At 44.4% G+C, this 114,723-nt stretch overlaps 8 protein-coding genes and 1 pseudogene across 30 annotated transcripts in view; 7 read left to right on the top strand and 2 right to left on the bottom strand.

Moving 5' to 3' along the window:
• HJV (hemojuvelin BMP co-receptor) overlaps positions 1-4,030 on the top strand; it is a 4,382-nt gene extending 352 nt beyond the window's left edge. The window contains exons 2-4 of one of the 6 annotated variants that reach the window (XM_086392299.1): positions 1,082-1,268; positions 1,717-2,279; positions 2,765-4,030. In XM_086392299.1, coding sequence (XP_086248425.1) covers positions 1,172-1,268; positions 1,717-2,279; positions 2,765-3,388 — 1,284 coding nt within the window. In that variant the 5' untranslated portion in view covers positions 1,082-1,171 and the 3' untranslated portion in view covers positions 3,389-4,030. Of the gene's footprint in view, positions 1-1,063; positions 1,269-1,716; positions 2,280-2,764 lie in introns of those variants that run through there. The other 5 variants (XM_086392300.1, XM_086392304.1, XM_086392305.1 and 2 more) reach the window with 5 other exon arrangements.
• Positions 4,031-18,038: 14,008 nt separating this feature from the next.
• Positions 18,039-22,201, top strand: TXNIP (thioredoxin interacting protein). The gene is made up of 8 exons (XM_086392295.1): positions 18,039-18,550; positions 19,034-19,106; positions 19,224-19,371; positions 19,580-19,682; positions 19,816-20,072; positions 20,177-20,333; positions 20,446-20,597; positions 20,730-22,201. The coding sequence occupies exons 1-8, from the start codon at positions 18,301-18,303 to the stop codon at positions 20,763-20,765; spliced, it is 1,176 nt and encodes a 391-aa protein (XP_086248421.1). The 5' UTR covers positions 18,039-18,300; the 3' UTR covers positions 20,766-22,201.
• Positions 22,202-32,434: 10,233 nt separating this feature from the next.
• POLR3GL (RNA polymerase III subunit GL) lies at positions 32,435-49,661 on the bottom strand. 3 transcript variants are annotated; one of them, XM_086392298.1, is made up of 9 exons: positions 49,592-49,661; positions 49,006-49,217; positions 36,288-36,455; positions 35,825-35,954; positions 34,913-34,981; positions 34,298-34,354; positions 33,988-34,061; positions 33,744-33,857; positions 32,435-33,222 (listed from the first exon to the last, which is right to left on the bottom strand). In XM_086392298.1, exons 3-9 carry the CDS (start codon positions 36,411-36,413, stop codon positions 33,136-33,138), a joined length of 657 nt encoding a protein of 218 aa, XP_086248424.1. In that variant the 5' UTR covers positions 36,414-36,455; positions 49,006-49,217; positions 49,592-49,661; the 3' UTR covers positions 32,435-33,135. The 3 variants fall into 3 exon arrangements, with proteins under 3 accessions (XP_086248424.1, XP_086248423.1, XP_086248422.1); XM_086392297.1 differs by lacking the exons at positions 49,006-49,217; positions 49,592-49,661 and adding exons at positions 39,030-39,185; positions 45,698-45,782; XM_086392296.1 differs by lacking the exons at positions 49,006-49,217; positions 49,592-49,661 and adding an exon at positions 45,698-45,782.
• Positions 45,834-51,145, top strand: ANKRD34A (ankyrin repeat domain 34A). Of its 6 annotated transcripts, XM_086392290.1 has the most exons (5): positions 45,834-45,909; positions 46,941-46,989; positions 47,643-47,768; positions 48,291-48,318; positions 48,704-51,145. In XM_086392290.1, the coding sequence occupies exon 5, from the start codon at positions 48,820-48,822 to the stop codon at positions 50,302-50,304; it is 1,485 nt and encodes a 494-aa protein (XP_086248416.1). In that variant the 5' UTR covers positions 45,834-45,909; positions 46,941-46,989; positions 47,643-47,768; positions 48,291-48,318; positions 48,704-48,819; the 3' UTR covers positions 50,305-51,145. The 6 variants fall into 6 exon arrangements, with proteins under 6 accessions (XP_086248416.1, XP_086248415.1, XP_086248419.1 ...); XM_086392289.1 differs by lacking the exon at positions 48,291-48,318; XM_086392293.1 differs by lacking the exon at positions 48,291-48,318 and having other exon boundaries at positions 47,621-47,768.
• A 1,400-nt stretch (positions 51,146-52,545) lies between these two features.
• Positions 52,546-77,500, top strand: LIX1L (limb and CNS expressed 1 like). 2 transcript variants are annotated; one of them, XM_086392280.1, is made up of 6 exons: positions 52,546-52,951; positions 63,601-63,764; positions 66,546-66,686; positions 74,270-74,365; positions 74,921-74,998; positions 75,320-77,500. In XM_086392280.1, exons 1-6 carry the CDS (start codon positions 52,660-52,662, stop codon positions 75,560-75,562), a joined length of 1,014 nt encoding a protein of 337 aa, XP_086248406.1. In that variant the 5' UTR covers positions 52,546-52,659; the 3' UTR covers positions 75,563-77,500. The 2 variants fall into 2 exon arrangements, with proteins under 2 accessions (XP_086248406.1, XP_086248407.1); XM_086392281.1 differs by lacking the exon at positions 74,921-74,998 and having other exon boundaries at positions 52,548-52,951.
• Positions 77,501-80,901: 3,401 nt separating this feature from the next.
• RBM8A (RNA binding motif protein 8A) lies at positions 80,902-82,864 on the top strand. Of its 4 annotated transcripts, none has more exons than XM_086392287.1 (6): positions 80,902-80,995; positions 81,271-81,330; positions 81,459-81,533; positions 82,003-82,139; positions 82,408-82,544; positions 82,657-82,864. In XM_086392287.1, the coding sequence occupies exons 1-6, from the start codon at positions 80,929-80,931 to the stop codon at positions 82,700-82,702; spliced, it is 522 nt and encodes a 173-aa protein (XP_086248413.1). In that variant the 5' UTR covers positions 80,902-80,928; the 3' UTR covers positions 82,703-82,864. The 4 variants fall into 4 exon arrangements, with proteins under 4 accessions (XP_086248413.1, XP_086248412.1, XP_086248411.1 ...); XM_086392286.1 differs by having other exon boundaries at positions 81,456-81,533; XM_086392285.1 differs by having other exon boundaries at positions 80,902-81,032.
• A 130-nt stretch (positions 82,865-82,994) lies between these two features.
• LOC147376256 (gonadotropin-releasing hormone II receptor-like) lies at positions 82,995-87,980 on the bottom strand (annotated as a pseudogene).
• Positions 87,981-88,467: 487 nt separating this feature from the next.
• On the top strand, positions 88,468-94,039 carry PEX11B (peroxisomal biogenesis factor 11 beta). The gene is made up of 4 exons (XM_086392282.1): positions 88,468-88,550; positions 89,344-89,459; positions 89,865-90,066; positions 92,835-94,039. Exons 1-4 carry the CDS (start codon positions 88,495-88,497, stop codon positions 93,235-93,237), a joined length of 777 nt encoding a protein of 258 aa, XP_086248408.1. The 5' UTR covers positions 88,468-88,494; the 3' UTR covers positions 93,238-94,039.
• Positions 94,040-94,740: 701 nt separating this feature from the next.
• ITGA10 (integrin subunit alpha 10) lies at positions 94,741-111,887 on the top strand. 7 transcript variants are annotated; one of them, XM_086392278.1, is made up of 30 exons: positions 94,741-94,943; positions 96,429-96,540; positions 96,740-96,849; positions 97,433-97,524; positions 97,751-97,865; positions 98,793-98,920; positions 99,094-99,242; positions 100,437-100,587; positions 100,737-100,902; positions 101,037-101,110; positions 101,357-101,501; positions 101,708-101,856; positions 102,093-102,236; positions 102,372-102,575; positions 103,307-103,437; positions 103,846-104,012; positions 104,097-104,239; positions 104,664-104,777; positions 104,980-105,065; positions 105,220-105,361; positions 105,520-105,612; positions 105,774-105,850; positions 106,011-106,097; positions 106,531-106,615; positions 106,784-106,897; positions 107,160-107,240; positions 107,393-107,506; positions 109,487-109,582; positions 109,856-109,969; positions 110,265-111,887. In XM_086392278.1, the coding sequence occupies exons 1-30, from the start codon at positions 94,892-94,894 to the stop codon at positions 110,328-110,330; spliced, it is 3,501 nt and encodes a 1,166-aa protein (XP_086248404.1). In that variant the 5' UTR covers positions 94,741-94,891; the 3' UTR covers positions 110,331-111,887. The 7 variants fall into 7 exon arrangements, 3 of the variants coding, with proteins under 3 accessions (XP_086248404.1, XP_086248403.1, XP_086248405.1); XM_086392277.1 differs by having other exon boundaries at positions 106,008-106,097; XR_015160903.1 differs by lacking the exon at positions 105,774-105,850 and having other exon boundaries at positions 106,008-106,097.
• Positions 111,888-114,723: the final 2,836 nt, after the last annotated feature.

Below are 114,723 nucleotides of genomic sequence, written 5' to 3'. Positions count from 1 at the left end.
CTCTCTCCTCCTGTTACCTCAAGACTTCTGATGAAGTCTCCTTCTTTAGTACAAGTTTCCTACACCTCCTATTCTGTGGTTTTCTCACCAAGGCCAAATTTAGCTTCAGATGATTAGTCACTGATACCCTCTATCTTGTTCCTATTTATCAGGGCCCTTCACATTGGGCTTCCAAGGGTGAGGCTTACTCCTTGTTGTAAATGATTTCTCCCTACAACTCTAGTCCCATCATCGTGTTCTCCCTCCTGCATGACTCTCCCTCAATCATATCCTTAACTCCAGAGAGAGTAGTTTGGCAAGAGGGAGTTAGCCCCTCCCCAAGTCTTGTCCTCATCAAAAGATTGACTTCCAAACTTGCAAAGTTAAGATGGATGGAAAGGTAAGATCAATGGAAAGGGTGGTTCTTCAGTCAGATTTGAAGAAATGTTGACTCATGAAGAAGAAATGTTGACTCATAACAAACAAATATTGATTTGCATGCTTGGTTTGCATCCATTGTTCCATGAGACAGAGGGATAATTTTAGCTCTCTACAGTAGATGAAAGAGACTGGTTCCCTTTTCATTTGAATACTGATTCCAGAGATGGGATGTGTATCCCACCCTTACTCCTCCTTACTGAAAATTCTGACACAAAGGAGGAAAATCAATGAATGACCTCTGGAGTGTGGCCCCTCATGATGGGGAAGGGCAAATAAAAGGTAGTCTCTGATGTATTTTCAGATCCTAATTCTGTTGGGGAGCCCACTGGTATGACTGAGATCTGATCTATCCACATGATTCCTCTTTTTGACATTTCTGCTGTTTGGTAGCTCAGAATGGGGCAATACAGTGGACTCTGCCCCCCGAGTCCACTCAACCTTTCTTCCACCCCCACCTAGGGGTATTGCATAAGGGGCCTGAAAGTGGTCACAAAAGCAGGGCACAGAGGCTTAATAGCCTCGTGTTTAGTTCAGGGAGCCCCATTTCCCCTAAACTCCAGTTAGCTCATTCTTTTCTTGATCTTCTCAGATTCTCTTCACATCATTCTGAACAATCTTCAACTCTTCTCTTCCCCATGCCCAGCCACATTTCTTTTTTCAGTCCCTTACAGGACGTCCGGTCAAAATTCACTAGGTAGGAGGGTCATCAGCTGGAAAGAACCGGAACCTGGGGGGACCTGGCTGGATAGGTATGGGGGATCCAGGCCAGTCCCCTAGTCCCTGGTCCCCCCATGGCAGTCCCCCAACTCTAAGCATTCTCACTCTCCTGCTGCTCCTCTGTGGACATGGTAAGGAAGGGTTAGGTAAGGCTTTGGGGGATCTAGGGGGGATCTAGGCTGCTATGTAGGGGTGGGCATGTGAGCTTGGGTGAATGAGATGAGATGGGTGCTTAGGGGTCCCAGTCACTCGCCCCACTCTCAGATAGGTATATTTTATTCACCATTTATTCACCTTGGGGAAGGGCACTGGGAAAGCCCTTGATCCACAGGCAGAAGAGCTGTGGATCTAGCAGGATCTAGCTGTGGATCTAGCAGGGCTTACCCATCTTTAGCAAGACTGAATGAGGACAAGATTAGGAAGCTGGGGGCTGGCGGCTGGGGACTGGGAATTGGGGGAGGCTCTCAGTTGGGTTTTAGGATCCGCTGCTATCCCTCCATGAGACCTGGGAGAATTATGGTTGAGGTTGAGCGGGGATCGGGGGACCAGCTCACACTCCTCTCTCCCTTCCGCCCTCAGCTTATTCTCAATGCAAGATCCTCCGCTGCAATGCTGAGTATGTATCTTCCACTCTGAGCCTTAGAGGTGGGGGTTCACCAGGATCCCTTCGAGGAGGAGGCCGGGGTGGAGGGGTGGGCTCCAGCGGCCTCTGCCGAGCCCTCCGCTCCTACGCGCTCTGCACTCGGCGCACGGCCCGCACCTGCCGCGGGGACCTCGCCTTCCATTCTGCTGTGCACGGCATCGAAGACCTGATGATTCAGCACAACTGCTCCCGCCAGGGCCCCACGGCCCCTCCCCCACCCCGGGGCCCCGTCTTTCCAGGCGCAGGCCCGATCCGCGCCTCTGGCTCCCCAGCCCCGGACCCCTGTGATTATGAAGGCCGGTTTTCCCGGCTGCACCGACAACCCCCAGGCTTCTTGCACTGCGCCTCCTTCGGGGACCCTCACGTGCGCACCTTCCATCACCACTTTCACACGTGCCGTGTCCAAGGAGCTTGGCCCTTGCTGGATAATGACTTCCTCTTTGTCCAGGCCACCAGCTCCCCCGTGGCATTGGGGGCCAACGCCACCACCACCCGGAAGGTCAGGGACTCAACTGCTCCTCCACGGTCACCCCAGGGTTCCACTTCCATGCCAACCTCACTAGTTTTCACAGTGCAGCTCTATTTCCTTTCCTCCTCAACCACTCCCACATCTTGAATCACTCCCTCCTACCGAACACTTGCTCCTGTAAATCACTTTCCCTCCGTGGGAATTCCACTCCAATGCAGAAAAGAGCCGGGGAGAGGAAAGTTGAGAAGCCCTGGGTTGAGGAGTTACAGAAAGGAAACTTTTCCTTCTCCTATGGGAGCAGTTGAGGTTGAGCCCAAACAGGGAGGAAAGGGATGGAGCAGGGATGAAACAGTATTGGAACATAAAGACAGGATCAAGGAGTGAGGACCGTGATAGGCCTTGCATCTCTGCTGGGATTAGATCCCTGACTATGTACAATAATGCGGCCTGGTTGATGGAAGGGGGGAGGGTTGCACTGAGCCCCAAATAAACTGTTTTCCCTCTTGCCCTTACAGCTCACCATTATATTTAAGAACATGCAGGAATGCATTGATCAGAAGGTCTACCAGGCTGAGGTGGACAACCTTCCCGCAGCCTTTGAAGATGGTTCTATCAATGGAGGTGATCGACCTGGGGGCTCAAGTTTGTCCATTCGAACCGCTAACCCTGGGAGCCACGTGGAGATCCGAGCTGCCTACATTGGCACAACTATAATCATTCGGCAGACAGCTGGGCAGCTCTCCTTCTCCATCAGAGTAGCAGAGGATGTGGCCAGGGCCTTCTCAGCTGAGCAGGACCTGCAGCTATGTGTTGGGGGATGCCCTCCAAGTCAGCGACTCTCACGCTCAGTGCGCAGTCGTCGGGGAACTATAACCATGGATACTGCCAGACAGCTGTGCAAGGAAGGGCTGCCGGTTGAAGACGCTTACTTTCATTCCTGTGTCTTTGATGTTTTAATCTCCGGTGACCCTAACTTTACTGTAGCAGCTCAGGCAGCTCTGGAGGATGCCCGAGCCTTCCTGCCAGACTTGGAAAAACTACACCTCTTCCCCTCAGATGCTGGGGTTCCTCTTTCCTCAGCAACCCTCCCACCTCCACTTCTTTCTGGGCTCTTTGTTCTGTGGCTTTGCATTCAGTAACCAGGCCAGCATTCAGTAATCATGATGGGTCTAGAAGTGATTTGCGGATAGAGATTGGCAAGGGAGAACATAAGAAACACTGAAGGGAAACGATGAGGGTAAGAAACACATGAAACAATAACATTTTTTCCAGAGTGAGAGAAGGCTGCAGTCTAGGGTTGAAATGATCACAGAATAAGGATTTTGGGCAAGGTTTTGCATTCCAGACTTCAGTAGGGGCTCTTCACTAATTTTCCCAGTCTTGTTAATAGGAAGTAAATTGTTCTAGTCCATCTCCTCCTGAAATCACCCCTACAAGCTTAGAGGTTATGGAGTCCTGAGGATCAGTAGAAAACTTAAGGGTTGAGACTTTTAATAGATAAGAACTAAAAGAGGAAGACATGATCATTACCCATCAAAAACTCAAAATCGAATGATATTTTCTCTTGGAAGGTAGAAAGATGAGGAAATGATGAGGAAAAGAATCTATTTGATAAGTATAATGTGGGTAAGACGTGTTCTGCTTTCTTGGTTCATAAATGAAGTGGGAGTTGTTTGGATTTTTGGTGAAGGGACTCTCTGTCTTTGGAGAATGACACAGGTAGGAAAGAAGCTATCATCCCCAATCCTAACTAATCTGATATTAAAGCTATGGAGTCTTCACATTGTTGTCTATGTTGAATCTCTTTACAGACGCTTAAGATGGCATAAGTCAATGTGTTCACTCCACCAAAAGAGGGCTCAAAAGCGGGAGATATTGTTCTGCCTTCAGGAAGTTTACAGGCTATTAGGGAGACAAACTGACTTACATGAAGGAGTGATGAGTGTGTAATTATTCACTAAATTCCATAATACTATGAATTCAAATGGGAAGATGATTGAGAAGAATCAAGAAATAATAAATAATAAGAGGTAATAGAGTAGATGAGATCTGAAGTGATCTTTGAAGACTGGGTAAGATTGGATTTGAATTAAGGATCTTCCAGGCAGGAGAAACCATCTAGACATTCACAGATTCACGATTCAGTGAATAAACCAGCAAAACTCAAATGAAGTAGACGAGAAGTAAGGGCTAGATGGATAGATGCCAGATTATGAAGTGCCCTGAAAGTGGGGCCAAGGAGTTTAAATTCAATTAACAGCTAACAGTTATTGAGAGCTTAAAACCTGCCAGGCCATTTTCTAAACAACTTAAAATTATTAATTCATCTAATACTCACAACTCTCTAAGGAAGGTAACTTTCTTATCTCTATTGTTATATAAGGCAAATGAGGTACAGGAAGACTAAGCAATTTTTCCACGCTAACGCAGCTTACAAATGGTAGAGCTAGAAACTGAGCCCAGAGTTTTTGGCTTCGGAGATTTAACTTAATCTCAACACTATACTGTCCTGTCAAGGAAACAGCCATTGAAGATTTTAGTTGTGGACGAGGCAGGGAAAGGGAGCTGCAGGCAGTGGCTGCCATCACAAAAACTATTTTCTTCTTTTGTCATATGAAACCCAAAAGGGAGAGCTGGAAAGTAGGGGGAAGCCCCAAAGAGAAGGAATCTAATTTGGAGAAGAAAAGAAAATAGAAGCTGTTCTAGCCCTGGATGTTCTAAAGTAACAGTGCTCTACTCCTCCCTCTTCTCTCAGTTTCACCCATCTAACCTAACTCCCAGGACACACATACACACCAGCCAGTGCTTACCAGACAGAGCGTCCTTTTGGTCTGCTATTTTAAATTTCTTTCGCAATTCTTTATCTTCTATTCCTGACTCACTATCTTCTCTAAAGACCGCAGCCACTCTGCCATTCCCAAAAGCACAGTCTCTTTGCTTTTAAAGATGACCTGCTTCCCTGGTGGCTCAGATGGTAAAGAATCTGCCTGTAAGATAAGGGTTCAATCCCTGAGTTGGGAAGATGCCCTGGAGGAGGAAATGGCAACCCACTCCAGTATTCTTGCCTGGAGAATTCCATGGACAGAGGCGCCTGGTGGGTTACAGTCCATGGGGTTGCATAGAGTCGAATGCAACTAAGACACTTAGCTAATCCAGAAAACAATCTGTTTTAATGGAAGAAAATTAGAGGAAACGTATCCATTGCTGTTTTCACTTACAGATAACTTAGGCATTTTAATGCAAAACATCTTTTTGAGAAACTGCTCCTTATATTGGTTAACTCAAAAGAGTACATAACTTCATCCCTCAAAATTCCCTTGTGGGAATTTCAAGTAGGTTAAGAAGAATTTCACAGCCAATTGGGGGGTGAGATTCTTTTATGGCCCCTGTCATTTGCTTCATTTGCCCAAACTTAGGGTTAACTCTATTATCAATGGAGTATTTAAAAGTGAGTAGTTCAAAATAAGCACATGAAAAGATGCTCAACATCATTACTCATCATGGAAATGCAAATCGAATTTGAAAAACAAGGAGAAAACGCTACATAACCACTGGAATGGTTCAAATTAAAAAGACTGATCATATCAAGTGTTGGCAAATTGTGAAGCTCTGACATGCTATTGGAGAGAATGTAAATTAGTACTACTACTTTGTAAAATTTTTGGCAGTTTCTTCACAAGTTAAGCATATACTTACCATACACTCTAAATAGTCCACCTCTAAGTATTTATCCAAGAGAAAGGATAAAGACTTGTATACAATACCACTCAGCAATAAAGTGAAATAAACTACTGATACACACAATAATATTATGAATCTCAAAATAAGAATGTAAGCGAAAGAAGCCAAACAACAACAAAAAAAGAGTACATACTGTATGTTTTCATTTGTATAAAATTATAAAAAGTGTAAACCAATATATACTGACAGAAAAAAGATCAGTGGTTGCCTGTGGATGGTCAGGGGAGGGAGAGAGGGATGGTTTACAAAGACACAGGAGGAAATTGGAGTAGAATGTTCGTTATCTTGATTGTGGCAATGATTTCAAAAATCATGAAACTATACACTTCAAATATGTGCAGTTTATCAAACATTAGTACATCTAATAAACGTGTAAGTAAAATAAATAGGTAGCCGACCTTTCCCTCTTCCTTTGGTGGGTCAGTCAAAGGAAAGACCATTGTATGAAAAGGAAGATTATAACAGAATTTCCTTCTAGGAAAACACAGGAAAGAAGAGGATGACAAGGCAAAGAAAGAGAGCATTTAGGGACTTCCCTGCTGGTCCAGTGGTTACGACTTCGCCTTCCAGTGCAGGGGGTGTGGGTTTGATCCCTGATCTGGGAACAAAGATTCTATATCCCTTGGGGCCAAAACACTATAAAACAGAAGCAATACTGTAACAACAAAACATAAAACAGAAGCAATATTGTAACAAATCCAATAGAGACTTTAAAAACGGTTCACATAAAAAATAAGTAAAAAATAAAAATGGTTCACATCAAAAAAAAAAAAAAGAAGGAAAGAGAATATTTAAATATTTTATACTCTCTCTTCTATCATAAGGACCATATTCCCTCCTCCAGATTCTCAAGGTCAGAGATCATGGAAAGGACATTTTCTGGTTTAAAAACAACCTGGTGCTTCATTTTTGTCTTTCCACTCCACTAACAGTCAGCAGATGGCGCTGATGACTAAAAAGAATTACCCAGTGGGGATGGAGCAAGTCTTCAGGAGAAAGAAAATTAATTTCTTAGATTGTCTAATATGTTGACTAAATGAGAGAAAATATTAATAAGTATTTGACAGAATTGGCACTTCAGAAATAAACTTAAGGGAGGCAGGTTCAAGAGGGAGTGGACATATGTATATACTTACAGCTGATTCACGTTGCTGTCGGCAGAAACCAACACAACACCATAAAGCAATTACCCTCCAATTAAAAATAAATAAAAAAAAATAAACTAAAGGTAGATGCATAACAAACTAAATAAATTGCTTAAGTAATTATCGGTTCATAACAAACAAAGGGTTGTTCAAGACATGAAACAATCAAAATATACTACTTGACTCCACAATTGATGTTATTTATAGTGATAATATATAATTAATATAGTCATAATTGAATTGTGGTGCCGGGGAAGACTCTTGGGAGTCCCTTGGACTGCAAAGAGACCAAGCCAGTAAATCCTAAAGAAAATCCACCCTGAATATTTATTGCAAGGACTGATGGTGAAGCCCTAATACTTCAGCCACCTGATGCAAAGAGCCAACTCACTGGAAAAGATCTTGATGCTGGGAAAGATTGAAGGCAAAAGGAGAAGAGGGCAGCAGAGGATGAAATAGATAACATCACTGACTCAATGGACATGAATTTAAGCAAACTCTGGGAGATAGCGAAGGATAGGGAAGCCTGGCGTGCTACAGTCTGTGGGGTCACAAAGAATTGGACACTTAGTGACTAAACAATAGCAATAGTGATAATAATGTAAATATTGACTACTGATTTGGCCAAAATTGTGATATAACTCTATCAGGAGGATGAGGTAGGAGGAATGGGAAGGTAGGGATAGGGAGTATGGTGTAAGACACTTAAAATTTCAAATACTGTAGCAAAAAGAGAGTATGATATGTCTAATATTGGGCTGCCCTGGTGACTCAGATGGTAAAGAATGTGCATGCAACGCAGGAGATTCGGGTTCTCTCCCTGGGTGGGTAAGATCCCCTGGAGAAGGGAATGGTTAGGCACTCCAGTATTCTTGCCTGGAGAATCCTATGGACAGAGGAGCCTGGGGGCTACAGACCAAGGGTCGCAAAGAGTTGGACATGACTGAGCGACTGACCCCGTGGACTGCAGCACGCCAAGCTTCCCTGTCCTTCACTCTCTCCCAGAGTTTGCTAAAATTCATGTCAATTATTTATAAATTAAGAAATAAAAGAAGAAATATATAGTTTAGAAATATGAGAGGCTTCCCTAGTGGTCCAGTGGTTAAGAATCTGCCTTGCAATGCAGCGGACACTGGTTCGACCTCTGGTCTGGGAAGATCCCACATGCCAAGCAACAACTAAGCCTGTGCACCCCAACTACTGAAACCTGTGCACCTAGAGCCTGTGCTCCTCAACAAGAGAAGCCACTGCACCAAGAAGTCGGTGCAATGCAGCTAGAGAAAGCCCTGCAGCAACGAAGATCCAGCACAGCCAAAATAAAAAAATCAATTATTAATTAATTAATTCATAAAAAAGAAATATGAAGTAAATACCAGATGAAAAAGTTGAAATAATTGAAAGAAAAATAATTAGAGTGAACTGAGAACCGCTGCTTTTTTGTGTAAGAATTAAAATTATGGGATTTTTGACTAAGTTATATTACATTATTTTGATTTTAAAAAAGAGACTGCATTTCTACCTTGGCCAGTCCTGAGTATTTCCCCTTAACTTCTTATACTTGTGGACACCTCCATCATTTTTCAAACCCACCCAACCCCCTTCCTACCCACTTCACCTTATCTTGTATACTTCATGGCAAGTTCCTTCCCACATTTCTTCTCAAGGAAGCAGAGATAATTTCCATGGTCCAGTAATTGCAGGTTCTCCAAATCAGTGCCAAGAAACTGCAGCAGCACTAAGGAAAGGAAGGAAGACAGAACATTAGAAAATAATAGGCCTTCCTCAGTTTTTCTGCCTACTCCCAAACCAAATTATTCATCATCCTCCTAATAGTTATTAGGAAGAAATAAGTCACATGTGTTTCCTGAGATATAATCTGTGTGTGCTTGGAGGGTGGGCTTTGAGAAAGTGAAAGAGAAATCAAGAAATATAATTGGATTCTGCCTCTACTGCAGGGTTACTGTGGAATCATTCTTTGCTACTGGTTCCAAAAGAACCAATCTTTTGAATATCAAGGGTTTTGTGGACTTCCCTGGTGGTATAGCAGATAAGAATCCACCTGTCAATGCAGGGGACACAAGTTCCATCCCTGGTCTGGGAAGACTCCACAAGCCTCAGAGCAACTAAGCCTGTGGGTCTGCACTGTAGAGCCCACAAGCCACAACAACTGAAGCCCATATGCCTAGACGCCGTGCTCTAAAACAAGAGAAACCAAGGTAATGAGAAGCCTGTGCACTTCAATGAAGAGTGGTCCCTGCTTTCCACAACTAGAGAAAGCCCTTGCACAGCAACAAAGGCCCAATAAAAACTGTGTGATCGGTCTTTGATACAGCACTCTTCTACTTCTACCTATGAGGAACTAGTTCAGTTGAATTTTTAAAAAAATTAATCAGTCTTTCATCCTGCCTTCCAACCCCACCTCACTCCGGCAAAGAATCAAAAAGTCCTTTGCTGAAAGTATAGTGCCTGAAACTGAAAATGTTCTGCCAAGGTTTAATTTTCTCTTTATGGAGGTCACTGCCCTGCATCTACCACCACCAAGCCTACAGGGAGAATACCATCAGTGCTGGAGAAGAAACCAAAACCAGAAGGATGGGCAATGGGATGGGCTAAATATGTGTCATATTAGCTGATCAGGCTAAAATAATCCTATGGATTGACTTTGACCCTTATTTAGAATTTTTGGAACACCTAAACTATGCCAGGCCATAAGACAACATGGCTCCTATCTTAGGGGAACTCAGTTTAGTAGGGAGGAACAAATAAACAGATATATGATTAACATTTATAATACAGAGAAATACATCCAATATGCTATTGAGAATACAAAGAAAGTGACAAATCTGCTTGTAGAAATCAGAGAAATCTTTACAAAGGAGGTGACTTTTTTTTTTTAAAGGATCAGAGATGTGCTAGTGGCAAGATTTTCAAACCATAAATTAGATGAATTTCATCCTAGTTCTGTGAATTAAGCAAGCCTCTTGAGTTCTCTATATTGCAATATTCCTTTCTGCAAAAATATCTGCCTATCTGGTGAGAATCAAATGTTTGTGTAATTGCTTTATAACGCACATGTATATTTAGCTCTATGTACGCTTTAAAATGCATTAACACAGAAAGTTCTCTGAAATGGATGAAAAGCAGCAAACTGTTTTAATATGTAATCCCTTCCTTTCAGTCATAAACACCTTCCTCTGCTCCTTCTTCTCGAAATCAAAAAATCATCTTCCTCACTCAGGGGAGCCGTCTGGTCAAGTTTCTGGTCTCAGAAACGCTTCTGTGTGGACTAAGGATCTCGATTTTGTTGTTGTTGTTCAGTTCGCTCAGTGGTGTCCAACTCTTTGAGACCCCATGGACTACAGCACCAGGCTTCCCTGTCCTTTGCCATCTCCCAGAGTTTGCTCAATCTCATGTCACTGAGTCAGTGATGCCATCCAACCACCTTGTCCTCTGTCGTCCCCTCCTCCTCCTGCCTTCAATTTTTCCCAGCATCAGGGTCTTTTCTAATAAGTCAGCTCTTTGCATCAGGTAGCCAAAGTATTGGAGCTTCAGCATGAGTCCTTCCAATGAATATTCAGGATTCATTTCCTTTAGGATTGACTGGTTTGATCTCCTTGCAGTCCAAGGGACTCTCAAGAGTCTTCTCCAGCACCACAGTTCAAAAGCATCATTTCAATTCTATGCCGCCTAGGTTTGTCATAGCTTTGCTTCCAAGGAGCAAGCCTCTTTTAAATTTATGGCTGCAGTCACCATCTGCAGTGATTCTGGAGCCCAAGAAAATAGTCTGTCACTGTTTCCACCGTTTCCCCATCTATTTGCCATGAAGTGATGGGACCACATACCATGATCCTAGTTTTTTGAATGCTGAATTTTAAGACAGCTTTTTCACTCACCTCTTTCACCTTCCTCAAGAGGCTCTTTAGTTCCTTCTGCTTTCTGCCATAAGGTGGTGTCATTTGCATATCTGAGGTTGTTGATATTTCTCCCAGCAATCTTGATTCTGGCTTGTGCTTCATCCAGCCCGGGATTTCTCATGAGGTTCTCCGCGTATAAGATTAAATAACCAGGATGACAATATACAGCCTTGACGTACTCCTTTCCCAATTTGAAACCAGTCCGTTGTTCCATGTCTGGTTTTAACTGTTGCTTCTTGACCTGCATACAGGTTTCTCAGGAGGCAGGTAAGCTGGTCTGGTATTCCTATCTCTTTAAAAATTCTACAGTTTGTGGGACTTCCCTGGCAGTGAAGTGGTTAAGACTCTGTGCTTCCAATGCAAGGGATGCAGGTTCAATCCCTGGTCAGGGAACTAAGATCCTACATGCCACACAGCAAGGCCAAAAAAAAAAAAAAAAAGAATTCTACAGTTTGTCATGATCCATACACAGTCAAAGACTTTAGCATAGTCAGTGAAGCAGAGGAGCTCGATAGTACCTTATCCACTGGGTGGCAGGGCTGAGCCAACTGGATTACAGAATTGTGTAAGAAAGAACTTCTCAGAAAAAGGGAAGTTGGGTTAAGCACAAAATGTCCCATCTCCCTCATATTTATAAACATCAGTACAGTCCAACTTTCCCTCACAGGAAAACAAACCATCACCTCTCACCGCCTCACTATCCTTGCTCTATACGTAACTGGGCCATAGGCTTTGAGGAAAAGGGACTGGTTATGTTCAAGTGTAGCAGAAGGAACCGAGATTAGGTTTCTTATTGTTGATAAGAAACAGCACTAGGTTCTGAATTAGTGGCATATTCTATTGCACAGACATATCCCAATCTATCAATTCAATTTATATTTAATAACATATTTTCTCTATGAAATGTACTCTTCTAGATGCTATGAAGAATAAAAATATTTAAAAGGACACAGATCCTGCTGTCTAGGAATTCATTCCATAGGACAGAAAAGAAACTTTACATGTAAGTTCCATATGAGAAATATTTTAAAAATATGGAATGGAGTATTCAAAGAGAATGGAATTCTATTTGGTTATAAGGTGAGAGATAAGGGGATTTGGGAATCAGGAAAGGTTTCATAGAGGAAAAGTTATTTGGCTGTCTACTGAAGAGTGGGTAGGATTTTAAAAAGTAGAGATGGGGAGGAAAGTCAGGCATTCCAGGTAGAGAGAAAAGTATAAGCAAATGCAGAGAAGGATATATTAGGGGGACACAGTGTACTTGGGTTTGGCTGAGGAGTAGAGTAAATTTCTGAGGAAGTAGTGGGAAATGAGACTGGAAAGTTTAGTTGAGGTCACTTTGTGAAGGCTTTAAATACTAGGTTGAAGTATTTTAATTTGATTCAGTAAGCAGAGGGTTTGGGAGCATCACAGAACAGATAGGAACACAACTGTATAAGATTAATCTAGTTGAGGTTTATGGATTACAGCAGAAAGATCAGTTTAAAACTATCAAAAATAATTAATGCAAAAGTATTAATAACAAGGGTATGAATCAGAGTGATGGCAGTAGAGTAAGAAATAACAGCTTCTATAAAAACAATGGAATGATGGCCTCTTCAGAATTCGGCAATTGACTGAATGTGAGGAATGTCAGAAAGGAAGGAATTGAAGACAGTTTTTAGATTTTATGCCTTGATATCTAGGGGAACATACAATGGTCCCATTAAAAGAAACAAGAGTAAGAAGTGAATTTCAGCACAGGGGGAAGATTATGAATTCCATACTAGACAAGTTGAGTTTGAGATGCCAACTAGAACTTTCAAGACAGGCTAGAGGTTTCCATGAATGATGTACAGATGGGCAAACTGAAGAGAAAATCCTGAAGACAGAAAAGGAGAGAGCCAAGCAGAAAAGCTTTCAGTGGGACAGAGAAAAAAGGAACTGCTGACAAGGGAGAAAAGGATAAAGCCCAAAAGAACATTTAAATTTACAAAGATGGCAGTTTTCAAATTATATAGAAGTCAAGGGGAATATGGCCTAAAAAATCACCCTGGTTTCCTCTGGAAACTTAAAGAAAACCATTTCAGGGACAGAAGAAGCCAGGCTACAAAGGGACAAATTTAGCCAACAGATAAAGCTGGTATAAGTTACTCTCTTAAGAAATTTGACAGTAAACGAAAGAAAACATGGGTGATAGCACGAAAAGGGAAAAAATTCTTTTATATCATAAGGCTACCTTAAGAAATATCTTAAAGGTGTATGCAGTAGTTTTGAACAAATTAATTCACCTCCTCTCTCCATCTTTCCCTGAAGTTGGACAACTCTCAGATCTTCATTCCTTCCTCAACATGGTAGAAAAATAGAGACACCAATAAACAGAAAATATGGACTTCAAGATGAGATGGTTTCTTTTTTTTTAAATGGCTGTTCTGGGTCTTCTAAACTGCTGGGGCTTATCTTTAGTCGAGGCAGGTTGGGGCTACTTGCTAGTTGCAGTGCTCAGACTTCTTATTGGAGTGGCTTCTTTTGTTGCAGAATACAGACTTCAGTAGTTGCTGCTCCTGGGCTCTAGCACACAGGCTCAACAGTGGCCCACAGGCTTAGTTGCTGAAAAGCATGTGGGATCTTCTCAGATCAGGGATCAAACTCATGTCTATAGCATTGGCAGGCTGATTCTTTCCCACTGAACCACCAGGGAAGCCCCAAGATGAGTGTTTTTTAAATTGAGGTATGACTGACATACAACACTATATTAGTTTCAAGTGTACAATCTAATGATTGACATTTAGATATGTTGCAAAATGATCACCACAATAAGCCTAGTTAACATCTGTCATGATATATAATTACAGGATTTTTTTCTCGTGATGAGAACTTTTAAGATCTACTCTCTTAGCAACTTTCACATAGGCAATATAGTATTATTAACTATAATCACCATGCTGTGCATTACATCTCTATGACATTTATTTTATGACTGTTAAGTTTATACCTTTTGACTCCCTTCACCCATTTCACCTACTCCCTACCCCAGGCAACCAGCAATCTGTTCAAATGAAGTTTGTTTTTTTTTTTTTTTAATAATTAAAATTAAACTGAGAAACAAGAATCTTCAGAAAACAAACTAGAGACAGGACTCTAGATTAAGTATTAAGGATCCTGACTTTGGAGAGTGGCTCCACCAGTTACTAGCTATACGTCCTAGAGCAAGTCTGCTGCTGCTGCTAAGTCACTTCAGTCGTGTCCAACTCTGTGTGACCCCATAGACGGCAGCCCACCAGGCTCCCCTGTCGCTGGAATTCTCCAGGCAAGAACACTGGAGTGGGTTGCCATTTCCTTCTCCAAGAGCAAGTCTACTTAACTAAAATAAGGAAGTATCTCTCTTAAAAAAAAAAAAAAATGACTGGTAGAGTCCCCTTTAATATTTTATGGAAGTACCTCTCTTTAAAAAAAAAATGACTGGTAGAGTCCCCTTTAACTTTAATATTTTATGAGTCTTATCCTAAACCCTTTACAGTGAAGATCAAACAAGAACCAATGTGTTAAAGCACTGAGAAGCAGGACAACACATTAGAAAGAGTACCTAGTTAATTTATTTATTTTGGCCGCACCAGACTCAAGGCATCTTAGTCCCTGACCAGAGTCTAAACCCACACCCCCTGCAGTGGAAGAAGGGAGACTTAATGGCTGGGCTGCCAAGGAAGTCCCCAAGAGTACCTACTTTGGATCAGACAGACCTGGGTTCAAGATTTGCTCTACTTACAAATCGGTGACTGCAGGCAAATTACTCAACCCTCTGAGCCTGACTTAACCCTGAGTCACAGAGTTATTGTGAGAATTAAATGAAATAATCTAACCTTAAATCCTTCTAGAACAAGGTGACGATGAATCTATAAATAAAATATTACTGAGATAATTATGTAAATGATCTGGTCTCTTACAGGTGCTCAGTGACTTGGAGGAATACCTAAAGTTGATCAGCCTCAAATGCCACACTCTCTTTTAAACCTTTATTTGTCTCTAAATTAATATTCCCTACAGGAAAATGGGAAGGATAAGAGTAAAAGGGAAATTTTCAGAGTGGAAATGAAAGTAGTGATTAAAAGGACAAAAAAGGGGGCCTTGAGTCTTTAGAGTCCTAAATGTTTATCAGAGCATAAGTTAACGAAAAGAGAAATGCAACCAGCTCCTTGTATTTGATTGGAACTGAGAGTAGAGGGCACTTCTCTCACTAGAAGCTTTGGCTTTGCTCAACCACCTCCTGTAAAGCAAACAACAATCACTGCTTGGTTTCCTATTGATACTGGGATTGAAGAGGGTGGGGAAGGAACAGGTAAAGATGATCTAATCTGCAAAACTCTTGGATTTAGCCCTCCTTTGCTGTTCCTTATTGGACCTGCTGTTTTCCTCCCTTGCACCCCACAAATGTTTGTACTCTGTTTTCAGGACAGAAGTTTGTAAACTTTTTTTCTTCTTTGGCACAGGAACTGAGAAAAAGAATCAGAAGGCACGTTTTTATCAGAATACCAGGTTATAAGGTGAAAGGTTGTAAACAACTCTGTCCAGGACAACTCCATTTCAGAACATGTCTTGGCTACAGGCCTGGTAGGCAGCAACTGCCAAAGTGAAATCGGTTTCTGGCATTTAAGGGAACCTAGACACAAAACAGCGCAAACAAGTGGTCTGCACCAAGTTTTGCAAAACAGGAAAGAAGAAACTGGAGCCCAAGAGAGGGACTTAAAGCAAAAGAGAATGGTATTAAGATTTTTTTTTAAAAAAGCAAGTCAGTACTCCATAGCTGTGCCCGAGTAAATACTGGCATTTCCCTTTCTCTAAGATGTTCCAAATATATACCACTCTGGTCTGTCACACTCACCTCTCCTCCCCTCCTGCCCCTCAACATTTACGCAGTTACACATCACACACTGTTTTATAATATTGTCATTATGTATGTATTTATTTGTCAACATTTTGGTGTTTCAGATTTACATACACTTCCATATCTATCAACCTAAAAACTCTCTCAGAAGTTATAATTAAACATTTTAAAATTACTTTAGTGAGAGTCTCACCTTTCCTACTCTACCTACTTCAACCAATATTGTCGACCAGCTAAAAACAACTCAGGCCTTATTGGTTAACTTTCTTAAACAGGGTGCCGCCTCAAACCCACACACCCTAAGGATCAACATGTTCTGTTCCCCTTTTTGTTCTGGGGGTTGGTCCTGTGGGTGTGTGTTTTCCAGTAGTCTTGATGCCTGATTCTTGAGCTTGCTTAGTAGTGCAGTTGGGTTGTAACTTGTTAGCCTTAGGGTGTCAACCCAGTTAGGGTGTGCAAGAGCAAGTAAGAAGGATCCTTCACAGCAGTGAATAGCCATCTTCTTGCTAAGAGGGTAGGATCTCTATATATTCTAATGCTTCTTGTTTACTTCCCCATCTCAATCTTGGGAACACTGTCTTCCTCTTTCTAGCACAAGAAATGAGGTAATAATCTCCTGATTCTCCAACCCATGGGGAGGAACTCAGGAATCAAAGAAAAGGGAGAAGAATTCCTGTATCTGTGCACACAAGTCTTTCTTACTGCATCTCTGAAAAATTTCTCAGGAGTCAGCTCCTAAGGCACCTCACGGCCAGCTAGGGAAAAACCCATCTGACAGAGAGCCAAATAACACAGGATGAAGAGTCAGGGTTTCTTTTAGCTTGAACATACAGTGTGCTAACGATCCTTCTGTCTTTTCTTCCCTTTCTTACCTATTTCTAAACAGTTTCGGGGGAAAAACTTTTCAAAGACTGCAGAATGGTTCCTTCAAACAGAAACACGGCCATCTTTCCCTGACACTTTCCCTCTGACGAATGACAACTTTCCTTTTAACTAACTTGAAGGCTGTGAGGAGTGTGGGCAGCAGATTTAGAGGTGTACCTCTGATTTAGTAAGTTGGAAAGGGGACGAAGACAAGAGAGTTAAAATAACTCAGGGAAGAGATGACTAGAGTGAAGCTTTTTTTTTTTTTTTTAGTTACTTTCCTGGAGAAGCAGGGAGTGAGATACTCAGAGCCCAAAGAACACACTTTAACGAAGAGATAATGAGGTAACTGGGAGAACATAAAGTGTTCCCTAACTCTGCAGATCAGGGACTGAAGAGATGACGGGATAAGCGGCAGGATGTGGACACGCCCGTACTGTACCGGTCCAGAGAACAGAGAGAACCGAGTGGAGGACGCAGGGGCAGAGGCACACGGACCGGAGCCCCCAGCCTCCAGCTCAGGGGCCTAGAAAGGGAGTGGGGGATGGCCAATCAGTCCCACATATTCGCTTTGCTGTGGCCGCTGCAGAGTGGTTAAAATTTTGTGACAAGTTCTCTTTTCCTTCCCACACAGCCGGGATTTTTTTATGGGGGGAGCGGGGAGAAGGAGGGGGTTGTTTGTTGATTTTTGAGAGATGCGGGGCAAGAGAAGGACAAAGAGGATCTTCCTCAACAGTAACGACTGCACTCCCTGTCCTCCGCCCCATCCTAAAGTATTCTTGGAGCTCTGGGATTGTTTTTCACACGACTTGCGATTTGTGAGCCGGGAATAAACAGTCGCCTCTAAATTAATTACACTGGCTGAGGTTAGGCACGAAATTCCATCATAAGCACATTTTCTTTTTACCTCAAAATATAGCTCCCACTCCAAAAGCATCCGCACCCGCCCTTCTAAGACCACTGGCCTCGGATAGATTTTGGGGTCAGCGAAGCATTCCTTGCTTGAGCACATGGGAAGCCGCCCATAGCCCCTCCGCCCCCTCCTCCCAGCCCCGCAGCGAAGCACAACAACCATTTTCCCCGCCAGGAGCACACTGTGTCCACGCGCTGCTGCGACCTCGCTGATTGGTAGGGCTCCTGGTAAACAAGGAGCGGGCAGCCAATGGGAGAGCTGTGCACGAGGGGAGCACGAGCCTCCAGGCCAGCGCTCGCGTGGACCTGCCTGCCGGGCTACTATATAAAGCAGTTTCCGGCTCTCAGTTGCAAACTATCCTTTCGTCTTCTGAGGTGGAACGCTTTAAGCCTGCCCGCCGAGAGCCGGAGCTTTCCTCTAGCTGTTAGAAAGAAAGAGCTTATTTTTCTCTTGCAATCTCTTGATATAACTCGCGACTTACATTTTTGGGTGGACGTGTTTTTGAAAATTTAGTAGAGAATTGAGAAGTGAAAAAGTTTTAACTTACAGCAAAGGGTCCTTTGAGAGTTTTGTTTTGTCCTCATTTTTAACTGTTAAGCAAATCCAGCCCAACATGGTGATGTTCAAGAAGATCAAGTCTTTCGAGGTAGTCTTTAACGACCCCGAAAAGGTGTACGGCAGTGGGGAGAAGGTGGCTGGCCGGGTGATAGTGGAAGTGTGTGAAGTCACTCGAGTCAAAGCTGTCAGGATCCTGGCTTGCGGAGTGGCCAAAGTCCTGTGGATGCAGGGATCCCAGCAGTGCAAGCAGACGTTGGACTACTTACGCTACGAAGACACGCTTCTCCTGGACGACCAACCAGCTGGTAAGTGACCCAACTGTTTGCTGGAGGTTGAAAGCGGATTCAAGAAGAGAATTGATACGGATAAAGCCCACACTGTAGATCCTAAGTTGCTCGGGTTGTGGGGTTTGAATTTTGTGTGGCTTCTTTATCTTTTTTAGCTTTAACTTGCAAACCCCCACCCCACCCCCAAAAAAGGGTGATTCGTGCAACTTCTCAGGGTGCTGTGTTCTGCGGGTGATCCTGAGGAATGTTTACTTAGTTATTGAAAGGTTTTTATGTCTTAATAAATTGCTTGTTCTTTGCTTCTTGTTTGAGATGTTGATAGGTTGAGCCCTTCAGCACTGCAGGGCTTTGCAACTTTTTGCTCAGCGAATGCATCAGTATCTCATTTAAGAACATAAGGGGTTCTGCATTACTCTTGCACGCTGCCCAAGAATTCCTTATTGCACAGATGGATTTTAAGTGTAACAAGAGACCTAGAAGCTTCTTTTTCTCTCCCTTCAGGTGAGAATGAGATGGTGATTTTGAGACCTGGAAACAAATATGAATACAAGTTCGGCTTTGAGCTTCCTCAGGGGTAGGTTATGAATTAAATGCATCTGTGATCTTATCTGTCTGTAAAAATCTTCCCCTCTTTTGATCAGTTACTCTTCTTGGAGAGCATTTTTAAATTGTTTCCTTTTTCTTGATAAAGGCCTCTGGGAACATCTTTCAAAGGAAAATATGGGTGTGTGGACTACTGGGTGAAAGCTTTTCTTGATCGTCCCAGCCAGCCAACTCAAGAGACAAAGAAAAACTTTGAAGTGATGGATCTAGTGGATGTCAATACTCCTGATTTACTGGTGAGATTCATTTTAAGAGTTTATTCTTCTGGGTTTCAGAGATAAGTAGTTAGGTTTTTAGGGCATTAAAGTGAAGCCTGTCAGGGAATCAAGTCCTTAAGTCATCAAGGTGGGAGAGAAAACCACCTACTTTAAGCAGTGGAAAGAGAAGCAGAGAAAGGATCTCTAGAGATTCTTAAAACGTCTTTTTCCACTTCATTCTACATAGGAACCTGTGTCAGCTAAAAAGGAGAAGAAAGTTTCCTGCATGTTCATACCTGATGGGCGGGTGTCTGTCTCTGCACGAATTGACAGAAAAGGATTCTGTGAAGGTAAAAATCTAGTGCTTAAAATGAGAGACTCTTAAAACAGGAACTGTGGGTTTGGGAGTAAGGGCAGGAGCCAGGAACAAATTAAAAGTCATGGACTGCACTGAGCATCAGTTTTCATCTTTCTCATTGCCAGGTGATGAGATTAACATCCATGCTGATTTTGAAAATACGTGTTCCCGCATCGTGATCCCCAAAGCTGCCATTGTAGCCCGCCACACTTATCTTGCCAATGGCCAAACCAAGGTGCTGACGCAGAAGTTGTCATCAGTCAGAGGCAATCATATTATCTCCGGAACCTGTGCATCATGGCGTGGCAAGAGCCTTCGGGTGCAGAAAATCAGGCCTTCTATCTTGGGCTGCAATATCCTGCGAGTTGAATACTCCTTACTGGTGAGTGGATGGGTGGGGTTGGAGAGAGAAATTGTTCATTTGTCAAAACGATAGTGGTGTTTCTCCAGGTTTCTAGCCTAACAAACTGATGTCTTCCTTTCTAGATCTACGTTAGCGTCCCTGGCTCCAAGAAAGTCATTCTTGACCTGCCCCTGGTTATTGGCAGCAGGTCAGGCCTCAGCAGCCGGACGTCCAGCATGGCCAGCCAAACCAGCTCTGAGATGAGTTGGGTAGACCTTAACATCCCAGATACCCTAGAAGGTGAGCCAGACAAATGATATTTTTTTCCCCTCTGGCCTGGGTGGGTTTGTAAAATTGTGGTTAGGCTTTTCTTGGCTGGGCTTCTTATTGTCTCCATGCTTTATCTCTCTAGCTCCTCCTTGCTATATGGATAGCATTGCTGAAGATCACCGGTTGGAGAGCCCCACTACTCCTCTGCTAGAGGACACAGATGGTTCTCAAGACAGCCCTATTTTTATGTATGCTCCTGAGTTCAGGTTCATGCCACCACCTACTTATTCTGAGGTGAGAATTATCATTTACCACTACATTTGTCCTAAGCCTTTTATAGGAAGTTAACTTCTCAGGATTTCCGGACTGGATTGTTGTGTTTTTTCTTACGCAAGCTAAAATACTCTTTTTCTTTCTTCCTCCCAGGTTGATCCCTCCGTCCTGAACAACAATGTGCAGTGAGCATGTGGAAGAAAAGAAGCAGTTGTACCTACCTGTTTCTCTTCATCTCTCTTCCTGGACTCTCTAATTTTTTAGAGACTCAACAGTCTCCACAGTGGGGTACAGGTCCACCCCAGCCTCTTGACTCTCCAGTGTGGGAGGTGATCAGCAGGCAATCTCCTGGGCCTTAAAGGGTGCGCACTTGTCCTCAGCCAGCGAGATGATGTGATACAGAGTTTTTTGCTAGATGGGTTTAAAAACACATTAGAAAAAAAACTAAGGCCCATCCCATTTTCTTGAATCTCTTTGAAAATTGAGGCATTTTCAGTAGTTTTGAGTAAGGGGTAGAAATGGCATCCTGGAATGGTGTTCCCACGGTTGAATGGAGGGGATTATATAATAGAGATATTGTTATAACAATAGATTTTGAACCTCTGCCATGTGGAGGAGAGCCAATTTAGCAAACTAAGAAAGTGAAAAGAAAAAATGGTCATGGCCAAAACTTTGGGAAAAGGATGTTCTTAAAATCATTGTTCCCCATTGTTTGTACACTTACAGAAAAAGAAAAGCCCTTCAGAATTGATTGGGTTTGGACTTTTGAGCAAGCTTCCCATGCGAATTAAAGGGGAGGAGCTCTTAAGTTTCATTGTTCAGAAAGTACTTTTAATCAGTCATAAGGCAGTAGTAACTGTGCCCCACCAGAGGTCTTAAAAGCCATTTTTAGAGCTTGTTGCACTGTGTTCTCCTGTTGGCAAACATTTTTATGTGGGAGAATTTTTTTTTTTTCATGTGACTCCTTGGAATTGATTCTGAGGCGATGTCCTTAGCACTTTAGTTTGTGTCAAATTTGGGTTTTCCTTTCTCAGATGTAAGCTAAAACTGGTCTACTATGTCTCTAGGGGTAAGCACAATGACAGGGAAAAAAAAGTATTACTGCTTTTGAGACTTTGTCGCAGTGTACGGAATTCTGCAGTTCTGACACTGATTACGTAAGGGTTGCTGCTATCAGCCTTGCCCACTGTGACTTCTCCAAACCCAAGGAGGAACCCTAGATAAAATGCCCCAACACTGTGATGAGAGCATCCAGATGTTGCCATGAGAAACCAGAAGGCAGATCTTCACAGAAGCCCCAAGGGCTCACTCCTGCCCAGTGTTAGGAGACAGGGTTGTTGACAGCTCCTGTCTCACTGCAGCCTCTAGCACTTGGTCAGTCACTCTCCGCCTTAGCACTTTGTTCACTGTCCTGTGTCAGAGCTCTGAGCTCGCTCTACCCTTTTCTGAAAAAGTATGTGGGCTGAAGGTGGTTTCATTTTTTGTTTTTTAATTGTATATCTTTTTGTATGAGAAAAACTATATTTTGTACTTAACCAGATATATTTTTCACCCCAGCTGGGGGTATTCTTTGTAAAAAAAAAAAAAAAGAAATAAAATAAAAAGTTTTTTTAATGGCAAAAAAATGTTTCTCTTCTTGTCTGTAAGATAAATTGAAGTTATTAGAAAGAAAATGTGCCTAAAGGAGCTTTCCCCCTTACTTCACAATTCAGATTGTTGAAAACCCTATAGAGAAACCATTTCTTATTGATCCTAAAGACTGTAGTCAGAATGGGGGTTCGGAGGGTGAGGAGGGAAGGAATTTGAGCTACGCTGTCTTTTGTCCAATTCTGGGGTCTTCTGGTGGTCTGACCTAGTTTTCTACATCTTTAGTTAATCATTACTAAATTTCTTCAACTTTGGAGTATATAAAGCTTTTTTTGTTTGTTTGTTTAATGAGCTCCTGAAATACAGAGAAATGAATTTTGTAAGGGCATTTGGGAGGAAAGTGTTATGGTACTTTTATTTCTTATTTTGATTTCATCATAGTTTCTTGGAAGTAAAAATGTGGTTTATATTTTTATAAATATAAAAGGAAGACATAATACAGGACTAAAGAATTTTTACAATTATAAATATCAAGTTTTTTGAAGACAGCTACCATTTTTTTTTAATCTCTGCAGCTCCTAGAACAATTCCTATCCAAGCACATGATCATAACTCAGTAAATGTTTGCTGAACATTCAAATCCACCTTCCTCTTTAGGGTATGCTTTACAGTTCCTGTTACTTCTTTGTAGAGTAATAACAGATTGATACCACAACTCCACCTCTAATTGAAATTATTCCTAAAGGAGTGACTTACAGTGATAAACCCCGAGATGGCAGAGGTTAACATACTTTCTGATTTCTGTTACATTTAAACTTCTGCAGACAAATCTAGTCTTAGCCTTTATTAGGAGAGGGGGGTTGGCTTTTCTGTGGATCTCCACATAGTAATTCCCAACTTCAGACTCCTAAAAGTTAATTAAAAATGAAAGTGTTAGTTCAGTTGTGTCTGACTCTTACGACCCCATGGGCTGTAGCCCACCAGGGTCCTCTGTCTGGAATTCTCCAGGCAAGAATATTGGAGTGGGTATCCCTTCCTGACCCAGGGATCAAACCTGGGCTCTGCATTGCAGGCAGATTCTTTACTATCTGAGCCAACAGGGTTCATAAAATCAATGTAAATTGAATAGAAAGTGGGATTGAAAAGATTCTTTTCCAGTTCAGTCTTTGTGTCTAGCTTTCATTCTCAGTAGTTCTTTTGCGCCTCCTGTTTTTTCTTTATCAAGGCAACAGGTTCTAGCTCTGTTGCCATGGTGACTGTCACCTTCACTCTCACCTTTGCCTCCTCCATTTCTTACCTGTTCACGAATTTAGGGCCTCCTCCCTCTTTCAAATCTGTGACCAGATTTGAAACCAGGTCAAAGTTGATGGAAAAGTTTTTCTGGAGCTTGTTTTCCAGGGACTGGAGGGGTGGGGCAACGACAAGAGCTGGCCAGAGGGCAGGACAAAAAGAAGGGGAGACCGTGGAGCACACAACTCTGGTTGTTTGTGTACACAGCCGGGCTACTGGAGTGTGATACAAGAAGGGGATGGAGAGGGTAGATAACTTACAGCCAAGGTCTGATAGAGACTTGAGCCTTGAAGGGCCAGAACATATGCATCCCCTCCTGATAGCATAATAGCTCAAATCCAACACAGTCCAACAGAACTTCTATAATGATGGAAAGGTGGTACATTTGTACTAATACAGTAGGCATTATTCACACATGACAAGTGAGCTCTGAAATGTGTGGCTGCTTTTACTGACAAACTGAGTTTTTATTTTTGTTTGTTTTAAATTTAGTTAGCTCCATGTGACTAGTGACTGGCACAGAAAAATCTGAGGAAGGAAGGAAGCAGCTATAGCTGTTCACCCAGAGGAAATACATCCCTCCCTTAAAGCACAAAAGTCTCTACTGGACTTCCTTTTGACTTTGATACACAACTCCTACCTCACCTCAGGATATCTGCATATGGGCTCACTTAAGTAGTCTTCCTTGGGTCCTAGCCAGCTATTTCTCCATTTAAGTGGGTGGATATTTTGGGTCTTCCTTTCCCATACTCTTCTCATATGTCTATTAATTTTTAAGGAACTATAACCTACACATATACCCATTAAAGGAGATCCAGTTCTTAGTATCATTTATTCATCAGGTCTAATCTGGTATAGGAAGCTTTAAAAGAAGACAGAAAGAAAACTATCTAAAGAGAGAAAATAGCTAGAGAAAGTAAAATTAGTAAGAAAAGAACTGATACTTCTACAATCAGGATCCTGGACCATCTTGATAACTCTGAACAGACTGGAAAAAACAAAGATATAATTTGGGAGGGAAAGTATGGAGAAGATCTAACCAAGCACCTGGTCAATAAAAAAAAAAAAAAAAAAGAGCTAAAGGTTATGAGGTAGGCTAAAGAAGTGACTTTTGCCCAGTTTTTCCACTACTATATAGACCTTTTCCTAGAATTCCTTCCATGGACTATCTCTAGGTGACAGAATTCGTAAGATGGATAAGGAAAATGTTTTGCCGACCCTCCAGTGGCCCAGCCCTTGTCTCAAGCGTCCTGAACTCAGTAGTTCTAGAGTGAAAAAAAAACAAAGCAACTTTTCTCCCAGTCTCTATTCTGTCTCTATATCCACTTCCATTTCCTAAGCTGAAAAACTCCCTCTCAGAGATATCTACAGATCCAGGGCTGTGGTCCTGGCCCAATAGGTGAGTCTATAGCCTAGAAGAAGTTCAAGATCAGCCTTCTTATACTATTAAGGAGAAATAGTATAGTGTGGTAATTAAGCACATGTACCCTGGAGTCAAGCTATCTAAATTCAAATCCTACTTCCAAGACTTAACAGACTGTATGACCTTGCAATTTGTTTAACCTGTGCTACAGTTTATCTGTAAAATGGAAAAGAATAACAGTACCTACCTTAGAAGATTGCTGTAAGGATTTTAAAAACCTATGGGAAGTGTTTCAACAATGGCAAACAAGTGCTTTTTTAAAATTTTAAATATTTATTTATTTTTGGCTGTGCTGGGTCTTCATTCTTCCCATGGACTTTCTCTAATTGCCGAGAGCAGGACCTACTCTCTAGCTCTGGTGCCGGGCTTCTCATTGTGGTGGCTTCTCTTGTTGCAGAGCATGAACTTTAGGCGCACGGGCTTCCATAGTTTCAGCTTGTGGGCTCTAGAGTTAGGGTTCAGTGGTTATGGCAAACAGGCTTAGTTGCCCTAAGGAAGATGTGGAATCTTCCTGCACCAGAGATCAAACCTGTGTCCCCTGCATTGGCAGGTGGATTCCTATCCACTGTACTACCAGGAAAGTCTGGAAACAAGTGCTCATTTTCTAAGATATCGCGAAGGCATATTCACCACCACCACCTTGATTAGCTCAGTCCCAGGCATATCCCCAGAACTGTCTTCCTCTGACCTGTCATAAATAACCATTCTCTCTGTTCCTCTGAATTCCCTTCCTGTGTTGGGGGAACAAAGGAGTCTGAGAAGAGGTCGGGGTACAGAAGCTGACTCCACCTTAGTTAATTCTGTGGTGGGAGAAAGGTGGCCCATTACTGGGACTCCCGACCACCGGGCCAGGACAGGCCCTCTGCACAGCCCCATGGTTTAGTTCTTTCGTACTCCTGCGTGCTTCACAGGCCTCTGGAGTAACTCTGTTACTCCACCTTCTGGAAATAAGTTAATTGAGCTCTCAACTTTTCAGTACTGTGGGGTTGCCAGAGTCGGAAACGACTCAGTAACTAAACAACAACAAACTTTTCAGTACACAATTTCAGGGGAAAGATTCCCACCATTTGAAGTGATAAACTGAGAAACAGAGAGTGATGGATATACAGTGTGACACTACAAAGAACTCTCAAGACTCCTCATTTGAAGGTATTGCATTTCATTTGATTTATTTCCCTAAGGTAAATGCATGACTGAGTAGCACAAAAACCAGTGGAGGTGAGCTCCACTGATGAAGCCCAATTTAGCCAATTTAGGCTATTCCTGTCTTGTCTTGACACTTCCCTTGGTGTGACCCTGCTGTGTCCCCTAGGGAGCCTGTTATGTAAGGAGAAAAGAATGGACAGGCTCTGAAGGCTGGGGTTTTTCTGACTACCAATTGGTTGGTCATCTTCAGGTAATAGAGCGATGGGAGGAGGAAGAGGAGAGGCAGAACATGGGGATGTAACTGTGAAACCCACAAGCTTTGAGCCCTGAGATGTCACTCAGGGTCCATTCTTATTCCTTGTTGAGTGATGGAGCTGCTCACCACCTCTCCAAGTCAATCAAACAGTCAGTAAACAAGTTCTTGGAAATGTCTGGCTGGGTACCCAGCTCAGATATTTTTAACCTCTTGGATAGATGGACAGAGGAAGGATTTCAGTTGCTAGGAGGAGAGGTGGGGTTCAGGACTGTGAGAACTGTGTTTCCCTTGTATGGTTCTGTGGCTAGACCCCTCCCTCTCTAGCCCATCTGTCTATATTCCAACTTCCTCCTTCGCCTATCCAGGCTCACAGTTTCCTTCCTTCCTTCGTCTCCTGTTCTCCCGTTTCTGTTTCATCTTTCATCTTCCAGCTCTGAGGAATCTTTGATTTCTGTTTCAGATGCCAATATGTTTTTAGCTCCATATCCCTGAAGATCAGGGGAAAGGTGGTTGGGTGGTAACCAAAGGCTCCTTTGCTTTTGCTGGAGAAAATGTTGCCTGCCACTGGGTACCCAAAGGCTTCTCTTTAGTTCTACTTCCCGAGCTGTCCTGTAGGAGAGCTCCATTCTCTCCTGCAGCCTCATGAACCATACTGCCCCCAGCTCTTGGGAACAGAATTGGAGGTCTTGGAAGGCCAAGTTTGGGCCACACATACCTTTGGAAAGTAGGAGAAATGTTGGTAGAGGTCAGAGGCAGCAAACCATGGGCCCATGGGTGGAATCAGCTTGCAAGCATTTAGACATTTCTTCAGTTTCTTCTTAAATATCAATATTTGAATTAGTTGTAAACATTAAACACCCTGGAGGAGGGCATGGCAACCCACTCCAGTATTCTTGCCTGGAGAATCCCCATGGACAGAGGAGCCTGGCGGGCTACAGTTCAAGGGGTCACAAAGAGATGGGACACAACTGAGCAACTAAGTACAGCAAAAACATTAAACAATCAGATGTCAGTAAAATCTACTGTCTGGCTCCCCCTAAAAAGTAACCATCTTTGGTAACACTGAGACCACATTCCTTGATGGCATCAACCTGCTAGAGCTAAAAAAGTTAGGCAGACTCATATTTACCAGTTCTTGCCATCCCCTATTGCATTCCACTCACCTGCTTCACTTCTTTATACCCTCGTCTGGTGTTAAGGTTTGTCTTAGGTTGTTACCTCTGGTCTAAGTAGGGCTTCTCTAGTATTTCCTCTGAAGGACCCCTAAGATTACAGAGACTGAATTTCCCCCCTGCCCCCAGGGTTCCAGAACCATCCAAAGTAACCTGTCCCAAGCCAGAAATGTCTTTGAAGTATCTGTTTTATGTTTAAAAACTACAAGTTTTGATTTATACGGCATAATATATTTGTGTAGTTTTAGTATAAGAATAGTGTATCTTCCCCCACCAAATCTTAAAAGTAAAATTGACATTCTGGAAGATGTGCCATGTGTAGTCTGAGGCTCCAAGTATATTCACCATATCACCCATTGGTAAACTAATTTCAGTAGCACGATGCTAAAGACAAGAGGCAAAAAGAGACATGGAAAGAAAGACGTGGTTAGAGAGTCAGAAAAGGAAAGGGATCTGAAAGACAATGAGTTGGAGGGATAAGTTGCTTTCTGGCTCTTAGCCACCCCTCCTGACCTAGCCCAGCCCAGCTCCTGAGAAGTTTGTAGACATCCCTGATAGCTCTGGACAGGTGTAGAGTGGTGGCTCAGGGTGAAAACCTAGTGTCAAAACAGGGGCCAAGCATGGGAGAGCTGAGGGGCCAAGACCAGCCAAGTATGGTCAGACAGGAAACATTGTCCAGGGGCCAAGGAAGAGGCTTGCAGACAGGAAGTGGAGGGCTGAGAAAAGGACTGGTCAGCATTTGTCCTTTCTCTCACTGAGCTCATCTTTGTTTCACATCCTCTTACCACCCTTGCCCAAGAAAAAATGAGGCAAAGAGTTACCTTGACCTCCTTAGAGGTAGGAATTTCTTCTCCAGAATGGCTGTTTCTCTGGCCATAGAAGAATATAAGGAGGATGAGCACTAGGACTCCTTTCCCCGTCCACACGGGATGTCATCTATTCTCTCCAAGACAGGAAATATCCCAGATCTGTGTCCCTGACTCAGCTTAGTTTGTTTCCTCCACTCCTTTGGTGGCAAAGACAGGTCTAACCTCCCTCCTATTCTAGCACTATTAATGCTGTTGTTGTTGTGGTTTAGTCGTTAAGTCATGTCCAGCTCTTTGCAAACCCATAGACTGTAGCCCGCTAGGCTCCTCTGTCCATGGGATTTCCCATGTAAGAACACTGGAGTGGCTTGCCATTTCCTTCTCCAGGGGATCTTCTAGACCCAGGGATTGAACTCACGTCTCCTGTGTTAGCAGTCAGATTCGGTACTTCGGAGCCACCAAGGAAGTCCACTATTAATGCTACCCTGAGTGTAACAGAGATGTTAGAGACACAATTTGGATATTTTTCCTTGTCCATTTTATACTAAGGGAAAAGGAATTACAGGGTGGAGAAGATTCAAGGAGAGGCAGGGGTCCAAGTTTTGGGAACCCCTAGTCCACAACTGAGAATCCCAGGAGGAGGAGAAGTTTGAGAATGGACAACAGTCCCAGAGTCAGAGGTCACTGGGGCACACCACCCCCTGCATTGGTCAGGACTGGGTTGAGGAATCCCTGGATTCCTTTCCCAAAAGTCTTGGTGCCTAGGCTGCTCACACTTAGCCTCTCAGGTCCTACAGTTAGGATTGGATCACTCTCTTTCCACTGACTCCCATTAGAGTTGCAGAGGGAACCTCCTTTCCCTCCAGAATACAAAACGGCAAATTAAGTCCTATTGGGGATAAGGCAAAGTCCTTTTTGAGGTGATTCTAAGAAACTAGAACTTCTTATTTCCAGCTTTCTAGTCCCAAATGATCTTGGGGAAAAAGTAAGTCTCAGTAGGGGAAAGGTCAGTGAAGAAGAGATCACCACTGTTCTGTCAGGATTAGCTAAACGAGTTATTTCTGTTTAGCTCATTTCTCCTCTTTATCCTCTGGCCAGACATACTATGTGAAGGGGATAGAGGAGACCTGCCCCATAGGCCCCTTCCTCAGTCAGAAATTCCCTAGGAGTCTCCTTGAGTCCTGGCTTGCTGGTTGTGACCTTGAACTCTTCTTCCTTGCTAGTTAATGGAATTGCTGATCCTCTGGCTATTTGGGCTGAAGCAGTTTCGTAGAAAGGACTGCTAGATGCCTGAGGTATCTTTAGCATGTCCAGCTGAAAATGAGGTGGGGAAACCCAGCGGATGGAATGAGTTCAGCAAAAGTTGGACACATCTTCACCTTTGTTCTCAGGAACATTTATGTGGATTCTTGCAATGGATCAACAACGACTTGAAAGATTCCTTGTGGATGTCTAAATTCTGCTTCATACATGAAGAATTTGAGACTCATAGACTGGATATGACTTCCCCAAGGGCACAAAGCTATGAAATGGAGAAACTAGGACCACAAATCAGTGCTTTGCCCAGTTGAAACGGCAGCTTTCCCCCTTGGCTTAGTTCTTAAACTAGCCTACGCCTACAAGCCACCCTTCCTTCCTTTCAAAGTTCAACAGCAATAAAAATGAATTGAGGGGACTTCCCTGGCGGGCCAGTGGTTAAGATTTCTTCCATTGTGGGGGTGGCTGCTGGGCTTGATCCCTGGTCGGGGAGCTAAGATCTCAGATGCCTGGTGGCCAAAAAATAAAACAGAAGCTATATTGTAACAAATTCAATACAGACTTTTAAAAAATGGTCCATATTAAAAAAAAAGTCTTTAAAAAATGAATTGAGGAAAATATGTGTCTTTTTCTCACCAAATCATGGGTGTTCTGGGCATCCAATATTTGAGCCTCTAATTTTCTTCAGTTTCCACTCCCTATCTTCTAAACTGCATGTTGCATCTCCCATTCAGCACTCCTTCAAATCACCTGAGTCCCTGAGCCTAAACCTGCAGACCCCGATCTCAAGCTTCCAGCCCAAGGTGGGAGGGGAACAATAGGCTATGGCACATAGGGTGGGGAAGGATACGATTCTTGCCCAAGAATCTACCCTGCCTGCGGCCTACGTCATGGGCATGGGAATAATCTGTTCAACACAAGCAAATACATAATACAGGGCTGAGCAAGAACAGTGTGGGGTCTCTCTAAGTGTTTGTAAGCAATGTCTTGACCTCAGCCCTTTCAGATGATCCTCCAGAGGACTAGCAGCCCCCCATGCCATGAACTGAGCCTTAGGCTTCAGCTTCAGCCTGCCCAACAGAGCCTATGGAAAGTAGGGGAAAGGTCAATGGAAACAGTTTAGCTCATTCCTGGAACCATTCCGGAATCTGGGGAAGCTGCTGGGTCCCTTGTCTCTGGCTTTGTTCAGCAAGGTCACCTGCCAGGAAGGACAGCAGGCCAGATATGAAAGAGTCCAAGAATGGACTGATCTCTCTTGACTCTTGGTCTTTGAAGCAGTACGACAGATTCCCCAGAGGCCACTCTAACCTTTATCCTTTCCCCTATTTCATGGGAAAAGGATGTACGTGTAAAGAGGCAGACGGAGGTGTGTGTTCAGTCTCTCATCTAGAATTCTTCTTTGTTCCCACTCTTTTTTAAGTACACATGCTGGCATTAGGTGGGATTTAGGAGGCCAGCTGTGCCCCCTACATAGACACAGATCTAGTTAACCAGATAAGGTCTGGTGTGCGTGTATATGCAAGTGAGTTAGGCAAAAGAAGATTTTTTTCAGGGTCTTTTATTTTTGTTTCTTGCTGATTTCTTCCTAGCCACAATCATGGTGTATGTCTATGGAAAACCCCTGAGACAGGTCCCTTGGCCCCTCCCTCCAACACACTCACACAATACCTCAGAGAACTAGAAAAGGAAACACATCAATCATCACAAATTGCTCAATAACTCTGGAATGTTCTGTTTCTATTTCAGCTTCCTTCTCTGTTCTCGTGGCTGCTTCTTCTTATCACATTTACTACCTAATACTACCACATCCAAACCTGGCTTTTAAGGTGCTTTCCCTCAATGGAGTCACAGCCCCTGTTCCTTCTTCACAATGGGGTCAAAAATATCTAACAGCAGATTGCCAGTCTCTATCACTTGATGCCGCAGGGAATTCAATCTGCCTGCCTAAATATGGCTGGGGACTTTCTTGAAGTTTCTCCCGCCTCCCATCTTTATGGCTTTCAAATGTTTAGTAAGGTCGCTATGACAGCATCCACAGCTCTCTGTGCCTGTTTCCTTATCCAGTCCCTATTCTGGACACGCAGCTTGCCCGTGACTGTTGCATGTCAAGTGGCTGGAACCAATCAGTACGTCTAAGGCTTCCTCAGAACCCAATCAGAGCCTAGGGAAGTGACCTCACCCAACGGGAGGACTGTGTGGGCGAGAAAGCACCTCCTAGAGCAGAGTGTCCCTAAGTCACTCCCTTTCTCCGCACCCTCCTTACTTCCTGTAAAGCAGTACTGCCTACCCCATCCCCCTCCACACCAAGGGAGTGAGAGAAAGGCTAACTAAATTCCACAGAAGAGAAACTGCAACTCAGCCACACAGCAGCTTCTGCAAGTGGAGAATAAGATATTCAGTAGGCTCCCTCTTCACAACACACCCTTCAAAGTGGGGTTCCCAGGGTCTGGAAGAGGGTGAGTGAGTGTGCTAAAGAACAATCAGCACCTCCTCCCTCTCCACACCTGGTTATCTTGACTCCACAAAAATAGCTGTAATCATTCCTTGTAAACAAGGACAAGATCAAGGTCAAGTGTGGGAACGTGAGAGCCTATGTCCCATGAACACATGTGAACAGAGACAATCACGTCCCCATTGCCTGAGGACCAGAAGCTCAGAAGCCAGCTGGTCTTCAGGGCATGGGCTGTTTACAGCTCACTCTGTGTAGCCCTGCAGATGAGTTCCGAATGTTCCTTGGCAGAGCTAGTTTGGGAGTAGCTGTCCCACCATGGGGGTAGGAGGGAAGGGGCAAAGAACAGGAAGGCTGTAATGCCCAGTGTGTTACACTGGACTCTCAACAGGTAAGGAGAGAAGAAAGGTTTACTAGGCATCCCCTTCATTCCTCCAGCCCTCTCCTAACTAGGCCTCACCCTAGACAGAGAGACAGATAAAAACATTTTATTGAAACTGTAAAACTGCCCTTATTCCTCTTAACTGCTCACACCCAGAAAGAACTATAAAAAATAGTTAGGGGCATGTATACAGCTATCTCAGCTCTAACAACTCCAGTCCTTGTTTTGACCCTCTTTTTTCCTTTCATACAACTGAGACACTGGTCCTTTGCCCTTTTCCCCAAGATATCAGAGGAGATACCACACCACAGGAGAGAGGGAGGGTAAGGGCAGAAAAGAGAGCTATCTACTGTCACTCTCCATTTCTGTCTCCAGGGACCAAACAGGTTGGCTGGATTCTAAGCAAAGGATTTGCTTGTCCACAAAACCAAATAATAGGAGACAGTTAGTCTCTGTGTACTAAATCAAGAAAGATATGAAGGTCCAGGGTATTGTTTAGAGTCTGTCTTCAGTATATGCTGCTGCTAAGTCACTTCAGTCGTGTCCGACTCTGTGCGACCCCGTAGATGGCAGCCCACTAGGCTCCCCTGTCCCTGGGATTCTCCAGGCAAGAACACTGGAGTGGGTTGCCATTTCCTTCTCCAATGCATGAAAGTGAAAAGTGAAAGTGAAGTTGCTCAGTGGTATACGACCCTCAGCGACCCCATGGACTGCAGCCTTCCAGGCTCCTCCATCCATGGGATTTTCCAGGCAAGAGTACTGGAGTGGGGTGCCATTGCCTTCTCCGGTCTTCAGTATATAGCCTCATCCATATTGTCATCACTGTCACCCCCAAAGTCCTCCCCATTGTCAAAATATGACATGATGTAATCAGTTTCCTGAAATAGAAAAAAAGGAAGGGAGGAAGAAAGGTTAGGTCAGGCATGCTTTCAGCATTCTCCTTTCTCCCTAGGTACCAGTCTCCTCCCCTCCCAATCACAGCACTCCAGGCTTGGGAGGTCCCTGCAAGCTGTAGTTCACTCTTAAGAAGAGCCTAAGGTGGCTCAGAGGATAAAGCATCTTCCTGCAATGCAGGAGACCCAGGTTCGATCCCTGGGTTGGGAAGATCCTCTGGAGAAGGAAATGGCAACCCACTCCAGTATTCTTGACTGGAGAATCCCATGGACGGAGGAGCCTGGCGGACTACAGCCCTCAGGGTCTTGCAAAGAGTCGGACACGACTAAGAGACTTCACTTTCACTTAAGGACAGATAAAGCGGAGGGTACTATCTTTTGTGGGCAGTATCTCCTTTGGCCCTCCAACCCTCTGAAGAGAACATCCCTGGTGGACAGAGTTGAGATCCCTAGAGCTTATGAGTGGAAAAGACGGGGGTCTGAGAATGAAAGGTGGTTCCCTTTACCTCTTCATGTTCTTCTTCATCATACTCCTCTTCTTCTTCCTCTTCCTTCTCTTCTTCTTCTTCTTTCTCCTCATCTTCCTCTGAAGTCACTTCTTCCTCCTTCTTCTCCAGAGTCTTATGTGAGCATGAACAGGAAGAGAAACCAGACTAAGCTCACAGAACGGGGAGAACTGAGGCACCCATGGGCCAAAGCAGAGGAATGAATCTGGGGCCCAGATGGGCTCTATTCACATTTCTTCCTTACCTCTAGTTTCTGTATTGTTTCCTCCTTATCTTCTGTGGTCTTAGGGGGTCTCTTGGGGAGTATAATGGTGGTCCCTGGTGAGAAGATCACAAGGTGAACCATGAGAGAGCAAACTTCCTTCTTAGCTGTCACTCTCTTGCATAGACCATGTCACTTTGCTGCCCTCCCGTGGCCACCAGGGCACCCAGCAGCCATACTGGGTAGATGGGGTAGGTAGGCATCGGGAGAGCAGGCAACACCACCAGCAGCCTTGGCCCTCCAGTTGATGAAGGAAATCTCTACTTTCCCTCCTTTTCCCAGATACACTCACGTTCCTTCTGTAGCTTCCGCACTCGGATCCTTAGCTCCCGGGGCAGACGTCGCCAATCTAGAAACAGCGGGAATGTAAAAATCAGCCAGACTCTGCCTGGGGTCTCCTAAGAATGGTAACTCTTTTAAAGGAGAGATAAGGATCAGGATTTCCCTGGTGGCTCAGAGGTTAAAGCATCTGCCTGCAATGTGAGAGACATGGGTTCGATCCCTGGGTTGGGAAGATCCCCTGGAGAAGGAAATAGCAACCCACTCCGGTATTCTTGCCTGGTGAATCCCATGGACAGAGGAGCCTGGTGGGCTACAGTCCACGAGGTCACAAAGAGTCGGACACGACTGAGTGACTTCACTTCACTTCACTTCAAGGATCAGGGTAAGGGTGAGGAAGGAAAGGGTTGGGTCAAAGTTGCTTGGAACAGAACTGTGGTTTGGATACCTCCAGAGGAGTAGGGGACATTTACCAGGTTTTTAGATAGAGCTTGTGAGTATGCTGGAGCACATCTAAGCCTTCTGAATAGGGTGGAGGTTGGGGACAGAGGAGGGTGGATAGGGTGGTGGCTTGAGGCAGCTCAAGCATTTGAAAGAAAAGAAGTCAATGTAAGGGCCCATCACCTACCAGGGTTCCAATCGATGGCATTGTCAATCGGCCCTGACATCTGATATTTGTCTGAGTAACGTTCCACATCTGAGGGATCAGAGGTCAAGGGTCAAAGTTTTATCCTATCAGAATCCTCGGGTTCTTCCTGAGGATCTAGCCCTCTCAAAACTCAGAAATTGTCTTCCTCACCCCAAACCCAGAGCCCAGGGAGGGCAGCTTCAGTGAGGACCTTCAATACTCTTTTAACCTGTCTTTTCACCACCCCAAATTGCAATGTTTTTGCTATCTCTCTTAACCCTAAGGCATGGCTATATTGACTGGGAGTGTGTTATAGTGGAAAGTATACTAGAGCAAGAAAATAGGGTTTCTGTCTTCCCTCTACTCCTTGTTCACGGGAGTAACTTGGGCAAGTCTTTTAACTGTCTGAACTTCAGCTTCTAGAGCTTTAGGAGGAAAGTACCAGTTGTCAATACACTGAAATACTATACTTCCACACCAACTGGTAAATACCCACTATCCCAGGCCTCCCAAGTATGCCCCCTTCTCCAGTCCCTCCTGGCTCCATGACCTCTCCATGAGCCACAAACGAAAGGGCTAATATTTTAATTTGCAGGGCTTCTCAGAGACCCTTCTCAACTCCTTCTGACTGGTTAGTGCCTGCAATATCCAGATTGTTAAAAAATTTTAATACACCTCCCCATTTATATCTGTAAAATGGGCACCTTAATACATAAGCTCTCACTGTCCAAGACTATTGTGAAACTCAAAACAAACCATGGATACCATAATGCATTTCAAATGCAGGGGTAATTACTATGATCTCCCCAGCTAGGCAGTGAGCTTTCTGTGTCTCTTCTGACCTCTGTGGGGCCCCAGTGGTGCTAAGTACGGGGCACTACTCACGAAAGGCACTCAGAACATTCAACTAACCTCTCTTGGGGACAGCAGGCCGGATGAAGTAGGGGAGCTGCCGCATGGCGCCTCGAAGCTCCTGCTTCAGGGCCAGGACATATTCCCCTTCCTCTCCTGAGGGCAGAGGCACTGGGCGGAACTCCAAGGGCTAAGAAGGCAGAGGCAATGGTCAGTTCAGAGAAAAAAATGTTGGATCTAGAGAGGGCCTCTCCTCTCCCCACACTTCTATCCAATGCTCCCATTGAGCAGGGGACCAAAGGCAAATGCTGGGAGCAACACAGAATTTTGGAAGCTGGGGAAGCAGAGTATAAAAAGTAAGGGCAGACACTTCCTAGTCTGGAAAACATCCCATGTAAGTTGCAAGTACAGAGACAGGGAGGGGCCAGATAAAGATGATTTTGATGACCCAGGAGGAATCCAGGATAGCATACAGTCAGTCAATGGCATAAGGGAGTCTTGGGAAAGGTGGGCAGACACTCACAGGGAAGAGTGGAGAAGGCTGTAGGGTGGGTGGGGGCAAAGCATCCCCCTTTCCAATGCCCACAGCCTCCACGTTGAAGGTCAACTGGCCCCGGCCACAACCCCGGCCCCCACCCCGGCTGGCCATGATGGAGGGGGCCTGGGGATTCAGACATCCAATGGGAAAAACCTGATAAAGACAAAAACAAAGAGAAAAAGTACAGTAGAGTGGACAGGAAACCAGGGAGGTACAAGACACTCAAATTGTTTCTCCCAGAGACCTGAAAAGCCAGTTTAATTCAACGAATTTTGAGAAGGCATGGTGCCAGGCAAGGTATTTCTGAAAATATAAATAAGGATGAGACATGGTCCCAACAGGACAGATAATTGCAACATGGTGTAACTGGTGTAACTGAAGCACAGGAGGAAAGTGACTAGACACTTGGATAAAATTTCCCTATGTTCCCAAGTTAACTGGATGTTTATCATCAGATGCATACCTACATATGATCTTTGAATTCTTTCTCTCTCTCACTTTCCAAACCCAACTAGGCCCCAATTCAATCTAATGCAATGCATTTCAGCAAAACATTTATTAAGCATCTACCATGAAAAAGGTAGTGTGCTAGACACTGTGAGGGAACAGAAATGAGTCATCAGTCTCACTGTCAATTGGTTGGGGGTGGGGGGGGCTGTGTGAGAAGAAATATTACACTCAAACAGATCTTTTTAAATGCCACTTGGAAACACAGAATCTTAGAACTGGAAAGACACATGGAGTCTTCTAGCTCAATAATCCTCCCAGTACAGTACTACCTTCTGTAAATTGTCAGTCATTCAGCTTCTGGTGGCATTTTCCTAAAGAGATGGTGTCCTTTTCCCCCAAGGCAGCCCCTTCCATGTGATCAACTGTGATGAATTGAAAGTTCTTCCTGCTACTGTAACTGAACTCTGCCTCTTACCATCATTTTTGAAAAACCGGTCAGATAGGCCGGGAAATTCAAGAAAGTCATCAAATGAAAAAGAAACTTGAAAGAAATTATATCCCAGTAGCAGGGAAGATACCTAGCACCCAGATCTTGGTTTCTCATACCACTCTCCAGCGAAAGGAACCAGGGCTTCTTGGAGAAATGCAGCTTCTCCAATGGGGCAGGAAATACACAGGATGAGACTGAAGTATCTTGTAGTGCCAGAAAGTAAGAAAGTGCTCAAAAAACAACACACACATTGATGGGGCTCTGTCAAGGTACATAAGAGGCAAATGAAAGAGCTCCCAATGGCCAAAGCCTGAATAAGTTGAACCATAAAATAAAGTAGTATTGGAATGTAATATCAAAGTATAAGAAAAATATCCAGAGACTATACTGATATATAAATAAACATTTGAACAAATTAATACATGGGAGAGGAAAAAAAATCCCATATGCAGAATTCTAAATAAATTATGTAGAAAGAAAGCGTTAGTCGTTTAGTTGTGCCCGCCTCTTTAAAACCCCATGAACTGTAGCCCACCAGGCTCCTCTGTCCGTGGAATTCTCCAGGCAAGAATACTGGAGTAGGTTGCCATTCCCTTCTCCAGGGGATCCTCCCAACCCAGTGATCAAACCTAGGTCTCCTGCATTGCAGGCAGATGCTTTACCATCTGAACCAGCAGGGATTCCACCCTAAAAGGGGAAAGTGTAATTCCTCACTGCTTAAGTATGGCCTGTGCATAGGGAATTTTGTCCAAAACAATTTTGGAAAGGGTGGGGGTGGTAACTTTACGGTATAGAAATTGGACAAGCATTACTTCAGTCAGGTGACCAAGGTCAACATGAATGACTTTAAATCATATCATTAGTATGTACCCTTGTGTGCTCAGTCATGTCGAACTCTTTATGGCCCCTTGGACTGTAGTTCACCAGGCTCCTCTGGCCATGGAATTTTCCAGGCAAGAATACTGGAGTGGGTTGCCATTTCTTCTCTAGGAGATCTTCCCGACCCAGAGATTGAACCTCTGTCCCTAGCGTCTCCTGCATTGGCAGGCAGATCCTTTACCACTAGCAGATGTGATATCTTCCTCCCCCAAACTGATACCCCAGTCTGTAAACAGGAGGAAAAAAGCAGACAAATTCCAATGGAGAAGCATCTTACAATATATGTGACTAGTACTCTTCAAAACTGTCAGGGTCATCAAAAACAAGAAAAGTTCACACTTCCATTGTAAAAGAGGGCTGTCCTAGTGGTAGCATTCTTAAAAAAAAAAAAAAAAATTCCTTTTGTTTTCTAATTTCAGAAGTAAAAGTAAGTCAAGTCACTCAGTCGTGTCTGACTCTGCGACCCCATGGCTTCTCCGTCCATGGGATTTTCCAGCAAGAATACTGGAGTGGGTTGCCATTTCCTTCTCCAGGAGATCTTCCCAACCCAGGGACTGAACCCAGGTCTCCACATTGTAGGCAGACAAACAATGGTACCCCACTCCAGTACTCTTCCCTGGAAAGTCCCATGGACGGAGGAGCCTGGTAGGCTGCAGTCCATGGGGTCGCTAAGAGTCGGACACGACTGAGTGACTTCACTTTCACTTTTCACTTTCATGCATTGGAGAAGGAAATGGCAACCCACTCCAGTGTTCTTGCCTGGAGAATCCCAGGGACAGGGGAGCCAGGTGGGCTGCCGTCTATGGGGTCATACAGAGTCGGACACGACTGAAGCGACTTAGCAGTAGCAGCAGCAGCAGAAAACTTGAAAAGATACAAATGAGGTATAAAGAAAAACATCTACTAACCACGATGTAGTAATAATCATTATGAATATTTGCATATGCATCCTTTTAATTCCACTTCTGTATTATACATACAGTTTGTGCATATGTAAGTGTCTATATATATAGACATAATAAGGCCATGATAACTAATTGTAATGTGGTATCCTGGACAGGATCCTGGAACAGAAAAAGAGCATTAGGTAAAACTAAGGAACTCCAAATCAAGTATAGACAATGTATCAATATTTATTCATTAATTATAACAAATATACCATATTATTATGTTAATAATAGGGGAAACTGGTGCCAGGGTGTATGGAAACTTTTTGTACTATCTGCTCAGTTTTTCTGTAAATCTCAAAGTGTTTTAAGAAATAAAATCTATTAATAAAGAAAGAAACATGAGTTATCAATTCAAAATTCACAGTTCTCTGACCTTCCTTGTTTTTAATTACCCTGACAGTTTTATTAAAGATTACTGGTCAAATATATTATAGGATGTTCCTCTATTGGAATTTTTCTGAGGTTTTTCTCTTGATTAGACTGGGGTTGTGGATTTGGAGGCAGATGATCAACAAGATAAAGTGACACTTTCATCACATCATATAAGCATACATACTAATAACATGTTAGTTATGGAACAATAAGAGACAATATAATACATAATCGTGACCTCTCAAATTAGTGGTTCATGATAAAATTGCTCCCACAGTCCAGAGAAGAGAGAAAGCTAAGAGGACTAGGATGGTGAGGGGAGGCTTTAGGAATCACAAGGTCCCAGGTTTGGATCAGGCCTTAAAATCATGTTTCCTTTCTTTCTTTCAACAAATATTTATTGAGCATCTACTGTAATCTACTATAACTTGTAGCTCAGTTGGTAAAGAATTTGCCTACAATGCAGGAGACCCAGGTTTGATTCCTGGGTCAGGAAGATCCCCTGGAGAAGGAAATGGTAACCCACTATAGTATTCTTGCCTGGAGAATCCCATAGACAGAGGAGCCTGGCAGGCTACAGTCCATGGGGTCGGAAGAGTCAGACATGACTTAGCAACTAAACCACAACCACCACCACTATAAGCCAGACATAATGCTAGACAATGGAGATCATGGTGAATCCTTTACTTTAGACATTCAGCTTTCCTTTGATAAACCATATCTAATAAACTGTTATCCAGCTTCAATTTAAACTTTTTAGCAAATCTTTTTATCTCACTTTACAAGTCATTCCATTTTTGGATAATTGTTCTTTAATCAAAATCCAACAAATAAAACAAGAAATATATGACTCAACAAAATGCACTTCACAAAAGATGTCAGGGAAAAAAAGATTTAAAAATATATACAAGGTAATCTATTTTGTCAAACTTACACACACCCATACATATAAGTAAAAAAGTTGTTCTTTTTCAAAAAATTAATTTATTTTTTATTGAAGGATAATTGCTTTACAGAAAAGTTTTTCTTAAAGGGTATACAACAAGAATTAACATTGGTTAATTTAAGGTGATGGGTTTTGGAGATTTTTTGGTAATATATATTTTAAGCATTGTTTTTCCTCTGTACCAAAAAGGTATTGCTTTTATAATAAGAGGAAAATATTCATTAGAAAATTAAAAATATAGTAACTGAATAGTAGATGAGATTAACAATATGTAACAGGAAGGAGAGGGTAGGGAAATGTTTGCTTAAGAAATCTAGAAAGCTTCAAGTCCAACTGCCATGAAATATGTGAGGAAAAGACAGCTGTTAATGAGCTATCACCTCACATTAGTCAGAATGGCCATCATCAAAAAGTCTACAAACAATAAATGCTGGAGAGGGTGCGGAGAAAAGGGAACCCTCCTACACTGTTGGTGGGAATGTAAACTGGTACAGACACTATGGGGAACAGCATGAAGATTCCTTTAAAAACTAAAATTAGAACTACCATATGACCCAGAAATCTCACTCCTAGGCGCGTACTTGGAGAAAACCATAATTCAAAAAGATACATGCACCCCAATGTTGACTGCAGCACTTTTTGCAATAGCCATGATATGGAGGCAACCTAAATGTACATCGACAGATAAACAAATAAAGACGGTGTGATACATATAATACAATACAATGGAATATTACTCAGCTATAAAAAGGAATGAAATTCTGCCATCTGCAGAGACTTGGATGGACCTAGAAACTGCCATACAGAGTGAAGTAAGTCAGAAAGAGAAAAATCAATATCATACATTAACACATATATGTGGAATCTAGAAAAATGGTGTAGATGATCTTATTTGCAAAGCAAAAATAGAGACAGACGTAGAAAACAAACATGGATACCAAGGGGTAAGAGGGTGGGTGGGATGAATTGGGAGACTGGGATCTACATATATACACCATTGATACTGTGTATACAATAGACAACTAATGAGAACCTACTGTGCAGCACAGGGAACTTTACTCAGTGCTCTATGGTGATCTAAATGGGAAAGAAATCTAAAAAAGAGAGGATATATGTATACATACAGCTGATTGACTTTGCTGTGCAGCAGAAACTAACACATTGTAAAATCTAATAAGAAGTAATAAACAAATAAACAAAAACAGCTGTTAGTTAATAGATTAAACTGTGATCTGACTTAAAGAACACATTAGGTGAGAGGTCCTGTCTTATAGATGAGAGAGAGGGAGTAAGAATTTGCCATTGTGTTTTCAGGCCCTTTCAAGGGAAAACACTCTTAACTAGCCAGCTTAGGTATCCCTCCATCTGATAGATACAGTTCTATCAATGGAGACAGGAGCTGTTTTGATTGCAAAGCAGTGAGGAGTTAAGAAAAGGCCATGAGCTTTGAGGTGAGACAAATCTAACTCCATTTCCACATACTGACCAAGTGACCCTCAAGAAATGTGGGGTAAAAAGAAGACAGATTTGGAAGAAAAGTTATGACCAACCTAGATAGCATATTCAAAAGCAGAGACATTACTTTGCCAACAAAGGTTCGTCTAGTCAAGGCTATGGTTTTTCCTGTGGTCATGTATGGATGTGAGAGTTGGACTGTGAAGAAGGCTGAGCGCCGAAGAATTGATGCTTTTGAACTGTGGTGTTGGAGAAGACTCTTGAGAGTCCCTTGGACTGCAAGGAGATCCAACCAGTCCATTCTGGAGATCAGCCCTGGGATTTCTTTGGAGGGAATGATGCTAAAGCTGAAACTCCAGTACTCTGGCCACCTGATGCGAAGAGTTGACTCATTGGAAAAGACTCTGATGCTGGGAGGGATTGGGGGCAGGAGGAGAAGGGGACGACAGAGGATGAGATGGCTGGATGGCATCACTGACTCGATGGACGTGAGTCTGAGTGAACTCCGGGAGCTGGTGATGGACAGGGAGGCCTGGCGTGCTGCAATCATGGGGTCACAAAGAGTCGGACACAACTGAGCGACTGAACTGAACTGAACCTGGTGGTTAGGAAACTGTAAACCATCCATCTGTACCCTACGCAGCTCAGGAATCTACAAGGCTCTTCTATTTAAGATTGTGATTAAGTGATTATGATTCTTGAAGATGTTCAAGGTTTCCTATAATCTGGTCTCAAACTACCCCTCCATAAACATCACACATTCTCCTTCCCCCATAAACAACATCCAACATATGTTATACTCATTCCCAACTGAGCCATAATTGTTTTAATATGGTAGAATTACTAAAAAGCCTTTCTTAAATTTGATGTTATTGCTTTTCTGTATTTTTTTTTTTGAAAACTGCTTCTTAGTAACTTCTACTACATTACACAGTTCAGCACAGTTGGGAATGAGTATAACATATGTGAGATCCTGTTGATTGTGGGGGAAGGGGAGTGCAAGAGTGAATAATAGGGAGGGTTGATGTTTCCTTATCTGTAAAATGGAAATAATAATAAAAACAACCTTAATTCATTCAACGAATATTTACTCAGTTCTTATTCAGTGTCATGCACTGTTTCAAATGCTAGGGATGTAGCAGTGAGCAAAATGGACAAAAACTGCTGCACCCATGGAGTTTAAAAGGAGCTTACATTGTAATGGAGGTCTCAGTATACAAATGTTTCAAGTCATGAGACTGGGAGAGATTCCTAAAGGAGTGGATGTGAAGAGAGAAAAGAAGAGATCCAGGGACTGAGGCTTGGAGCACTCTAACGTTTAGAATTTGCTATATTTGTAATAAATAAGACAAAGATTTAACACTCTTATTATATTAGAACTCATGGAAATGAAGAAAAATCATCCCAATAGAATAAATATGCAAAGAACATGAATAGACAATTAACAAAGAATGGTCAAACTATTTTTTATTTATAAAATTGGCAAAGATTTAAAAATTAATCAGGCTTCCATGAGTTTTTTTGAAGTGGACACTCTCATACCTCACTGGAAGAATTATAAATACAATATTTTGGGTGAGCAGTTTGACTCTTTGAATCTACAACCTTTTAAAAGTTAATATATCCTTAATCCAGTAATCCCACTTTTAAAACTTATCCAAAGAAATCACCAGATACATAGTCAGAGATATAAAAGCATGTTTATCAAAGAGCTATCCATAGTAGCACAAATTCTGAAATAACCTAAATAGTCCAACAAAAAATGAATGGTTGGGGCTTCCTTACTGGAGAAGGAAATGGCAACCTACTCCAGTATTCTTGCCTGGAGAATCCCGTGGACATAGGAGCCTGGTGGGCTGCTGTCCATGGGGTCGAACAGAGTCCGACACGGCTGAAGCGACTTAGCATGCATACGCTGGAGGAAATGGCAACCCACTGCAGTATTCTTGCCTGGAAAATCCCAGGGACAGAGGAGCCTGGTAGGCTGCCGTCTATGGGGTCGCACAGGGTCAGACATGACTGAAGGGACTTATTAGCAGCAGCAGCAGCAGCAGCAGCAGCAGCAGCAGCAGCAGCAGCAGCAGGGGCTTTCTCAGTGGTCCAGTGGTTAAGAATCTGCCTTGCAACACAAGGGACACTGGTTCAGTCCCTGGTCCTGGAAGATCCCACATGCCAAGGAGCAACTAAGCCCGTCTGCCGCAACCACTGAGCCCAGGCATTGCAACTTCTGAAACCCATGTGCTTAGAGCCTGTGCTCCTCAACAAAAGAAGCCACTGCAATGAGAAGCCCACACACCGCAACAAAGAGTAGCCCCCACTTGCCATAACTAAGACACAACTAGAGAAAGTCTACTTGAAGAAATGAAGACCCACCACAGCCAATAAATAAATAAATCTTAAACAAAAAAAAGACCTAATGACCAACTTCAATAAGTAGGCTTTATTTTTAAAAATATGAATGGTTAAAAAAAATCAAATATCTATCTTAGACTATTATGTAGACATAATAAAAATTTCAAATAATATTTAAAGACAGAAAAATGTTCACAATATGATGTAAAGTGGAGAAAGCATAATAAAAGGTTGTATTTGTCGTACGGCCCTATGTGTGTAATATATACACAAAAACATATACATATGTATACATGCAGGAAATAAATTGAAGGGATTCATTGTCATGATATAATAGACATTTTATGGTTTTCTAGGATAAATGTATATTACTTCTATAAACAGAAAACAAAGAGATGATTATCTTTAAGAATGTTACCATTAGGACAGTTCTGTCTCTTTTACAGTGAAAATGTGGAATACATTTTGTTGAGCCATATATTTCTTGTATTTGTTGGATATTGATTGAAGATCAAAGTGAGATAGGAAGTTCTCTTACTAAAAAGTTTAAACAGAAGCTGGGTAATAATTTACTAAATATGGTTTATCAGAGGAAGGATGCATATCTAAAGGATTCACTATGATCCCCATTCTCCAGCATTATGTCTGACATATAGTAGATGCTCAATAAATATTTGGCTGAAAGAATGAATACATGACTCCTAAGGTCTGTTCCAAACTTGAGACCTTGTGATTCCTAAAGGCTCCCTTCACCATCCCAGTCCTCTTAGCTTTCTCCCTTCTCTGGACTTTGGGACCAATTTACATTATGAACCACCAACTTAAGAGGATATAATGATATACTGTATTGTATTTTACTTTGTGTTTTATTAATTGCTCCCTAATTACATCAGAAGTTTAAATTCTTCCTTTCCAATCAAGTCCATCCAATTAACTTTTCCTGGGCACTGTGCATTTAATACATAATACATTGCATTGTATTAAATACTAGAACTTGCCCTACCAAACTTTATATTCTAAGTAGAACAGAAACATTAAAGAGGGAGAGGGCACTAAGGGCTCCAGTAAAAGTACACATAAAATGCTATCATCAGACTGAGGAACAATTAATCCTGAAAAAAAAAAAAAATTGGTCCAGGAAAGCTACAGGTAGGAGGTAATATTTCATCAGAGTTTTGATAGACAACGGGAGTCTGTCAAGCTCTTAGTACTAATAGATTTAGGGGAAGCTGGTTCACAGTAAAGAGTCAGAGGTATCAGAGAGAGTCTTCCACTTTCTCCTTTAATATATCTCCCCTTTGCGCGAAGGAAAACTATAGTTCTCCAGTGTATAATCAACACAGCAAAGGGAGCCCACAGGGAGAGGGTGGGGAACTAGAAGGGGGCAGATCCAACAGGCTGCCGGAAAGCGTTGTCTCTCTAGCTAGCAGCTGGTCCCTGGTGAACTAGTTCGGGAGGTGCGGGATGGAACCAGGTCAGAGCCACCAAGTCGGGGCCTTACCTGCTGCCCCTCCCCCACGCGGAAAACACGCCGCAGCCAACTTGAAATTTGCCTGTCTTCTTCAAGCTGGTGGCGTTCTAGGTCCGCCTCCCAGAGCTCCCCATTGGTGAGTTCTCCCAGCCAATCTAGGGGGAGCCGAAGAGGTCCGCCCACTTGAAGCTGAGGAGGGGAGGGAGGGAGAGAGTTAGCCGGAACTCAGGCTAGCAAGCCGGGTGAGTAGAAAGATGGGGTTGCAGAACCAACTAGGAGGTCAGTCTTTTCAGACCTCATCTCAGAAGGAGGACCTCTTGGCCTGGCGACGGTTCACAGAGGGAAGCTGATCCTTAGATTTCACCGAGGGACTCTATAGAAAGAGCTTCCACAGAGAAAGAAAGCTCTGTGAAACCTGCTCCCTTAGGGATCATTCTTTTTGTGGCTTCACATTTGGCCTCTCCTCCATTCCTCCAGTCTTCCCTTCAGTTCTGTGCCGCTTTCCTCCTTTCTTTTCTAGAAAAATGTTTTCCTGTAGGTTGCTGCCATGTCTGTGAGAAGATGGAAAGAGGCTTTGGGAAAGGAAGGATTAAGAAATCAGATAACCAGAGTTGGGGAGATAGGGCAGGAGTCCAGTGTTTACTGCATTTTCCACCTCCTTCCAGCTCCTCCTAGCCTTTGGTTAAAGAGGGGCGGGGGGGGGGGGGGACGGGGGGGTTGGGAGGAGGGGTCCCACTTTCACACACACACACAAAAAACAGAAACAATGGGGAAAGAGATCTGAGTAGAAATAGAATCTAGAAGTTAGTCAAGAACAATAACCCTGATGTCAGAGAAAATGGCCCTGGGAGTGAAGCCTCTGGACTGGGAAGGCTGTTGGTGGAATGGCAAGCACCCAGCCTTTGGAATAGGACAGAAACAGAGCTGTGAAGCTTTGGAGAACTGCTTAACTTTACTAAGTCACAGTTTCTTTATAAGAAAATAATTCCTACCTTATAGCATTGTTGTGAGGATTGGAGATAATGTGTGTACTTACATAATTGGCACATAGTTGGTTTCCAGTAAATGATGTGTGCATACTAAGTTGCTTCAGTTGTATCCGACTCTTTGTGACCCTGTGGACTGCTCTGTTCATGGGATTCTCCAGGCAAGAATACTGGGGTGGGTTGCCATTTCCTTCTCCAGGGGATCTTCCCAACCCAGGGGTCGAAACATGGTACCTAATAAAAATGGGTAGCTTCCCTGCAAATATTTCTCTCTCCCCCTTCTTCAGGAACATTATGTCTTGTGTCTGGTGGCCTCCAGCCTCTGAATTATCTCAGGTGAGTTTTCCAAATCCTTAGGATTTTTTTCCTCACCCCCCTCCCCACTTCCCCTGATGCCTTCCAGCTGGACACAAACTCATTCCTAAAATATGCAGATGGAAGCTATGGTAACCATGGAGACAGGGCAGGTGGTGAGGAGAGGCAGAGACAGACACTGAGAGAAACCGACTGCTACAGATAGGAAGAAAAAAGACTTTAAGGAACGATTCAAACAGAGACCTTCAAACAAGATGGGAAAATGAGCCTAAGCAAGACCGAGAATAAATAGATGCAATGGGAGAGAATGTGTTACAAGGTTCATTCTTCTCTACCCCTTTTCTCTCTCTCTTCCTCCCATCCCTCCAAAAATATGGGGAGGAGGCATCTGGGAATAACCCCTTGCTGTATCTAAAAATGACCCCAACCTCCGCATACTTATCTAAGTCTGTATAAGGGAGCTGAGGTCCAAGTTTATTTGTGATGCATGTTCCGGTTGCGGGGAGGTGTAATGAAGATGTATCGCTGTGTCTGACTCCAGCTCCCCCTGACATTTAAACTAGGAGAAGGCAGCCAGATCTCTTGCCTCCCTCTGTACAGTAAAGACTCCAGTTGTGGATCCCATTGCCTCTCTCTTCACCTCTCTATATAGTGTACCATGTACTGTGTGGCAGGTCAGACCTGGTGCACCGGCGCGCATCAACGCACGAAGAGCGGAGAATGGGGATCTGCTGAAGCTAGACGAAGAATTGGGATGGTCCCAGTCTGGGTCGCGGAGGAGTCTCTTAAGGAACATTTAGGTTTGTTGTGACTGAGGGGCTAAGAAAGGGAAGTCAGGATTGGAGCCTCTAGCTTTTGAGGGTTTATGTGTGCATGGGTGGGGTAATGGTTTGGTGCCTGACGCCCCCACCCGCAGAGACTAGGCTATAAATAGGGAAGCATAGCTCCGCCCCCCCCGCCCCCCCCCCCCCCCCCAGCTTCTCTCCTCCGGAGCCGGCGCTGTGCCCGGGGCGCACCGGGAGGAGGGACCAGGATTCTGTGCCCGGGCGCAGATACTGACACCAAGGGAATCCGAGTGCCCACCCCCACGCCATGTGGGCCCCCAGGAACCCGGCTCCGCCACCCCAGCTGCCCCGTGGCCCTGGCCTCAGCCCTGGCCCGGAGGAGATTCTGCGGACTTACAGGTATCTATTTGGGTGCACAACCTGGGAGGGGAAACAGCAAGGAGTGATGAGGAATATAGCAGGGGCAAAAGAACCCCCCAATTCTCCCCCCACCCTTTTTAGGTCCCAAACGCAAGCTGCCTCCCTCCCCCCATTCAGTTTGTGGGGCTGTGGCAACCTAAAAGAGGTTAGGAATGGGACTGTGTGTGTGAATGTATGGGTGCATGTGTGTGGGTGGGTGGCGTTCAACATCCTAGAAAGGGGGATTCCAAGTGCGGATAAGAAAAGGGGGATGCTGGAAAGGTCTGATAAGCCGTGGGGTGAGGGTGGGGGTGCGGATATCCCTGCGCGTGCACGTACGCGTTTGCACGCGTGCTCGTCCTTCAGTGCGGGTGCACCCTTCTTATCTCCTCAGGCATGCGCTGGGGGGATGGGGGCGGCTCAGAGGCATGAGTTAGAAGAAGGACTGTGTACCATGCCGTGGAGATCTCCCCCATCCCACGCGGGTCCTTCCACCTGTGCCTCAGTTTCCCTGCCAGAATCAATAAATAAGATCTTTCTCTTTTTTGCAGGGATTGGCTTCGCCACTGAGCCCGCAGGCCTCTGCCAGCCACCACCCTCACCCCCCTAGGCGTCCTCGGCAGGTCCCAATCCCGGCTCCAACGGTGCTTTCTCCCCAGCGGCAGCTATGCTGCACACCGAGGGCCACGCTCTTCTTCGGGCCGTGGGTCAGGGTAAGCTACGTTTGGCCCGTTTGCTTCTGGAGGGGGGCGCCTACGTGAATGAGGGTGATGCTCAAGGGGAGACTGCGCTAATGGCGGCCTGTCGGGCCCGGTACGACGACCCCCAGAACAAGGCACGCATGGTACGCTACCTTCTGGAGCAAGGCGCGGACCCCAACATCGCAGATCGCCTAGGGCGCACGGCGCTCATGCACGCTTGCGCGGGTGGCGGGGGCGCCGCGGTGGCCTCCCTGCTCCTTGCCCATGGCGCGGACCCCTCAGTCCGAGATCACGCCGGCGCCTCGGCGCTAGTCCACGCCCTGGACCGCGGGGATCGAGAGACCCTTGCCACGCTGCTGGACGCCTGCAAGGCCAAGGGCACGGAGGTCATCATCATCACCACTGACACCTCGCCCTCCGGCACCAAGAAGACCCGCCAGTATCTCAATTCCCCACCGTCCCCGGGGGTGGAGGACCCCGCTCCCGCTCCTCCTAGCCCCGGAGTCTGCACGTCGCCTTCGGAAATCCAACTGCAGACTGCAGGAGCGGGAGGACGGGGATTGTTATCCCCTCGCGCCCAGGAAGAGGAGGAGAAGAGGGACGTATTTGAATTCCCTCTTCCAAAGCCCCCAGATGACCCCTCCCCTTCCGAGCCACTCCCCAAACCACCCCGCCATCCTCCAAAACCCCTCAAAAGGCTCAACTCCGAGCCCTGGGGCCTAGTGGCCCCTCCTCAACCTGTCCCGCCTGCCGAAGGGAGGCCGGGGTTCGAGCGCCTGACCGCCGAATTCAACGGCCTGACCCTGACAGGTCGACCGCGTCTTTCCCGACGTCACAGCACCGAAGGCCCAGAGGACCCGCCCCCGTGGGCGGAGAAAGTGACGGGTGGGGGTCCTCTCTCTCGCAGAAACACAGCGCCAGAAGCTCAGGAGTCTGGCCCCTCTTCAGGGCTGAGGCAGAAACTGAGCCGCATGGAGTCGGTGGAGCTCGATACTCCCGGAAATCTTTGCCCCGACTCGCCCGAGTGCAGCCGCCCGTCCCTGGAGCGCCGCAGATATAGCGCCTCCCCGCTGACCCTCCCTCTAGCAGGCTCGGTTTCCTCCCCACGCCAGTCCCAGGAGAGTCTTCCTGGGGCTGTATCTCCGCTGAGCGGGCGGAGGCGGAGTCCCGGGTTGCTGGAGCGGAGGGGCTCGGGGACGTTGCTCCTGGACCACATCGCGCAAACGCGGCCAGGTTTCCTGCCCCCGCTCAATGTCAGCCCCCATCCTCCCATCCCCGACATTCGCCCGGGAGGTCGGGCGCCTTCGCTGCCCACCCCTCCCCAGGCGGGGGCGCCAGGCTCTCCCAGGACCAAGCGCAAGTTGGTGAGACGCCACTCCATGCAGACTGAGCAGATCCGCCTGCTAGGGGGCTTCCAGAGTCTAGGCGGGCCAGGGGAGCCTGGGCGCTGAGGGGAGTGAGAGGAGCCAAGGCGGGTGGGGATCAGGACCTTGGGACGGGTGGGAAAACCAGTTCACACACACACTATGGACATAGAGGTCTCTTGCATGTGCTCATGGGCACGGTGCACACATACATGGGTAAACATGTGTCCACAAGCACAGTACTCGTATTTGCAGGGAAGGGTAAGTACTCTATTTATTGGGCATATAGACTCGTGCATTCATGCCCTGGTCACTTCACAGTGCATATGGGAATTTCTCGTGCCCGTGGACACAGCGCACACAGGACCACTTGTGCTAGGGCCTCCAAAGGGTCCCAAACTCAACTTGTATTTGTTCAGAAGCATTAGGGAGCCCCTACTTATGGGTAATCTCCAATCTCTTTGCCCTCCTGCAACAATAATCCCTTGCTTTCCATGTATGCCCTGCAACACAGCCTGCTCATGATTTTGGACATGCTTCCCTCTTCGTGAATATCCCACCCCATTCTGCAGGTCTTGCTTTTCAATCCAGGCCTGGATCCTTGTTCACATCCTGCTTCCAGCCCTAACCACTTTTCAGGATAGCTTCTTTACTCCCCTTGGGAATATCCTGCAGCAATCCCCAGCCTCAGTTCTGCTGCTGCCCTCCCTGCTCTCAGCTTTACTTCTCAGCTTCCAGCTTTTTCTTCCCAGCCCGTCCCCCCAACCAATACACCAGGTTGTTTCGTTTTCCCAGGAGATGGGTCATGGGCTCTAAGCTGCTCTTCTGTCCATCTGAGCTTATGAACACCCCCACAGGTTGACATGGGGAGTAACCCTAAATCATTCCTCTCTCCACTTGATATATCAAATAAATGTGTTCAGAAGTCTCTGTTTTGTCACTTCTGCTGGGGGTGGAGGGTGTGGGGGAATGAGGACTAGGGAGGGAGGGTGATGCTAACTATAGCTAGCTAAAAAGATCAAGGGGATACTTCAAGGCTCCATCCACCTTCTTTCCAGGAAACCAATTGTGGTTGTAGAAGAGGCAAGTGTCCCATGTCTTGAAGATTTTAAGGCATCTGATAGGTTTTCATTTCCCTTAGTCTCCCCTATGTCCATCCTTAAATTCTTTAAGATTCCTACAAAGAATCTGCCCCCTCCACCATCAGCAGCTATATTACAGTAGATTAACTGTCCCTCTTTCAAGCTTCCTGCTTCTTGACCACTCACAGTTTTCCCCTGGTAGGGGGCTAACTTTCATCTCACCAACTGCATTTCATCCATTTTTTTTTTCTACTTCTGCTTCTGTTTCCCCATCCTTGATTTACGAGGCTCTGTTGGGTGGAGAGGGAGGGAGAGAGAGAAATAGTATAATTTCCACCTAGGTAAAAATGGTATGATATTCAACTGACAAAGGGTGGGTGTATGTATGTGCATGTGTGTAGTATGTGTGTAAGAGTAACAGTAATTGGAGGAACCCAGCCTGAAAGGTTCTATGAACAAAGGCACCTGTCTTAATTTGCCCCCTGGACCTTTCAGCTTGCTGGTTTTCTTCCTGTACTCTAACTCTTCCTTGCTCTAACGATAGGTAGGGGAGCAATTCTACTGTTTCTTCCTTCAACGTAGAATTGGTGAAATCAGAAAATTACCCAACAGTTCTGTATAACAAAAAGATTAAAATATTGGAAATCAGAAGACCTATTGTCTAAACCTTCCTTTGCTACCTCCTGGCTATTTAATTTTGGACAATATATCTAGCCTGTCAATTTCCTTATCCATAAAATAATAAAATCTAGCTAGTGATTGCAATTATTAGATAAGACAATCCACTAAAGTACATTGTATAGTGTCTGACGTACAGTAAGTATGTGCTCATTAAATGTCAGTATCTTTCCTTCCTTTAGCTCCACTATCAATTGCATATGATCTTGAACAAGTCATATCACTTCTCTGAGTCAGTTTCCTCATCTACATATATGAAATGAAGTGATCGGACCAAGACTAAGAATCTTCTCATTCTGTCTACAGTTCTCCCCAGTCATACATCCAGGCCCCCCTTTTTCCCCCCTCTAGCCTCGCCCTAGGAGTCTGGCCCGCTTTCTAGTACTCGCAAAGATGCGCCGGAGCTAAGCTTCTCCAGGGTAGAGGTATCGCTTTTTCTCTTTGTAATTGGTTGCTCAGAACCTCCGCCTTCAATAATTTGCCTATGGTGGAGGGGCAACCGGCCAGCTCCCGCCCCATCTCTGGTGATTGGCATAGGACTTGGCTCGTCCCCGCCCCCGTTTGACTGACGGCTGGGCTCCGGCACCTCCTTCAGTCCCTGGGCGCTCGCTGGAGGGGGCGGCTGGGACCGTTAGCTCGCCAGGCTGGCAGGCTCCGGGCCGCTACTCCACTGGCGGCCGGGATGGAGACCTTGCGAGCGCAGCGACTGCAGCCTGGAGTGGGCACGAGCGGGAGGGGCACTCTGAGAGCGCTTCGGCCCGGAGTGACTGGGGCCGCGGCTGCCACCGCCACACCCCCAGCGGGCCCCCCGCCGGCCCCGCCGCCCCCCGCACCGCCCCCGCCGCCTCTGCTTCTGTCCGGGGCCGCCGGACTGCCGCTGCCTCCCGGCGCCGCAGGCAGCCCTGTGGTACTGCGGGAGGCCGTGGAGGCTGTGGTGAGAAGCTTCGCCAAACACACGCAGGGCTATGGCCGAGGTGAGTCTGCGGGGTCTGGCCTCCTCCGGGACACCCTCTCTGTAAGGGAGCTTTGCTCCCACAGTCCTCTGGATCGCTTTTCCTGGCTCAGAGCCCTCACATGCATTTCCTTTTGGGGAGTTTCCTTCAGGGCTACACTCACACAGACACGCACACGCACAGACGCGCATATTCATACACACGTTTAAGCCTCTCACCCCTCCCCTTTATTGAGTTACTACTATATTCTTCAGGGACCCGTTTTTACAGATGTAGCCGTCTTTTCTTCCCAATCTTTTCCTCTTTAGAAATGGACTTCCTCCTGTAGCTTAGTGCTTTAACATCTCTCTGCCTTTATAGACCAGTCCCCATTGTGTGGGATCCTATCCTTTATCTCAGAACCAAGACATTTCTCAGCCACATCCTCTCAGTCTTTCTTCTGTGATCTCAGCAATTCCTGGGCTCCGGCTAATTTACTCTATCTCCTTAACCTTGACTTTTAAATTCTTTTCTTATGTCACTCTGAGATTTCCAGTGCAACTTAAGATTTACTGGGGAATTAGGCAGGGCTTTCACAAGTCACCTGTAAATAGTGCTTTTAAATTTGGACCCCCGCCAGCTTCCTGTGACTTAGTGCCCTACTTCGGTGTCTTTTTAAGTATGGAACCCCTAACTCCAGCTTCTCTGTCTGTCTGGCTCTGTTTTCCTGGCCCTTGCCCAGGAACTGAGGATAAATCCCAGGGCTTGGCTCTCTCAATGTTAAATTCAGTGGAAATGAGCCAGACAGAAACACTATTTCCTTTAGAAATCTTCATCTTAAACATGCCTAATTTCCCGGGTTTCTGAAAAGGGGAATGTGAAGATTTTCTTTGTTGTTTGTGTTTAACCAGTGCAGGATATCATGAGTTTGAGTTCCAAGATTTATAGTGTAGAAAGAAATATATAGTAAGGGGTGTGGGGTACAGAATTCAGATCTGAAATTTCTGAGACATTACTTCTCTCTGCATGGTTAAGTCCCGCTTAACCTGGAAGTGACTGTATCTCTAACTTTCTATTTTGTCTCTTTAGGAGAGAAAGGTTGCAGGGCTTTCTTGTAATGACTTTTTTTTTCTTCCTTAGAAAGTGCAGTGAGAAGAGCACACACAAAGGCTTTGGAGTCAGACAAGTCTGGATTAAATCCCAGATTAAATCTCTGTCACTTGCCAGCTATGTCTCTGTGAAAGAGACTTAACTTCACTGAGCTTTGATTTCCTTTGGAATTATTGTCTCAATAAATGATATATTGCACCTGACAGATATAATAATGCGTACTTTAAAAATGATAAATATCCTCTCAAGTTTATTGGTTCATTTCTTTGGGAAGAATACATATTTTCTCTCACTGTTAAATCCTAACAGTGTAAAACCAATGATTCTTATGAAAACATTTTAAGATCCATTTTGCTTTATTTGCATAATGATACATTTCCCATCAGTTTCCCTTTGTTATTTAACATTTTAAACTGCTACCAAGGGGCTGGCATTCTGCTAGATGCTGGGAATACAAATGCATATTATCTTGAAATTCGTCATGAGGGAATTTAATTGTTTTTTCTAGTTTAACACCTAGATTTAACAGGGCACTGTAATGGAATTGCCATTAGCTATTGTCCTGTTACTTCATGCCTCTTTGAAATTGAGACCAAGGGAAGGTCTTTGCTTCTGAGCATAGGAGTAGCAACCCCAAATCTGAAGCCTTCTTCCTAGAATCTTATAGGTGTTTATTAAAATTGTAGAGGAGTGACTTTTTTTTTTTTTTGGTCTGTGTTACCTCAAGAAGCTCTGGTTTAAACTGAGCATCCTGTAAAAACTTTTTCATTTCCTTAGAAAGGATGAGGGTGAGGGTACAAGGGAATTATACTGACAAAGAGCAACCAGTTAACATTCAGACTCTCCAGCAATTCAGTCCTCCAGCTTGCCTACCTCACACCACAGTCCTTCTCATTATTTTTGAGTTTCTCATTTCCAGTCTGGGTGTCCAGCCAGTACTTTGGGAAAGTTTGGCAGATAGTTCAGCTTCAGGCAAGCAGAATCTCTGCCGATTTGGCTCAGAAGACTTTCACCACATGGAATCACTTACTCTGCTTCAATTAATAGGCAAAACTGCCACTGGCCTGTGTCCACACACCCTTGTGACTGATGGCATGATATTTGGGGGCTGGCCCTATTCCCCTGCATAAAATTTACTTTAGTCTTTGCCCAGACCAGTCCTCAATCCAGCAATGCTTTACTGGATTATCTTCAATTCAGATCTTTCATCTTCCTCCTGACTGCTCCAAATTCACCTTTTCCAGGCGTGGTCTTTAGATTTACCTTCACTCCTGTAGGCTCTCAGCATTAGATTCTTCTGTTATCTCACTTATTTGTCCTGTATCTCTCCCTGCAGTCCCCACCCAAGACACACACCGAGCTCAGTATGCTGTAGGATCTTAACCAGTTTAGTGCACAGGATTTGGAATCAGAGAATCTGGCCCTGTCAAATAGTGGCTGTGTGATCTTGGATAAATTACTTTCTCTCTCTAGGCCTCACCTGTTCCATTCATTCAGTTAATGAATATTTATTGATCACCAGGGGTGAACAAGAAACACAGTCCCTATCTTCATGGAGCTCACAGTCCACTCTATAGAGCATGTGTGAGAATTAATGATGCAATAAAACAGGACAATACAGCAGAAAGAGGATTGGTTTGGGAGGCAAACAAACATTGGTTCTGATTCTGGTTCTGCCACTGTGGTCTGTTTCCTAACTTGTTCACCATTTGTTCAGTGGGTATTACAACGCCTATCTTAATAGTTCTTTGCGGATTAAATGAATGCATGCAGCAGCTAGTTAGTACTCAAGAGGTGGTTGCTATTATATGCATGTGGAAATGCTTTGAAAACTGTGCATTTGATAGGTACTGTTAGCATTACCATTTCATTTACCTCCTTTCCACATGGCATATAGACCCCTTCTTCTAATGACTCACAGCGGGTAATCTCTAAGCTGGCACAATTGCATGAACAGCCAAGTTGCTTTCCTTATTCTGTAACTTCTGTGTTACCCTCTTCAAACCTATCTTTTAAAAAATTATTGCTCTCCCATGGGACTTTCCTGGTGGTCCAGTGGCTAAGACTTCTCACTTCCAATGCAGGGAACCAAGTTTTGATCCCTGGTCAGGGAACCATTCCCACATGCTGCAACTAAAGATCCTCTGCAGCCAAATTTAAAAAATATATGTATTGCTATCCTTATATATCACATATGGTTACATGATTGGAAATTCAGCCCAGCTACTCCACTATGTTGAACAAATGAATCTTATGTGGTATTTTCTGTTTAGTTGTTCCTTTTCCTCAGAATCACAGACAGCTTCTTTGTTCTGAGTGACCATGTAGTTATTAATAAAATGATTGGTCTGGATATTTCCAATGTTTGAAATGTAGGATTAGACCCTGTATTCGTTTCCTGTGGGTGCTCTAACAAATTATCACACACTTAGCTTAAAACAGAAGAAATTTATTCTTTCATAGTTCTAAAGCCCGGAAGTTAAAAATCAGTATCACTGGGCCACAGTCAAGGTGTCACAGCAGGCCTGTGTTCCCTCCAGAGGCTCTAGGGGAGAATCTGTTTCTTTGCCTCTTCCAGCTTCTGGTGCTACCAGAATTCCCTGGTTTGTAACAACATCATTCTAATCTCTGCCTCCATGTTCCTGCTGCTTTCTCCTCTTCTGTTCATCAAGTCTCTTTCCCTAAGGACCCCTGGGATTATATTTAGGACCCACCAAGATAATCCATGATAATTTCTCCATCTCATATCCCTAACTTAATCACATCTGCAAAATCTTTGCCACATAAGGTAACATTCACAGGTTCTAAGGATTAGGACATGAACCTCTGGGCAAGGCGCATTATTCCGCTTACTATAGTCCTCTCCCAAAGTCACTGTCATTTTTCAGTCCCTCCCTTCTGCAGACTGTGCACTGTGGGCTATTCAGGGGTACCTTCTACAAACTGAAATAGGAAGTCAGGTGAAATATTGTTAACCAGTTTTCCTATCTTCATAGTAACATGAATTAAGCCAGGTCACACTATTCTTACAAATAGCTGTCAAAAGAAGAGAAGCAAAAAGCAAAGGAGAAAAGGGAAAAATATAAGCATCTGAATGCAGAGTTCCAAAGAATTGCAAGGAGAGATAAGAAAGCCTTCCTCAACGATCAATGCAAAGAAATAGAGGAAAACAACAGAATGGGAAAGACTAGAGATCTCTTCAAGAAAATTAGAGATACGAAGGGAACATTTCATGCAAAGATGGGCTCGATAAAGGACAGAAATGGTATGGACCTAACAGAAGCAGAAGATATTAAGAAAGGTGGCAAGAATACACAGAAGAACTGTACAAAAAAGATCTTCACGACCCAGATAACCATGATGGTGTGATCACTCACCTAGAGCCAGACATCCTGGAATGTGAAGTCAAGTGGGCCTTAGCATCACTATGAACAAAGCTAGTGGAGGTGATGGAATTCCAGTTGAGCTGTTTCAAATCCTGAATGATGATGCTGTGAAAGTGCTGCACTCAATATGCCAGCAAATTTGGAAAACTCAGCAGTGCCACAGGACTGGAAAAGGTCAGTTTTCATTCCAATCCCAAAGAAAGGCAATGCCAAAGAATGCTCAAACTACTGCACAATTGCACTCATCTCACACACTAGTAAAGTAATGCTCAAAATTCTCCAAGCCAGGCTTCAGCAATACGTGAACCGTGAACTTCCAGATGTTCAAGCTGGTTTTAGAAAAGGCAGAAGAACCAGAGATCAAATTGCCAACATCCGCTGGATCATGGAAAAAGGAAGAGAGTTCCAGAAAAACATCTATTTCTGCTTTATTGACTATGCCAAAGCCTTTGACTGTGTGGATCACAATAAACTGTGGAAAATTCTGAAAGAGATGGGAATACCAGACCACCTGACCTGCCTCTTGAGAAACCTATATGCAGGTCAGGAAGCAACAGTTAGAACTGGACATGGAACAACAGACTGGTTCCAAATAGGAAAAGCAGTACATCAAGGCTGTATATTGTCACCCTGCTTATTTAACTTCTATGCAGAGTACATCCTGAGAAACACTGGGCTGGAGAAGCACGAGCTGGAATCAAGATTGCCGGGAGAAATATCAATAATCTCAGATATGCAGATGACACCACCCTTATGGCAGAAAGTGAAGAGGAGCTAAAGAGCCTCTTGATGAAAGTGAAAGAAGAGAGTGAAAAAGTTGGCTTAAAGCTCAACATTCAGAAAACTAAGATCATGGCATGTGGTCCCATCACTTCATGGGAAATATATGGGGAAACAGTGGAAGCAGTGTCAGACTTTATTTTTTTGGGCTCCAAAATCACTGCAGATGGTGATTGCAGCCATGAAATTAAAAGACGCTTACTCCTTGGAAGGAAAGTTATGACCAACCTAGATAGCATATTCAAAAGCAGAGACGTTACTTTGCCAACAAAAGTCCGTCTAGTCAAGGCTGTGGTTTTTCCAGTGGTCATGTATGGATGTGAGAGTTGGACTGTGAAGAAAGCTGAGTGCCGAAGAATTGATGCTTTTGAACTGTGGTGTTGGAGAAGACTCTTGAGAGTCCCTTGGACTGCAAGGAGATCCAACCAGTCCATTCTAAAGGAGATTAGTCCTGGGTGTTCTTTGGAAGGACTGATGCTAAAGCTGAAACTCCAATACTTTGGCCACCTGATGTGAAGAGTTGACTCATTGGAAAAGACTCTGATACTGAGAGGGATTGGGGGCAGGAGGAGAAGGGGATGACAGAGGATGAGATGGCTGGATGGCATCGCCAACTCGATGGACATGAGTTTGAGTAAACTCCGAGAGTTGGTGATGGACAGGGAGGTCTGGTGTGCTGTGATTCATGGGGTCGCAAAGAGTCAGACACAACTGAAAGAGTCAGACACAACTGAGCGACTGAACTGACTAACTAACTGACTGACGCTATTCTTACCATCTTGTATGATCAGAGAGAATCTTCTCACTCACTTAATTTCATTATCTATTTATCCATATTGCCCCACTATAAAATTGTTTATTTTTATAAAATTTTTTTTATTATAGTTTCATGTGTCATTTTAGTATTTTTACTCTGGTGTATGTACACTCTGTCTTTCTCACCACTTAGACATTCATCTAATATTTTATCTCCCAAGGGAAAAACCAGAAGTATTCTCTTTGTATTGTTCAAAAATAAATACTCATATGCACACACACACACACACACACACACACACACACAGACATGCTTAATTTTACTTAGAGTTTTAAAGGTCTTGTGAAGCCTTATAAAGTTCAACCACGGAGTGGACTTTGGACCCTGGATTAAGATTCCCAAATTGGAAAAAACATCGGCATCAGGTTCTGCTACAGCTATGTGACCTCAACCAAGTCACTTACCCTTCCTTAGCCTGAGATAGACTAGATAATCTCTCAAGTCCCTTTTAGCTCTAGAAATGAATGAGCCTCATGGGCTTCCCTGGTGGTTCAAATGGTAAAGAATCTGCTTGCAATGCCAGAGACCCCAGTTTGATCCCTAGCCAGGGAAGATGCCCTAGAGAAGGAAATGGCAGGGAAGATTGAATATTCTTGCCTGGAAAATTTCATGGACAGAGGAGCCTGGTGGGCTACAGTCCATGGGATCGCAAAGGGCTGGACACAACTGAGCGACTAACACTTATGAGCATTTTCAAATGCAGATCACAATTCATTGCCTTTTTCCCTGATCATTTGCCCAATTTGTCGTTTGATACTCACATTTCTGAAATAAGACTCCCTATTTCATTTGGCTTTGAATAATTATTTTTAAAAAAGCCCTATAGTCTGTGCCAAAAGGGATTTAACTGGATATAGAATGGTCATATGCTTTTTAAAGGACCTTCCCCATTATAGCAGTCTTCTCCCCTTCCTCTTTATTTCAGTATTCTCCTTGTTGTTTGAGTGTCATGCGACCTGTCACCCAGCACATTGTGCTAGATTACCTCAAAGAGGGAACTGAGCCTGAAAAGATCTCAATGAAAAGAACAAAGGTGGCTAAGCTTTCTGGGCAGCAATGACCTTTGAAGATTCCTTTCTAAAACTAAGGGTGGGAAAGAGAAAGTTTCCTTTTCATGCTGAATTTTAATGGAAGAATGAACATTTTAAAAAGTCAGTTAAATATAGGGTATTAGTTAAGAGCTTATGCTGCTTTTCAAACCCTGGTTGGTACATGGAGTGCTTGTTTCAGTTGCAGAGCAGTAAGATAAGTTTTTATTGTCCATTTTGAACACCTTGTATTTGTACATTTTGAACACCTTCCTGGCAGGAAATATATGTTACTCATCCTGGCATCTCTAATGTCTGGAATAGAGCTGTGCACCTATTGAGTGCTCAACATTTTGCTTAGTGTGTATGTGGCAGCCATGAAAATGTGCTGGTTAATATCTGGTGCTGCAAGGAGCATAATTGACTGACAAGCTTAAACTGCTGTTCCCTCTGAGTTTATCACGTTTGCATTGAGGCCATACATCCTGTAGGCTGCTCTGTCAGTGACTGAGCGCAGCAGGGGTGCTAACTCAGGCACATCCTGAGATGTGGGATTCCTTTGGTTTCTGGCCAAACCTTTCTTGGAACTGTGCTGCAGTCTTGAGACTCTCATATCCACACTTCCTGCCTTGCCTCTTTTCTTCCACAGGTGTCAGACCTTGAACCTGGTCTGAAGGCTCTCCCTTCTCCTTCTTCCTCCCCAACAAATTTCTTACATGTCTGACCCATCTTGGTGTCTTCTCCTTGTCAGACCTTAACTCACGTAATATAGTAGAATTAACAAGTCCTTGTTGTAACAAAGGTTGGAGAGTGGTCATGGAAGATATTGGTGAATGTGTGTGATAATTTATTGTTATGAGGCTTTTAGTTAAAGCCATTTGAAATTTTGGAACCCTAGAGTCAAAGAGATGCTTTCCAAAGGCCAACTGATTTTATCCTGCAATCCATTTAAAAACCCCTCAGTAGCTTCCCATGGCTCCAGGATAAAGCCAGTACTGTAACATGACCCATCACATCTGACCTGATCTGGCCCTGGCTTTTTTTTTGTTCTTGCAACCTCATCTTGCATTATATTACCCCTCACTGTCTCTTTTCTGGCCACACTGGTCCCCTTTTTCATTGTACTTCTTGCTGCTACAGAGCTGTTGTCCATGCTATTTCTTCTGTTCAGAGCACTTTTCTCTCACCTTTTCACCTAGTGATACTTATATCCGAGCTTAAATATTACCTTGTCAGGGTAGTTTTCTTTGACCTTCTTAATTAGGTCACATGTTCCTACATTTCCCACCATTTACCACTCCTTTATAGCATTTATCTCAGTTGTAGTGTTTGATTTGTTTGAGATTACTTGGTTAATCTCTCTCTCCCTGTTTAGACTGTAAGCTGCAAGGGAAAAGGAACAGGGTTTTGCTCATGATTGTAGCCTAGCACCAGCACACAGTCTAGCACAGAGTAGGTATTCAATAATTTTTGTGGAATAATTGAATCTAGGTATTAGGGGATGAGGGGAACTGTCCTTGAATACAGTGTCAAGTCTGGAGTTTGATTTTACCCTGTTTACAACTAATTACTATTTGTGAGAGCTGGACTGTAAAGAAGGCAGAACGCCGAAGAATTGATGCCATCGAACTGTGGTGCTGGAGAAGACTCCTGAAAGTCCTCTGGACAGCGAGGAGACCAAACCAGTCAATCCTAAAGGAAATTGACCCTGAATATTCATTGGAAGGACTGATGCTGAAGCTGAAGCTCCAATACTTTGGCCACCTGATGTGAAGAGCCGACTCATTGGAAAAGACCCTGATGGTGGGAAAGATTGAGGGCAGAAGGAAAAGAGGGTGTCACAGGATGAAATGGCTGGATGGCATCACTGATGCAATGGACATGAACTTGGGCAAACTTTGGGAGATGGTGAGGGACAGGGAGGCCTGGTGTATTGCAGTCCATGGGGTTCCAAAGAGTGGGACACAACTGAGCAACTGAATAACAAAAACATATTATGTAGATGGTTACTATTTCATGGATGCTGGCAGAAGCCAAGAGACTCTGGGTCAGAGACAAAGGCCTTTATTACTCACAGCACAGCATGTAGCACGAGCCTCCTGTTTGCCTGCACTGGTTTCCCTTGCCTCCCCTGTCTGACAAGGAGGGTTCAGGTAGATGCTTGCACAGGCCATGGGCTGCATTACAGGAGAGGAACACTGAGCTTGGGGAACCTGCCATTTTATAGTAATAGTAAGCAAACTTGTCCCTTATCCTAGTCAGAGACATTATTCCTCAATGTTTCTTGCTGCAAACTCAATCCTGAGAAATTATCCAAGTAAAGAGTAGTCAGGGGGTACTCTTTCTACTCCCTTCTGATGCCTATGTCAGAAGCTTTCTCTATCTCCTTTATACTTTAATAAAACTTAAAAAAAAAAAAAAAAGAGTAGTCAGGACCTTGAAATCTCGGCATACCTAGCAAGATGGAGAGTAGTGCTAGAGACTTGTGGAGGAATGTTTCCCAATATGCAGTCCTTTCTAAAATCATTTATGCTAGGGAAAGCCTCAGAATTCATTCTCTTTCTTTCCTTCTCCCTCTCTTTCTCTCTCCCTATCTCTCTGTCTCTCTCATATATATAGTATACATATAGTATTTCAGGGTGGAAAAGGAATCTAGCCAGGGGTTTGCTCACCAGAAGCACAGCCTTGAAAATGGCTAATAGGGCCATATGTCCTTGAGTGACAGCATTACTTAATGATTAAGAACATTGACTCTGGAACCAAGAATGACATGACATACATGCATGCTCAGTCATGTCTGACTCTTTGCAACCCCATGGACTGTAGCCCACCAGGCTCCTCTGTCCATGGAATTTTCCAGGCAAGAATATTGGAGTGGGTTGCCATTTCCTCCTCCAGGGGATCTTCCTGACTCAGGGATTGAACCCACATATTTGCATATCATGCGTCTCCAGCATTGGCAGGCAAATTCTTTACCACTGCACCGGGAAACCACCTGGGAACCAAGAATGCCTGGGTTGGAATTCTTGCTCTTCTACTTTCTGTTATATCCTTGTGCAAGTTATTTAACCTCTCCATACCTCATTTCCCTCATCTGTAATATGGGGATAATAAAAGTACCTGCCTCATGATTGTATGTGTAAAGCACTCTGAGAAAATATGACATACCGTAAGTTCAGTAAACATTAGCACTTATGATCATGGTGGTTATTACTGTTCTTGGCCAGCTGACTAATTGTGGAATAATCTACTTGTACTTCATCAGGTAGTAACAATGGTATGCTGACCTTGGAAACTCTGGCCTCCAATATTTATGCTATTCTCTTTTGGTGTCTAAGACTAACCAAAATGTGAACTAGAGAGGTGAGGGAAGTATATTCTGATCTTCCTATGTAAATGAACTTAATTACAGCCTTGGCTTATTAATTTAAATGCTTTTAAATGGTGATAGGTGGGGATCTAAGAGGGGGTAGTCTCTTAACATAAGTACAGGTTACAGATAGTGTATTGAAGCAGAGCACCATTTGGAAGCATTCTTATTGCTGAACTGAACTACTTCTCTTTTTATAGTGAATGTGGTGGAGGCACTTCAGGAATTCTGGCAGATGAAACAGTCACGAGGGGCTGACTTGAAGAATGGGGCCCTAGTGGTTTATGAGATGGTTCCCGCCAACAGTCCTCCCTATGTCTGTTATGTCACCCTGCCTGGGGGAAGTTGCTTTGGGAGTTTCCAGGTAAGAGCTGGGAGGCAAATGTAGCAGAGATAAATCCGTAGGTGCTAGTAGTGGCTTTCTCTATCACTTTGATCATTAAATCTCTGTCCAAAGTCACCTATTTGAGGACTTGGACCAGTTCTGGGTAAATCATTCTAATAAGCATCTGAGGCTCATTTGACCAGAAAACAACCTTGGTAGTATGCTTTTCTTTTTAGTGTGTGTGCTAAGTCACTTCAGTCGTGCCTGACTCTGAGATCCTATGGAGCCTGCCAAGCTCCGCTATTCATGGGATTCTCCAGATAAGAATACTGGAGTGGGTTGTCATGCCCTCCTCTAGTGGGTTTGAGTGTTTTTTTTTAATTAATTTTTAATTGAAAGATAATTGCTTTACAGAATTTTGTTGTTTTTGTCAAATGGGTTTGAGTTTTTGAAAGCTGAAAGAAAAGCAAACTACTAGCATCTAACTCATGTTCTGATCTGGCTTTCCAGGTTCCTGCTGTCTCTTTTTGAGGACATAGGATAATATCCATTGCCCGCACTACTTTTTCATAGGCTATGGCCAAGGAAAGCAGTGTTTGAGTTCTCTAAGAAATCAAAGGAGAAGGACTATGTATGGTGGAAATAGTACTCATCTAAGAGTTAGGCAGATCCAAATTCTCATTCCCCTGACTGCTAGCAGGGCAAGTCAAGTAATTTCTATGGGCCTCGGTTTCTCCATCTATAACATGAAGGAGACAGAGTAGAGTATTTCTAGCCAGTATTTCTGGTCCTAACATTCTACAATTATATAAAAGACTTGTATATGATGATGAAAATAGTTGATGCTATTGTAGGGTAACAAGAAATTTGACCAGTGTGAATATTATCATCAAAGATGAATTTTTCACATTGTAGACAGGAAAGTAGCTTCCTGAAATGTCAACTTAGAGCCTGAATAGGAATTTAGGGAGGAGACTAGACACTTTTGTTCTGTTTTCTGTATGGCTTGAATAACCCTTAGACAAAGTTATACCCTCTGCTATGTGCTTCCATAGCACCTTGAACTTCCCGTATCAAATCACTTACCACAACATATCGCTATTGAGTGTTTCTCTGTCCTAGTGGACTATGCTCTATGGTGGCAGATAGTGTCAGTCTTCTTTCTTATTCAGTTTTAAATCTCTACCGTCCAACTCAGTGCCCAGCACAGAATAGACATTTAATAAATCTGTTGCACGAATGAGTGCCATTGTAGCTCAGTTGCAGTCTCAAATAGAAACTGTCCAAAGAGAGCTTCATTTCAAATCAGGTGACTAAATGTTTCTCTCAGAACCCCAGCCATTTCAGAGAAATAAATATGTGCCCAAGATAACTAATGTCTATCTTTTGCTTCTAGAAAATAAGATCTTTGCTTCCTTCTCCTACCTCATCATATCGTTGAATAAAGATTTAGTAATCTAATGGTGATGCCCCAAGTGAGTGGAAGTCACTCAGTCGTGTCCAACTCTTTGAGACCCTATGGACTATACAGTCCATGGAATTCTCCAGGGCAGAATACTGGAGTGGGTAGCCTTTCCCTTCTCCAGGATGCCCCAAACTGGGGCATTCAATTTCTGTTATTTCCTGAAAGAGTAGAATTATCTCTCTTGGCCTCTTTTAGCTTTTATCTTTTATATGCACTGTGGCAGGTGATATTTCTCCTGCTGGTTTTCTTCATAGATGATTTTTCAGAAACAGCACCATACAGTAGCATGGGCAGAAGGCTAATAAATAGTGAGAGAAGCGGAAACAGAAACTGAATAAGCAAGAAGATGTAGGATTAATGTATCAAACTCCATATGTTGTCTCAGAGAGGCCTGTCAGCTAAAGGAAATTGGGAATTACTGAAATTAAGGATGGCTAAGTAGCAAACATAATCTGGTCTACTTTTAAAAATTACATCACGTTCTTTTCTCTAATCCTAATCATAAATGACAAAGGGCATAGAGGCCTTTGAAACAGCCAGTAAAAATGAATTTTAAAGGTGGCTAGGGATCTGAAGTTGAGTGATTCAAGACTTTTGAAAATCAGACTTTCTTTTTGATACATATGTTGGATCCAGTGTAAAAACATGAGTTAATTTTTAATTTATTCTTGTTTTCCTTGAGTCAGCTTTCCTTTCCCTAGCTACCTCTCTTCTCTTTGCCTCCACTGGGAGGGGGTGGGTTAGAGACGATATAATCCTTCCTCAGACCTTAGACTCCATTCAGGGATAGTTCCCTGGCCCATTGCATTAGTGAGAAAACTGCCTGCACATAGCTAAGGGTAAAGTCCAAGAATCCCAAATGGGTGCTTCGGATAGAGACTAGAGGGCTCCTCTGCAGAAGCAGCCTAGAAACAGCTTTGTTCTAATCTTAGGTTATCTAGAGGGATAAAAAAAATCTTGTCCGTCTTGTCTACAGAATAAAAGAACAAGATACAGATTTCTAACAGACTGGCGAGAATCTGGCTTTTGAGTAATTAATTCTGTTGACAGTTTAAACAGAGGTACTTTTTGTATCCAGTGATTATATGCTGACTTCAGCAATCTCCTCCATCCTGCCTTCAATTTGGTATGAGCTACAGCTGTCTCCAGTTCCTTAATGACTCCAGGATGTTGAATCAAACTTATGCCTCCAAGTGCCCTGACCATTTTACAATAAAAACTTTGGACAGCGTCTAGAACAAACTGAGTTTTCCAAAGAGTATCCAAGTGTTGTCTATGCCAAGTGTTTCCCTCTACTTCTTCCTTCCTCTCTCTCAGATACACATATACACATATTTTCTCTGTTTACTGCCTAGTTTTGCCCCACAAAAGCTGAAGCCCGGCGGAGTGCTGCAAAGATTGCACTAATGAACTCTGTGTTTAATGAACATCCTTCCAGAAGAATCACTGATGAGTTCATTGAGAAGAGTGTCTCTGAGGCCCTGGCATCTTTCAATGTAAGTTACTTGGAGTTGGAAAGGAGGAGAGTGGGGGATGGGAGAATTGGCTGATTGTGAAATCTTGTGTATTACTGGGAAGCAGAGCATGAATTCTTGGTTTTCTTTCCTGTCTACATTTCTGTTCTGTTTATTTTCTATCAGTCTTTTGTATTACATGCTCCAAATGCTTCAGTCTCTAAATCTATGTATGTTTTTGTTTTTGTTATTTTGTCTCTTTCATTATGCCTCTGGTATCTAGAAATCTTTATTTCAAGATTTATGGACTTTTAGAGATATTATAAAATAAAAATTGAACCAGAATTTTGCTTTTCCCAATTTTGGTTTAAGACCTTACTCCCTTTTTCCTTCGCTCTTTTTTTATACAACTGTTTTCATTGTCACTTGTTTCCTGCCTCCATTACTTCATCTTATTAATAAAGAACATGTTACAATATAAGTGTCTTGTCTTCACGTTTCTAGGAATGTGGAGGATAATTTATTTACTCTCTTTAAAAACAACATCTCTTCTTTCAAATGATGACAATGATGATAACCATAGCAAATCCTAATTGAGTATTTATTTTGTACCAGGGACTATTCTAGGGGATTTATATGTAGTTTATCTCCTTTCATCTTCACAACAGTCCTATGAGGTATGGTGGTGGTGGTGGTTTAATCGCTAAGTTGTGTCTGACTCTTGCGACCCGGTGGACTGTAGCCTGCCAGGCTCCTCTGCCCATGGGATCCTCCAGGCAAGAATACTGGAGTGGGTTGCCATTTCCTTCTCCCAGGGCATCTTCCCAACCCAGGAAACGAACCTGGATCTCCTGCACTCCAGGCAGATTCTTTACCAACTGAGCTATGAGGGAAGCCCTCCCTATGAGGTATAAATACTATTCATACCCCTCTTTTACAGATGAGGAAATTAAAAACATAGAAGTGAAGTTTTGCCTAAAGTAATATAGCTTGTAGATGGTAGAACCAAGACTAGAACCCAAGTCAGCTTACAAACTTTTCTAGCTTAGAGGTACATCTTAAAAATTAGCACTGCTTTCATCCTTCCTCTCAAAAGACCATTGATAGGGAGATAAAGTCATATCAATTTTCTGTTTCTGTTTTCTTTACATTTAAGATGTAATTACATATACTAAACTGCTTCACTTATCTGTTTTGGAGATTAGTGTTGAACACTTTGATTCATAATCCTTCTGTTACCTAGGACCCATCTGTTTTTCTCCTATTACCCTGTCAAGCAGTGTCTGCAGGGAATAAAACATTTTATATTAATCAAATTAGTTAAAATTTTAAAAGCACGTTTTTCAGTCTTAAATCATCTAATGTATCATCATTATAAAATGAAACATTAGTTTGGATTATAGAAAGCAGTGCTTATGAGCATGGGCTCTGAATTTATTTTGAAATTTTGGTTCTACTTGTTATGTGACTTTGAACAAGTTAGTTTTTTCCAGTTTCCTCATCTGTAAAATAGGATAACAGTTATACCTATCACATAGGATTCTTGGATAAAAGAGATTATGTTCCAGCATTTAGCACATGTTATCTGTTTAGGTGCCTTTGGATGCAAGTAATAGAAAAATCTCACTTCAAATTGACTTAATAAATAAAGGAAGGAAATTTATTACCTAACATGATAAGAAGTCTAGAAGTAGGGCAGATTTCAGGACTGGATGACTCCATGGATTAAGAATGTCATCATTTAGGACAGCAGCTCCAACCTGGACTTCAAGCCTGAAGACCAGTCCCATTTTGACATAAAGGACGAGTTCTGTTGTCCCATCTGCAGGAGCACACTCTTGGGAGGGTGAAGTGGGGAGACACTCAGGTGCAAAATTTCCTGCAAAATCAGCTGTCTGGGAGTCTGGTCACCAGATCTGAACAAAGCAGACTGTTTTTTTTTTTTTTTGTCTGTACTGGGTCTTCACTGTTGTGCACAGGCTTTCTCTAGTTGTGGCGAGTGTGGGCTACTCTCTAGTTGTGGCGTGTGGGCTCTTGGCGGATTAGCTCAGTAGTTATGGTATGTGGGCCCTAGAGTATATGGGCCTCAGTGGTTGTGGAGCACAGGCTTAGTTGCTCCTTGGCATGTGGGAATTCCTGGACCAGTGATCCAACTGAGCCCCCTGCATTGGCTAGCAGATTCTCAACCACTGGACCATCAGGGAAGTCCAAAGCAGGCTTTAAAACAATTTTTGTTTATTTATTTACTTTTGGCTGTGTTGGCTCTTTGTTGCTACATAGGCTTTTCTCTAGTTGTGGTGAGTGGGGGCTACTCTCTAGTTACGGTATGTGGGCTTCCCACTGGGGTGGTTTCTCTTGTTGCAGAGTAGTTTCTAGGGAGTGCTGAGCTTCAGTAGTTGCAGCTCCCAGGCTCTAGAGCACAGTCTCAATAGTTGTGGTGCTCACTACTATTCAACATAGTTTTGGAAGTTTTGGCTACAGCAGTCAGAGCAGAAAAAGAAATAAAAGGAATCCAAATTGGAAAAGAAGAAGTAAAATTCTCACTGTTTGCAGATGACATGATCCTCTACATAGAAAACCCTAAAGACTCCACCAGAAAATTACTAGAGGTAATCAATGAATATAGTAAAGTTTCGGGATATAAAATCAACCCACAGAAATCCCTTGCATTTCTATACACTATTAATGAGAAAATAGAGAAATTAAGGAAACAATTCCATTCACCATTGCAATGAAAAGAATAAAATACTTAGGGATATATCTACCTAAAGAAACTAAAGACCTATATATAGAAAACTATAAAACACTGGTGAAATAAATCAAAGAGGACACTAACAGATGGAGAAATATATCATGTTCATGGATCGGAAGAATCAATATAGTGAAAATGAGTATACTACCCAAAGAAATCTATAGATTAAATGCAATCCCTATCAAGCTACCAATGGCATTTTTCACAGAGCTAGAACAAATAATTTCACAGTTTGTATGGAAATACAAAAAACCTCGAATAGCCAAAGCAATCTTGAGAAAGAAGAATGGAACTGGAGGAATCAACCTGCCTGACTTCAGGCTCTACTACAAAGCCACAGTCATCAAGACAGTATGGTACTGGCACAAAGACAGAAATATAGATCAATGGAACAAAATAGAAAGCCCAGAGATAAACCCCCGCACCTATGGACACCTTATCTTTGACAAAGGAGGCAAGAATATACAATGGAGAAAAGACAATCTCTTTAACAAGTGGTGCTGGAAAAACTGGTCAACCACTTGTAAAAGAATGAAACTAGAACACTTTCTAACACCATACACAAAAATAAACTCAAAATGGATTAAAGATCTAAACATAAGACCAGAAACTATAAAACTCTTAGAGAAGAACATAGGCAAAACACTCTCCGACATAAATCACAGCAGGATCCTCTATGACCCACCTCCCAGAATATTGGAAATAAAAGCAAAAGTAAACAAATGGGATCTAATTAAAATTAAAAGCTTCTGCACAACAAAAGAAACTATAAGCAAGGTGAAAAGACAGACTTCAGAATGGGAGAAAATAATAGCAAATGAAGCAACTGACAAACAACTAATCTCAAAAATATACAAGCAACTCCTGCAGTTCAATTCCAGAAAAATAAATGAATCAATCAAAATATGGGCCAAAGAATTAAATAGACATTTCTCCAAAAAAGACATACAGATGGCTAACAAACACATGAAAAGATGCTCAACATCACACATTATCAGAAAAATGCAAATCAAAACCACAATGAGGTACCATTTCACACCAGTCAGAATGGCTGCGATCCAAAAGTCTACAAGCAATAAATGCTGGAGAGGATGTGGAGAAAAGGGAACCCTCTTAGACTGTTGGTGGGAATGCAAACTAGTACAGCCACTATGGAGAACAGTGTGGAGATTCCTTAAAAAACTGGAAATAGAACTGCCATACGACCCAGCAATCCCACTGCTGGGCATACACACCAAGGAAACCAGAATTGAAAGAGACACGTGTACCCCAATGTTCATCGCAGCACTGTTTATAATGGCCAGGACATGGAAACAACCTAGATGTCCATCAGCAGATGAATGGATAAGAAAGCTGTGGTACATATACACAATGGAATATTACTCAGCCATTAAAAAGAATACATTTGAATCAGTTCTAATGAGGTGGATGAAACTGGAGCCGATTATACAGAGTGAAGTAAGCCAGAAAGAAAAACACCAATACAGTATACTAATGTATATATATGGAATTTAGAAAGATGGTAACGATAACCCTGTATGGGAGACAGCAAAAGAGACACAGATGTATAGAACAGTCTTTGGACTCTGTGGGAGAGGGAGGCGGGGGATGATTTGGGAGAATGGCATTGAAACATGTATAATATCATATAAGAAACGAATCGCCAGTCCAGGTTCGATGCAGGATACAGGAAGCTTGGGGCTGGTGTACCAGGATGACCCAGAGGGATGGTATGGGGAGGGAGGTGGGAGGGGGGTTCAGGATTGGGAACACCTGTACACCCATGGCGGATTCACTTTGATGTATGGCAAAACCAATACAATATTGTAAAGTAATCAGCCTCTAATTAAAATAAATAAATTTAATTAAAAAAATAGTTGTGGTGCTTTGTTGCTTTGTGGCATGTGGGATCGTCCCGGATCAGGGATCAAACCTGTGTCTCCTGTATTGGCAGGCGGATTCTTTAGCACTGAGCCACGAGGGAAGCATCAAAACAGACTTTTAACCTGGAAAAAAAAAAAAAGAGTATCATCTACTGGCCCAAATTATTTCCATCTCTCCACTCAGCCATCCTCTAGATACTGGCTTTGCCCTTGGGCTGACTCCCCTCAGGGTACAAGACAGAGACAGAGTTCCATTTGTCAAATACAGAGAAAACTACATTCAGAGACAGAAAGAGACCATCTTTTCTAGTATCTCCTTAGTATTAAGGACTCTATTCCCAGAAGCCTTTTGGCAGACCTTCCCTCTACCACCCATGCCCAGAATTCTCACCTTAAAGTCAGTTACAGGCAAAGGAGATTAGGATTTACCCACTTGGAGTTAGGATAAAATCACTCTTCTCTGAGGTAATTGGGAGATGAGTAGGCCCTGTAGTATGGAAGAAGGAAATAGGCATTGGGTAGGTCACCTGCAGTGTCTGCTACAAAGTGTTTAAGAAATGTAAACTATTATTATTTTCATGCCACTATTCTTTTTTTATTAACCTCTCAAATTTAGAACTTAGTGGATGGCTCATTAATATCCCAGGGGAATTCCCTTTCTCAAAAAAAAAAAAAATTATTTTCATTTGGTCTTAGCCCATGGTCTGATGCTGGGAGGGATTGGGGGCAGGAGGAGAAGGGGACGACAGAGGATGAGATGGCTGGATGGCATCACTGACTCGATGGATGTGAGTCTGAGTGAACTCCGGGAGTTGGTGATAGACAGGGAGGCCTGGAGTGCTGCAATTCATGGGGTCGCAAAGAGTCGGACACAACTGAGCGACTGAACTGAACTGAACTGAAAGAGTGATGTCCACATTTTTTGCTTTTAACTTTTGTCCTTTAAAAGTCCTGAGTCTAACACTGTATTCTGTCTTTTGACAAATCACCTAGCCTCTGTGGTTCTGAATTTCCTCATTTGTAAAATAAGTAGGTTAAATTAAATTAATTCTAATTACTTTCCAATTATATTCTAATGTTCCTATCACTAATCAAGTGTTCTGTAATTAAATGTTTATTGAATAAATGGAGTTCATTTATAACCTTGTTAGGTGTAGAAGTATCCTATGAGATGGAACTTGCCAATGTTGGGTCATGCCATTTGGTATACTCCAGATAGTTTACAGATGTGCCATGATACTGATCCCCTCAACTCTCAAGGGAACTGAGAAAGGCGTGGGGCAGATGGACTCCTCTGCCCCGCAGCCTCTGCTGGCAGCTGTTCTGTGCTGTATCATGGAGGCACTGAATAAGGTATCGCAGTGAACAGTTCTAGATAAGAATGAAGACTCTTGCTTGCTTCAGAGCCCTAAATCATAATAATGAAAATCACCACCTTTTCTCTCCCTTCCTCTAGATTTTCACTTCTAAATCCAAATTTTATGATCTTTGTTTCAACACAAAGATTTAACCATGCATGGCATGATTATTTCTCATGAGCCACAAAACAAAGTGGGTTGATTTTGAGTAGTTCTGACTTCTTGTTGATTCTAGCACAGTGAAGGCAAAGAATGATAATAAACTAGCACTTATGGTATGCTTACTAAATGCCTGATATTATTTAAGTGTGATACATGTACAGTAAAACCCCATGATAAAGTATCCCACAATAAACTGAATTTGGATATAACTTAATTGGTTCCTGAACTCTACCTGATCCCTTTGCTCAAAAAGAGCAGAATGAAGTTCATTTCTTGGGAGTTTGGGGGTGTGTGTGTGGAACTGGCTAGAAAGAGCAGGAAACCTCTTAGGAAGCAAGAGGAGAAAGCTGGATCCCTGTGTTCCCAGTAGTCTCCCGGCCTAATGTTTCTAGATCGGGTTGACAAAAAGGATCACTAGGAAACCTGGAGATGCCCTCATTTTGGAAGTCCCCGCAAGACCCTGGACCTAGAATTATCTTTAATAATATGAAACCACCAACCAAATAGCACAAACCAGAGCCCGTACCAGAATGGATTTGGATTGTGTAACTGGATATCAGGTCCAATATGATAATGCACCTACATTATATGCTTAGAATTGTTAGACTAAATTTATCTTTTTTTAATTTAAATTTTTAAAAGAATATCTTTAATCCTTAAAATAATCCTGTAAAATAGATCCATGATTATTGTCATTTTACAAATAAGGTAGCTGGGGAACAGAGAGGTTAAATGACTTCACCAAGACCATAAGAGTAGTCCAGTCCATGCTCTTAACTTCTGTACTGTGTTGTTTTTCATACACTCTAGGCTTACAGGTAGGTCAATGTATCTTAACTCGACCCTGGCAGGGTCATGTTGCCAGTAGAAGACACACGAGGCAAATGTCCAGGAGGCCAAACTGCTACCCAGAATTTGCCATGCTTATGACTTTTATAGTCAGTCTTTAAAATGCATTTGCTAATTGCCCTCTAGGTTAGTCCAGTCTTATATGCTGAACTCACTCTGTTATTTTAGCTAAATCAAGACTCTCCTCTATGTTTCAGTGCTCTCCCTTTTCTAAAATAGGGAAAATCAGATTGACTTGTCTCTGTCACCTAAGTTAAAATGTGTGATGGCTCCAGAGGCCTCTAGGATTTCGCTGAGCAGCAGAATAGCCACTAGCCACATGTAGCTATTGAGCACTTGAATTGAGATATGCTGTAAGATAAACAGACACCAGATTTTGAAAACTTAGTATAAGGAAAACAATGTTTCATTAATAAATTTTATACTAATTATAGTTGAAATAATATTTTAAGTATGTTAGGTTAAATAAAATATGCTATTAAAATTAATACTATTTGTTTTTACTGTAATATGGCAACTAAATTAAACATGTGACTTGTATTATATTTCTCCTGGACAGTCCTGATCGAGTTGATAATCCTGACTGAAAATCTATTGTCTTTTCTTTTCTTCTGTTACCAGGGCAACAGGGAGGAAGCTGACAACCCCAATACAGGGATTGGTGCTTTTCGATTCATGTTGGAATCCAACAAGGGCAAGTCAATGTTGGAGTTTCAGGTACTATACTATTCCACCTACTTCCCTAGCTCTAATAACATGGATTAGACTGTACACACACACATAGACACACACATACACACACACACACGCCTCGTACCAAGACTCAGTTGGAAAGGAAAGGAGAAAAGTTTATAGAATATTTTTCAAAATATAAATATCTTCCTTTCCCCAAGGCCCCAAGGACATATCAGAGTTGGTATAAGGCGTGCTGCCACAAATACATTTTGTGAAAGTTTCCCCATTTAATTATTATAAAAAAACAACAACATTTAATTGTGTATCTGGGTGCCTCAGGTCTCAGTTGCACCATGCCGGATTTTCATTGTGTCATGCGGGATCTTTTGTTGGGGTGCACAGACTCTCTGGTTGTGGCGAGCAGGTTTAGTTGCTCTGTGGCATGTGGGATCTTAGTTCCCTGACCAGGGATTGAACCTGCATCCCCTGGCAGATTCTTAACCACTGGACCACCAGGGAAGTACTCCTCCCCACCATATTTAATTCTTATGCAACCTCCCTATACCAGTCCTGGCACTTCATATTTTCTTCCTCCAGGAGCTAATGACAGTTTTTCAGCTGCTGCACTGGAATGGCAGCCTTAAGGCCATGAGGGAAAGACAGTGCTCTCGGCAGGTAAGAGTTCCTGTGGATGAGGGGAGTCTGGCAGAAGGGCTGTTTTGAGGTGGCTGTTGTGTTATAAATAAGCAGGCCTACCAGGTTGTGAGTCTTGAAAGGCTTAGGTAAAGTGCCCACTTCATTCCTATAATCTTAACTGTGATTCTTTTACCTGCCTTGCTTCTCCCACCAGGAGGTTTTCCTGTAAGACTCTCCTCAGAGGACACCAGTGCTGACTTTGGTTAGGACTCAAAGGCTGAGAGTTCCTAGTCCCAGATGGGTTAATGAGGAATGAACCTTTACTTTGTCCGTGATTTTCACATTCCTCTCCCCCTCCAGGAAGTGTTGGCTCATTATTCACACCGAGCCCTAGATGATGATATTCGCCACCAAATGGCACTGGACTGGGTGAGCCGGGAGCAGAGTGTGCCAGGGGCACTGTCTAGAGAGCTGGCCTCTACTGAGCGGGAGCTGGATGAAGCCCGGCTGGCAGGCAAGGAGCTGCGCTTCCACAAGGAGAAGAAAGATATTCTCATGCTGGCTGCTGGGCAATTGGGCAATATGCATTCCTCCAACTGCTAGGCATCTACCCACATACTCGCATCATCTCCAGGCCCGTTTTTTATATGTCCTTTCTAAGACTTAGTGTGATTTCTGTACATACTTTCTCAATTTTATACTTTAAAATATAGAGAGATATATATGTGTATGTATAAATTCTACACCTAGATTCCTATTTGCTGAGATATCCCTTTTCTTACTTCTAGTTTTTGGATGTAGTTGCTTTTGAAACATATCCACACTGCTTTACAAGAAGAGCAGGCTGTCTTCAGAGCTTTGTGGGCTCTTACACTGCTAGTAACTCTGTGTAGTCATTTCAGTAGCACAAAATGACTTACTAGGTGTTCACGTCTCCTTTTAAAATAACAAGGAGCTTGAATAAGGGCTGTGAGCCCCACCCTTACCCTCATTCCTGCTTTCTCTTGGACCAAACAGAGCATGAAAATGAAAACTTTGGCTTTGGTTTTATCTTGAGCTGGGCCTACTTGGTACCAAGTTGTTCCCTCAGTAACTAGGTTATTTCATAACTTACATCACACCACACTACCACCTTACTCCTCTTCTGCCTCCAAATGGTACTTCATTTTAGGGCTTCCTCACATTATTATTTGAAAGGGAAATGGAGAGCTGTTTGTTTCTTAATTTTAAAATCATTGCTGAGAAACTTCCCAGGAAGAAGAGAGGAATTATAAACACAGCCTGCAGGGGTTTATCACCTGTGTTGCTTCTGGGGCCTAGATACCATACCATACCAGAATCTATTGAACGGGTAAGGGTTGAAGTTACTCATCTTTCCATATTCTCTTTTCAATCCTCCTCCCCTGCTCACCAAGCTTAGTTAAGCCCTGTCTATAGATCTTCCTGCTGCAAAGATTGGTAAAGGTAAAACATATTTCCCTTTCTTAAAAACCTCCTCCCATCATTTTGGTTTTTGGAAACATCTGTCCAATTTGGTGAGGGCTATGTTCCTCCTACTCCCATGAAGTGGCTACTGTTTATGACCTTAGATGTATATAACTAGATTCACATTGGTGTTCCTCTTTTCTTTCCTCTTCCTCCACAATGATTATTAGAGCATGAGCCAATCAGGAAAATTAGAAGATACTTTGGCATTATGGCACTTCCTAATGGGAACCATGAGAAACTCCAGGACGGGAAAGAGAATCAATGATCAGCTAATTATGTATTTAATATGAATACTATTCTCTTCCCTTACCTCTTTCCTGGGTAAAACAGGAGAAAGATGATCTGGAGTATAGCTAAAGCATTCCCCTTTGGGAGAATTTTTTGTACATCTCTCTAAGATATATTTTCTTCTTGTTTCTGTACTCACCTTAATACTATATTATAGCTCAGTGCACTTCCTAAACTGAGTTTGGGAAATTTAATATTCCTGTAATTACACTTTCTGTTTAACAGTTATACACTTTGCTTTTAGAAATAGGTTAGAAAACAGGCTACAATTTGCACATTTGGATCAGATAGGGGAAAGATGAAAGTCAGCTTTCTTGCTTTTGAAATCATCTTAGTGACCAGTATATATGGGACCAGAGATAAGGAATCTAACAACAGTAATATTAGTACTTGAAAGGGATTTCCTTGAATTCTCCAAGCCCCATCTCTGTATTCCATGAAACACATGTAAGGTTGGAGCAGAGGCTCCCTACTTTTAAATAATAGGTGTGTCTATTCAGTTTTTATTTATGTTTATAATCCAGAAATCACAAACCCTCATTTCTCCTTTGCTGTTTTCTCTGTGAGTTATGGAAAGAACTTGTCTTCGCATCTCCTTGATTATTTTTCTCAAATACCAACCAGTAAGATCCCAAAGAACTTGGAGAAAAATTGTTCCCTGATATGTCCACCTTTGGTGTTAAATTTTTACTTACCTTTTTAGTACTCTCTATGTATTTTATATGTATAATTTTATATAATTAAAAATAGATTTTTGTCTAGTGAGCCATATTGACTCTTTCTTGAGACCCATGTATCAGAGACGTTCTAAAACGACCCTCTTAAAAAGTTCAAAAAAGAACTTTTCTTAGTATTTTTAGGGTGGAAGAAATAAGATTGTACTGCTGGGAGAAGGCATCTGCCTCCCCTTCTCCAGATATTTGAGGAGCCTGAATTTGGTTCTTGACCCTTTCTCCTCAAGTTCTGCCCTTTTTCACTAGCAGTCACACCCACTGTGGTGGCTTAAACTCTATCATACACCCAGTTCTCAAACCTGTTCCTTCCACCCCAACCTCTTTTGAGCTTTTATATCTGTATTTCCACACATTGCACATTACCACCTGAATGACACACGCTCTTTGAACTTACTTATCTAAAATAAAACCCATTTCTCCATACATTCTCCTCTTTGACTCCCCACGTTACTGAAATTACTGCCCAGCAATCTGAGCTAGAACCTCAATTCTCCTTGAGATCCTTCAATTCCTCTTTGCCATCATCTAATCAATCACTTACTGTTGAGTTTACCCCTATATAAACTTCCTAATCTGTTTTGTCCATATCTACTGAATTGGTTCATTCCTTTAGCATCTCAGGGCTGGACCACTGCAACAGCTTCCTAATTATCTCTACCTTCATTCTTCACATCTTCTTCATTACTATCAGATTTCTTTCTAAAATACTTATCACTGTACCACTCCCTTGCTTAAACTATCATCTAGCTATCTTTACCTTTAGCAGCACTTCCCAAAGTTCTATATGTGAACCCTTGGCATTATCTGACAAGATTTTCGGTGGTAGATGGCCAAACATTTTTCATTTTTATTAGTTATGCTTTTATCTGAATTTGTAATAGAAAAATATGGTCTCCACTGCTGGCAGTGATATTTAAACAGTATAAATTTGTTTGGGGCTTCCCTGATAGCTCAATGGTAAAGAATCCTACCTGCAATGTGGAAGACCTAGGTTCAATTCCTGGGTTGGGAAGATCCCATGGAGGAGGGCATGGCAACCCACTCCAGTACTCTTGCCTGGAGAATTCCATGGACAGAGGAGCCTGGCAGGCTACAGTCCATGGGGTTGCAAAGAGGTGGACATAACTGAGCAACTAAGCACAGCACAGCACGTAAATTTAAAATGCCAGTCTATTTAAGGAAAAACACAAGTCAAAAATAGTATGGGGGCTACTTGCAAATGTTAAAAATTATGAATACTAAAATATTGAATTAGAAAAATTTCTTGCCTATAGGGTAAGTTCCAAATTTTTAGCATGACATACAGTTTGACCCTAAACTGTATTTCCAACTTTGTTTCCTAATTAGATAGCATCAGGCATAAAAAATTTCTTGCCCTCCTGATATTCATTGGATATGTATTTAGCAATTGTCTACTATGAATCAGGCACTGGTCTGAACTTTGAGGATATAGTTGTAAATAAGAATGTCTGCCAATGCGAAAGACAGTAAACAAACTAGAACGTAAACAAAGTAATTCAAGATTTGATTTTAAATTCTGTCAAGGAAATAAGAGTGAAGGATAGAACAGAGAAGACTCCTTTGAGTGACAGCAGTATTTCAGGGAGACCTACAGGATGGGGTTGAACCAGCCATGTGAAAAGCTGAAGGAAGCTCATCAGGGACAGAAAGTTACAAAATGTCCAGAGATGAGAAAGTGTACAAGATAGTTGAGTATAGGGAGTAAACATAGTTGAGAAAAGTATAGTAAAGTAATAGGTGAGAGGGAAGAATGGTGGTGAAACAGTATGGAGACACAGAGCAGGCTGTGAGTCTGAATTTTATTCTAAGTGCAAAAATAAGTAAGGGGGATATCAGTAGAGATGTGACTTTTTTTTTTTTAAAAAGAAGATTATACTATGTACGGTAGAGAATGGATTAATGTTTCTTAGTTTCAATACAACTGTTTTGCCTGGAAAGCAAAACAGCCTTACAAGCACAGTTTAAATGGAAGCCCTCCCTCAAATGCACTCTCCTTATTTCCAGTCCTATTAGAAACTTGTATTGCTGTAGTACCTTGTAACAGCAATGATCACTTTCATAATGTTATTATAAAGTGATTGATGCTGTACTTCCCCTTGTATTGCTAGCACCTCTTCTAATATTAGACACACATATAGGCATTCACAACTGATTTAAAAATTAATAAATAAGTGACTACTTATCCACTACTGTTTTTTAAGGCCTACGTCGGATTCCAGAATGTGGGGGCAATATTCTTTTTCGCCTCAACTCCTGGGTTTTTAAACGTGAAATGTCTGTACTATCCTCAAAGAAGCTAAAGCCTCTGTTTTATTTAAAATCACGACTTTTTCTTTTTAATTCCCAGAAGCGGTGGGTAGAATTTAAGAGACTATTTTTAATTTGGGGGGCGGGTGCGTGACCCCGGGTTTGCGGGATTTTAGTTCCCCCACCAGGAACTGAACGGGGCCCCCGAAGTAAAAATGTGGAGCCGCCAGGGAATTTCTTGAGACATTATTAAATTAAAAAAGAAAAGTTGATATGTGTCTCATCAGTAGTATTTCACGGGAAACCAGGTCGGCTGATTTTCTTGAGAGAAAGCCGATGCTGGGAGGGATTGGGGGCAGGAGGAGAAGGGGACGACAGAGGATGAGATGGCTGGATGGCATCACCGACTCGATGGACGTGAGTTTGAGTGAACTCTGGGAGCTGGTGATGGACAGGGAGGCCTGGCGTGCTGCGATTCAGGGGACACGACTGAGCGACTGAACTGAACTGAACAGTACGTTCCAGAAGCAGCTTTTTGAAGTAGCATTGCTGACTTTTTTTTTTTTTAATGCTTCCATCACAGATCCAGCTGCTCCTCGGTACAGTATAGGCCTGCAAGTTTTTAGAGAAAAAACTTTCTTCAGCTTCCATTTCCTGGTATGGAATGAAAAGAGACGAAAAGCAACCCGCTAATAAAAATTCGGCTGGGCTTCACAAGGAAATGGCAACCCCCTTCAGTATTCTTGCCTGGAGAACTCCATGGACAGAGGAGCCTGGCGGGCTACAGCCCACAGGATCGCAAAGAACTGATCCGACTTAGCGACTAACACTTTCACTTTTCACTGTTAGTAGTTACTCTTTGTTGGCTGCTCTGGTTAAGTTACTTAGTGTTAGGGGCTCAGTCAGGTCCGAAACTTTGGTTAAGAGGAACTCACTAGCCCCGCCCACCCCCTACCTCGCCGCACACGGGTGCCGCGCTCAGCTCATGACGCGCTCAAGATGGCTACAGTAACACTTCCGGTATCTTCCCAAACTAGGCCCGCCTCCATTGCGTATTTTTACCGCGCCGAGGGCGGGACCTAGTGTTAGTTTTTAATTGGTCAACTTGATTGATGACCTTTTCCCTCCGCGACAGTTTCCCGAGGAGCCAAGTGCCTGAGAGGCACGGACGAGAGTTGGAGGGAAGGAAAGATGGCGGACGTACTTGATCTTCATGAGGCTGGGGGCGAGGATTTCGCCATGGATGAGGATGGGGACGGTGAGGACAGTGGAGGCGGCTGCGGGAAGCGGGGAAGGTGCGAGAGAAGGACGTTTTAGGAAAATATAATCTTTCTCCCCATTGGGGAGGATACGAGCCAGGGAACCGGGTTCTGTTGGTTGGAGACTCCGCCCCCTTTGGGCGGAAGAGGGGCGGGCCGGGAAGGGACAGCCTGGAGGTGGTGGGATTTGCTTTCAGATAATGTCTTGCAGAGAGAATATTGTTGTAAACACCTGTTACCTTTTTCACTTATTCCTTTTCTTCTGGGGCTCCAGAGAGCATCCACAAACTAAAAGAAAAAGCGAAGAAACGGAAGGGCCGTGGCTTTGGCTCCGGTGAGTGTCTGTGGGTGGAATGGGGTCGAATGGAGAGAGCTACGAGTTTTGGAATCCCCATTCAGACCTACGGTGAACAGTGGGAGAAGGGGGATTTCCGGTGATCTGCTGTGTGTTTCTAATAGAAGAGGGGTCTCGAGCGCGGATGCGTGAGGATTATGACAGCGTGGAGCAGGATGGCGATGAACCCGGACCACAACGCTGTAAGTAAATGGAATCGGTAGGGATCTGTCTGTACAGAGTTAGGGACCAATGAAATAAAACCCAGTAGGAATGGAGCCCTGGGATTTCTTTGGAAGGAGTGATGCTAAAGCTGAAACTCCAGTACTTTGGCCACCTCATGCGAAGAGTTGACTCATTGGAAAAGACTCTGATGCTGGGAGGGATTGGGGGCAGGAGGAGAAGGAGACGACAGAGGATGAGATGGCTGGATGGCATCACTGACTCGATGGACGTGAGTCTGAGTGAACTCCGTGAGTTGGTGATGGACAGGGAGGCCTGGCGTGCTGTGATTCATGGGGTCACAAAAAGTCGGACACGACTGAGCGACTGAACTGAGGAATGGAGTCAGAGGTCGCTTAACCAATCTCTGTGGAGCCTGCACACACTTGTGTGATCTTGCTTAAGTGTTTCTTGTGCTCAAACAACTTTCCTTCGTTCCCCTACCTACAGCTGTTGAAGGTTGGATTCTCTTTGTCACTGGAGTCCATGAGGAAGCCACGGAAGAAGACATCCATGATAAATTTGCAGAGTATGGAGAAATAAAAAATATCCATCTCAATCTGGACAGACGTACAGGATATCTAAAGGTATCTTGAGCCATACTCCATTGCCTCTCTTCATCCATAACCCTTAGACAGCATTGGTAGTTCTCCAAAGTTGACTGTGGTTGGCCAAGAGTTGAAATAAAATGAGATTGGGAATTGATTGTTAGACATAGCAAAGAGGCAGAAACAGACAAGTTGTATGTATAATAGGGATGTGACATGCATTTGTTGTTTAAGGTTGATAGATTTTTCTAGTTGAGTAGAAAAAAGCTTGATGGAGTTTTGATAATCTGTCTTTTTCTTGTTCCAGGGGTATACTCTAGTTGAGTATGAAACATACAAGGAGGCCCAGGCTGCTATGGAGGGACTCAATGGCCAGGATTTGATGGGACAGCCAATCAGCGTGGACTGGTGTTTTGTTCGGGGTCCACCCAAGGGCAAGAGGAGGTAAAGTGCAGAGGGAAAAACATTATCTTAGTGGAAGGAGTATGAGCAAAGCAGAATAAGGACATAGTATTATGTTCGTCTCATGGGCCCTGCCCCTTTTCCTTCTTTGTAGAGGTGGTCGAAGACGCAGCAGGAGTCCAGACCGGAGACGTCGCTGACCTATCCTCTGTTGTTCAGGTGTTCTCTCCAGAGATTCCATTTGACCATGCAACCTTGGAGAAATACGGCTGGGGTGGAACTCACTGTGTTTATATTTAATCTCTTACCCTGTTTAGTGTTTCTTTTGAATTATGAATAAATGTACAATTTTTGTTTTCTAATTACTTAACTTCCCTTTTCTAATATTGCAAGCTCTGGAGTACTATTTACAGTGAGGCAGTATGGGTCACTGTGAAGATATTTCTCCCAGGGACTGAATTCTGTGTGAGTTTCTACGTTAGATAGTCTCCAGTGTCAGCTAGGGTCAAGTAGAGACACTGCTCAGTATTTCTTTTTCTTCGAAGCTAAGAGAGCAAGGGTAGAAGTAAGATGTTCTCATGACAGTAAGGAATAATCATTCTGTTCCTATATATGCTGTCCTGAGCAAGTGGTAACATAGAAATGTCTCTTTTTGCTCTCCTGCGTTTCTTGCTGCCACATTTGTTTGTACTTCTGTCTAAGAGCTTAAATCTCCTGTTGGGGCACTCTTCCAGAACCTCCTTCCCTGGAGGAGTCTATACTATGTTCTTGATGCCCTCTTCAGCACCCAAAGGTGAAGGCCCCATAGAGGAGAGGATCCAGAGGAGCACTGAGGAGGCCAAAGAGGAAAAAGATGTGGCTGAGGCTAGGAGGCACTTCAGTTAGCATGGTGGGAGAGAACCAGTACCAAAGACCCAGAAGGTAATAAGGTGTCCAGCAGAAGATGAAGGTCAGTAGGATAAGTAGGGCCAGTCGTAGGGCCCGATGATGAACACGGGAGTGATTGTATAAGGAGTGGCAGAGGGCAAATTCACCTGCAGGGGCTGGGAATTTAGAAAATTCACTCAAATTCAGAACCACTCAGCTTCTAAATTGATAGGCAGAAATTGTGAGATAGAGCTCTTCCCTCTATAAATAGAGAAGCTGCAAGCCCTCCTCCCCTTCCCAACCTGGGACTATATGCTCCCTTCCCGTCAGGGATTATGACAGACATGCTGGAAAAAAGGTTTCAATTTGAGGTGCTATGGTACACTGAAGCTACAAAGTCTGTTTGAAGTGTTGTTGGTGTCCAAGAGCAAAGGAGAATAGTGATCACCCTTCTTCTTAATTCTTGCCTAGCTAACTCAACTTCAGAGAATGATAGCTAGTGGCTGGTTAGAATTGAAGGCATTCAATGAAATTAGTGTGGTATTAGCTGCTAGAGATACAGTTTGTTGTTAGTCGCTAAGTTGCATCCAATTCTTTTGTGACCCCACAGGCTATAACCCACCAGGCTCCTCTGTCCATGGGGTTTCCCAGTCAAGAATACTGGAATGGGCTGCCATTTCATTCTGCAGGGGATCTTCCCAACCCAGGGATTGAACTCGAATGTTCTGCAGTGCAGGCAGATTATTTACCACTAAGCCACTGGGCAAGCCCCTTGGTTTGATAGATAGCTATCATATTAATGAGGCTAGACAATAGTTTTAGGGTAGGGGTTAGGGCCTGGAGGTTGGAGTCTCACCATGGTTCCCCTTCCTTGTCTGGGGAGTAGACACACTGCAGACAATGTGGCTATAGCAGATGGTCATTGCAATCAGTGGCAGCAGAAAGAGACAGCAGAAGATGAAGAGGTTGTAGATGATCTCTTGCCATTGAGTCTTGAAGCTGCCTTTGGTGACACACCGAGTGAAGGGACCTGGACCAGCGCGTCAGATGGTACGGAACAGGAACAGCTAGATTGGAGTCAAGGACTATTAGAACTGGTCTCCCTTCCTTTTCCCCTGCCAAGCTACCTACCAATTCAACACTGTCTCCTCCCGATTAATTCATTCTTTTGTGTGTGTGTGATTGTCAAGAAATTTGGGAGCTAATATAGTGCATAATCTCAATCCATTCTTAATTCCCTGCAGTGCTGAGTAATGGTACATCCGTGGTGCCATATTTAAAAGGTTAGAAATATATCTTGAAAATCTCTATTTTCCTCTTAGGGTATGCTTATTAAATCCAGAACTTAAAGGATCCTGTCTTTTGAGTACTATCTACCATTTTATAAGAGGATATCTCTACCACCTCACCCACATTTTTTTTCCCTCACCATTTTTAGCTGAAATTATTTTCCTGATGTGTCTGTGATTAATTCTGTGGGAAAAAGAAATCTTACATAAAATGGGAGGTGCTAGAGTTGCAGGCTATTTTGCAGTCACTCTCTAAAGTGACTTTAGTAATAGTCCTATGTACAATAATTATAATGGTGAAATAACAATAAAATTTAACATTTTCCAAATGTGGTTGGCTGCCTCTCCTTTTTTTGGTAAACTAGTTTTTGGCTTGAATCAGTAAAGAGCATTTTTCAATTGAGAGCTTCAGGGTTTGTACCTTAGTTCAGGTAAGGTAGATTGAGTCAGTATTAGTTTGATAAAAGGCAAACTTAGTAGGTATCAAATTCCTAGGTATGAGGCCTTTCAGAAAGGGATTTCAGCTGGCATGAGGGACTTTTAGGAAAAGTGAATAGTTTTAGTCACAGACATGATTTTATGAACTGATTGGAGTTATGACCAGGCTATTCTAGTTGGGGAGTGGTCTTTCCTTTACTCCTATCTTGAGTCCATATATTCCTGGATGGGTTTTTTTTTTTTCTTTTGGTGGTGGGGCTGGGGGGCGGGGGCAGGGGGAGCGCTGTGGTGAGGGTGGTGTGTGTGCATGGCTTGGCACTATACCTAGAAACATCTGACTTGTGAGAAGGTTTAAAAATAGGCAAGGTTCGGGGACTTATATTTTAGTCCAGCCTCTGACTATTTTATATGCATTTTATATTTTACCACCTACTATAGAAACCTTTACTTCTGATACTTGGAAATGAGTCTACGAAAATAATTTCTAACTACACCAATATTCCCTTGACCATGCTAACAATTTTTAATTGACATATTTTAAATGCAACATACGGGCATTGCAGGTTGATAATTTTTTTTTAAAGAGGTTGATAATTTGGAACCCAAAATAACACTTTTTGCACCTGAATCATGTTACCATCAGTTTGCTATTGAAGCAAATAGAAATTGCATTATTGGACTGTCAGTCTCCAAGGAAGGATGAAATTCATCTATTCCATAATCTTGTTGTCTATGGATTTCAAGTGATTTAGCCAAAGTTATCCAGCTAGTTAGTGGTAGAGCCTAGACTCAGAAAAAAACAGAGCAAAGTAATACAAACAACAAAAACAGTCCTAATTCTAATTCCCAGTCCACTTCTAAAATTCATTTCATATAAACCCAATTAATTTCTTTTGCACTGAGGCAACAGGCAAAGGGGTCCTGTTTACAACATACTGTTGGAAGCAGTATTTTTTGTTTGTCTTAGAACTGCAGTCAGACTAACTTTTGGTAGTTATATTTCTAATATTTGAGGATTTAAGAATCCAATCTTAAATGTGACTACAATGCATTATTCCAGAGACTGAAATGTTACCCCTCTCCCTGACATAATCCCAACCACAGGCTCAGAGATGCTGCTTTACTCCCTTTTCCCAGATGGTGTTAGTGGTTTTGTTTTGAAGGAATTGCTCCATATTTAGCTTTTTTTTTTTCTTCTAGATTTATAGTTTGTTTTCAATACTGAGATTTGATGAATTGGCACTCAAGTTCAGATGCACCCTTTTGTTTCCATTTTGACACAATAAAGCTAGAGTAAAAAATACAAATCTGATTATGTTACTCTACCTTTTACTTAGTGTTTCCCCACTGCCCTTAGGATAAAGTACAAGCTTAATATTTGTGAAATTGGTTCTTCCTTCCCCTCCAGGCTCATTACTTGCCATTTTCTAGCCCTCAACTTTAACTGCGATTACTTTTGAGATTTTCTACCCTCCACCTTCTCCAGCATTCCTCCTGCTTTGTCTTAACACCTATCTTTCAAGAATGAAATTTTGATATCTCTAGGAAGTCAGGAAGCTTTCCCTGAATGACCAAAAGTGGGTCAGACACCCCCCATTGTTCCTTAGCTCCTTAAGCTTAGCTTTAGCATAACACTTAACTGGACATTATATTGTAATTGCCTACTTATTTGACTCTGCACTCATCTGTAAATTTCTTGAAGGCAAGACTTTGTTGCTCTATCCTTGATAGAGCATTTAATGCACCTGGGGGAACTGCATTTTTTTTTTTTAATTGGTGAATGAAGGTATCACAAAGTTTTACCCAAAGTCCCGGATTTCACTCTTTTTTTATTTTTTTTTTAGTTTTCTTGTCACTGTCTTAATGTCTTCCCAAGGAGGACACTCCATGCTCTGAAGCTTTCCTGCAATAATCTGAAGAAGGTGGGCCTACGATGATGCAAAGAGGTGGAAGCCAAGTGTAGTAAAAACAAAGACTCAATAGAAATACAAATTAACATGCAATGATCTTAACTAGCAAAAGAGCAGAGGCTCCCACCCTGAGGATTAATGTTGACCATGGCCAAGCACACCCCTTGAATCCAGAGGCTCATGTTGTGTACTCAAATTCTTGTCCAGTCTAGCCCTGAGTCCCTAGTCACTCACCTGGGGCAAGGTGAGCAGGAAGCTGAGTCCCCAGGCTACCCCAAGAAGTTTCCTTCCAGCTGAGCGCGGTCCAAACGGGTGGAGTACGGCTGCCTGGTGGTCGAGCCCAATAACCAGGCAGGAAAGCTGCGGCATACATGGCCACTAGTTTCAGGAACACGAGTGTCCGACATGTAATGTCCCCGGCCAGCCATTGAACAGTGATATTCCAGGTCGCATCTGGGGGCATAACCACAAAAGTGACCAGTAAGTCGGCAACTGCTAAATGGGCGAACAGTCGTCGTACCGGAGAGGGACAGAGCTGGCTGGGTTGCGGCCGTTTCACTGACCACAGCACGGCCAGGTTCCCTCCAGCCGAAGAAACAAACAGCACGACAGTCACTCCCATTCGCACCTCGGCGGCAACTGAGAAGGTGGGTAGCTCTGCGCCCTCCACCTCTATTCCTGATCCTACCCAGACCTCCTCCCCCGCCGCTGATGACCCCCAAGGGGTGACGTTGCCTGCAGACATGGTGACCTGGAAAGAAAAGGGGCGGGGCGATGAAGTGTGGATCTGAAGAGGTAAGCTGCGTTCAGTTTCTTCTCCCTCCTCAGGATATGACATGGTTATTTTGCGAATTTCGTCCACTAAAGCGTCTATCTCTGGAGACTCCGTCTGTAATCTGGAGGTCACCTGTCCAACTGTCAGGGGCTTGTAGGGACTAGGAAGGAATCTGGTGCTGACTTCTACTACCGCAGGCTCCTTTAGCCCCCTGGAGCCCTGAATTCGATAGGAGCGTGAGAGTGAGTGTGTGTGTGTGTGTGCTGCGAGTGTCCCGCTGTAAGCACCCTTGGGTCAGGGGCAACCCCATCCTAGTGGTCCTGGAGAGAGCACTGCGGCGCCTTTTCGCTCCGCCCCGACTTCTGCAAGCCTCGCCCTTGGTCCAGAATATTTAAAGAAGACTGTGCCTCTGGAGGCTTGCTCAGGAAATAGAGATCTTCTGATTAGAGAACGAGACGACGGAGACCACGCACACACACACACACACCCCTCCACCTCCCCCAGTACGCCCTGCCAAACACACAAACCATGCAGATGTAGCCCCAGAGACAAGTGCTTCTCGTTCTGAAATTACGTTTCAGGGGCCGGCTCCACTCGCTTTATTTTCTGATGATGTTTGTCCCTCGTGCGGCACCGTTGGGTCGTCCGGGAGGCGTGACTAGGGGCGGGAAGCGAGGCGGGAGCGGAGCTGCAGAACGGGTGCTGCCGCTGTCATGGACGCCTGGGTCCGCTTCAGCGCCCAGAGCCAGGCCCGGGAGCGACTGTGTAGGTGCGGCCCGAATAGGAAAGGGGGGCTGGCGGGCGGGCAGAGGAAGAGCCTCGTGAGGCGAGGTCAGTTCACACTACGGGGGTCAAAAAGGGTCAACTCGGGCTACGGGGGCCCGGACGGACCGCGAGGGGCTGATTTGAGCCGGCCGCGAGGCCTTGATTCGTTCCTGCTCGTGAGAAAGATGGGGAAACTGAGGCACGAGTGGGCCAGCGGGGAGGCGGCTCAGGGTTGTGTGTTCACATAAGACCAACACTTTCCTCCCTGGGCGACGGTGGGAGGAGGAGCGTTCTCCCCGTGACAGATAGCGATCTGGACTATGTCTTCAGAGTTAAGGAGGCACTCCTGAGTTCCCTTTGGCCCCTCTACCCTACTGTCACCCACGAGCTCCTCCACGTCCGCCCTGCCTTCTAGTCTTCATTCATCTCAAGGGCCTTAGTTCACCTATTTTGAAGACTAACCTGTTCTTCAGCTATCTCTCACCCCCTCACAGAACATTACACACTCACACTGAGGTGCTTGTGATCTTGCGGTGGTCCTCCTGCCTTCTTCACCGTCCTTTTCAGGCTGCATCATTGTTAAATCCCTTATTTCTTCAATTCGAAGTAGTGTTTCCCAGCCCCTACTAGGCTCCTTTATATCCTCGATGCCCTTTGGAGAAACTAAGATACAGGCCTGAAGAGAAGGAAAGGGAATGGTCTCAAACTGGGAAGGGGGTGATCCATGGTTGCCTTTTGGAGGACATTTTTGAGGGGGAGATAAAGGAGGTCTCTACCTTACCTTACCTCTCCTCCAGGGCTGCCCAATATGCTTGCTCCCTTCTTGGCCATGCACTGCAGAAACATGGGGCCAGTCCTGAGTTACAGAAACAGATTCGACAACTGGAAGGTCATCTGAGCCTAGGAAGAAAGCGTAAGTAACTAGGCCTTTCCTTTTATTACTCCACACTTCTTCCATCCCCAGCCATTATTCCTTAGTCCCTCCTTCCTATTTTTGACCAGTGCCAATTCATCATGGTTTGCCTTATCTGTACTTATCCTGTGCAGGCCTCCCAGCTGAGAAAAGAGAGCAGGGATAAGGTCAGTGAGGGATTGGAGAGAATGAGGCAGATTTGAGAAAGCTAAACTGGGACACAAATTAATAAAAAATTTGAACTAAAAAGGATTGAACTTTCTGCTGTTTTTTAAAAAATTGTTTATTATTGTTTCTATCACTTGCCTGACTTTGATTCTCTTGCTTTCTCTCTTTCTCTATATCTTGCTCTCTGTTTGCCTTTCTACTTTCAAATCCTTGCTTTCCGTTGCTAATCTCCACAAGTTCTACGCCTCGGTAACTCAGCAGATGCCCTTGAGTCAGCCAAACGAGCTGTGCACCTATCAGATGTTGTCCTGAGATTCTGCATCACTGTTAGTCATCTCAATAGAGCCTTGTACTTCGCCTGTGACAATGTCCTTTGGGCTGGGAAGTCTGGACTCGCTCCCCGTGTGGATCAGGAGAAGTGGGCCCAGCGTTCTTTCAGGTTTGATATTCTTTTATCCTACAAGGTCTATCGTATTCTTCATACTGCCTGCCTTGCCTTTCATGAGAGAACGATCTTTTAGGGTCTTCCCAGAATGTACACATCTGAATCACTTGGCTTCCAATCTTCATTTAGATCTTAAACCATCAGAGAATAATGAATGGGGGCAGATGGAAGATGGATGCTCTTTCATGGTGAATGACTAAGATTGGACAAGACTAGATATTAATTATATTGCTTCGATTCTTCTTCTGTCTATACCACAGATTTATGCCCCTCCCTGTCTACACATTCATTCATTCTAAAAATACTTAGTAACTGCTTACTGTGAGCCAGGGAATAAAGCAAAGAGCTAAGTAGATATGGTTCCTGCTCTCATGAAACTTCTAGTTTAGTAGGGGAGTCTGATATTAAAACAAATAATCACCAAACCGAATATTTGTGGGAAAGTATAGGATGTTAGCCCCTGGAGGAGGGCATGACAACCCACTCCAGTATTCTTGCCTGGAGGATTCCATGGACAGAGGAGCCTGGCAAGATACAGTCCATAGCGTCAGAGTTGGACACAACTGAAGTGACTTAGCACGTATATAGGATGTTAAAGCTATATAACAGGGGGAGCTAATCTAGATAGAAAGGTCAGGAAAAAAAGAACCCTTTGAGAAAAATTTTATTTCAGACCTGAAGTCTGAGTAGAAGTTATACAAAGCAAGCAGTAGAAAGAAGAAACAGAAAATAACTCATTCTAAGGCCTTGAGGCAGAAAGACTTCTTGGAATTAAAGAGGTGGAAAGAAAGCCAGTGTGGTTGACAGTATTGAGGAAGGGCATAAGTTCAAACTGGAGAGGTAGACCAGGGCTAGATCATTCATGCAAGGTTGTCTAGGTAATGGTAGGATTTTTTTCATTTAGTTTTGTTTAAATTTTAAGTCCAGTGGTTCTGAGCAGGTATGTGACATGATTCAAATTGCATTTAGAAGATCTGTCTTTCTATACTGTGGAAAATGGATTGCAGTAGCACTAAAGAGGAGAAGATTCTCTAATGTGACCATGAAATGATGTTGGCTTGGATTAAAGAGCAGGCTGGTAGTGAAGGTGGAAAGGAATATGATTTGAGAATAAAATTTTCTGTCTATATATTACCTATATTTGTTTTTTGCTTCCCTATGATTCACTTTGTTATTTACACTATATTGCTTCTTTCCATCTCTGCTTATGTCCTGCTTTTCATCTTTCTCGGTGATTTACAATTATAACAAGGCTTATGGTATATGAGGGGTGGGGGCAGAGGCATGGATAGAATGGTATGGAAAAGCAACTCTAGAAGAGTTTCTATGCCCTGTCTACTCTTTCATTCCATAAATATTTCTTTAGCTCTTACTACGTGCTAGGCCTAAGTCTAGACACAAGGATGCAGTGGTAAAGACAAACAAGATCCTTGCTCCTATGGGGCTTACATTGTAATGGGAAGGGACAAAGACACGGTAAATAAGAAAAACATCAGAGAGTGGTAAATGCTGTGCAGGAAATTAAAATAGGGTCAAGTGATAAGATGGTAAATGGCTTGCTACTTTAGAATGGGCGGTCAGAGAAGACCTCTCTGAAGAGGTGACATTTAAGCTCAGACATGAAGTGCAAGGAAGAGCCAGCCATGTGAAGGTTTCGGAGGGAGAATATTCCAGATTGAGGGACTAGGTAATGTAAAGGTCCTAAAGCAGGAATCACTGAATGGGATCAAAATATAAAAAGAAACCAGTGTTGTTGGAGCCTAGTGGTTGAGGGAAAGAATGGTACAAGATAGAGCGGCAGAGTCACTTGTTGAGTTCTGTAGTATTTTATTCTAAATGTGATAGGAAGGAAACCATCAAGAATTTTAAGAAAGGGTATATTGTGATATACATTTATGCCAGCTGTTATATGAAATTAGATTGTTAGGTGTGGTGGGCAAGAGTGACCATGGGGAAACCAGTTAAAAGACTGAAGTAGTAGTTCAAGCAAGAGATGATGGTTGGTTAGACTAGTGGTCCCCAACCTTCTTGGCACCAGGAACCAGTTTTGTGGAAAATTTTTCCACAGACCAAGGGGGTGCAAGCAATAGGGAGAGGCTGTATATACAGATGAAGCTTTGCTGGCTTACCTGCCAGTCACCTCCTGCTGTACTGCCCAGTTCCAGGGATTGGGGACCCCTGGCTTAGACTATGGTCTGAGTATAATAGATAGATGTGATTGAATTCAGGGTCTATATTAGAGGTAAGACAGTTATACTGAATACAGATCACTGTTTTCAGAATGGATTTAAAAAAATTTTTTTAATGTAGGCTGTTCTTAAGGAATTTATAATCTAAAACATTTGGCAAGCTTGGCTTCTTTTTTATTTTTTCTCCTTTTAACAAAAGGATTGGATTTAAATTATGTGTGTGAATCTTTGAAACAACTGAAGCTGTTCTTTTTTTTAAAAAAGGTTGCATTATTGTAGTTCAGGTTGAATGCCTGTGTGCTAATGGGTTGCCAAGTGGAAAAGTGAAATTTGAGGTTAATCTTGGACTATTTCATGATCTTCATTACTTTTAAACCAAGATCTTAAGGTACACATACATAAACACATTAGTTACAGAAAGATGGAAGGACATTTCTAATGGTAATAACATTTACTTCTGATATTCTAATGTATAATCTGTTGCACTATGAGGGAAAAAAGTTTAGGTGTTCTGTTGGATTTGCTAGGTGGGTATATGTACCCATCCTGATCCTTCTTCCCTGTGTATCCCAGGTACTATCTGTTTTCCCTCATCATGAATTTGAGCCGTGATGCTTATGAGATCCGCCTACTGATGGAACAAGAGTCTTCAGCTTGTAGCCGGCGACTGAAGGGTTCTGGAGGAGTCCCAGGAGGAATTGAAACTGGAGGACCTGGGGGTCCAGGGATTCCAGGAGGAGGTCTGCCTCAGGTGGCTCTGAAGCTTCGGCTCCGGGTCCTGCTGCTGGCTCGGGTCCTTCGGGGTCATCCCCCTCTCCTGCTGGATGTGGTCAGAAATGCCTGTGATCTCTTCATCCCACTGGACAAACTAGGCCTCTGGCGCTGTGGCCCTGGGATTGTGGGGCTTTGTGGCCTCGTGTCCTCCATCCTGTCTATTCTCACCCTAATCTGCCCTTGGCTACGACTCAAGCCCTGATATGCTGGTACAGGATAAGGAGGGGACCTGAATTGGTGAGATGGAATTTTATAGATCGTCCCTGTGTCCCAGCCTCATTCTAACTCCACTCCTTGGTTAAAGTTAAAAATCCAGAGATTTGGGAATAAAAGGAAGGAGCTTTGGGGAAGATGAGATGAGGAAAGGTGATTTGTGAAATCAACTGGATGATTCAGATGTTCAGATCTGCTGGAGCTTTTGTTCTTTTCCTCCTTCATTGCATTGCCTGTGTCTCTCCTGACTCTTCTTACTGTCTCTTAAGTCTGTTTAAGATTCTATCTCTGTATCCCCTTTGTACCTTCTCAGCCCCCTGTCATAGGAATTTAATCAGCAGAATTACTTTTTGGTATGGGAAGTAGAAGGTATGGTCTGTAATATTCTAATTGCCTTCTTCCTTTTCCTCACAAAAGTGATTTGTGGCAGTTATTTTTGCCTCCAGACTCCAGACCATAATTTTAAAGGCTTTGTGTCTCAGTGGGCTCTTCCCACATGCACCAGAAGTACTTTCATGCTTCCTTTTCCTCGCTCATGTCTACCTCACTGCCCTCCCTCATGATTTGCCATTCCCCTTCTTTCTACTCACACCTGCAAATTTCTGCTTACACTTTGATTTCATGGCTTTGTTCTGGCCTTTCCATACCCCTTCTTTGCCTATCCAGAATGATGCTATGTTTAGCATCCTGTAAATATTGTACAATGATTCTGTGTAAATAGCTGAGGCCCAAGCCCATGATGGACAGCAAGCCTTCCAGGTTAGCAGATTAAAGATCAATTTGCTCATTGATATTTGGTCTGGTCCTGTGTGTTCTGGTCATCTGAGGCCCCTATTTCTGTTACTTTGGTTTGGGTTTTCCATGGGATTAACCACTGGCATCATCACCTGCAGACTTTTATTGAGTGTCTACAGTATGTAGGTCATAATACTAAGTGGTAGAGATATAAAAAGCTAAGAGGCACCATGGTCCCAACTGCAGAAGTTTATAACCTAGCTGAGGAGATGAGGGTATAATGATAAAGTAATTATACTGGTTCCACAAAACATACCCCATACCAATTTATGGTTTATATTTCCTCCAAAAGCTGTAATACCCTAGGTAGCATAGGCTAAGAGTCACAAGCAGAACTAAGTGGAGTGGGTGAGTCTTGGTTTGTGGGTGGATTGTGTCTTCACTTGTTCGGACTCTTTGAGTAGTTGGGGAAATGGTATCACTGTTATCAACTCTCATTTTCCATATTCCAGATTGAGATAAATAAGGTTAGGAAGTAAAAAGAATCTATTTCCCAGTCCTGTCTTCTATTCCAAACTCAGGGAAAGCATTATTGCTTCCAACAACAAAGGACAGAAAAAAAGGAATAGAAAGAAATGACAGAAGGTCAAGAGTTATGTTCTCTTTGGAAACTGAGTTGATGCCTCCAGGGGGCAGCACCAAGGCAGAGAAATACACTAAAATCTCTCATTCCTCCTTCCTTGGGCTAGGGCTCCCCACAGTTCCCCACCATCACTCCTCCCATTCCTTCCAACTTTATTTTTAGCTGCCGGTGGGAGGGGGCAGGATGGGAGGGAAAGTAAAGAAAACAGAGAAGGAGAGGGACAGAGGCAGAGAGGACTTCTCACACGGACAGAGAACATCAAGGCATGGAATTCCCCCTCATCCCTCACCTGTTCTTGCCCCTGATGTTCCTGACAGGTGAGGGAGGTTAACTTCTTGGTTTCTGGTGGGAATGGAAGATCCACAGATTTTTGGCCTTGGGACCTTTACGGTTAAAATTCTTTGGGAGTTAGGTGGAGAGGTTAACTGGTTCTATGTTGTGTGTGTGTGTGTGTGTGTGTGTGTACGTATGTACATGCGTGCGATTCATGCATGGGTTTGCGTTCTTATGCCCACACATATGACTGCCTGGCAAAGGCTGAAGCTGTCCACTGCCTTGTGTAATATTTGTGTCCAATTATATAAAACTTTGTCATAAACCTTGGAGTCGACCAAAAAGAAACATGATGTGAACTTCCACGTGGCTAGTCTGATTACTATTACCCGCCCCCACCCCTCCCTAATTCTCCCTATCCTTGGTGGTCTCTGGGCTCCTGAGGCATAACTAGCTAACAGTGTGGTCAGAACTCTGGGTTTATCTAACCAATGAGCTACAGTTACTGGTCATACAGCCCTACCAGCCTCCCAGATGCAGTAAGGCTCACATACAAAATATCTTTCTGAAAATGAGCATGTTTTGAGACAGAGCAATAGCCATTGGTGAAAGTGGTGGTGGGGTGGCCTGAGAGGGGTTACTTGAAGGAGCAAGTCGCAGGGAAAGAAGCATGGGAGGGACAAGAGGCCTGGAATTTTTCCTCATCAGTGCCCTATAATCTTTGTTTCCTAAAATACCAGCTCTGATTTTAAGCGGGTTGGGGTTGGGAGGGAAGAGTTAGCCAGGACATGATTGAGGGGGTCTTCAGAGTGGGCTGAGAGTTAAGGAAGAAATGCAAGCAGGCAGGGGGCATCAGGAGGGGGATGAGTTAGGAAGCAGATGGTGAGAAACTTTGAGAGTGATGGGACCCTTGGAAAGAATGGATGGCAAACCATGTGTGTAGGCAGGCAAGTGGCTCCACCCAGTTAATTGCCACTGAGGTTTCCAGGGCTGGAATCAACCAGAGACCTAGACACTGGAGAAAGAGAGTGAGAGAGTAACAATGATACTGGGAGTTAAGAAGAAACGAGACCCAAACATGCAGTGTTCTCTAACCTCCTCTTGTTCTCCCTATGGTCCTGGGTTTGGGTAGAATTTGGAAAGAATAGTTTTTCTGGGGCTGCAGAAAAGCAACCCTCACTTGGCCTGGAGAGGAGGATGTGTAGGAGGAATGATGTAGAAAAGAGGAAGTTGCCTCTTCCAGGCATGTCTGTGAATGAGATTTCAAGGATAGGAATGGAAATACAGCTGTGCAACAGCATGGCAGAGGGCCACAGCTTAGACATCTCTACCCAAACACAGGAAGGAAATCATCCTTGCTTGGAGCTCTGAGTGCATGACATTGATGGAGTCCAGGGCAGCTTGTAAGACGAAGGGAGTTAGGCTGAGATCAGTATGTTCCCTTTGCAGCTTCTCTCTGGCTTTTCCTCTGTGTACTCATTAGCCTTTCTGACTGCTTCCTGCTAAACTTATGATCCTGGCCCCCCCAGGTCTCTGCTCCTCCTTTAACCTGGATGTGCATCGCCCACGCCTATTTCTAGGCCCACCGGAGGCTGAATTTGGATACAGTGTCTTACAACATGTTGGGGGTGGACGACAATGGTGAGGAGGAAACCAGAACGCCGAGGGATTGGGACTGGAGTAGAGCTGTTAAAGGGGAGGCAAGGTGGATGGAAATATAAACTAACCTGGTTCTTTGGAAGTGACTGGGGCTCTAGACTTGCCGTCAACACGCCCTTTCCCTCTGGCCTATCTTAAGTGTCATATTCACACTGTGCTTGTATTCATTTCCTCTCCCCAGGATGCTGGTGGGTGCCCCCTGGGATGGGCCTTCAGGTGACCGAAGGGGGGATGTTTATCGCTGCCTTGTAGGGGGCTCCCACAGTGCCCCATGTGCCAAGGGCCACTTGGGTAAGAAGATTCCTCACTCTTCTAACCCCTAACCTTAATATACTAGTGGCTTTGATCCCTTACATCTCACTTCTTAAAAAAAATTTTTTTTTGGATTATAGTTAATTTACAATGTTGTGTTATTTTCAAGTGTACAGCAAAATGGTTCAGTTATACATACACATATATCCACTCTTTTTCAGATTCTTTTCTCATATAGGTTATTACAGAATGTTGAGTAGAGTTCCCTGTGCTATACAGTAGGTCCTTGTTGGTTATCGGTTTTATATTAATAGTGTGTGTATGTTAATCTCAAGCTCCTAATTTGTCCCCCACCCCACATTTCCCCTTTGGTAACCATAAATGTGTTTTCTAAGTCTGTGAATCTGTTTCTGTTTTGTAAACAAGTTCATTTATATAGTTAAAAAAATTAGATTCCACATATGAGTGATATCACACCTCACTTATTCACCTCCATATCCCACACACTCCTTGTTCCTGACTTGATCCTGACCCCTTCTCTTCCTCTTCCAAGATCACCTTGAACTCGGTCACCCCATCTGTGACCTCGTGACCTCATGTTCTTCCACTCCCCTTCTACCAGGTGACCATCCACTGGGAAATTCATCTCGTCCTGCTGTGAATATGCACCTGGGGATGTCTCTGTTAGAGACAGATGGCAATGGGGGATTCATGGTAAGCTAAGGAAAGAGTGGTGGTAGGGTCTCTGAAGATTCGTGGTAGAGAAAAGGGCAGTCTGGCAAGGGAAACTGGTCTATGGGGAGAGGTCAAGGAGTTAAAAACCCTAGAAAACAAGAAGGGAAATCTCGGGGAGTGGTCTCACTGCCTCCTTTGACAAGGAGCGTATTCTGAGGGTGCCCTCGCAAGCCTGTGAGTAACTGTTTCCTTTACCAATCCCCAGGCTTGCGCCCCTCTCTGGTCTCGTGCTTGCGGCTCATCTGTCTTCAGTTCTGGAATATGTGCCCGTGTAGATGCTTCATTCCGGCCCCAGGGAAGCCTGGCACCCACCGCACAACGTGAGCCAGGAGAAGGGCCCAAGTCCCCAGAATAGGGGGTGCAGGGTGGGAAAAAGATGGGGCTTCAGTGTATGATGCTTGACCAGGGACCTGCATGGCTATCCTCACTGAGACCTAATGTGTGTGCAAAGGCTCCATGTTTCCTAACAGATTAGAATTCAGACTCTTTACCAGGGTATCAAGACTCCATGAACTGATTTAGTTCAGTCACTCAGTTGTGTCCGAACTGATTTAACCAACTTCAGAACTCAACTCTCACTGTATTCCTCCATACCTTACACCTTGACTATAGCCTTCACTTCACTTTTCTTGTATATGTCACCTGTTTTTATACCTCCATCTCCTTTTATTTAAAGTGTTCTCCACCCAGATGCCTTTCCTTATATTCTCCTCAAACATCTCCAGTCTTCAATATCTTCTCAGCTGCTGCCTCCTTTTATTCCCCACCATCAGAACTGATCCTCTATTGTTCTCTCATAACATAAAATGGTGCTAAGTTTCTACTTGCGCTTAATTCCATCTTCGTTGTCTTTGAGTCAATTGTATGTATTCCCATCTTCTCTTTTATTCAGTTCTATATTTATCTAGGACTGGGTAATCTTCCTTGTATGTAAGAAGTGCCTAATAGTTTGAATTAAATATGCCCTCCTGTGACACAGTGGTAAAGAACCTGCCTGCCAGTGCAGGAGACGTGGGTTCAATCCCTGGGTCAGGAAGATCCCCTGGAAAAGGAAATGGCAACCCATCCAGTTTTCTTGCCTGGGAAATCCCATGGACAAAGAAACCTGGTGGGCTATAGTCTATGGGGTCATAAAGAGTCAGACACAATTGAACGACTAACACTTTCCTGTGACCTGTTTCCTTGTTGTCCCCGTGCCCAATATTCTTTGCCCCTCTGTTTACCATCACCATTACCCCTTCTCCTAGGCTGCCCCACATACATGGATGTTGTCATTGTCTTGGATGGCTCCAACAGCATCTACCCTTGGTCTGAAGTTCAGACCTTCCTACGAAGACTGGTAGGGAGATTGTTTATTGACCCGGAACAGATACAGGTAAGAGAAGGCAGGATGGATGGGCATGGAGGGAAGAATCGGGGAGAGAGAAGATAAATGTAGGCAGTATCTTCAGTAGTATCCAGGTGCTCTTCTCCCCTCCCTCACATACTTTCTTCTCCGTCCCCCTGCCCATTACACACACTCCATTAGAGTGCACACTTTATTCTCAGGTGGGGCTGGTACAGTATGGAGAGAGCTCTGTCCACGAGTGGTCCCTGGGAGATTTCCGAACCAAGGAAGAAGTGGTGAGAGCAGCAAGGAACCTGAGCCGGCGAGAGGGACGAGAAACAAAGACTGCTCAAGCAATAATGATGGCCTGGTGAGACAGTGGGAAGGGGAGTTTGGGCGGCCAGAAGGGTCAGGGGAAGGTTTGGAGTGCAATGTGTACATCCCGACACGTGTTGCTTGCTTATGTTTGTTTGCATGCTAATCGTAGGTGAGTCTAAATTGCTCATCATTGCATTCCTCATTGCCTTTCTACAAAGTATCCGTCTGTGTCTCTCCACGTTTCTGCTTTACCTCTGCAGATGGAATTCTGTCTGTATACCTTCACTCCCCCTTTTTTAAGAAAAGATTTATTTGTTATTTGTTTATTGATTGATTGATTTTTGGCTGCTTTGGGTCTTTGTTGCCATGTGCAGGCTTTCTCTAGTTGCAGCAAGCAGGCACTACTCTTCCTTGCAGTGCACGGGCTTCTCACTGTGGTTACTTCTCTTGTGGAGCATGGGCTATAGGGCTCTTGGGCTTCGGTAGTTGCAGCTCAAGAGCACTGGAGCGCAGGCTCAGTAGTTGTGGCTCATGGGCTTAGCTACTCTGTGGCATGTGGAAACTTCCTGGACCAGGGATCAAACCTGTGTCCCTTGCATTGGCAGGCGGATTCTCAATCATTGAGCCACCAGGGAAGCCCCTCACTCCCACTTTGATGTTGGCCCTTGGGTTCTCCACCACTCATGTTCTCATCCATTTTCCAAACTCGACAAAACTGATCTCTGGGAAGACTCCCCTGACCTGACCATTCTTTATTCTATGTGCTGGTGGCTCAGCTGGTAAAGAATCTGCCTGCAGTGCAGGAGACGTGGGTTCATTCCCTGGGTTGGGAAGATCCCTTGGAGAAGGGAATGGCAACCTACTCCAGTATTCTTGCTTGGAGAATTCCAGGGACAGAGGAGCCTGGCAGGCAGGCTACATGTTTCATGGGGTCTAAAGATTTGGTTGCTACTAACACTTTCACTTTTTCCCCCTCACCCTTAATATTTATCCTCCTAAATACAATATTTGCTGAATGAATCTGTGAGTGGATGGATTTTATACTTATTTGCACTGATGATATGCTGCTCTGTATGTTATAGGACACCCCCACACTATGTGCCAGTCTGTATGCTAGACAGTTGGGGAAACGGGCTAAAAGGCAAAAGGTCTGACCTCAGTGAACGGCTGGCAATGTTAAGTACTGGGTACGTGTATCTATCTGCACACATCTGATCACACCTCACTCCCTTGTTTCTCTTCTCAGCACAGAAGGATTCAGTCAGTCCCGCGGGGGCCGACCAGAGGCTGCCAGGCTACTGGTGGTTGTCACTGATGGAGAGTCCCATGACGGAGAAGAGCTTCCCACAGCACTACAGGCCTGTGAGGCTGGAAGAGTGACACGCTATGGGATTGCTGTGAGAATCAACTCTGGATCTGCAAGGATGGAAGGGGGTGGGGATGGTGACACTGAGGACTGGGAACTTAAGGAAAACAGATATTGATAACTTCCCAGACCACTCACAACATACAACTAACAGATTCCACCTTGATCTCCTGACCCCAGGTCCTTGGTCACTACCTCCGGCGGCAGCGAGACCCCAGTTCTTTCCTGCGAGAAATCAGAGCTATTGCCAGTGATCCAGATGAGAAATTCTTCTTCAATGTCACAGATGAAGCGGCACTGACTGACATTGTGGATGCATTAGGGGACCGGATTTTTGGCCTTGAGGGTAACGACTACCCTGGAGAAAAAGGACAGGGCAGGGGGAGTTCTGGGGTATAAGTGGGGTTCTGGAAAAAGTTTATTAGGTCAAAGGAGGAACCATCTTCCCTTATATTGCCTCAATGTTTTCTTACACTCCAGGGTCCCATGGAGAAAATGAAAGCTCCTTTGGGCTGGAAATGTCTCAGATTGGTTTCTCTACTCATCAGCTAAAGGTTGGACAGACTCTGACCGCACCCCCCATGACCCCTCTCAACATCTGACTCCTTCCAGCCTCTAACTCAGACAACTTCAATCCCAGTGCTCATCTACACTGCCCCTTTAACTAATGTCCTTGCTGACCTTCCCATGCCTTTCCAACCGACCCCAGTCTGCCCTCAGTGACCCTCTCACTCCTGGAGAGTTTTTTCTTCTTATTCCCCACTGTCTTTTCAGCGACCCCATCTGGTTCTGCCCTACAGGATGGGATTCTCTTTGGAATGGTGGGGGCTTATGACTGGGGGGGCTCAGTGTTATGGCTTGAAGAAGGTCGCCGCCTCTTCCCACCACGGACAGCCCTGGAAGATGAGTTCCCCCCTGCATTGCAGAACCATGCAGCCTACCTGGGTGAGTAGCAGAGAGCTGCAAAGGATTAGAGGGTGGCGGGGAAAAATGCTTCCCCAGTGGGGGCTATCAGGTACTTACTGCTAACTCATGCAGTTTCTCACTGATCTGCTACTTTCCTTGAGACCCCCTTCTGTGCCTTTAGGGAACCATCCTACTCTGACCCCATTTTCTTTCCCTGTCACCCCTAATTCCTTGTCCACTTCTAGGTTACTCTGTTTCCTCCATGTTTTTGCGGGGTGGTCGCCGCCTCTTTCTCTCAGGGGCTCCTCGGTTTAGTCATCGAGGAAAGGTCATCGCCTTCCAACTTAAGAAAGATGGGGCTGTGAGGGTCGCCCAGAGCCTCCAGGGGGAGCAGGTAGGGCATCCAAGGTGGGGGGGGTGAGGCCCGTGGGTCCCCAGGGACTCCAGGCTGCTGGGGGAGGGACTCCAGGCTGTGGGGGAAGATGGTGAAGGGGCAAGAGAGGGGCCTTAGAAATGTGTAATGAATTCTGGTTGTCAGGGGTCTGAGGACCAGATCGGCAGGTCCTTCCCACTTGTCCATAATCTTGCCTTCCTTTTCCCCTGGGATCACCACTGCCCACCACTCTCCAGATTGGCTCGTACTTTGGCAGCGAACTCTGCCCATTGGACATCGATGGGGATGGAACAACTGATGTCTTACTTGTGGCTGCCCCCATGTTCCTGGGGCCCCAGAACAAGGAGACAGGACGTGTTTATGTGTATCTAGTGGGCCAGGTGAGACTTACTGGGATGCCTTAGAACTTGTCTGTGGGGGGTAGAGGAGGGAGGGGAGGCACACACATTTGAGGGCTGGCCGACAGGTCAGGACTCTCTGATCAACACCTTCGGTCTTCTCCTCACCACCACCAGCCATCCTTGCTGACACTCCAGAGAACACTTCAGCCAGAATCCCCCCAGGATGCTCGGTTTGGCTTTGCCATGGGTGCTCTTCCTGATTTGAACCAAGATGGTTTTGCTGATGTGGCTGTGGGGGCGCCGCTGGAGGATGGGCACCGTGGAGCCCTGTACCTCTATCACGGGGCCCAGAGAGGAGTCAGGCCGCGTCCTGCACAGGTCAGAAGAGCCCCAATGAAGCAGGGGCATGGTGAGGGGAAGGGGGTACACACCCTTTTCTTATCATTGTTCCCCTGGGCTTGAGACCCAAGCTGAACAAGTGCCTTTTTTTTGGTTGTTTATTTTTATTTATTTATTTTTGGCTGGGCCGAGTCTTTGTTGCTTTTGTAAGGGCTTTCTCTCATTGTGGTGAGTGGGGGCTACTTTTGGTTTAGGTGCTTGGCCTTCTGACTGTGGTGGCTTCTCTTGTTGCGGATCACAGGCTCTAGGCTCTCAGGCTTCAGTAATTGTGGCCCACAGGCTCAGTAGCTGTGGCTCACAGGTCCGAGTGTGCAGGCTTCAGTAGTTGCAGCACGCGGGCTCAGTACTTGTGACTCTTGGGCTCTAGAGCGCAGGCTCAGTAGTTGTGGTGCATGGGGTTAGTTGCTCTGCGGCATGTGGAGTCTTCCCGGACTAGGGATTGAACCTGTGTCCCCCGCATCAGCAGGTGGAGTCTTATCTACCTGGGAAGTCCAACAAGTGCCTTTTTTTTTTTTTTTTTTTTTAATCAGTAGTCAAAAACGTGAGGCAATGGGGGCAGGAAACATATCACTATACTAGCGACTCCTGAACACACACAAGTTTTTTTCCTTCCTCCTCATGCTTGAGGGGAGAATTAGAAAAAGCCGGATGGGAGGCCTCAGAAACCAGGTGTGTGAGTCCCTGTTCAGTCTCTCCTCTCTCCCTCTCAGCGGATTGCCGCTGTCGCCATGCCGCAGGCCCTCAGCTACTTTGGCCGAAGTGTGGATGGCCGGCTGGATCTAGATGGTGATGACCTGGTCGATGTGGCTGTGGGTGCCCAAGGGGCAGCCATCCTGCTCAGGTGAGCAGTCGCAGCTCAGGCAGCAGTGGACAACATGGCACAGCTGTTAAAAGCAAGGGCTTTGGAGTCACAGACTTACATCTGGCTTCTTGATCAACTTACTCTGCGCCTCCATTCTCCTAGTTTATAAAATGGGAATAATACCTATACCTGCCTTATAGGCTTGTGGTGAGGATTAAATGTGATAATCCGTACAAAGATCTAAACACCATGCCTAGAGCACATGGCAGGTGCTTATTGAATATCAGCTATTAGCTTACTTGTGTCCAAAGGTTCAGGGGAGGCTGGCTCGTGTGTCGCCCAGCTCCTTATTCTTTCTTTTGACCTCAGGGAGGCAAATACTGGAGATCACCTTTCTCTAAGGGCTTTCCTCCCATGTCTAGACTTTTTTTCCCACCCTGTTCCCAGCTCCCGGCCCATTGTCCGCCTGGCCCCTTCACTAGATGTGACCCCGCCGGCCATCAGCGTGGTTCAGAGGGACTGTAAGCGACGAGGCCAGGAGGCAACCTGCCTGTCCGCAGCCCTTTGCTTCCAAGTGACCTCCCGCACTCCTGGCCACTGGGATCGCCGATTCCGTGAGTGACTGGGCAACAGTCCAACCCCTCCCTGCCCTAGTCTTGGGACCCCTCTCCACCCGCACTCTTGCCCACCCCATTCAGATGTGCGGTTCACAGCATCGCTGGATGAGTGGACAACCGCAGCCCGGGCAGCATTTGACGGCTCTGGCCAGAGGCTGTCCCCTCGGCAGCTCCGGCTCAGTGTGGGGAACATCACTTGTGAGCAACTGCACTTCCACGTGCTGGTGAGGAGTGGGCAGGAACTGCTTGGCATCAGGGCCTGGGAGTGAGAGGAAGGCTGCATCAGAGGGGGAGATTCTGTTGGATCGGCAAGAAATCTCAAGTGGGAAAAGTGAGAGAGTTCAGACTTTGGAGGCAGGCTGATCTGGGTTTGAATCCTGCTCTGCCATTTAGCACCTGTGCATTCTGGCAAGTCGCATCACCTGCAAACCTTAGTTTCCTTGCCTGAAAAGGGGAGATTAATAATAACAACGTTAAAGGAGTTGTCTTAGAATTAAATGTAATAGTATTGATAAAACCTTAGGACAGTACCTAGCACACAGGAAGTTCTCAGTAAATGATCAGTGTAATTATCACATTCTACCAAGATTCCTGGGTCGTCCTCCCTTACCCTGGTTCCCCATGAGCCTTCACTCTGGTTTCTCTCAGGATACGTCAGATTACCTCCGGCCAGTGTCCTTGACTGTGACCTTTGCTTTGGACAACACCACAAAGCCAGGGCCCGTGCTGGATGAGGGCTCACCCACCTCCATCCAAAAGCTGGTCAGCAGTGCCAAGCCCCGCTCTGCCCCCGCGTCACCACACTGCGCTTCTCAGGGAATTCAAGAGAAAGGGGTGGGGGCAGACATGAGATCACAGTGGGATCTGACCTAGGCACCCACTCTTCTCTTTTCACTTGTCCTCCAATCCCATTCCTTTCTCCCATGCCTTCCTCTCAGTCCTCAGCCCCTTCTCTCTCCTCTAGGTCCCCTTCTCCAAGGACTGTGGCCCTGATAATGAATGTGTCACAGATTTGGTACTTCAAGCTAATATGGACATCAGAGGCTCCAGGTGGGATGGACATGAACAGGCCAAACCGGGCTGACTTGAGACAAACCAGAAGGGACTTGAAGGGAGATGGAGGGTTGTTTCTTGCCCAGGGAAACAGAAATGAGACTTCTGGCTCCCCTTCAACTCTGGGCTGCCCTTTATCCACCACTCCTAGGAAGGACCCGTTCGTGGTTCGAGGGGGTCGGCGGAAAGTGCTGGTGTCAGCAACTCTGGAGAACAAGAAGGAGAATGCCTACAACACTAGCCTGAGCCTCAACTTTTCCAGAAACCTCCACCTATCCAGTTTCACTCCACAGGTGCCCTTGGGGAAGGGAGTTCAGGGGAATCAGGGAAGGAGGAAGACAGTTGGAGTGCTGGCTATGAGGGCCTCTGGGAAAGGCTGTGTTTAGAGGCTGCAGGCAAGAGGGCAGTCTCAGCCCCAGCACGGCCTTCACCCTGCTTCCTCTGCTCTCAGAGCAACAGCCCAGTGAAGGTGGAGTGTGCAGCCCCCACCCCGCATACCCGGCTCTGCAGCGTGGGGCATCCTGTCTTCCAGACAGGAGCCAAGGTGAGTCAGGGCCTAGGATGAGAAGGGGGCTTTGAGAGATCAGGGGCTGGAATCTGTGGGGCCTGGGAGTTTAGGGAAGGAGGCTCACAGATGGGCTCCCATTCCTCTGTAGTTGTCCCATGAAGAGAAACCTACCATGTCCCCATGTCCCTTGCCCCTAGGTGACCTTCCTGCTAGAGTTTGAGTTTAGTTGCTCCTTTCTCCTGAGCCAGGTCCTTGTGAGGCTGACGGCCACCAGGTGAGAGGAGTGGGCGTCTCCTCCCAGCCCTCTCCTGTTAGGTCTTGATGGGGGTGGTGTGGGAGTGAGAATGGGGGTGGAAGCACCATGACTCCCTCACTCCAGAGAAGGGGGTCTGAGACAGGGCTGGGATGTGAGCCTCCCCTTGACCCTACAGCAGTAGCCTGGAGAGAAACGGAACGCTTCGAGATAACACAGCCCAGACCTCAGCCTACATTCAGTATGAGCCTTACCTCCTATTCTCCAGGTATGGCTCAGCTCCTCACTGGGACCCCATTCGGACCCCAGACTCGTCCTCTTTATGTTCGCTCCCTCTCCCTCCATGTGCTTCAGTGTTTCTGAACACCAAACCCCTGGGTTGCCCCATCTTTTTGGCCTTAATCCCACTCATGCTAAACCTTCTCTTTTAAGCATTTCTCTTTCCTAGGTATGGGTATACCTATACATCCTAGTTGTAGGGCTTTGCTGGGCCCTGGGGGCTGGAGCTGGGGTGGTGAGATGTGGCTATAAAGTTTATGCCAAGTCTGTGTCATATGTCATTTCTGTCTTTGCCGTGTACCCCCATATCTTTATCCATGTGCTGGCCCTTCTTACCACGAATCTGTCTGTGTGCTGATCGTGTGCCCGTGTTTCTGTGTCATGGCTGTGACCATGTACTTCCTGACTTGGTGTCTACGCAGTGAGTCCACTCTGCACCGCTATGAGGTCCACCCATATGGAACCCTCCCAGTGGGCCCTGGCCCCGAATTCAAAACCACTCTTAGGGTGAGAAGCCAGAGGGGCCTTGGCATGAGCAGAGGGATGGAGAGGAGTCCTGGGAAAAGGATGGGAAGGGTCTCTCTTAGATTTCAGTGGCATCGAGGGTAAAGCGGAATAGGTGAGGAAGGGTCTTTCTCTGTCTCTCACCTCTTCCTTTTCCAATCCTCCTTTTAGGTTCAGAACCTTGGCTGCTATGTGGTCAGCGGCCTCATTGTCTCAGCCCTCCTTCCAGCTGTGGCCTATGGGGGCAATTACTTCCTGTCACTGTCTCAAGTCATCACTAACAATGTGAGTCTGGCCTGGGGGCCTATGGAACCCTGCCACCTTGATCTGGCGGACTCCCTCAGCTCATCTGCTGGGTCTCTGCTCTCAGGAATCCTCCCTCTCTGGCGAGGAGGGGAATTTCTTTTCCATATCTACCTTCTTTGAGAAGAAAGAAAGGGATTACCCAGGGAAGAACTTCAAGAGTGTGGGTGGTGTGCTCCTGCTCAGCCTGGAGGGGCCGGCCTATTGCCATCCAGGGGATCCCTCAAGTTTGCTCTTCCTCTAGGCCAGCTGCACAGTGCAGAACCTGACCGAACCCCCAGGGCCCCCTGTGCATCCAGAGGAGCTTCAGCACACAAGCAGGCTGGTATGAGTCACAGCGGGGTGAAGAAGGTTTCCAGAGCAGGAATGGAGGGATGAACGGTGGAGTTCAGAGCTTTGGGTGGAAGGTAGAGCCCGGAGTGGGGCATGGGGATTGTTCCCCCTCCAGGGTCCTGATCTGTCTCTCTCTTCTGATAGAATGAGAGCAATACTCGCTGCCAGGTTGTGAGGTGCCACCTTGGGCGGCTGGCAAAGGGGACCGAGATCTCTGTTGGACTACTGAGGCTGGTTCACAATGAATTTTTCCGGAGGGTAAACGTTTCCTTTTCTACTACTCTCCCCTGCTGCTGCTATCTGGAACTTTAGCATAGGCATTTCGGAGACAGACTCATGTTCAGGTTTGAGCTTTGACTCCTACTAGCAAAGTTATTTCATTTTTCTAAGCTTCTTTTTCCTCATCTCTAAAATAAGGAATAAAATATCTACTTCATGAGGTTGTTGTAAAGAACAAACTAATGAGATGCACTCATTCAAAGCTAGTTACTGTTCTTGTATTTTCCTCCATTTATCATCTCTTAGTGTTATTATCTGGAGAAGTCAATGGTACCCCACTCCAGTACTCTTGCCTGGAAAATCCCATGGACCGAGGAGCCTGGTAGGCTGCAGTCCATGGAGTCGCTAAGAGTCGGACACGACTGAGTGACTTCACTTTCACTTTCCACTTTCATGCATTGGAGGAGGAAATGGCAACCCACTCCAGTGTTCTTGCCTGGAGAATCCCAGGGACGGGGGAGCCTGATGGGCTGCCGTCTATGGGGTTGCACAGAGTCAGACACGACTGAAGCGACTTAGCAGCAGCGGCAGCAGTGTTATTATCACTAAGATATATAGGATACTTAAATTCAATCAATCCATCAAATGCCTACTATATAAAAGGCCCTGTGTTATATATATATTCCCCTGTGACTAAAGAGAATATCCCCAACATTTAGCATCATGGCTTCCCAGATGACACTAGTAAAAGGTTCCCAGGTAAAGAACTTGCCTGCCAATGCAGGAGACGTAATATATGCGGGTTTGATCCCTGGATTGGGAAGATCTCCTGGAAAAGGAAATGGCAACCCATTCCAGTATCCTTGCCTGGAAAATTCCATGGACAGAAGAGCCGGGCAGGCTACAGTCCATGGAATTGCAAAGAGTCAGACATGACTGAGCATGTCTAGTTAACTCATTATACTGATTTAATATATTTTCATTAAATGAACCAGTAAAGAGTTGATATTACATGTAGGATATGCATGGAGGGTAGTGGGAAGTGATATTGTATAGTGAAAAGGATCTAAATTATGAAAATTCTTTAAAGCTGAGGAGTTGAATTTAACATGATAGGTAGTCAGGAGTCAGTGTGAGTTCCTTAGCAGGGCAATGACATCTTAATTATAACAGCTGTTATAGTACTAGGGGTTTATATTGTACTTTCCTATGTGCCATCTACTTTGAATAATATAAGATCCCTGGGATGTAGGCATTTTTCAGGAAAGTTAAGTCTGACAGACCATCCTTCCCTAAGTCCGGTTCTCTCTTTATCTCTCTTTGGTATCCTTTTTTCATTCATTCATTTACTCTTTTAACAAAGGTTTATTGAGAAGTTGTGCTAGGCACTAGGGACACATAAGTTACTAACACTTGACCTCAAGGATTTTATAGTTCAACAGAGATGAAAGAGAAATAAGCAGAATATTATAACCTAGTCCAGGGTGATGGGGATTAGCAGGAAACACTTTTCTACTTCCCAGAGGGGACGACATCTAAACTTCAACCTGAAGGAAGGGTAGGAGTTAGCCAAAAAAAAGGGGTTGAATGCATTTCAGGAGGAGTAGAGCACCCAGAGTCTATGAAGGGCCACAGGCTTTCCATCTGTTACCCTTCTTCTCTTTCCCTATCGCTCTCCAACCTTTTCCTCTGGTCTTGAGGGTCCTGGAAGTTATCCCCCAAGCCTCATCTTTGCCATTAGGGTCCTGAGACCTGTTCCACCTGATGATGTTGTTGTTGTTAGTTGCTAAGTTGTGTCTGACTCTTTTGCAACCCCATGGACTATAGCCCATCAGGCTCCTCTGTCCGTGGGATTTCCCAGGCAAGAATACTAGAGTGGGTTACCATTTTCTTCTCTAGGGGATCTTCCTGAACCAGGGATCGAACCTCACTCTTCTGCATTGGCAGGCGGGTTCTTTACCGTTGAACCACCAGGGAAGCCCAGTCATGGCTCACTTTAAATCTCTTTCCATTCCACAGGCCAAATTCAAGTCTCTGACAGTGGTCAGCACCTTCGAACTGAGCACTGAGGAGGGCAGCGTCCTATTGCTGACTGAAGCCTCCCGGTGGAGCGAGGTGGGGCTGGAGACTGAGTTTGAGAGCTGTGAAACTAGCAAGGGTGGCGATAGCATCAGGGTACCCGTGAGCTTGTTCACAACAGGGGTGTCTTCATTAGGCAGCATTCAGGGAGTCAGAAGTGGTCAATCAGAATGGTGGATCCCCCTGCCTCCATTCTGACCTGTTTCTTCCCTTTTATTCTTCTGTTTGGGGGCTGAGTTTGCTACAGTGTGGGGTGAAGCTAACTGGGCAAAAGGGTGCAAGTAAAAACCAGCGCTCCTCTCTATGCAGAGCCTCCTGGAGGTGATTCAGTCCCGCCCTGTCCTCATCTCTCTGTGGATCCTCATTGGCAGTGTCCTGGGAGGGCTGCTCCTGCTTTCTCTTCTTGTTTTCTGCCTTTGGAAGGTAAGCACTGCTGAAGTGGACAGTATGGGGCATGGTGCCCATGAGTTAAGATAGCCTTCATTACAGCAGGGAAAACTGGGTTTGTGCTGGGCAACTAAGCAGGCTGTGGGTGTCTCCAGATCTCCTTCACTGTCTTCCACGAATCTTAGCTGAATTAAACCAAAGCCAAATAATATAAATTTGAATCTCATTTTTGGAAGCAGAACAAAACTGAAGGCTTCAGATACCTCTAAGGGCCTTTGGCAGGGTCTCCAGGCAGGGCATTTGGTGACGACTCTTATCTCTTTCCCTACAGCTTGGCTTCTTTGCCCGGAAGAAAATCCCCGAGGAAGAAAAAAGAGAAGATAAATTGGAGCAATGAACGTAGAATAAAGTCCATAAAGACCTCTCTTGCAGCTTCTCCAAAAGACTTGCCTAAGAGCAGAAGTTTGAGGGCTCAGATGGTGCAAGAGGAAGAAAGCCTCTGGACTGTCTCCCCAGACCTGCAGCCTGACTTGACTTTTGAGTCATGAGGATGCTGCTGGCAAGAGATGAGGCCTCACCTCAGACAAGAAGGGCTGGCACTAAAACCAGGAACATTCCCACCCTGTGCTTCCCACCTTGTGATCCTGGCTCCAGAGCTTACACTGGGGCCTTAGTGTAGGGCCCTTTTTTCCCCTGTCCCTGAGAATCAGCATTTTTTTGCCTAGGTCCCTGACTTCTTTCAGATTCCCACACTACATCCTCTCTCACAGTTTGGAAAGGACGAGGGTTATCTTCCACCATTCCCCCACCTCTCACCTTCCTGCCTTCTCCCCACTCCACAGGAGCGCGCTGACGTTGGCTTGCACGAAGTAAAGTCAACATCTGCTGCTTTCCTGTGGAGTCTGGTGATTCAGAGGGCCGGATGGGGAGAGTCAACAGGAAAAAAGGAGGGAGGAGGAAAAGCCACAAGAGACATTCTGTACAATTCCAAGAAACAGAGAAGTCTTTAGACAGGCAACTGCCATTCCCCCTGAAACCTGAGACTTTCGTGGTGCAGTCGCCTGCGCTTGCCCGCCCTCAGGTGCTGGTGAAAGGGAACTGCTCCAGGCCTGCTGGGCAAGGGTTTCCCAGCTCTGCAGCCTTCCCTGGGAGCAAAGCCAGGGCTGAGTCCCAGATTCTCTGGAGCCAGGGGCCCCCATGTGGCTAGAGCTGGAATAACAGGGAAGACTGCATGCCCCTTCTCAGGCCGCACACCCTCTTGAGCCCTCCTTGGAGCCTCCTTATAGAAACTAGAGAGAAGGGACAGGATTGCTGCTTGATGGTAGGAAACCCTTTCACCTTACTAGATTTGGGAGGCAGCAGCTCCAAGGGGTCTGAACAAGTGGGGTCTGAATTAAGGAAGAAACTGAAGGTGGCGGCAAGAGGTCTCTGGGAAGCCCCTTACCTGTTTGGCACTGGTTATATAGCACAAATAGCTCCTAGGAAATATTCCAGCCATACCTTGTGAGGCTTCTCTGGTGGCATCAGTTTACCAGCCCTTGCTTGATGTTTACTGGAAATTCCCAAGTTAATTTCTATCTCTGAACAACCCCCACCCCCAACTCTCCCTTTTTGGTCATGGCCAGTAAAGAGAAGTGGATTCTCCTTGACAATTGGGTAACTTGCAGTTCTTTGCAACCAAGACTCTGGATACCAAAGTCAGATACTGGTTTCCAGAGAGCAGCTCTGACAGCCACTTGAAGAATCAACACCCATTTACAGCCAAGGAGAGAGGGGACCTGACCAGGCAGTTGACTAGCAGCCACAGATTATCCTCCAGGGCTGTTCTTGAGATCTGGTCAGAGGGTTTATTTTGACTTGTCTCTGACCTTTTACAGACAGCATTGTCTCTGTTTCCTAAAAAGGTGGACAGTTTATCAGATGGTCAGAACAAATAAAGTTCAGTATCAAATGACTTCTGGTTCTTCTTGAGTTCCCTGGGATATAAACTGCTCACAAATTGTGAGAGGTGGAGCCTTGATTCACCTGAGACCCTATACAGTTGAGTCCCTGGAAGATGAAGTTATGAAGGATTTGAAGTGATTTCTGTGACTCTCCTACTGGAGATGTGCCCTAGCCTCCTGCAATCCTCACCTGCTTACGTGAGCATAGAGTGTAAAATGTGTAGGTTTGGTTTGGTAAGCACATACACCTAGATCGAAATTCCAGGTCTGCCATTTATGAGCTATATGGCCTTGGGCAAGCCATGACTACCCTGAGGTTCAGATAAGAGGCTGTGTAGAACAGTGGTTAAGAATGAAGACAGACTTGAATTTAAGCTATACCACTTGAAGGGCTTCCCTGGTGGCTCAGTGGCAAAGAACTCATCTGCGAATGCAGGAGATGCGGGCTCGATCCCTGGTCCAGGATGATCCCCTGCAGAAGGAAATGGCAACCTGCTCCAGTATTCTTGCCTGAGAAACCCCATGGATAGAGGAGCCTGGCAGGCTACTACAGTACATGGGGTTGCAAAAGAGTTGGACCTGATTTATTGACTAAACAACATACCACATAAAACCTGTTGGACATTGAACAGATTTAACTTCTCTAAGTCTTTACTTTCTTGACTTTAAACTTATTAACGTTCAGACTTCCCTGGTGGTCCAGTGGCTAAGACACCATACTCCCATTGCAGGGAGCCAGGGTTCAATCCCTGGTCAGGGAACTAAATCCCACATGCTACAAGTAAATATCCCACATGCTGCTACGAGGATTGAAGATCCCGCAAGTCACAGTTAAGACATAGCTCAGCCAAACAAATATTTTAAAATAAATGTATTAGGATTGTGAGAACTAAATGAGGTAATCAAGTAAAGTGAACGTATAGTAAGTACTCAATAAATCGTAACTACTGTTATAAAAATAATTTGTTATAACCTACCCTACATAACCTGCATTGTGAGGACTGAGGAGGTATATTGAAGCACCAAGTGATGCTCATGATCTGGTGACTTGCCTGCTCTTCACAGACTCTCCAGATTTGTTTTCCTATGTGTTATTATCTCCTGCCACTAAATCTTACCCTATGCCTCATCCCCTTTGAAATAAGCCCTCAAGTCCAGAAAGACGATAATTAGGTGATTAACTTAAGGTTCTAAAGGTAGAAATCCGATTGACTAGATTTCTTTAGACACCCAGGGTTCTTCTGTTATCCTCAAGGGACATGGCTGCTTCAGCAATAGGCTTCTAGAGACCATGTCTCTGTCTTTGTTGCGTAACCCTGAGAACAGTGGCTGTTCTAGCTTATTCAGTTCAGTTCAGTTCAGTCGCTCAGTCGTGTCCAACTCTTTGCGACTCCATGAATTGCAGCACGCCAGGCCTACCTGTCCATCACCAACTTCCGGAGTTCACTCAAATTCATGTCCATCGAGTCGGTGATGCCATCCAGCCATCTCTTCCTCTGTTGTCCCTTCTCATCCTGACCCCAATCCCTCCCAGCATCAGAGTCTTTTCCAATGAGTCAACTCTTCACATGAGGTGGCCAAAGTATTGGAGTTTCAGCTTTAGCATCATTCCTTCCAAAGAACACCGAGGACCAATCTCCTTTAGAATGGACTGGTTGGATCTCCTTGCAGTCCAAGGGACTCTCAAGAGTCTTCTCCAACACCACAGTTCAAAAGCATCAATTCTTCGGCGCTCAGCTTTCTTCACAGTCCAACTCTCACATCCATACATGACCATTGGAAAAACCATAGCCTTGACTAGACGGACGTTTGTTGGCAAAGCAATGTCAGGCAGGACAACCATTCTGTGGCAAGCTGGTGTTATTTTGTAGCTGGAGGATCCACGGTGGCTCTCAGCACATAGGCTATCATTTCATCAACCTTTATGGAACACACTGTTTCTGGGTCAGGGACTGAGGCCATGGTTATGTTGACAGATTTCCCCTCCTTATCCCGAGTCAGCCCACAAAGGGAGATGGATATCCTCAAAGACTGGTTCATCTCATTCTCTCTCCACGATTAATATTTTTCTCCACCTAGAGATCTCTCTCTTCTCTGCTGCTCAGCTCCAGGATGGGACTTTCTCTAACTCCAATCTATTCTTCTATAAGCCTGTTACCTCTTCGTTTGAAGCACAGCCAGTTTGAGAAGCAACTGTAGAACAACAAGCTTGCCTCAGACACACAGAAAGGTGTTGCTCAATGTTTCTTATTGTTGTTCCTTTGTTCCTTCATTCATTACTTTGTTTATTCACTCATAAGACGTTAAGCACCGACGAGAGAGGATGAGATGGCTGGATGGCATCACTGACTCGATGGACGTGAGTCTGGGTGAACTCCGGGAGTTGGTGATGGACAGGGAGGCCTGGCGTGCTGTGATTCATGGGGTCACAAAGAGTGGGACACGACTGAGCGACTGAACTGATGTGCTGCTGCTGCTGCTAAGTCGCTTCAGTCGTGTCCGACTCTGTGCGACCCCATAGACGGCAGCCCACCAGGCTCCCCCATCCTTGGGATTCTCCAGGCAAGAACACAGAAGTGGGTTGCCATTTCCTGCTCCAATGCATGAAAGTGAAAAGTGAAAGTGAAGTTCGACCCTCAGCGACCCCATGGACTGCAACCTTCTAGGCTCCTCTGTCCATGGGATTTTCCAGGCAAGAGTACTGGAGTGGGGTGCCATTGCCTTCTCCAAATATGTGCTAGGCAATGGGAATAATATAAAATGCAACCTCTACCATCAAAGAGCTCAGTTTAGTAGGGGAAACAAGCATGTAAACAAATAATGGCAAATACAGAGAGCTTGTTGCTG

The sequence above is a fragment of the Bos grunniens genome, chromosome 3 (genome assembly GCF_055505025.1).
Source record: "Bos grunniens cultivar Pamir isolate PY7600 chromosome 3, Bosgru_T2T1.0, whole genome shotgun sequence".
Classification (NCBI taxonomy): domain Eukaryota; kingdom Metazoa; phylum Chordata; class Mammalia; order Artiodactyla; family Bovidae; genus Bos; species Bos grunniens.
This window is presented reverse-complemented; position numbering and strand designations above follow the sequence as displayed.

What these genes read in the sequence shown, in the direction of transcription:
- PEX11B (XM_086392282.1), top strand. Translation starts at nt 88,495, where the DNA reads ATGGACGCCTGGGTCCGCTTCAGCGCCCAGAGCCAGGCCCGGGAGCGA. An exon ending in GCCCGGGAGCGACTGTGTAG is followed by an intron (nt 88,551 to 89,343) that starts GTGCGGCCCGAA and finishes CCTCTCCTCCAG; the next exon opens with GGCTGCCCAATATGCTTGCT. An exon ending in TGGGCCCAGCGTTCTTTCAG is followed by an intron (nt 90,067 to 92,834) that starts GTTTGATATTCT and finishes TGTGTATCCCAG; the next exon opens with GTACTATCTGTTTTCCCTCA.
- LIX1L (XM_086392280.1), top strand. Translation starts at nt 52,660, where the DNA reads ATGGAGACCTTGCGAGCGCAGCGACTGCAGCCTGGAGTGGGCACGAGC. An exon ending in CACGCAGGGCTATGGCCGAG is followed by an intron (nt 52,952 to 63,600) that starts GTGAGTCTGCGG and finishes CTCTTTTTATAG; the next exon opens with TGAATGTGGTGGAGGCACTT. An exon ending in AAAGACAGTGCTCTCGGCAG is followed by an intron (nt 74,999 to 75,319) that starts GTAAGAGTTCCT and finishes CTCCCCCTCCAG; the next exon opens with GAAGTGTTGGCTCATTATTC.
- RBM8A (XM_086392284.1), top strand. Translation starts at nt 80,951, where the DNA reads ATGAGGCTGGGGGCGAGGATTTCGCCATGGATGAGGATGGGGACGGTG. An exon ending in GGCTGCGGGAAGCGGGGAAG is followed by an intron (nt 81,033 to 81,270) that starts GTGCGAGAGAAG and finishes CTGGGGCTCCAG; the next exon opens with AGAGCATCCACAAACTAAAA. An exon ending in GACGTACAGGATATCTAAAG is followed by an intron (nt 82,140 to 82,407) that starts GTATCTTGAGCC and finishes TTCTTGTTCCAG; the next exon opens with GGGTATACTCTAGTTGAGTA.
- ANKRD34A (XM_086392289.1), top strand. Translation starts at nt 48,820, where the DNA reads ATGCTGCACACCGAGGGCCACGCTCTTCTTCGGGCCGTGGGTCAGGGT.
- TXNIP (XM_086392295.1), top strand. Translation starts at nt 18,301, where the DNA reads ATGGTGATGTTCAAGAAGATCAAGTCTTTCGAGGTAGTCTTTAACGAC. An exon ending in CATCCCAGATACCCTAGAAG is followed by an intron (nt 20,334 to 20,445) that starts GTGAGCCAGACA and finishes TTATCTCTCTAG; the next exon opens with CTCCTCCTTGCTATATGGAT. An exon ending in CACCACCTACTTATTCTGAG is followed by an intron (nt 20,598 to 20,729) that starts GTGAGAATTATC and finishes TCTTCCTCCCAG; the next exon opens with GTTGATCCCTCCGTCCTGAA.
- ITGA10 (XM_086392277.1), top strand. Translation starts at nt 94,892, where the DNA reads ATGGAATTCCCCCTCATCCCTCACCTGTTCTTGCCCCTGATGTTCCTG. An exon ending in TGACACGCTATGGGATTGCT is followed by an intron (nt 100,588 to 100,736) that starts GTGAGAATCAAC and finishes TCCTGACCCCAG; the next exon opens with GTCCTTGGTCACTACCTCCG. An exon ending in TCAGGCCGCGTCCTGCACAG is followed by an intron (nt 102,576 to 103,306) that starts GTCAGAAGAGCC and finishes TCTCCCTCTCAG; the next exon opens with CGGATTGCCGCTGTCGCCAT.
- POLR3GL (XM_086392298.1), bottom strand. Translation starts at nt 36,413, where the DNA reads ATGGCCAGCCGGGGTGGGGGCCGGGGTTGTGGCCGGGGCCAGTTGACC. An exon ending in TGCCATCGATTGGAACCCTG is followed by an intron (nt 34,355 to 34,912) that starts GTAGGTGATGGG and finishes CGCTGTTTCTAG; the next exon opens with ATTGGCGACGTCTGCCCCGG. An exon ending in GCGGAAGCTACAGAAGGAAC is followed by an intron (nt 34,062 to 34,297) that starts GTGAGTGTATCT and finishes TCTTCTCACCAG; the next exon opens with GGACCACCATTATACTCCCC.